Source organism: Salvelinus fontinalis, chromosome 31 (genome assembly GCF_029448725.1).
Source record: "Salvelinus fontinalis isolate EN_2023a chromosome 31, ASM2944872v1, whole genome shotgun sequence".
Classification (NCBI taxonomy): Eukaryota; Metazoa; Chordata; class Actinopteri; order Salmoniformes; family Salmonidae; genus Salvelinus; species Salvelinus fontinalis.
In genome coordinates this window covers 40,147,735-40,269,630 of record NC_074695.1, presented here as the reverse complement: position 1 = coordinate 40,269,630, position 121,896 = coordinate 40,147,735, and the positions used below count along the sequence as shown (strand labels likewise).

Genomic DNA, 121,896 nt, shown 5'->3' with positions numbered 1-121,896 from the left:
TGGCTTTTCTTCAGTAAAACAAACTCAAGGGCTTTGGTGGGTTCTTTAACCTATACATCTCCATGTATTCGCTTCACTAAAAGCGCAACAGCGGGACTGTTGGGCCCATTCGGTTGCAGTGGGTCTGCCTATATTGAAAACGGCTTGCTCTAAATAGCCTACCCTGATCACAATCGTCTAAAACCCAACTCTTAAGTTTATATATAAACGAACATTTAGTACAAAATGTAGGCTAAAATTATGATGACCAAAACGTGAATGCATGGTGTAGGCCTGCTAAGAAAAGGCATAGAGATATAGGCTATTAATGTGACCCACGCAGTCTACAAATAGCGTGTGGGTCAGATTTTGCACACAAGCAACTTGAACCAGGCATAGTCTTTTTGGTCTTCTTTTTCTCTCACATTGCTAGAAGGCGCCCTTTCTTCGGGGCCCATGCCGTGTCAACGTCCCCAGCACGCAGCAGGCCGTCAATACCATCTGAATGAGCGATGGGCGTTTCAGTGATTCTCCTCGCTGCAAGGTGCCATCCTCTCCAACCTTAGTCGACATGAAAAGAGAGCCATTTTATGATACTGATGCTAGACCTCCGACCCACTAAAGCAGCGGAAACGCTGTTTTCCATCCAAAAGAAACCAACTTTTATTTTTGCGGAAAGTTTGGGCCGGCTATGTCGATACATCTTTATGAGTAGCCTGTTATCTTTAGGATATATAGGCCTACCCAAACTGACTAACGGAAAGTGAAATTAAACGACTATTCGTTTAATCGGGTCCTCAATGAATCCCAAACCTCCATAGTGAATGTGGATTCACAAGCGTTTAAGATAACATGGGGCCTATGAGACGAGAAAGCAGATAACGTGCATGTAAATAATTAGTAGCAGAAAATTGCTGTGCTGTTCAACAAGAACCTAATTTGCGCGCTGCTGTTTCGGTAGTTATGCGTAAAACTGGAGAACAATGAGATGAATGGCGCGTCATGGGATGCGCCCTAGGCGGTTGACAACCCCCCAGATTTGTTTCTTCACTGGTTACTTAGGCCAATGTCTTAACATTGCCAATGTAGGAAAGGGACTGATATAGGCTATAGCTTCATTGACAATGTTAATACATAGCAGCTTGAGCTTTATCATGGATGTGGCACTACTGGGAACATGGGGTACCCCTGGGAACCAAATGCCAAGGTTACCCGTCACCCAATGCCAATCGTTTCAGCAACAGGTGACAGCCATGTTTGTATCTTTACCTGCAGTCGAAATAAAGAAGGAGAAAACAACAATAGAATATCAAAGGGATAATAAGATAATAAAATATCTTATTTATTATCTTATTATCTTATTATCTATAAAATAGATAATAAAATAAACGTAATCCCCTGGCCAGTCCCGATGTTGCTTTTTCGAACGAAGAAGCTGGTGAGGTCCGCCACCATTTGAATGCATGTTCTAAACCTGTATCAAGCAGCTGGTGGCCCAGCTCCCTGTGCAACTTCATACACGAATTTATTGATATGCTTTTGGACTTTGGTACAGGATGACACACACCTGTTTAATAATAGCCTAAATTAATACAGAAGATGTGCGACCTATAACTTCCCCCACCAGCCAAGTGGCTAACTTATAGTCGAGCTTACTAACTAGACCTTCTGCAGATTCGAAACAGTTTTCATTACAGATGTAAGATGTTAATGTGAGACAGTTTTGTTTGCTACAGCAGGAAGATAATCCTGCAACAAATGTGGAAAATCAAGTCTGAAATGTCAAAGTGGATATTACTACCTTCAGAAGCATTTTTAAACCTCAATTACACTACAAGTTTAAAATGGCCTGCATTGCAACAACGTTCTCTTGCAACAGGATGATCAAATTAGGATCCTACATCTGTATAAAACACTATTTTAACCATGTCAGTGACAAGAATGAATAAATCACTCCATGTGAGCAACCATGGAGAGGTTAGAAGAATGACTCTTAAGTTCAAAAAGGGGGAGCGGTTAAGGAAAAGCATTTTTACGGGGTAAAAATACATTTTTGGAATTTTGCAAAGCATTTGGATTAACATTTGCATTGGTGTTATCTATTCTAGTCTATTCAGTAGCCCAATGAAGCCAGCTAAGGTCATGGCTGCTTCAGAGACTGAAGCTAAATATTTAGATGATGAGGAATGGCCTATTTGGCTTGCAAGATGAGTTTAGGTGAATTGTTACTATTGCATTTTATTCTGTGTTGTACAAATTGGTTACTGAATTATTTATTACTTTCATAAAGAAATGTGTGTGTGAATTTCCCACCCATTCACTTTCCCAGTCCACTACCAAATATGACAACAAAAGGCTTATTTAGTTATTTCAGTTCTTTGATTTTATTGATAAAATTTTACAAATCTGTACAATAGTAAAAACAGTATTTAGAAAATACAAATCTACACCGTGCAAATACTACACAAAGTATTTATCAGTTCAAATAAATCTCTATTCAACATGCTACCAAGGACGCCAAACATTGTGCATGGTAACTGCATGGCTGTATTGACCATTTGAGAGACACTTGTTTCTGTAGCATGAGCTGAGACTGTTATTTAGTTTAATCTTATTTGTGGATACGATGACTTGACTGGTCCCTGCGGAGAGTTTAGTAGGTTTGGATTCGGACACGCGCACCGTGGCGCTGTAAGGTTTGAGCGCCCTGATGCACCGGACGAGGGGCACAGTGGTCGGTGCCTTGCTCACTTCGTGCCCAACTGTCGAAGGAAGACGTCTTTGCATCGGGCAGGACACAACAGTTTCGGGCAGCACATGTTTTGCTACCGTGTCGCTGTCCGCGGTGCTGGAGTTCTGAGCCTGTCCTCCGGCGCAGTGCAGACTGCTTGAAAGGTGCGTCAGCATGGTCAAACGACTGCTGCTCTCACTCGAGTTGTCTGCCAAGTACTGGTTCACGCCTGCTAGGCAGCTCCTGAAGCCAGCTTGGTATTCAGCATACTCGGAGTTCATGGAAAATCCTGTAGAAAATGAGAGGAACATTTTGAGTAAATATGGCACCATGCGTAAAACCCAGCCTGTCGAGAATTTCACTTGACAGTAGATCGAATAATTGCTGGTAGTAGCTAATAGTGATAGGCCAGCCTATCTAGGCAAGGCCTAGAACGAGATAACAAATAGTTCTGATGGATAACGCACCACTCTGGACCTTCTGAAGATTTCTCAGATGTTTTACAGTTAGCTCCAAGATGTCCGCTTTCTCGAGTTTGCGTTTTCGAATCTGAAAAGGAGCATACATTTAGCCACTAAGCACTAAAGCACGATTGGTTTGTATCAATTGACCTACTAGATTCGAAGTATTACTTACATTGCTGGTGTAATAATTCTCCAGCAGAGATTTTAACTGGTCCAAACATTTATTTATCCGCGCTCGTCTTTTCTTCTCCATCAATGGTTTGGATACCTTACAAAAAAAGAGGAATAAAGCATTAACAAACAATCCATCAATTACTTTAAAATATTCGTTTTTGACATTCATTTGTTTGAAAGCTATTATTACGTGCCAATAAAGCATGCATGTAGGTAACATAGGTTACACACCTTTTTCCCGTTTATGATTTTGGTCTTGATTACACAATCGGATGTCGACACCATTCTGACGGTAGTTTCTGGTTTGCTAACAGATGTTGTTGACCTGCTGCCTGAACTCTTCCTGGCGCACGAGTGAAGGAATTCTGCCTCCCGATCCGATTTATAGCGTCCCCCACTTAACATCTCAATGCAACAATTGCCCTGGGGTCGCGCGCGCCGAGATGAGCGCTGCTTTGACAGCCCCCAACAACCAATCAGCCAAGAGCTCTCAACGAATAATCTATTGAACGCGTATCATCTCCAAAAGCGGCATATCTTGGACCTCTAACAGCGTAAATATCCTCGAATATTGTGGTCTAAAACTTAATATATTATTATAACGTTATGCTATTTATGGAAAGTAACAGTCATTGCGAAAATTACATTGTCTCCAAAAAACAACGAGCATATATTATCTGTAGTCTTTAACTATATCAACACGTTTAAAGAATTAATGAAATAAAGGTATATTATAGCCTTCCATATCTGGAACATAGATTCTTTTTTTTGTTGAATTTTAGAGCAAGTAGGTTTATAGCCCACTCAATGCTGCCTTATTATTTTAGCTATTTTCATAGCCTTCAATTAGTGTGTGGTGAGCTAATGTCAATGTTCTGTCAACTAAATTATAAAAAATGACTACATGTTCATTGAAATTTGATACAATTTCCATAGGCTAAATGTAAACCTATACCGACACGCCTATAGACACACCAGTAGGCTTCAACATTCAACGTGTGAGGTGAGATTTTACAGAAAAGCGTAGAAAATCACCCCATAATGTGTTGATGTTAATTGTGTTTTGCTCGGTTTGGGGACTCGTACCAGGTCTTGCTATTGATTCTTTTATATCGGAGTTTCACGCCAATGAGGTTAAAGGCAGCACCGTGGAAATTCTCTCCATGTCTCCACAACATTTCGATTTTCTGGTGATACAAGAATCTGAGACACCTGTTGCAACACCCTATGGTCACACACTAAATCGTCTGGCGACCATAAAGCATATCTAGGCCTATCTCAACGATATCCACCATAACATTATAAAGAAGTGAATATGTGAATATGTGTTCCCCATGTTTTTGTTTTCTTCAGAAATAATGCATTGCCACTTTTGTCTTCGCAGGCACCGAGGAGAATCGGTGGGCCGCCCCCTGTCTTGAGGCCCTTGCCTCCGGATTCTTCACACAGCGCCCTCAAAAGGCACAACCCTTGGGAAAGTCATGCCAGCTGAACCGCCTGAACTAGCCCACCTGCACTGCTTTGCGCATCACAGACATTGACAATATACGGGGACCTTCTGGAGAATCGGGGACTTTACCTTGAAGTACAGCCAACCCTGAAGAAATATACATTATAGCCACAACATTAGACAATTTCTATCTTCAGCTTTTTTGTTCTTCTAAAAATCTAAAGGTTTTAAATTATTGTGACGTTAAATAAAGTGGCAGCGGAAGTATCGTGCAAGTAGGCCATATATTATGTAGTCTATAATTGTGGTGTAAATGATTGATAACAGCCGAAGTGAAAAATCTAATGTGAAACGGGACCATGCCATTTGTTGGACACGCGACATGCTCAATGGAGATTCTATAGACTACTTTCAAAGTTGCTTAAGTCCTCTCAAGTTTGATTCCAGACACAATGGATGTGTTCAGATGACAATAAGCGCGCGGGAACAAATGGCGGGGAAAGGGAGAGGGTTTCGGCATTAACATCTCAGTGTATTCAGTTCAGGGACAAGGCGCCCCTGAAAAGAAGGCAGTATATATGCCTACTGAGAGGCCATGGATCTTTTCTTCTGTCCGTTTTGTGTCCACAAAAAGTGGGCTGTATCAAAGATTTCTCTCACTTTCAAACACAAAACCACATTGTCCCGTAAGTCTTTGAAAGGGAGTTGTTAAAGAGAGTTGAGAAAGGCAGTGGCTTAAAGATAGGCCTTGCTAGGCCTGTGTCAGGGAATATTTCCTGGACAGTTTTTTCAGGAAAAGTATGTTTTATTAGAACAGTAGCCTAACAAGGCCTATATACTTTCCACGGGTGGTATAATTTTCATAAACTTACTCAAAAAAAGTTTTTAAGTAATCTTAATTGTAGTGTTTAAAATACATGCAATGTAGCCCGCAGTTGGCCTGTATAATAGCCTGTATAATGGATAGGCTACACATGGACAATGCACAAATATTAATGAGCCTCGCAGACTGTTTTGTATGTTTAATTACTCCAATCGGACATGCAATAAGCCGACAATAACGGATGGAAAACAATAACCTATAAGCCTATGTTGTATTAATCATTGAACTCAAATTATTAATCCTCGATATTTACTGTTTTTAATCAAGGTGATTACATATCATGGTCAAAATAAAAATATATAGCCTATATTTATAAAGCTATGCCTATGTCTACAAATTGTACCTTAAAGGCCATATACAGTGCATTCGGAAAGTATTCAGACCCCTTGACTTTTTCCTCATTTTGTTACGTTACAGCCTTATTCCAAAATTGATTAAGTTATTGTTTCCCTCAATCTACACACAATACCCCATAATGACAAAGTGAAAACAGGTTTTTAGAAATTGTAACAAATGTATAAAAAAAATTAAAACAGAAATAGCTTATTTACATAAGTATTGAGACCCTTTGCTATGAGACTCGAAATTGAGCTCAGGTGCATCCTGTTTACATTGATCATCTTTGAGATGTTTCTACAACTTGATTGGAGTCCACCTGTGGTAAATTCAATTGATTGGAGACGATTTGGAAAGGCACACACATGTCTATATAAGGTCCCACAGTTGACAGTACATGTCAGAGCAAAAACCAAGCCATGAGGTCGAATGAATTGTCCGTAGAGCTCCGAGACAGGATTGCGTCGAGGCACAGATCTGGGAAGGATGCCCAAACATTTCTGCAGCATTGAAGGTCCCCAAGAACACAGTGGACTCCATCATTCTCAAATGGAAGAAGTTTGGAATCACCACGACTCTTCCTAGAGCTGGCCACCTGACCAAATTGAACAATAAGGGAGAAGGGTCTTGGTAAGCGAGGTGACCAAGAACCCGATGGTCACTGACAGTGCTCCAGAGTTTCGCTGTGGAGATGGGAGAACCTTCCAGAAGGACAACCATCTCTACAGCAGTCCACTAATCAGGCCTTTATGGTAGAGTTGCCAAACAGAAGCCACTCCTCAGTAAAAGGCTCATGACAGCCCACTTGGAGTTTGCCAAAAGGCACTGAAATGACTCTAAGACCATGGAAAACAAAGATTCCCTGGTCTGATGAACCCAAGATTGAGCTCTTTGGCGTGAATGCCAAGCGTCACATCTGGAGGAAACCTGGCACCATCCCTACGGTGAAGCATGATGGTGGCAGCATCATGTTGTGGGGATGTTTTTCAGTGGAAGGGACTGGGAGACTAGTCAGGATCAAGGGAAAGATGAACACGAGAAAAGTACAGAGAGATCCTGCTCCAGAGCTCTCAGGACCTCAGACTGGGGCAAAGGTTTACCTTTCAACAGGACAACGACCCTAAGCACACAGCCAAGACAATGCAGGAGTGGCTTCTGTACAAGTCTCTGAATGTCCTTGAGTGGCCCAGCCAAAGCCCGGATTTGAACCCGATCGAACATCTTTAGAGATACCTGAAAATAGCTGTGCAGCGATAGATCCTGAGAGGATCTGCAGAGAAGAATGGGAGAAACTCCCCAAATACATTTACATTTACATTTTAGTCATTTAGCAGACGCTCTTATCCAGAGCGACTTACAGTAGAGTGCATACATTTTATTACATTTTACATACTGAGACAAGGATATCCCTACCGGCCAAACCCTCCCTAACCCGGACGACGCTAAGCCAATTGTGCGTCGCCCCACGGACCTCCCGGTTGCGGTCGGCTGCGACAGAGCCTGGGCGCAAACCCAGCCCAGCCTGGACGTGAACCCAGAGACTCTGGTGGCGCAGCTAGCACTGCGATGCAGTGCCCTAGACCACTGCGCCACCCGGGAGGTCAGGTGTGCCAAACTTGTAGCGTCATACTCAAGAAAACTCGAGGCTGTAATCGCTGCCAAAGGTGCTTCAACAAAGTACTGAATAAAGGGTCTGAATACTTACGTAAATGTGGTATTTCAGTTTTTCTATTTTTTATACATTTGCAAAAATGTATAAAAACCTGTTTTTGCTTTGTCATAATAGAGTACTGTGTGTAGATTGATGAGAAGAAAACAACTATTTAATCAATTTCAGAATGAGGCTGTAACGTAACAAAATGTGGAAAAGGTCAAGGGGTCTGAATACTTTCCGAATGTACTGTATGCTGTTCAAATTGCGTAAAATGTACCGAAAAATTGGTGCCGCAATTTCGATGCTATGTTTTCAAGTGATAATGCAACGTTTAATCAGTATGAAATCTGACCGCTCTGCTTTGGTGTATGAAGGCTGGTTCTCCTCCTTTGTTCTGGTCTCTGCATTATGTCGTCGCTTTCACGCTCTGAGTTAACATGCACCGTGTAAAACCTGATTTCAGCATGGCAAGTTGGCAACATGGCAAACTTTGTTCTTTTTTGTTGTTGTTGCAAGCGCACACTGGAATGATTTCACGTTAATTACGCGGTGTGTTATATCAGTTATCACTGGTTATAGGCGAGTTCAGAATATGGAGGGGCTATTCAGAATATTGAATACAACTATTTATCGAATTAATATAATGTTAAACGAATTGAATGAGTTACAATTCACAAAAGTTAGATTTTTTTCCCCTGCATGGGCTTTAAAAATGTCTTTAACTGGGTTATACGTCACTCCCTTTCTTGCAGCTCTCAAAAGAATTGGCACCTCTCCATGATAATAGCTCAACGAGCGACTTGTGTCCAAAATGGGCATGATAATGACGTACCATTAAATAACAAGTTAAGTGTATGTTTATAAAAGGACCTCAGACTTTTTCCCTCCACTTTCACTTTTCTCCCTCGAGTAACTCATTAACCACAACAGTCTATTGTCATGTATGCCTGCCAGGGGGACCTGACAAAGAGTGCTGTAATAATTGGAGTATTCGAGAACTTGTTAACAACAATTAGTGAAGCAATTATACAATTACCTGCAATAAACTGTTTTTCTCCAGAGGAAAACTCGCCCCCATTAGCAAGAGAATGGCTATACATTACACAGCAAAGTTCAGGTAAATCGAATGGAGATTACTTTTGGAAAAGTAGACATGTATAGTGTGAATTGCCACATGCATATTCCAGCATTGTATTAGGCTCAGCCATTGGCTCATATACATGTTGGCTTTTAAAATGCTTCACAATGCATCTAATAACCTACAGTCTTAAAAGAAAAGTTATATATATAACCAATAAGGGTTATATTGCTTGCTTCATATTGGCACCCCTAAAAGTTCAATATAGAACCCTAATGAACCCCCTTTTTAAAAAAAATGAACATATGGGTTCTATTTAGAACAGTTAGGGCTGCCATATATGAAGCAAGCTATATAACCATTTTAGAACCATTTTTTTCTGAGTGTAGCCTACAATAAATTGGCCAAATACAGGCGTAATATTTGGAACTGAAAGTTGCCAAAATGAAGTTGCCAAACATAAAGCTGTTGGGCAAGAAAAAAACGATAGACTTATTTAAAGATGTGAAGGCAATTTCACACATAGAGACTGCAACGGGTCTCTGAGAGCGAAGCAAATCGAGGAACCGCCTCTTAACTATTCAGGGATCAGACGCAAACTGGAGGATGCAAAACCTTTATTATGGGCCTACACTTGGGGAGTTTGAAACGAATTCACTCAGGTGCTGACGCTGGTGCACTGTTTATATCGAATAATCTACATCCTTCGAAATTGCGGAAGGGGGATAAATAAAAGCCACGCGACGGGCCTGTTGGCGAAGCTCTGATCAAACATCAAATATCATGAATTTCTATAGACTGGTCTCCAGGTTATTTAAGGGTCTTTACTTTGGTTAAGGCGCACAATAGGTTGTGTTTGGCTATTTGCACCGGGGTTACCGTCTGAATAGAACAGAGGTCCACATTAACATCGCTTAGGGTTTTCTCAAGGGCCGAAATGAACTAGTGGAAAGTAACTTTATAACTCGCAGAGGATGAACCCTTTGTCAAGCGCTCCACTGAAAGACACAAGCACCTAACAAAAGAGAGACGTCATTGTTAAACACTATGGCTCATGGGTATTGATGCGCCTTGAATTGCTAAACATCTGCCATTTACTTTGCAACCACTTCAACCGATTTGAATACGAATAAAGTGTCTGTGCTTCTTAGTAGTCCGCACTATCTTTGCCCGTGCGTAAAACAACAGAGTTGCCAAGCGTATGAGCGGATTAGAAATCGAAACTTTTGAGCTAGGCCTAAACATATGGCTCCCCGATGGCATCGAAAAAGAACGAACTGCTAAAAAATGTTTTATTGGAAACTGACTGAGAGAAGAAGGATATGATCCACAAGTCAAACAATAGGAATCCTTGATATCAGGCCTGATTGTCAAAACGTTCTTCGTTTCTTATTTATCTGCTCACAAAAAGGGACACCAAACGTTACTTGCGCTATTAGTTAAGCCTGCATGAGACTATTCAATGAATATGAATCCAGTTTCACTCTTTCTTTTTAAACCTGAAATTCTAACTTTCTTTCTGTAAAAAAAATAATTGTGCGTAATTACGCAGTTGGTCCATCAATAGGCCTGCTTAATGACCAAAATAGAGAGATAGAGAGAGCGAGAAAGGATCACTAGCAACCAACTACTGTATGTATGGATATTAGGCCTAGTCAATCTTAAATTCTAAGAATTTTGTAGCCTACTCACTTCGTTAATAATCAAACCAAATTGCGCTTCAATGTATTACCGACGGAGTGGATGATAGAGTTCTCGACTCAATCAAAAAGGCATGGGCTATATTCTGTAGGCTACTGCTATATTCTGTAGGCTACTGCTATATTCTGTAGGCTACTGCTATATTCTGTAGTTACCCATTTGTTTTCTTTTAATGACTAGTCATAGGAGAAACAAGGGGTTGTGGCATACGAGGTGGCATGTAAAAAGCATAAGAAACAGACAACTCTGACAACGCTTTTGCCTACTTGCGCACGACAGTTATTCCAACACAATAGACCAACTGTATAGTTATCATTTCTTACTGAAATCGAGTCCAAATACTGTAAGTCTATATAAGCATTTAAGAAATAGCCCGGGTACACAGCTGGTGGGTGAATCAAAGAAAGACGTTCTTGTGACCCGTTTTCTGCAGCAGGTTTTCCCAGGGTTCGTCCTTTATATGGCAAAAGTGGAAAATCGGAGTGTACAACTGAAAAGCCAGGGGGCGTTCCTCCAATTTTCCTCGCTCCATATTTTGCAGGGCAGAGAAATATGCATTCTCTCCCTCACTATCAGCAAGTAACATGGTTGCTGATGCCGTTAGAAGACAGGCAAATAAACCATTGGATAGGATATACCAGATCTAAAAGCATGACCTTTTTCCATACAATATTTTGTAATATTAGCTAAATGTTTCCAATAGCCATTAGCCAATTAATTGAGATAGTTATATTTTTATTATCATCAACTTTTTCCATAGAGAAAAGTCCTGCTTTTTTAACAAACGTTTATATCCTAAAATGGATATGCTCGCTGTTTGAAATGTCCAAATAATATAACTTAATCGACGTGTGTGGCGTGTATCATGCATCTACCCTAAAATTGGTATGAAATCGTCAATTTGTTGGTGTCAGCGTTCAGCTGGCTAGGCGCGCCATATGCCATGCTTAGTGGCACTATTTACCGATTCGTTCCTAGTTTCACGGTCCATCCTCCTCTTCTTCTTGCCAGAGAATTGAATGACAACAACAAAATAGCAATTTACCCTCTGAAATGGTCCCATACCCCCCAAGGTATGAGTCCTTTCCCTTTCCATCAGGGGAACCCTCTGGATTTCACTTAATGGTTTCAAATTTGACAGTGTGCTCTATCAAAATCCTTGGTCATTATCCTTACTTTTTTTTTTACAGGACAAATTTAAGAGCTAAATATGTGAGAATGTGTGTGTGTGTGTGTGTGTGCAAAAGTTTGTCAAAGGTTACAATTTAGATTAAAATAAAAAATATAGGCTAAAGCTGAATTAGTCTGTGAGACTTTAATTCGGCTGTAGAACACATCCTCTTTCTACGTTTCTGAATATTGCAAGTTCACCTACCCCAATGCCCTCATGAATTAGTTGTAATGAAGGTACAAAACTGTTGTAGCATCCTTGGTAGAATATACACTATATATACCAAAGTATGTGGACGCACCTTCAAATGAGTTGATTCGGGCTATTTCAGCAACACCACATTGCTGACAGGTGTATAAAATCGAGCACATAGTCATGCAATCTCCATAGACAAACATTGGCAGTAGAATGGCCTTACTGAAGAGCTCAGTGACTTTCAACGTGGCACCATCACGGGATGCCACCTTTCCAACATGTCAGTTTGTCAATTCTCTGCCCTGCTAGAGCTGCCCCAGTCAACTGTAAGTGTTATTATTGTGAAGTGGAAACATCTAGGAGCAAAAATGGCTTTGCCGCAAAGTGATAGACCACACAAGCTCATAGAACAGGACCGATGAGTGCTGACGCGCTTAGCACTACTGAGTTCCAAACTGCCTCTGGAAGCAACGTCAGCACAAGAACTGTTAGTTGGGGAGCTTCATGAAATTAGTTTCCATGGCCAAGCAGTCGCACACAAGCTTAAGATCACCATACGCAATGCCTAGTGTCAGCTGGAGTGATTTATAGTTCGCCACACATTCTCTGGAGGGATGAATCACGCTTCACCATCTGGCAGTAGGGCGGACGAATCTGGGTTTGGAGGATGCCAGGAGAACGCTACCTGCTCGAATGCATAGTGCCAACTGTAAAGTTTTGTGGAGGAGGAATAATGGTCTGGGGCTGTTTTTCATGGTTCGGACTGGGCCCCTTAGTTCCAGTGAAGAGAAATCTTAATGCTACAGCATACAATGACATTCCAGACGATTCTGTACTTCCAACTTTGTGGCAACAGTTTGGGGAAGGCCCTTTCCTATTTCAGAATGACAATGCCCACGTGCACAAAGCGAGGTCCACACAAATAGTTTGTTGAGATCAGTGTGGAAGAACTTGACTGGCTTGCACAAAGCCCTGACCTCAACCCCAACAAACACCTTTGGGATGAATTGGAACACCAACTGTTAGCCAGGCCTAATCTCCCAACATCAGTGCCCAACCTCACTAATGCTTGTGGCTGAATATAAGCAAGTCTCCGCAGCACTGTTCCAACATTTAGTGGAAAGCCTTCCCAGAAGAATGGAGGCTTTTATAGCAGCAAAGGGGGGACCAATTCCATATTAATGCCTATGATTTTGGAAGGAGATGTTGGACAAGCAGGTGTCCACATACTTTTGGTAATGTAGTGTAATTGACCAATTTCAAGAATGTGCAAATAAACACAAAATACTGAGTTAAAAAAAAATATATTCAACCGTTATTTTACCAGGTAAGTTGACTGAGAACACATTCTCATTTACAGCAACAACCTGGGGAATAGTTACAGGGGAGAGGAAGTAGCCAATTGTAATTTTAACTTAGTGCGTTAATATAAATGAGTGATCTAAAATAATCATTCTAGAAGTTTAGCCACAAATAATTAGACTTTGTTTTACAAATCTAATGTTCATAAAAAATGTAATAAAACATGATAACGGAAAAGCAACCATCTTTTAGGATAGTTTCATCACCTAAAAAATACAAATTTTACCCATGAAAGGAGCTAGGGTCAGAAGACTGCTGCCAGATGGCTTTGGGAGTGACTGGAGGTAACAGAAGAGCACAGGCCCAGCCATTTTATTTAGTGTCAAGGTCTACTGGCACCACCCTCTGGTAAAATAATGTATAAACTTTACACATCAAAAGTGTGATTGGCAGCTTAAGTGTAATAGGATAAAAAGCACACAAGGAGAATATAAGGAGTACATTTACTTCAAACTTTTGCAGCGTAATGACAATTTGCTTTGATATGCCTAAGACTCATGACATCTGTTCTAAAATTATGCAATATGCGAGCCTACTTAATTCTTATTTTAGATACATATACTTATATCAAAAGGTGTTATAGATATAAATCATACCAGCATAAATACAGTGCTTCAGAAAATATTCATGCCCCTTGACTTATTCCACATTTTGTTTTGTTACAGCCTGAATTTTAAATTGATTAAAATAATTTTTATTTTCACCCATCTACACACAATTCCACATAATGACAAAGTGAAAACATGTTTATAGAAGTTTTTGCTAATGTATTCCAAATTAAATACAAAAATATATAATTTACATAAAGAGATCACAGCTCTGAGTCAATACATGTTAGAATCACCTTTGGTAGCAATTTCAGCTGTGAGCCTTTCTGGGTAAGTCTCTAAGAGTTTTGCACACCTGGATTGTACAATATTTGCACATTATTCTTTTAAAATTCTTCAAGCTCTGTCAAGTTGGTTGTTGATTCTAGCTAGACAGCCCTTTTCAAGACTTGCAATACATTTTCAAGCCTATTTAAGTCGAAACTGTAACTAGGCCATTCAGAAACATTCAACTTCATCTTGGTAAGCAACTCCGGTGTATATTTGGCCTTGTGTTTTAGGTTATTGTCCTGCTGAAAGGAGAATTTGTCTCCCAGTGTCTGTTGGAAAGCAGACTGAACCATGTTTCCCTGTAACAGTCCTGACCTATTTATGTTAGTTTTTATGTGTTTATGGTCAGGGCATGTGTTTTGGGTGGGCAGTCTATGTTATCTGTTTCTATGTTGGTTTCGGTTTGCCTGGTATGGCTCTTGATTAGAGGCAGGTGGTTTGCATTTTCCTCTAATCAAGAGTCATATTTAGGTAGGGCATTATCACTGTGTGTTTGTGGGTGATTGTCTCCTGTGATGTTTTCGTGTTGTTGATGTATTCACTTTTGGAGCTGTTTGGCTGTTCGTATGTTTCGATGTCCGTTCCTGTTCGTGAGTTTACGTTTGTCCATGTAAGTTTATGTTCAGGTTCCGTTTTACGTCGTGTTTGTTATTTTGTAGTTTGAAAGTGTTTTGTTTAGTTTTCGTGTTGCCATCTGCATCGTTGTCAAAAGTAAAATAAAGATGGCATATTTCCCAGACTCCGCATTTTGGTCAGAAGATCCTTCTCTCCTCACCTCTTCCGAGGATGAGGAGAGCGACAGCTATGACAGAATCACCCACCAAAATACAGAGACCAAGCGGTATGGGAAAAATCGACGGAGCAATAAGGACTTTTGGACTTGGGAGGAGATTTTGGACGGTAGAGGACCTTGGGCTCAACCAGGGGAATATCACCGTACAAAGGAGGAATTGGAAGCAGCGAAGGCGGAGCGGCGCTGGTATGAGGAGGCAGCTAGGAGACGTGGATGGAAGCCGGAGAATCAAGCTCGTAACCGGAATTATGAGGGGACTCGTCTTGCACGGAAGCCCGAAAAGCCCGTGAGTAACTCCCAAAAATTTCTTGGGGGGGGGCTAAAGGGTAGTGGGCCAAGGGCAGGTAGGAGACCTGCGCCCACTTCCCAGGCTTACCGTGGAGAGCGGGAGTACGGGCAGGCGCCGTGTTACGCAGTAGAGCGCACGGTGTCTCCTGTACGAGTGCATAGCCCGGTGCGGGTTATTCCACCTCCCCGCACTGGGAGGGCTAGATTGGGTATTGAGCCAGGTGTCATGAGGCCGGCTCAACGCGTCTGGTCTCCAGTGCGTCTCCTCGGGCCGGCATACATGGCACCTGCCTTACGCATGGTTTCCCCGGTTCGCCTACATAGCCCGGTGCGGGTTATTCCACCTCCCTGCACTGGTCGGGCAACCGGGAGCATTCAACCAGGTAAGGTCGGGCAGGCTCAATGCTCAAGAGAGCCAGTACGCCTCCACGGTCCGGTATTTCCGGCACCACCTCCCCGCCCCAGCCTAGTACCTACAGTGTATACACTACGCACTAGGCTACCAGTGCGTATCCTGAGCCCTGTTCCTCCTCCACGCACTCTCCCTGTAGTGCGTGTATCTAGCCCGGTGCCTCCAGTTCCGGCCCCACGCACTAAGCTACCAGTGCGTCTCCAGAGCCCTGTACACACTGTATATTCTCCCCCTACTAATCCTGATGTGCTTGTCCTCAGCCCGGCGTCACCAGTGCCGGTACCACGCATCAGGGATAGAGTAGGCTTTGAGAATACAGTGTGCCCTGTCCCTGCTCCCCGCACTAGTAGGAAGGTGCTTGTCATTAGCACGGTGCCTCCAGTTCCGGCACCACGCACCAGGTCTACAGTGCGCCATATCCGGCCAGAGCCATCCGTCTCCCCAGCGCCATCTGAGCCATCCGTCTCCCCAGCGCCATCTGAGCCATCCGTCTCCCCAGCGCCATCTGAGCCATCCGTCTCCCCAGCGCCATCTGAGCCATCCGTCTCCCCAGCGCCATCTGAGCCATCCGTCTCCCCAGCGCCATCTGAGCCATCTGTCTCCTCAGCGCCATCTGAGCCATCCGTCTCCCCAGCGCCATCTGAGCCATCCGTCTGCCAGGAGCCTGCAAAGCCGCCCGTCTGCCATGAGCCTGCAAAGCCGCCCGTCTGCCATGAGCCTACAGAGCCGTCAGCCAGACAGGAGCCGCTAGAGCCGTCAGCCAGACAGGAGCCGCTAGAGCCGTCAGCCAGACAGGATCCGCCAGAGCCGCCAACCAGACAGGATCTGCCAGAGCCGCCAACCAGACAGGATCTGCCAGAGCCGCCAACCAGACAGGATCTGCCAGAGCCGCCAACCAGACAGGATCTGCCAGAGCCGCCAACCAGACAGGATCTGCCAGAGCCGCCAGCGAGCCATGAGCAGCCAGAGCCGTCAGAGCGCCATGAGCAGCCAGAGCCGTCAAAGAGCCATGAGCAGCCAGAGCCGTCAGTGAGCCATGAGCAGCCAGAGCCGTCAGAGAGCCATGAGCAGCCAGAGCCGTCAGAGCGCCATGAGCGTCGTGAGCCGTCAGCCTGCCATGAGCGTCGAGAGCCGTCAGCCTGCCATGAGCGTCGAGAGCCGTCAGCCTGCCATGAGCGTCGAGAGCCGTCAGCCTGCCATGAGCGTCGAGAGCCGTCAGCCTGCCATGAGCGTCGAGAGCCGTCAGCCTGCCATGAGCGTCGAGAGCCGTCAGCCAGCATGGACCTGCCAGAGCCGTCCAAACAGGACCTGCCAGAGTCCTTCAGCCGGGATCTGCCCCTTGTCCCGGTGCTGCCCCTTGTCCCGGTGCTGCCCCTTGTCCCGGTGCTGCCCCTTGTCCCGGTGCTGCCCCTTGTCCCGGTGCTGCCCCTTGTCCCGGTGCTGCCCCTTGTCCCGGTGCTGCCCCTTGTCCCGGTGCTGCCCCTTATTCCAGTGATGGTCCTTATCCTGGTGCTGCCCCTTGTTCTGGTGCTGCCCCTTGTCCCGGTGCTACCCCTTGTCCCGGTGCTGCCCCTTGTCCTGGTGCTAGCTGTTCATTTAGGGGAAGGTAGTGTTAGGGTGGGCATTAGAAGGGGTAGAAAGAAGAGGGGAGTGACTATGGTGGTACGGGGACAGCGTCCTGAACCGGAACCACCACCGTGGTCAACTGCCCACCCGGACCCCCCCCTGGACTTTGTGCTGGTGCGCCCGGCGTTCGCACCTTGGGGGGGGGGTACTGTAACAGTCCTGACCTATTTATGTTAGTTTTTATGTGTTTATGGTCAGGGCATGTGTTTTGGGTGGGCAGTCTATGTTATCTGTTTCTATGTTGGTTTCGGTTTGCCTGGTATGGCTCTTGATTAGAGGCAGGTGGTTTGCATTTTCCTCTAATCAAGAGTCATATTTAGGTAGGGCATTATCACTGTGTGTTTGTGGGTGATTGTCTCCTGTGATGTTTTCGTGTTGTCGATGTATTCACTTTTGGAGCTGTTTGGCTGTTCGTATGTTTCGATGTCCGTTCCTGTTCGTGAGTTTACGTTTGTCCATGTAAGTTTATGTTCAGGTTCCGTTTTACGTCGTGTTTGTTATTTTGTAGTTTGAAAGTGTTTTGTTTAGTTTTCGTGTTGCCATCTGCATCGTTGTCAAAAGTAAAATAAAGATGGCATATTTCCCAGACTCCGCATTTTGGTCAGAAGATCCTTCTCTCCTCACCTCTTCCGAGGATGAGGAGAGCGACAGCTATGACATTCCCTCTAGGATTTCACCTGTGCTTAGCTTTATTCTGTTTCTTTTCGTACTAAAATAACTCCCGAGTTATTGCCGATGACAACCATACCCATAACATGATGCAGCCACCACCATGCTTGAAAATATGAAGAGTAGTACTCAGTGATGTGTTGGATTTGCTCCAAACATAACACTTTGTATTCAGGTCATAAAGTTAATTTCTTGCCACATTTTTTGCAGTTTTACTTTAGTGCCTTGTTGCAAACAGGATGCATGTTTTGGAATATTTTGTACTGTGTACAGGCTTCTTTCTTTTCACTTTGTCAATTAGGTTAGTATTGTGGAGAAACTACAATGCTGTTGATCCATCCTCAGTTTTCTCCTATCACAGCCATTAAACTCTGTAACTGTTTTAAAGTCACCACCGGATTCACTGTGAAATCCCTGAGCAGTTTCCTTCCTCTCCGGCAACTGAGTTAGGAAGGACGCCTGTATTTTTGTAGTGACTGGATGTATTGATACCACAGGAGGTTCGTGACACCTTAATAGGTGGAATGTTATCAAATACATAAATCACATGGTTTTCATGTGTTTAATGCCATTCCATTTACTCCGTTCCAGCCATTATTATGAGCTGTCCTCCCCTCAGCAGCCTCCATGATTGATATACCATCCAAAGTTTACAGAGATGAAGTAGTCATGCAAAAATCATGTTAAAGTCCATGCAATTTATTACGTGACTTGATTAAACAACCTTTTACTCCTGAACTTATTTAGGCTTGCCATAACAAAGGGCTTGAATACTTATTGATTCAAGACATTTCAGCTTTTCATTTTTTATTATTTAGTAAACATTTTTACAAACATAATTCCAATTTGACATTATGGGGTATTGTGTGTAGGCCAGCGACCCAAAATCTCAATTTAATCCATTATAGATTCAGGCTGTAAGACAACAAAATGTTGAAAAAGTCTAGGGGTAAGATTTATCAATACTAGTAAACAATTCTAGCAAGAAAAGCAATTCCTTGATTCAGTAAAACAGTTGAAATGAACTATTTTCCACTACTTACTACTGATGTTTTGAGTATAACGTTGGATGATCTCTTGGAAATGCTGTTGTGTATTTTTCTGTGGCTGAAAGATAATGATGTAGCACTTAGGGAGGAAGTAGCAGAAGAGGATGCTGTATGAACTGGAAAGCACTGACATTGCATTGAATAACTGTAAATATTTACCATGGTATAATATGCTTGCTGTACAGAAAATGATCCATGTAAGTATAAGGAAAAGCAGGTACAAGGTGATTGCTTTGGACTCGTTGTAGTTTTTGGGCAGGTCTTTCCCCATGTATGAGAAAATAAAGCAAAGACTTGCCAAGACTATAGTCAATAACAAGAACATGATCACTGTTCTTCTCATGGCACACTTTAGTATTATTTGATCTCTGTATGATGTCATGTCATTGATTGGTGTGGGAGGGCTGGCAGTGAACACTGTTGTAAGCAACAACAGCTGAAGAACAAAGACTATGGCTATGAGCCACCACTGTCCATTGTGCTTCACCCACCAGCTGTGAATCTTAGGGAACTTGGTGGCCATTTTGAAAATGCACACTATTTGAAAGGAGCGCACAGCGAAACAGCCTAAACAGACAGTGTAGAACAACAAAAATAGAAAATATCTCAACACACAATTGGTCACTGTTGGTTTCCCAAAGAAAAAGAACACACTGATACTACTTGCACTCAAGCAGCCCAGAAGAAGGAAACACATTGGCCCGCCGGCAGACTTAACAACCGGCTTGTCATAGTTGAGTGCAAAAAGAATGACAATGGCTAGTGTTAGCGCTAACAGTACGCCTGTGGAAAACATGAGTGTGATGGCGACAGGGTCTGTGAAAAGTATATACTCCACTGAACGCTGTGTGCAAAAGGTGCTTCCTGGTTTGGACCACTCTGTCTTCCCACAGTCGATGCAGTTGTATGGGTCGTCTGTTTGGCAAGAAGACGATAGTCAATGATGAGCCAGACATCATGCATGCATTATATCATCTCCAGTGGAAGAGCTCATGAGGACAGAATTAGTAGGTCTATGGTAACATTTGGACCAGGTGTGAAGTGTGTTTTCTAGTAGGAAGTAAAACACCAAAAACAAGCTGAAACAAAAATCTACATAAATAATGTCATATTCCTTTTCTTCTTACTTTAACCCGCATGAGTGTCAATGGACACCATAATCCAATAAGATTTCTCTCTTTATCTCTGGACCTCTTACCTGTGTAGTTAACATAAGTCATACCAGGGCAGACGTTACACTGGAAACAACATTGATGGAGTCCATCTTTCTTCTTTGCAAATCCTTCTGAACATTCAGGGGAACAGCGTGCGACAGGCACCTTGAGAAAGACCAAAGGTTGCGATCAAATGGCGTTTGTCATACATGTAAAATAGAAAAATATGATTCATTAATGATTTATGATTTATTAAAACCAGAAAAATGACTTACTTGGTCAGCATACCAGTGAATTTTAGTGTTGTTGATAGAGAAGGGAACGGCAACTGTTGGATCAGTTTCATAAGAGCCCACTTTCTCGGCCTGGTCACTCTGGTTCCAGAAAACAATAGCATAAGAAGTAGATGTCGGGTCTCCATTGCTGTCAAACTCAATATGCCGGTTCAATATTGTGAAATTTGACCTCTTTAATTCTTGGAGAAGCTGAAATCAGACAAGAATGAGGTGTTGCAAGAACATTTGCGGTGTGTAAACACTATAACAATGTTATAGGGATTATTCACTATTGATTCACACTTTCAAAGGTTCACACCTTTGTGTGGACATTTAAAAGGTAGACTTAGCAATGACAACATCAGACACATTGGGGTACGTTTATGATTACTGACATCAACAAAAACTGCCACAATTGGCTTTTCCAAATGTGGAAATATCGGCATGCCCGAAGTGAGGCCACAAATTAGAGCAAACTAGTAATGGCTGTCCTGGCAGGCTCAAATGTTGTTTCTATTGATGCTGTTGTCTGTAAGCAGGAAGTTTCCCTGCAGTGTATGATGATGTCATATTGCTAAGTCTACCTTTAAAGACACACTCCAGCCTCCCCATCACCTCATTTATCACAAGTGTAGCCTAGATGCATCCTTTCAATTGATGTATTCTTCAATATTGTAACGCCATTTCTCTTCAAACAAAAGTATGTGGACACCCTTTCAAATTAGTGGATTCAGATATTTCAGCCACTCCCCATGTATAAAATCGAGCACACAGCCATGCAATCGCCATAGACAAACATTGGCAGTAGAATGGCCCGTACTGAAGAGCTCAGGGACTTACAACGTGGCACCATCATAAGATGCCTCCTTTCCAACAAGGAGTAAGACTTTCTGCCCTGATAGACCTGCCCCAGTCAACTAAGTGCTATTATTGTAATGCAGAAATGTCTAGTAGCAACAACAGCTCAGCCGCGAAGTGGTAGGCCACACAAGCTCACAGAACGGGACCACCGAGTGTCCTCGGTTGCAACAATTACTACCGAGCTCCAAACTGCCTCTGGAAGTAATGTCAGCATAAGAACTGTCCTTCGGGAGCTTCATGAAATGGGTTTCGACGGACGAGCAGCCACACACAAGCCTAAGATCACCATACGCAATGCCAAGCATTGGCTGGAGTGGTTTAAAGCTCGCCACAACTGGACTCTGAAGCAGTGGAATGTGTTCTCTGGACTAATGAATCACGCTTCAAAATCTTTCACTCGGACGGACAAATCTGGGTTTGGTGGATGCCAGGAGAACGCTACCTGCCCTAATGTATAGTGCCAACTGCAAAGTTTGGTGGAGGAGGAATAATGGTCTGGGTCTGTTTTTCAGGCTAGGCCCCTTAGAACCAGTGAAAGAAAATCTTAACGCTACAGCATACAATGACATTCTAGACGATTCTGTACTTCCAACTTTGTGGCAACAGTTTGGGGAAGGCCCTGTTTCAGCATGATTCCCCTGTGCAAAAAGCGAGGTCCATACAGAAATGGTTTGTAACGAGATTGTGTGGAGGGACTTGACAGGCCTGCACAGAGCCCTGGCCTCATCAAACACTTTTGGGATGAATTGGAGCGCCGACTGCGAGCCAGGCCTAATCACCCAACACCAGTGCCCAACATCACTAATGCCCTTGTGGCTGAATGGAAGGAAGTCCTCGCAGCAATGTTCCAACATCTAGTGGAAAGCCTTCCAGAAGACTGGAGGCTGTTATAGCAGCAAAGAGGGTACCAACTCCATATTAATGCCAATGATTTTGGAATGTTTGACGAGCAGGTGTCCACATACTTTGGCCATGTAGTGTATATGCAACGTTTCAAATGCTTACCATAAATGGATACACAGTTACATTGTCACTGCATCCCTTAATGTCACATAGTAACAAATTATGTAACGCGTGGGCCATAGCATAAATGGCAGAGTAAGTTGCGAAAGAATATGATGGGTTTTCACCAATGATCTCTTCTGGGCTCACATCACTGCAGAGGTCACAAGCTTGATTGCATGTTTGTCTGGATGGTGTTTGTTCACAGGTTGTAGGACTATTATTCCTTTGTGTTTGGGACAAATAGACAAAATCCTTAAACCCAGGTAATGGCATCACTGTCTCTGTTATTCCAATGATGGTGCCAATCGCCTTGATTCCACTCAATCTGGGGAGGTTCTTGTTCAAGGACCAACTGTCGCCTGCAATCCACACCTTGTTGTGTATGTTGTGCTTGATTGCCGATTTAATGAATGCAACAGCGCTGCTCTGCCCGGCAAAAACGATAATGACCTCTATGCTAAGACCCTCTAACTGTTGAAGTATTTCATAGTGATCAGACATTTCATTGAGCTCTTTTGCATAAGCCAAGCAGATCTTAGTGTCTTTCAGCTTGCTTTTAAACAGCTGTAGGCCATTTTGACTGTTCTCATCGCCGCTGCTGACAAATGCAACCCAGTTCCAATTAAAGTGCTGTATAATCAGAATGATCAGATGTATTAAGTCTTTGTTACTAGCTGTGGTTCGCAGGAATGAGGGATATTTCCACTTGTCGCTTAGAACAGAACTGGAGGACCCATAATTTACCTGTGAAGAAAAAGATTTCCATTTTAGACACACATAGACAAGAATAACCCCAATAGGGGGGTGACCTACCCAACCCTCCTCGCAGAGAGCTACTAGGAGTGCAGAATTGTATTCCAGCCATGCTCTAACACGCCTGATTCAGTTAATCAAGCTCCTGATGTTAGAGAAGGGCTGGAATAAATACCTGCACACCCAGTAGCTCTCTGGGTGTACCCCAGCCTTAATACACTTTTTTTTTTTTAAGTGATCAAAATGACCTAAAGTAAGTATGTATTACCATGGGAATTAGATTCATCGCAAACAAGGGAGCAACAGTCATGGACTCCATGCTTCTAAATGGACCGGCCACAGCTATGACTTTGGACAGATACTTGTTGACACACCTCCGAACTTGAATTGATCCATTTCTGGAGATCATATTTAAGATTGACTGAAAGTTGAATTTGTCTGAGCAGTGGTCGAATATCTCATAACCGAGCGATACATTGGGCAGGATGAGGCTGGAGTTATTGATCTCTTGTACAGCGAACCTCATCACCTGAAACATCCGATAACTTGACAAGGTAAACGACTGTCTGTGGAAAGAGGAACAGTGTGTACACACAGCAAATTAGTAGATTTTTCCTGGTGTGACTACTGGCATATGCAATTTGAAATGTTTAATCACTTCACATACTGCGGTTTGTTTCACCTAATTTGTCAACTTACTTTGTTAAAGGGGAAGTTTAGTATTTTACAACTTAAAGGAAAGATTCACCCATTTTGAATGTTATATATTGTTTTGTGCATGTCTGAGTGATGTTCTATCAATTCCCAGGGTTATTTCATGTTTTCATGTGTATCTGAGCTATTGCTTTTCAAGAAGGTATAAATACAGCCGGTATGACGAGTTTTGCATCACAACAGCCATTACAAACTTTAGCTAACTTTATCCAACAGTTAAAAACAGTGGGAGTGATTGGGGCATGAGGCACATAGGGCAAGAATGTAATCAACTCAAGTATTTGGTTTAAGATTACTTTAAAATGTGATTTGGCCCCTCTTTTATCATGTGCCACATGCCCCAATCACTTGATTTATTTTTAGCTGGCAGTAGTTAAAGTTAGCTGAAGTTTGTGATGGCTGTTTAAAGAAAACCATACCATGGATTACAGTTTATCCTGACCAGTAGACTACTTTCAAGGTGTTTAACCATCTAACATGAAGTTGTAAAAAACTCAACATTCCCTTTAAAGTGTCAATCTGCGATTGGTGCATCCATTGTTTAACTTTAAATTAATGATATATACACATTGTTTCTTATATTCTTATAATTGACTTCATGAGCTTAGTTCAACAATCGTATAGTGATGGGCCGTTCACGAACAAACTGATCTTTTTGAATGGCTCTTTTGGATGAACGTCGGGAACTGAATCACATCTGTAAAAGAGCCGTTCACTTAGTTCCCTGAGTTGCATACTACTACTGCTTTCTGAGCTCCAGACAACGATTATCTGTAGATACATTATAAAAACATTCTCTGAAGATTGTAATTCCTCACTGCAGGAACAATAGATAGTGAGGGGAGAGACATTTTTTGGTCCACCACACATTTTTGCCTTGCGTTCATTTTTTCCTCTCTTTTTTGTTGCAGACCACAATAATTTGCTCAGGTAAAAGAACATTTGAACTCATATCACGATCTCACATAATGGCAGGCAAAGAGGGTTTAGGAGTAACTGATTACATGTAATCAATTGCATGTAATCTGATTACAAAAAAACTAACCAAAAAAATATTGTAATCCGATTACGGATACACATTTTAAAGTAACAACTAGGATTACTTCTTGGATTACTTTTCAATTCAGAAAGGATGTTTGTGGGAAAAAATACATGGACACCTTTCTGTTTTCTCAATGACATTCAATTCAGAATTTAAAAAATATGCAAGTTTAACTGTTCCACCTGAGCGAGTCTGACCACAAGTCGGAGACTACTATTATGACACATCAAATGCGTTTGCTGGATCCTTTTTGTCTTCTAATGCCTCAAGGGGAAAGTAATCCAAAAGCAACAAAAAGTTACATTACCGATTACAATTTTGGACAGGTAACTAGTAACAGATTCCATTTAAAGAAAGTAACCTACCCAACCCTGCAGGCAAGTTTGTAGGCTTTATATGAGAGATTAGCAATTTTGACAACGTTTCAGGTACATTTTTAAGAGCTAATGAGCGAAGAGCTGTTTGGGAGTCAAATTAATGTCTCTCTTAGCTGAACGAATGTGCCGGTTTACTGAAAAGACTTGGAATGCCCATCACTACGTCGTACCCCATCAGAACCCAACATAGTTTTTTTTACCCCAATGTTAGTAAACAATGTAATTGTAGAGCAACACTGTTGTCTCAAAAAACATTTGAAACTATCATTTTGATCTCATGGAGGGTCAGTCCCCGCCTCCATAGTATATACTGTACATTTGAAAGTGGTTACATTTCTCCAGCCCCATCCCTCAGCTATTTACCAAAACAGAGGTGGGGTGCCTGCTTTTTTATTGTTTGAACTGCAGATTGCTCCTTTAAGTGAGGTTAAACATTTGGTATAATACATTTACAGTACTATAACATTTCACGTAACTTACATGGAAGTTTTGTGATTGAACTCAGGTGTCTCCAACTCAGTTTCTGGAGAGGTACTGGGTATGCAGGCTTTTATTTCAACCCAACACTAGAACAAGTTGACAAGCAACTTGGTCTTCAGTACGAAAATTGCTTAATTAAATTGGTTGTGTTAATATTGGGCTGGAAGAACAACTGCACGCCCAGTGGCTCTCCAGGACCAGAGCTACGATTTCCCTGATGGTTGAAAGGTATGTTGAATGGTGTGCTACAGCACTCACCGAGAGCAATCCACAATCACCGGTCGGTTGTAAACAACTGAGCTGTTGCGATGATGAATATCGAAAAGGCCTCCCAGTATGTAGTCTCCATATAGTTTAAACTCAGAGGGTGAGCAAGAATATGATTCAGGTAAGGCATGCTGAAAAGAACCCAGCATTACCAGCAAGGCCAGGAGATGTTTCATCGTTGCCTTCACATGTAGTCAGTCTGAGAAGATCAGAGGGGCTGTGTCTACACCAAATGCTCAGGTACTGGTGAAGATGGCTCCCCCACTTTGCATAGGGATGCTTTACATGCAATGATTTTATATGCACCATTACATCAGGCAGGAGTTCCTCACAGTCAGACTGGAAGCAAATGCGCAGCACTGAACAGGAAATCCATGACCCGAAGTGAAATAGAAATATGCATTGAATTGCTGGTACTGGTTTAAAAGGATGAATGGTGTGGTAAAGGAGTTGGCACCAAGAGCATTGATTGATTTCACTGTCCAACTCTACCCAGGTGGGTCAAATGTACCATGACTAGCTCCATCCTTTCTGCAAATGCAACATTTGAGCAATGATTAATGGACTTGTTTTCCAAACACAAGATGTGTCAGTGAATAGATACACAATATACCTCATACAGTAATACACATGTAGCAATGTAATAGTTATTTCTAAAAAGCAGATATGGATGAAAGCTGACAAAATGTCAGCGGTCCCAAAACATGAAGCAGAAACAGCCACCTCACTAGAAGGGACAGTTTCTTTAATAGCATTCGGAGTGAAAAAAATACACTTAAAGTTATTAAAATCAAGTTTTGTTTATAATTGCAGCACAAGAAAAAACAAGAACATGCAATCTCTTTCTTGAGAAAGTGTTTATAAATCTAGAATCCAATTTTACCAGTTTTGTTTTCATTCATTTTTTTTAATGTAATATGATAAATTGAACACTTGGAAATAGTAGCCCATTATGTTCGAAGAAAAAATAACATGTTCAAAATAATCTCTAAACAAATGTTATCTTTGCCATATATATAAATCCGCAAAACAACTCTTGGAAACATGATGTACTTTGACAGGGGGAAAAAAATCTGATCCTTCTTTACAGTGCTGATCAAAGGTTTTCCAAAATGTCTCTCTGGTTACCAAAAATACTACTGCACACTTTTCATAAGATACCCGACCGGCATACTGATAAAAATGCCCAAAAATGTGAGGGGTGGGGGCCAAAAAAAAGGAAAAAAAGTGTTCACAACCCCCTTCATCCATTTGTTACATTAAAAGCTCTCAATCTCAATTTTCTTATGTTTCCTCTGCAAAAGAAGAGAGAGAAAATATTTTGGTTTGGAATGATTAGATTATGACCACATATTTGTCTAAAGTAAAATACAGAATATGAGTTTATCAAGGCTGCTATATTTGCATGGAATGGACCCCAGTTTCTAAACAGTTGGCCTCAGTGTATAAGGTATTTTGGAAGGAAATAATAATTATAACACAGGTATGATACTATAAAGTACATTTTAAAGTAACTGTCCAGAGAAAATCTAACTTTTCTGTTAACTCATACAAAAATAATGTTGACGACTCTTCTATACTCGTACATTTCAAAAACCACACCTCAAACTTGTGTCATACACACCTTTAAAAAAAAAATACTAGCCATTAAAAAAAAAATACTAGCCATTTCCTCATGGTGGATGTTGTCATCCTCCTGAGGATGAGCTGGCCAATCAGCGGTATACTTGAATTCATATTTTTTATGACCGGTATACGCCCACACCATTCTGTTGGGATATGCCCACACCATTCTGTTGGGATATGCCCACACCATTTCAACACAGAAAAGTTGTTGTTTTACATATTTAATAACCATTTTTTGGAAGGAAAACTATTTCACCCCTATTGTAATTAATTATAGGTCATATTTCATAGAAATCTGGAAACACTGGACAGTTACTTTAAGAATTCTAATCTCGAAAAATGAACAATTTAAAATTATATTCACAGGGGAGTGCATCGCACAAATCTGAGGTTTAACTTGATTGGCTCGTCCATAGCTAGATGCCACCTCCATAAAGTAATCTCTATCATTTAGTTTCCAGGAGTGCTGAATGACACAGTATTATATTTATCTTCAACTGTACAAGCAAAGCGTCTTTTGACATGATGGGAAAGCAGATGGACTAATCACAAAAAGGGATTATATGGCTACATAGGGCAAAACAAGAACACATTTGAATAAAATCAGCCACACTTAACTTGAACGAGGCATTCTTAAACCTCACTGTACATAATGTCTTAAAGAAAACATGACATGAAACATTTCATAATCCTCCATGATGGTTTATTCTCTGGAGAGTACACTAACTCGGTCTTGGCCATGCAGTGATTTGCACTCTGAGCTGACTTGTTATCTAGCCAACCTCCTATACATAAATCACTGCTTTTGCCATAAAAGAGATGGTTGGATTATGGTTCTGAATAGTTACAGTATGATTGGTATTGTATGTAGCTAGTGAAGCCTTGTTCAAGTGAAGCATAACCAGTCATTGAAAATTAACAGTGGACAAATTTAGGTTGGTGGGGGGGCGGGGGGGGGGGTGGGTTCAAGCCGGCGCAAAAATACACTTGATCTCAGAGACACATCATTCATCAATTTAAATATTTCATATTTACTTCAATTTCAAAATGTTACATCTTATCGTTATTTCAATCTAAACCTAAAGACTTCCCATAATTACACGTTATAAACGAGTAGGTACCAAGTCTTCAATCAAAAGTAGTTACTTTCCTTGGAGACAGAGCAGTGCACAGCAGTTGAAAAGGGATAGTCGTTAAGAATCCACAACTGAAATTTCTACTGAAATTCATCCAGTGCCGCCCCCTCTAGCAGAGTTTATACTTACCCCATGGGGTTACAAGGCAAAGGGCGACACTGCGTTTCATCCACTGACTTAAGACAATGTTATCCCGTAGCTGCGAGATGGCTCGCCAACTCATATCCCCATAATAACCAAAGGCAGAGTTCTCGTGACTACAGCAATCCTCAGCACTAATAACATCCATCACTGTCACCATTTTGGATCAAAACTCTCATCCCATTTCTCTTTTTCCCCCCAATCCCCTCACAGATAATCATTGACCCCTGTTCCCCACCATATACTCTTTTTACACAACTTTTAATTTTCAAAATGGGGGAGGGGGGGTTATTTTAACTAGCAAAAGGTTTCCCTGTGTCTTCCTTGCCTCTGTAAGTCCTCTTCCCGTGTGTGAAGGGTAGGTATCTGTACTTGACCATATGCTGGAAGTAGGAGAAAAGACGGAGTTAGCCACATTGTAATTCAAAGAAAGTAACAGCACAGTTCACATTTTGCTGCTTTAAAAATGAAAATGTATTACATTTAAAAAAAATCCTACACATGTACACAACCTATACATTCTGAAAGTGAAAGAAAATGTAAGAAAATGTTCCAAATAAATAAATAAATAAAATATATGTCTTGATTGTGTAGGTCTTCACACCCCAGAGTGAAAACTGGTGGAATACATATTTTGCAGCCATTACAGCTGTGAATCATGTTGAATAAGATTTCACCAACTTTGCACAATTCTTAGGGCAACAGACACTGACTGTACAAAACATTAGAAACACTTTCTCTTTCCATGACAGACTGACCAGGTGAAAGCTATGAACTCTTATTGATGTCACTTGTTAAATCCAAATCAGTATAGATGAAGAGAATGAGACAGGTTAAAGAAGGATGTTTCAAGCCTTGATACAAATGAGACATGGATTGTATATGGCGCTGACGGACAGGGCTGCCGTGCTTCTAGCTCTTAGGAAACTGCAGTATTTTTTTTATTTTTTATGTGCTATTTCTTACATTATTAGCCAATGACATGTTTTATGTTAGCTTATTAGCCCCGGCCTGCTAACTGTCTGAATCGCAGTGTCCCCAGCCAGCCCAACCACTCACTGGACCCATATGATTACTTGGCTACGCATGCTTCTCTCTAATATCAATATGCCTCGTCCATTACTGTCCTGGTTAGTGATTACTGTCTTATTTCACTGTAGAGCCTCTAGCCCTGCTCAATATGCCTTAACCAACGATGTTGTTCCACCTCCTACATATGCGATGACATCACCTGGTTTAAACCTCTCTAGAGACTATATCTCTCTCATCATTACTCAATGCCTAGGTTTACCTCCAATGTACTCACATCCTATCATACCTTTGTCTGTACATTATACCTTCAATATATTCTATCGCGCCCAGAAACCTGCTTCTTTTACTTTCTGTTCCGAACGTGCTAGACGGCCAGTTCGTATAGCCTTTAGCCGTACCCTTATCCTACTTCTCCTCTGTTCCTCTGGTGATGTAGAGGTTAATCCAGGTCCTGCAGTGCCTAGCTCCCCACCCACTCCCTAGGTGCTCTCATTTGTTGACTTCTGTAACCGTAAAAGCCTTGGTTTCATGCATGTCAACATTAGAAGCCTACTCCCTAAGTTTGTTTTACTCACTGCTTTAGCACACTCTGCCAACCCGGATGTCTTAGCCGTGTTTGAATCCTGGCTTAGGAAAAACCACCAAAAACCCTGAAATCTCCATCCCTAACTATAACATTTTCCGCCAAGATAGAACTGCCAAAGGGGGCGGTGTTGCAATCTATTGCAGAGATAGCCCGCAGAGTTCAGTCTTACTATCCAGGTTTGTACCCAAACAATTTGAGCTTCTACTTCTAAAAATTCACCTTTCCAGAAACAAGTCTCTCACTGTTGCCGCTTGCTATAGACCACCCTCTGCCCCCAGCTGTGGCCTCGACACCATATGCGAATTGATTGCCCCCCCCATCTATCTTCTGAGCTCGTGCTACTAGGTGACCTAAACTGGGACATGCTTAACACCCCGGCCATCCTACATCTAAGCTTGATGCCCTCAATCTCACACAAATTATCAATGGACCTACCAGGTACAACCCCAAATCCGTAAAACACGGGCACCCTCATAGAGATCATCCTAACTAACTCGCCCTTCAAATACACCTCTGCTGTTTTCAATCAAGATCTCAGCGATCACTGCCTGCATCCGTAATGGGTCTGCGATCAAACGACCACCCCTCATCACTGTCAAACGCTCCCTAAAACACTTCTGCGAGCAGGCCTTTCTAATCGACCTGGCCGGGGTATCCTGGAATAACATTGACCTCATCCCGTCAGTAGAGGATGCCTGGTTATTCTTTGAAGTGCCTTCCTCACCATCTTAAATAAGCATGCCCCATTCAAAACATTTAGAACTAGGAATAGATATAGTCCTTGGTTCACTCCAGACCTGTCTGCCCTTGACCAGAACAAAAACATCCTGTGGCGTTCTGCATTTGCGTCGAATAGCCCCCGTGATATGCAACTTTTCAGGGAAGTTAGGAACAAATATACACAGGCAGTTAGGAAAGCTAAGGCTAGCTTTTTCAAACAGAAACTTGCATCCTGTAGTACAAACCCCAAAAACTTGTGACACTGTAAAGTCCATGGAGAATAAGAGCACCTCCTCCCAGCTGCCCACTGCTCTGAGGCTAGGAAACACTGTTACCACTGATAAATCCACTATAATTGAGAATTTCAATAAGCATTTCTCTATGGCTGGACATGCTTTCCACCTGGCTACCCCTACCCCGGTCAACTGCCCGGCACCCTCCACAGCAACCCGCCCAAGCCCCCACCATTTCTCCTTCACCCAAATCCAGATAGCTGATGTTCTGAAAGATCTGCAAAATCTGGACACCTACAAATCAGCCGGGCTAGACAATCTTGACCCTCTCTTTCTAAAATGATCTGCCGAAATTGTTGCAACCCCTATTACTAGCCTGTTCAACCTCTCTTTCGTATCGTCTGAGATTCCCAAAGATTGGAAAGCTGCCGCGGTCATCCAACTCTTCAAAGGGGGTGACACTCTAGACCCAAACTGCTACAGACCTACAGTGGGGAGAACAAGTATTTGATACACTGCCGATTTTGCAGGTTTTCCTACTTACAAAGCATGTAGAGGTCTGTAATTTTTATCATAGGTACACTTCAACTGTGAGAGACGGAATCTAAAACAAAAACCCAGAAAATCACATTGTATGATTTTTAAGTAATTAATTTGCATTTTATTGCATGACATAAGTATTTGATACATCAGAAAAGCAGAACTTAATACTTCCTGTAGTTCTTGACCAGGTTTGCACACACTGCAGCAGGGATTTTGGCACACCCTTCATACAGACCTTCTCCAGATCCTTCAGGTTTAGGGGCTGTCGCTGGGCAATACGGACTTTCAGCTCCCTCCAAAGATTTTCTATTGGGTTCAGGTCTGGAGACTGGCTAGGCCACTCCAGGACCTTGAGATGCTTCTTACGGAGCCACTCCTTAGTTGCCCTGGCTGTGTGTTTCGGGTCGTTGTCATGCTGGAAGACCCAGCCACGACCCATCTTCAATGCTCTTACTGAGGGAAGGAGGTTGTTGGCCAAGATCTCACGATACATGGCCCCATCCATCTTCCCCTCAATACGGTGCAGTCGTCCTGTCCCCTTTGCAGAAAAGCATCCCCAAAGAATGATGTTTCCACCTCCATGCTTCACGGTTGGGATGGTGTTCTTGGGGTTGTACTCATCCTTCTTCTTCATCCAAACACGGTGAGTGGAGTTTAGACCAAAAAGCTCTATTTTTGTCTCATCAGACCACATGACCTTCTCCCATTCCTCCTCTAGATCATCCAGATGGTCATTGGCAAACTTCAGACGGGCCTGGACATGCGCTGGCTTGAGCAGGGGGACCTTGCGTGCGCTGTAGGATTTTAATCCATGACGGCGTAGTGTGTTACTAATGGTTTTCTTTGAGACTGTGGTCCCAGCTCTCTTCAGGTCATTGACCAGGTCCTGCCGTGGAGTTCTGGGCTGATCCCTCACCTTCCTCATGATCATTGATGCCCCACGAGGTGAGATCTTGCATGGAGCCCCAGACCGAGGGTGATTGACCGTCATCTTGAACTTCTTCCATTTTCCAATAATTGCGCCAACAGTTGTTGCCTTCTCACCAAGCTGCTTGCCTATTGTCCTGTAGCCCATCCCAGCCTTGTGCAGGTCTACAATTTTATCCCTGATGTCCTTACACAGCTCTCTGGTCTTGACCATTGTGGATAGGTTGGAGTCTGTTTGATTGAGTGTGTGGACATACAGGTAACGAGTTCAAACAGGTGCAGTTAATACAGGTAATGAGTGGAGAACAGGAGGGCTTCTTAAAGAAAAACTAACAGGTCTGTGAGAGCTGGAATTCTTACTGGTTGGTAGGTGATCAAATACTTATGTCATGCAATAAAATGCAAATTAATTACTTAAAAATCATACAATGTGATTTTCTGGATTTTTGTTTTAGATTCCGTCTCTCACAGTTGAAGTGTACCTATGATAAAAAATTACAGACCTCTACATGCTTTGTAAGTAGGAAAACCTGCAAAATCGGCAGTGTATCAAATACTTGTTCTCCCCACTGTATATCTATCCTACCCTGTCTTTCTAAGGTCTTTGAAAGCCAAGTTAACAAACAGATTACCGACCACTTCAAATCCCACCGTACCTTCTCCGCTATGCAATCTGGATTCAGAGCTGGTCATGGGTACACCTCAGCCACGCTCAAGGTCCTAAACGATATCATAACCTCCACCGATAAGAGACATTACTGTGCAGCCGTATTCATCAACCAACCACATTCTTATTGGCAGACGACAGCCTTGGTTTCTCAAACGATTGCCAACTACTTCTCTGATCGAGTTCAGTGTGTCAAATCAGAGGGTCTGTTGTCCGGACCTCTGGCAGTCTGTGTGCCACAGGGTTCAATTCTCGGGCCGACTCTCTTCTCTGTATACAGCAATGATGTTGCTCTTGCTGCTGGTGATTCCCTGATCCACCTCTACGCAGACGACACAATTCTGTATACCCTTGGCCCTTCTTTGGACACTGTGTTAACTAACCTCCAGACGAGCTTCAATGCCATACAACTCTCCTTCCGTGGCCTCCAACTGCTCTTAAATACAAGTAAAACTAAATGCATGCTATTCAATCGATCACTGCCCGCACCTGCCTGCCCGTCCAGCATCACTACTCTGGACGGCTCTGACTTAGAATATGTGGACAACTACAAATACCTAGGTGTCTGGTTAGACTGTAAACTCTCCTTCCAGACTCACATTAAGCATCTCCAATCCAAAATTAAATCTAGAATCGGCTTCCTATATCGCAACAAAGCATCCTTCACTCATGCTGCCAAACATACCATCCAACCGATCCTCGACTTCGGCGATGCCATCTATAAAATAGCCTCCAACACTCTACTCAACAAATTGGATGCAGTCTATCACAGTGCCATCCGTTTTGTCACCAAAGCCCCATATACTACCCACCACTGTGACCTGTACGCTCTCGTTGGTTGGCCCTCGCTTCATACTCGTCGCCAAACCCACTGGCTACAGGTTATCTACAAGTCTCTGCTAGGTAAAGCCCCGCCTTATCTCAGCTCACTGGTCACCATAGCAGCAACCGCTCGTAGCACGCGCTCCAGCAGGTATATCTCACTGGTCACCCCCAAAGCCAATTCCTCCTTTGGTCGCCTTTCCTTCCAGTTCTCTGCTGCCAATGACTGGAACGAACTGCAAAAATCACCGAAGCTGGAGACTCATATCTCCCTCACTAGCTTTAAGCACCAGATGTCAGAGCAGCTCACAGATCACTGCACCTGTACATAGCCCATATGTAAACAGCCCATCTATCTACCTCATCCCCATACTGTATTTATTTATCTTGCTCCTTTGCACCCCAGAATCTCTACTTGCATATTCATCTTCTGCACATCTACCATTCCCGTGTTTAATTGCTATATTGTAATTACTTCGCCACCATGGCCTATTTATTGCCTTAACTCCCTTACCTCATTTGCACTCACTGTATATAGACTTTGTTTTCTTTTATCTACTGTATTATTGACTGTATGTTTTGTTTATTCCATGTGTAACTCTGTTGTTGTATGTGTCGAATTGCTATGCTTTATCTTGGCCAGGTCGCAGTTGCAAATGAGAACTTGTTCTCAACTAGCCTACCTGGTTAAATAAAGGTTAAATAAATAAAAATAAATAAATAAAAATGTTATTACATACCGTCAGGAAGAACCTTTGGATATCAGAGTGGCGGTAACTCACCAGCATAACGACCAGGAATATGACTATCCCGAATCGGATCCTTTGTTCATACCCTCCGGGGCAATTCAACTGATTCCAGAGGCTGTTCCAAAACACCGCCGGCGGGAAGGGGGTACTCGGAGTGGACTTTTAGTCCGACTCACGAGGCGCAGACACCACCCACCGCTTTCGAGTAGATTACTCACTAATGTTCAGTCTCTGGATAAAGTTGACGAGCTCAGGGCAAGCATTTCCTTCCAGAGAGACATCAGGGATTGTAACATACTCAGTTTTATGGAAACATGGCTCTCTCGGGATATACTGTCTGAGTCCGTTGAGCCAGTTGGGTTCTCAGTTCATCGCGCAGACAGGAATAAATATCTCTCCGGGAAGAATAAGAGCGAGGGTGTATGTTTCATGATTAACTACTCATGGTGTGAATGTGATAACATACAGGAACACAAGTCCTTTTGTTCACCCGACCTAGAATACCTCACAATTGTAGCTGGGGATTTTAAAGCAAATTTGAGGAAAACATTACTGAAGTTCTATCAGCACATTGACTGTAGTACTCACGCTGATAAAAAAAAAACACTTGGACCATTGGCTACTCCAACTTCTGGGATACCTACAAGGCCCTCCCACGCCCTCCCTTCGGCAAATGTGATCATGACTCCATTTTGCTCCTCCCTTCCGAAAGGCAGAAACTGAAACAGGAAGTACACGTGCTAAAGACTATTCAACACTGGTCTGACCAATCGGAATCCACGTGTCAATTGTTTTCATCACGCAGACTGGGAAATGTTCCAGGTAGCCTCTGAGAACAACAGACGAATACATGGATATGGTGACTGAGTTTATCAGGAAATGTATAGGAGATGTTGTACCCACGGTGACTATTAAAACCTACCCTAACCAGAAACCATGAATAGATGGCAGCATTCACGTAAAACTGAAAGAGGGAAACATCACATTTAACCATGGCAATGTGACTGGGAATATAGCCGAATACCAATAGTGTAGTTATTCCCTCCGTAAGGCAATCAAACAGGCAAAAGGTCAGTATAGAGACAAAGTGGAGTCACAATTCAACGGCTCAGACACGAGACGTATGTGGCAGGGTCTAAAGTCAATCACAGATTACAAAGGGAAAACCAGCCATGTCCCGGACACTGACGTCTTGCACCCGGACAAGCTACACACCTTCTTCGCCTGCTTTGAGGATAACACAGTGCCAACGTGGCCCGCTATCAAGGACTGTTGGCTCTCCTCCTGTGGCTGACGTGAGTAACACATTTAAGCGTGTTAACCCTCGTAAGGCTGCCGGCCCAGACGGCATCCCTAGCCGGGTCCTCAGAGCATGTGCAGACCAGCTGGCTGGAGTGTTCACGGACATATTCAAATCTCTCCCTATCCCAGTCTGTTGTCCCCACAAGCTTCACAATTGTCCAACATTGTTCCTGTACCCAAGAAAGCAAAAGGTAACTGAACTAAATGACTAATCGCCCAGTAGCACTCACTTCTGTCATCGTGAAGTGCTTTGAAACTAGTCAAGGATCATATCACCTCTACCTTACCTGACAGCCTAGACCCACTTCAATTTGCTTACCGCCCCAATAGATCCACAGACGATGCAATTCCCATCACACTGCCCTATCCCATCTGGACAAGAGGAATACCTATGTAAGAATGCGGTTCATTGACTATAGCTGTGCAACTGGGTCCTGGACTCCGTGACGGGCCACCCCCAGGTGGTGAAGGTAGAAAACAACATCTCCACTTCACTGATCCTCAACACTGGGGCCCCACAAGAATGCGTGCTCAGCCCCATCCTGTACTCCCGGTTCACCCATGACAGCGTGACCACGCACGCCTCCAACTCAATCATCAAGTTTGCAGACGACAACAGTAGTAGGCCTGATTACAAACAATAATGAGAGGTAAGGGCCCTGGGAGTGTGGTTTCAGGAAAATAACCTCACCCAACGTCAACAAAACAAAGGAGCTGATCGTGGACGGGACCACAGTGGAGAAGGTGGAAAGCTTCAAGTTCCTCGGCGTACACGTCACTGACAAACTGAAATCATCCACCCACACAGACAGTGTGGCGAAGGCGGCGCAACAGCCCCTCTTCAAACTCAGGAGGCTGAATAAATTTGGCCGGGCACCAAAAACCTAACACAAACTTGTACAGATGCATCCTGTCGGGCTGTATCACCGCCTGGTACGGCAACAGCACCAACCACAACCGCAGGGCTCTCTAGAGGGTGTTGCGGTCTGCCCAATGCATCACCGGGGGCAAGCTACCTGCCCTCCAGGACACCGACAGCACCCGATGTCAAAGGAAGGCCAAAAAGATAATCAAGAACAACCACCACCCGAGCCTATGCCTGTTCCCCCCTCTATCGTCCAGAACGCGAGGTCAATACAGGTGCATCAAAGCTGGGACCGAGAGACTGAAAAACAGCTTCTATCTCAAGGCCATCAAACTGTTAAATAGCCATTGCTAGCACATTAGAAGCTGCTGCAGTATATAGAGAGACTTGAAATCACTGATCACTTTAATGTTGACATATTTTGCATTACTCATCTCATATGTATATACTGTATTCTAACCTATTCTACTGTATCTTAGTCTATGCCACTCTGACATCGCTCATCCAAATATGTATATATTCTGAATTCCATTCCTTTATATTGTGTGTATTGTTCAATATTACTGCACTGTTGGAGCTAGAAACACAAGCATGTTGCTACACCCACATTAACATCTGCTAAACACGTTTATGTGACAAATAAAATGCGATTTGATTTGTGTGCGCCATTCAGAGGGTGATTGGGCAAGACAAAATATTTAAGTGCCTTTGAACGGGGTATGGTAGTAGGTGCCAAGCGCATCGGTTTGAGTGTGTTAAGAAATGCAACGCTGCTGGGTTTTTCACACTTAACCGTTTCCCCATGTGTATCATGAATGGTCTACCACCCAAAGAACATCCAGCCAACTTGAAACAACTGTGGGAAGCATTGGCGTTTACCTGGGCGGGGGGATGCAACAACATTTTAGGAAGATGTTCTTAAATGTTTTGTACAAAGTGTATATAGCCATTGTTTTTGGCAAAATTGCTCAAGCTCAGTAAATTTGGTATTTTCATGTAATGTGGTGGCAGCACCATGCCATGGGTATGTTTGTCAAAAGTTGAAGGAAAACACAAATTGTCACATGCGCCGAATACAACTGGTGTAAACTTTACCGTGAAATACTTGCTCACAAAACCTTCCCAACAACGCAGAGTTTAAAATAAATAAATAAAATAGTAACAAGAGGAATAAAATAAAATTCACAAGAATGGAGGAGTACCAGTACCAGATCAATGTGTAGAGGTATGAGGTATTGGAGGTAGATATGTACATGATGGCAAGGTAAAGTATGTAGTATTTGTGAATGCCTGTGGGTTTTGTGTGGGAGTATCAATGTAGTTTGTGTATGTGAGTGTGTGTGTATATGGTTTGTATATACAGTCTAGTAAATGTGCGTAGGGTCAGTGCAAGATAGAGTCAGTGCAGATAGTTGGGTCTCATTAATTGTCTATTTAGCAGTATTATGGCTGTGGGGGTAGAAGCTGTCTCGGAGCCTGTTCGCCTGAGAGCCCTCTCCAAAGTGTGCACAGTTCCTAAGTAATTTCAATGCAATTTTATGTTTCAAAGAAGAGTCTTCAACTATAAGGTGCTTTTTGAGCTCTCTAAGCTGTGCTGTTGAAGAACTAGAGCAAGCACACTTGTAGATGTTTTGATTGGAACACAACCCTGCATCCCCACTATCACACAATTACTGTTCACGCAATCCAGAAACGGTCCATTATACAGTAAATAGCAATCTAGGTCAGGTGAGCATCATTTGAAAGCTTGTTCTATTGCGAACATGACTAGCTAAGTTACAAAATACGATACTACAGTGTTAGCCGTTCACAATTCAATTCAGAGAAACAGATTGTCATTCTGGTGCGTGTAGAATGGAGTCATGAGTGCATTCAGGTGGGTGTGCCGCGGGAAATTTTCTTCACAATAGACAAACAGGCTCATTCTGTCCAAAACAACCCAGGGTATGACGCCATGTCACCTTGTAACTGTACAGCCAACATAGGGATCATAAACGTTGGCACTGTATAATGACATGAATTTTATGCTATGGAAATATGAAGTGCATATTTGGACTCACGGGTGTTTGGCTTGCTTGTATGACATCAAAGCAGTATTTATTATAATCCTCAACATCTCATCTTTCAAAATACATAGCCCTCTTAATTTACATAATTTCCCTAAAACATTCGCAAAAGTTGCCCTATTAGCGGAAGGGATGGGGGCAACGTCTTGTCGCACGAGGTGCTCAAGTTCAGAACATCTGTCAGTCAAAACCCATACAGAGCTGTGAAGCGGAGACCCTGAGCTCTGACATGTATTTTTCTTCACTTTAAAAAAATGTGGAGTTGGTTGTGTAGATCGGTAGGAAAAAGAAAGAACTTATTCCCTTTTTAGATTGAATTTTAAGGCAGCAAAATGTGATGACTGTGCAAGGGGTGTGTAGACTAACTAGCGACTGTACATCTAGCTATGACGCGTCTGATACGACTATCATGCAGTCAGCAGCAGTGTCACTGGGTTTCCCATACCTTGATCTGCCTCTTCATGGTGATGCAGAAAAGCATGATGAAGTACATTACGAGTATGGGCCAGAACACAGGCACATTGAAGGCTTCGAAGAATGTGCAAATCATGGCAATGACAATGCCTTTCGTTGCCGAATGCCTGCAGACAAAAAAAAGGAACCGACATAAAACATACAATAAGGATGTGTAGTAGTTGAAAAATAATAGTTGTAATTTCACACTCATGGCCATAAACAGTTGTCAAAATAAAAAAACAGGACCCATATTCACAAAGCGTCACAGATGGTCTTGGATCAGGTCCCGTCGATGCATATAGTTATGATCTAAAATGCTAAACTGATCCTAGATCATCTCTCGTAGTCTGAGACTCTTTGTGAATACGAGCCCAGAAGGATACCACAAAGCTAACCACCAGAGGTTTCTGTTTCCGATCATCATAGGTATGGGCAACAACATATCAGTCAGTGACACCAAGTCAAGGGGTCTGAATACATCTTCGGAAAGTATTCAGACCCCTTCACCTTTCCCACATTGTTACGTTACAGCCTTATTCTAAAATGGATTCAATAGTATTCCCCCCCCCCCCTCAACAATCTTCACACAATATCCTATACTGACAAACCAAAAACAGTTTTTCCCCCCCGCTAATTAAAATAAACTGGACTATTACATTTACATAAGTATTCAGACCGTACTCAGTACATTGTTGAAGCCCCTTTGGCAGCGATTACAGCATTGAGTCTTCTTGGGCATGACGCTACAAGCTTGGCACACCTGTATTTGAGCAGTTTCTCCCATTTTTCTATGTAGATCCTCTCAAGCTCTGTCAGATTGGATGGGGAGTGTTGCTGCACAGTTATTATCAGGTCTCTCCAGAGATGTTCGATCGGGTTCAAATCCGGGCTCAAGGACATTCAGAGACTTGTCCCGAAACCACTGCTGCGTTGTCTTGGCTGTGTGCTTAGAGGTCGTTGTCCTGTTGGAAGGTGAACCAACGCCCCAGTCCGAGGTCCTGAGCACTATGAAGCAGGTTTTCATCAAGGATCTCTCTGTTCTTTGCTCCGTTCATCTTTGCCTCGATCGTGACTAGTCTCCCAGTCCCTGCCGCTGAAAAACATCCCCACAGCATGATGCTGCCACCACCGTGCTTCACTGTAGGGATGGTGCCAGGTTTCCTCCAGACGTGACGCTTGGCATTCAGGCCAAATAGTTCAATCTTGGTTTCATCAGACCAGAGAATCTTGTTTCTCATGGTTTGAGAGTCTTAAGGTTCCTTTTGGCAAACTCCAAGTGGGCTTTCATGTGCCTTTTACTGAGGAGTGACTTCCGTCTGGCCACTCTACCATAAAGGCCTGATTGCTGGAGTGCTGCAGAAATGATTGTCTCTGCAGCACTCCAACAAGAACCATTTCTGCAGCACTCCAACAATCAGGCCTTTATGGTAGAGCGGCCAGACGGAAGGCACGACAGCCCGCTTGGAGTTTCTCCCATCTCCACAGAGGAACTCTAGAGCTCTGTCAGTGACCATCGGGTTCTTGGTCACCTCCCTGATCAAGGCCCTTCTCCCCAACTGCTCAGTTTGGCCGGGCGACCAGGTCTAGGCCACCCGGCCTAGATCTGATCTTCATCCAAGTCACAACAGACAAACACAGTCTGCTTAAACAATTATACATTTTCATGTCTTTATTGAACACACCATTTAGATATTCCCAGTGCAGGGTGAAAAAAGTATGTGAACCCTTGGATTTAATAACTGGTTGACCCTCCTTTGGCAGCAATAACCTCAACCAAAAGTTTTCTGTAGTTGCGGATCAGACCTGCACAATGGTCAGGAGAAATTTTTGACTATTCCTCTTTACAAAACTGTTTTAGTTCAGGAAGATTCTTGGGATGTCTGATGTGAACTGCTCTCTTGAGGTCATGCCACAGCATCTCAATCGGGTTGAGGTCAGGACTCTGACAGGGTTACTCCAGAAAGCGTATTTTCTTCTGTTGAAGCAATTTTGTTGTTGATTTACTTCTGTGTTTTGGGTCGTTGTCCTGTTGCACCACCCAACTTCTGTTGAGCTTCAATTGGCGGACAGATAGCCTTACATTATCGAGCAAAATGTACATCAGCAGGACAGCCACTACTAGAGAGATTAGCAACAGTGCTTAACTTTCTTCATTTATAGACAATTTGTCTTACCGTGGATTGATCAACATCAAGGCTTTTAGAGATAATTTTGTAACCCTTTCCAGTTTTATGCAAGTCAAAAATTAGAGCTCTTTTATGAGATCTCTTTTGTTCGAGGCATGGTTCACATCAGGCAATGCTTCTTGTGAATAGCAAACTCAAATTTCGTTTTTTTATAGGGCAGGACAGCTCTAACCAACATCTCCAATCTTGTCTCATTGATTGGACTTCAGGTTAGCAGACCCCAATTAGCTTTTGGGGTTCACATACTTTTCCCAACCTACACTGTCAATGTTTAAATAATGTATTCAATATAGACAAGAAAAATACAACAATGTGTGTGTTATTAGTTTAACTTCTTTGGGATAGGGGATGGTATTTTGACGTCCGGATGAAAAGCGTGCCCAAAGTAATTTGCCTGCTACTCGGGCCCAGAAGCTAGGATATGCATATAATTGGTAGATTTGGATAGGAAACACTCTAAAGTTTCTAAAACTGTTAAAATAATGTCTGTGAGTATAACAAAACTGAAATGGCAGGTGAAACCCCGAGGACAACCCCCCCCCCCAAATAATCCTTTCACTGATTTCAATGGCTGGCACTTATATAATAGGGTGAAATCATGCCTGATTGCAGTTCCTAGGGTTTCCACTAGATGTCAACAGTCTTTAGAAGGAGTTTCAGGCAGTTTTTTTTCTCTGGTATTTTTCTCTGGTAAAGACAATAACAATTCTCTGTCTCAAATTGTATTGTTTATTTGCGTATTAGGGTAACTAAGGTTTGATTATAAACATTGATTGACTTGTTTGGATAAGTTTATTGGTAAAGTTTGGGATTCATTTTGAAGGAGGGAAACCGAGTGGATTATTGACTGAAGCGCGCCAGCTAAACTGAGTTTTTATGGATATAAAGGACATTGTCGAACAAAAGGACCATTTGTAATGTAACTGAGATCTTTGAGTGCCAAAAGAAGATCTTCAAAGGTAAGGCATTTTTTATATCGCTATTTCTGACTTTCGTGTCACAACTCCCTGGTTGAAAATGATTTGTTTTGCATTTGTGTGCTGGGCGCTGTCCTCAGATAATCGCATGGTTTGCTTTCGCCGTAAAGCCTTTTTGAAATCTGACACCTTAGCTGGATTAACAACAAGTTAAGCTTTATTTTGATGTATTGCACTTGTGAATTCACGAAAGTTTAATATTTATAGTAATTAAATTTGAATTTGGCGCTCTGCAATTTCACTGGAAATTGTCAAAATGGGACGGTAGCGTCCCACTAATCCGCAGGAAGTTAAGCACACTGTGTGTCTATTGTTGTGACTTAGATGATCAGATCAAATTTTATGACCAATTTATGCAGAAATCCAGGTAATTCCAAAGTGTTCACATACTTTTTCTTGCCACGGTATGTCAATAAGGTGTTTAAATTTTAATACATTTGAAAAAATGTCTAGAAACCTGTTTTTGCTTTGTCATAATGGGGTGTGTAGATTGCTGATTTTTATTTATTTTATCTGCAGAGATGGAGCACCTTATGTACTCGCATTGGTTATAACTGGTTATTACTAGGTATGAGCGTATACAAAATCCGAATTACAGTTGATTTAGTTGCAGTCAAAACACCTTTTATAAAAGTCTGTCAGTGGTATGAATACTTGGTAGAACTGTAATACAGAAACCAGCTATTCTCTTAATGTACAAGAGATATACAAGAGATGAAGATGTACATCTTCAAATAATATTATTGCAGGAATCTCCTTGCGAATGATTTTGCCGAAGATTGTATCTCCGCCGGGCTGGGCAACCTGAGCTTTTGCTATCTCATCCGCCATGGCGCTAGACTTTGGTCTTTGTGGTACGCAAAGACCATTTTAGAATGAGGCTGTAACGTAACAAAAAGGGGTCTGAATACTTTGAAGGCACTGTATGCTATATCCACATATAGCCTTGATAGTAAGGAGAGTATGTAAAACAAAGCTTTCCAGTAACAGTCCATAGAGCCATCCTAGTGCAGCATCCATCCTTCAGGAAGTATACTTTCACAAGCCAAGAACCTCTTTACATTGTCGGGTGAGCGAGCTACTCTGCAAGGGCAGTGTGCAGGAGCTTATTTTCGGTGAACCAGGCTATAGTTGGACATAGGACACAACACACATACATGGTCGGACAGTATTGTACATGTCACAGTGAATGTGTGTTCTCACTTTCCATTTTATTGTAATGTATTATAGTGCATTGATTTTGTGCATTATGATGTGTTGCTGACCCCACAAAATGAACTTCCATGCAAATGGTCAAAAAAACAAAAACATATCATAACCATTGGTGAATGATTGATGAAAGAATATTCAAACAGGAGACTGTGGTAGGATATCAGGACAAGGGAGCACAAATGATGCATGCACAAGCCTGTGGCTCAACCCAGTTCAGTGAAAGGCCAGGCTGGGTAGATGACGGTGATTGGGGGCTCTCACCAGAATTTGAATTCGGGCAACCTCCTGATGAACGGGCGGAACTCCTCGTTCTGCTTGGTGGGGAGCGCCGGGCCCTCATCTACAGGTGAGTGGAGGAGGAGCAAGGTTACAAGGATCATTGGTCACGTTCCGAGCCAATCAAATGGACTCAACAAGAACAGTGACTACAGATTTAGAAAACTGATCCCAACGGCATCCCAATAAGAATACTGGAGTAAACACCTTGCATTCTGTTTACAATACCAAAATGTCACTAAAAGGCGTTAAAATAGTATTTACATAGCAACCAAAGACCTTTCAAAGAGAACCCTTTCTTTGTTACTCTCACCACATTGGAAGCAAAAGAGCTCTCCAATAACTTGTTTCTCTAGTGTACAATGTGTTTCTAAAAACTGGTATGAGATGATTGCCTGCCCCCCCCCCCCCAGTAAAGAAATTCGCACCTTGCAGCAGCAATGTGATTAATTAACACACATCAAATAGACCCCACTTAACCAGTGCATCCCCCATTTTAAATTAGTAGACGTGACAAAGGGTTAAATGCAGAAGGCACATTTAAGTTGAATGCATTCTGTTGTACAACTGACTAGATATCCCCCTTTCACTTTCCCAAGGGCAAGGTAAACCAACCAATCTTTATCCACAATACTACTTGTAAGTACACTGAACTGTACTAAACATGCATCTCTTTCTGAATTTTGGGATCTAATTTTGTAGTTTGCTGTTTTCTTAAATGATGGGTAATTTGGTAATTATGTTTTATATAGTCTTTGTCTAGTCATAATAAGGATTAATTATCCAGACTGCAAATAAAAATGTAATTGCATTGAACTAAACCGTATAGTATTGAGTCGTCCCAAACTATAAGGTATTATTTTTGAATTGTATATGCCAGTGTATTAAGACGCGTTATCGAGTTGGCTTGAAAGCCAAAGATGCACCCCTAGTCAAAGCTTCTTTTTTTTTTTTTTTTTTTACTTACTCTCTAGCCGCACCATGGAGTCTGAGCAACAAGATATTTTTGATTGTGTCTTAGTGAAGAGTGAGCACTAGAAAACACTCCTAAACATTGTTTTATGGAGGAAAAGTAAACATCTTGAACATGACCGCAACCAAAGGAATGTGGCGTGGTTCAGTGAACTCTAACTTGCCTTCGTCAAGCATTGATGGATCCACTTTTGGTGATAGAAAAGCGATGAACAGGTTAAGATGGTAGATTCCCAGAGCATATGTTACAATATACCAACCCTGGAGGGAGCAGAGAAAACCTCATATTAGTGTTGATTTGAATGTCATGCATTCCCACCTGCAAACTGTGAATGAAATAAGCGTAAAAATGTATATTCCGTAATTCAATTTGTAAATGCATCACTGACTGAGGTGAAAATATCTGGAGCAATACTAGTCTAGAAGAAAACATTACACCTTCACACAGATGCCCCCCGAAAATGACTTAACGGTTAGACTTGGCAATATAACGTTATCATAGGCAAACAGATTTCAAATCTGACAAGCCACTTATAGGCTCTTCCAAACGTGCTCTCTCGCCTGAGGCATGCCCGCATCTTGGCAGATTTGACTTTGACTGTTTATGCCTGTAAGGAGAAAGTTGTCCCACTGTGTATAATGAAGTGTCACATTGCCGAGGCCACCTTTAAGGACGTTAGGTGCGTATTCAGTAGGGTATAATGTTGTGGAACGTTCCGATAGAAATATATTGTGCAGAACAGACGTGCCTTTTTGACATGTGGAGGAAGAAATTATGTCAGCTCTGCTCATGGCATTTCTATGTGGAGTGTTCGGTATGTTGCACTCTCCTGAATGCGGCTCAGGATAAGCCCTGAGTGTGGTGTGTGGCTCTACCTGTAATATGTACACTCTGATCATGTAGATGGCCGTTAGAGAAAGAGTGACTCCCCATCGCCCTATGGAGAACGGCGTTGACTTGTCTAGCCATGACTGATAGATCTGGAAAAGACACCAACCAGAGACACAGTGCACAACCATTACCAGGAGAACAACTATAACCATTAGATAAAGCACTGTTTCAACATCGTCTTAACTGAAGTGGAAATTCCAGTCTTTCTATGTGGCACCACCGTGACAGTGGGTCCAATGTCTATCTTCATCAAAACAGTGGTGCAGAGTTCTATTTGGTTTAGCCTATTTCGCTTTCCTCTTGACGAGAACAACTAAAGGCACCGGCAGCAGTACCTGTCCAACCCGCGTGAAGAAGCTGCCGATTGTGGATGGTTTCCCATGGATCGATTCACCAACACTGTCCCCTTCTGACATTATGTCTGTGGAAGGAGAGAAAATGGTTGTTAACAGTTATTCCTTGAACAGACTTTTTACTCGCATATGCACCTAAATATTTTGCTGTGCGACCTAGATTTTTTATTTATTTAGGAGCACCAGTGCCCCAATTTTTCTCGCCCAGATAATAATTGTTGCAATGATTACTTCATTGTACCGCAGCCCAAGTGCCATGGAGAATACACAAGAGCAGATATGGCGCAATCATGGTGGCGTTACTACAAAAAAAAGGCTTTTTAATGAAAAATATTTGAAGTGTGCTCTTCAATTTACACGTACTCCTTGTAAAAAAAAAATAAGTCAGCGTTGAGCCCTGCTAACTCAGACTTTGTGTTTGAAAGATCTTGCCTGGCGGTGCTTGGTAAAGCTAGTTTAGCTGTTCCATTTGCTGCAAGTAAATAATGTGTGGGAAGATGAGACTGGGGATATTATGCCTATAACTCAAAGAAATGTGTCAAATAGTAATGAACACCAATATCATCCTTACATGTAGGCTTCAGCAGTTGTTTAATATATAGCTAGCTAGTTAATTTATTCAGTTGCAGTCCTCTTCTACATTACCGGTAATAACATGGCAACAATACACAGAGCGACAACAAAGCTTCATCAACCTAACATCCACATTAGCCCAACCAGCCACCAGATTGCATTTTTATTCCTTTTACGTCGTTTGTCATCTGCGTCCGACTTTAATGTGTTTAATGTGCCCCAGTGACTGTCTTGTACATAAAAAATGTCCTTCATTCAGGCAGCAAAGGCATCGGTTTCCTCCTTAAAAGGAACGTTTCGGACATTTTTGGCCTAAAAATCATTGTCCAGATCACTTTACAAACATGCAGGAATGTGAAAACTACTTCCAAATGCGTTCTGGAGATCAAAAGCTAGGTATCGTTAGTTACCGGATTTTATCCTTACTGATGCATTTGGGGGTAATCGTGTTTTTTCAAAACTACAACTAAGTTTAGGGAGTGAGGTTGATTTCCTGATCTCTGCTTGTTCCACTCCCGCATGCTGGGAATGGGAAAACGTGGGCGTTCCTAGTTTAACAGCCTTGAGACTGTACTCCCGAAAATAAACTGGAGAAAAAAGCCTGAACCAGCGGGGCCAAGAGGACAGAGCGAGTGTTTTGCGCCCGCTATTGTTTTTACATCTGCATCATTTCATAACATTAGTGCTGTTGTGTGCATTGCGGTTGTGTAGCATTAGTTCGGCTATCGTTACTAGATCGAGTTCTGCCTGGTTTGATTATACATTCAGAGCTAGCACATTGACATAGCCTCGTTTCTAAAGTACAACCATTGCAACACTGACTTGTATTGTTTTATATTTGGCTGCTGAATGTGCTCCCACCATAATATCTATAACAGCTATATGAATGAGTCTCCTGTAGCGTGCTATGGTAATCTCCCGACATCTTGTTTATATTGTCATCGTCATGGTAGACTAAGCAATAAGGCATGGGGGGGGGGGGTATATAGCCAATAAACCACGGCTAAGGACTGTTCTTAGGCACGACGCATCACTGAGTTTATAATTAAGCAACAACGCACGAGGGGGTGTGGTATATGGCCAATATCCCACAGCTAAAGGCTGTTCTTATGCACGACGCAACGCACCTGGATACACCCCTATTGGCCATATATCACAAACCCCCGAGGTGCCTTATTTATATTATAAACTGGTTACCAACGTAATTGGAGCAGTAAAAATAAATGTTTTGTCATACCCATGGTATACGGTCTGATACCACGGCTGTCAGCCAATCAGCATTCAGGGCTCGAACCACCCAGTTTATAATTAACGTTAGATCACTTTACCATCGTATTGGCTACATTTACCAGTGCTGTTTACAAATGTTAGAGTACAGACTACCCTAACAACAAATCAGATTATTCCTTTTTTTCTTTCAGAAAATATCACATGCCTACCGGGTTTTTTTCGTCCTGGAATGGGTACAACGGAAAAACAACAGACTGGTTTTGCCTGCCTGTGTGGTTGGGAGGATTCGTGATCTCCTGATGGGAAGTAAAGAGGCTTCGTTGAGGTTGATGATGTACAGGAGGAATTGTAATAGCGTGCAATAAAATCTGGAAACGGCGTGAATTCTTTGTCTTTATTTGATTGGTTGTAACACTATCAGATCAGTACACCTTGAGTAAAACGAGTAGCCTCAATAAGGAATCACTTAGCTACGCATTTGCTTTAGTTGTACTATAAACCCCCTTTGTTTTGTGTATACACTATTGATTTACCAGAAGTTGGTGGAGATATCAGTATCAGGGTTGGGCAATGTTTTGTCTGGCCTCATATACATTAAGCATTTCTGTCATATAATGCTTTGCTCAACTGTAAGGTTTGTTCAAATTTCTCATGAGATTTTTCCCATCTTGCTATTGTTTGTTCTTGCTCTCTTAAGATTACCTTAGGCCTACCATATTTGTAGGTTATTCAAAAACAACGTAAAACTTTAAGATAGCCTAGAACTCCATTAAATACATTCATTGTTTGATCATGAAATAGCACGGTGGGAGAAAGCATCCACTATTGGAGAAAGATTTATTTTTTATATAATTAAATTGACTGGACATTTAGCGCTGCTTTGGTGAAACTTAGCCATGTCTACATTGTGCTCTTGCATTCTGTAAATATAACATATTAATTGAAATGGGCTATAGCAAATCCGAATATAGGCAATTTACTCAGAAGGACACCCATGCGCTGTCCTGCTGTGCACTGCCCGACTCCGCTCTTCTCTTTACTGCGTAAGGCCAGTCACGTTGAAATAGGTTAGGTATCGTCTGTCACATCACGATGTCGTCACTAGACGATGACTGTCAATCATCCTTGATAGATGATACTATTGTAATATCGCCCAACCCTAAATCAGGATTGCTCATAATATAGATGTTCAATAATACAGCTCATATTCACACAGCGGATATGCCTAGTACAGCCATTAAAGCTGGTTTGGATTGATTTGTTTATAGAGAATAATATCCACATTTAATTTACAATAACATGGGCAATGATGTTTTACTTTGAGAACCTTGTCTTGTGCTTCTTAATGACATCCTGTTTTGCTGGCTTCGTTGATTGGGCAATATTCTTTGGAAGGGCAGGCTGGAAGGGCAGGGGTGTTGTATGCTTGTGTTGAATTTAGAGTTGGACAAAATACGTTGTCCTGATAAATCGCCACCCATCAACTTGCCTAACCCTCTTGTTGTCCTCTGGTGTGAAATGCTTGCTACATACACAGACCTTCTGGTATTTGTCCTGCGGTGGTTTTACATCGCATTGTCGTAGAATTATTCTAATCAAAAGGAGAGACTTTTAGATTTCTTCAAAACAATCAAACTTTATTATTTCATTACTGCAGTAATGGAGCTTGTCAACGACCCACACGTAGGTGATTCGTTGAGAGCCCAACCAGCAGGACTAAGCCACAGCATTTTATAGCAAAGTCCATCCTCCTGGATATTCATGACAAATCACAGATGAGAGAATTTATACAAAAGGTACATTTTGCGCTCATGCAAAAGAATTCAAGATTTACATGGCACCAAATATCTGTCTTTAGTTTAATTTACTGCTTGCTTATACAGAAATACTAATGCAGCAGACATTAGGTCCTTTCCTTAAATAAACTGGAGATTGGGTATCCCTGGCACCGACAGACAGGCACACAGACACTATCCATGAAATGGAATGTTGTCTTATCACCAAGCCATCGTAAATCTACTGTCAATGTTAAATCTTAGAGGCTTCTCTCTCTCTCCACACAGACACATGGGAGTTCTAAGAACTCTATTCTGTTGCCTCTAAGACAAACAGACAGTGTGAGCACTAATATAAGCTTACATTCTAATATAAAAGTAATGTGATTAACATAATGTAGTAATACTACGATAGTATTTCGAGTTTTGAATAGGTGCCAACTAGAGGTCGACCGATTAATCGGAATGGCAGATTAATTAGGGCCGATTTAAAGTCTTCATAACAATCTGAAATCGGTATTTTTGGACACCGATTTCTTAGCAATTTTTTTTTACTACACCTTTATTTAATCTTTATTTAAAGCAGAATGACAGATTTTCACCGTGTCAGCTCGGGGGATTCAATCTTGCAACCTTTCAGTTACTAGTCCAACCACCTGCTTCTCACATTGCACTCCACGAGGAGACTGCCTGTTACGCGAATGCAGTAAGCCAAGGTAAGGTGCTAGCTAGCATTAAACTTATCTTATAAAAAACAATCAATCAATCAATCATAATCACTAGTTAACTACACATGGTTGATGATATTACTAGTTTATCTAGCGTGTCCTGCGTTGCATATAATCGATGCGGTGCGTATCGTTGCTCCAACGTGTACCTAACCATGAACATCAATGCCTTTCTTAAAATCAATACACAGAAGTATATATTTTTAAACCTGCATATTTTGCTAAAAGAAATCCAGGTTAGCAGGCAATATTAACCAGGTGAAATTGTGTCACTTCTCTTGCGTTCATTGCACGCAGAGTCAGTGTATATGCAGTTTGGGCCGCCTAATTTGGCAGAATTTTACGTAATTATGACATAACATTGAAGGTTGTGAAATGTAACAGGAATATTTAGACTAATTGATGCCACCCCTTAGATAAAATACGGAACGGTTCCGTATTTCACTGAAAGAATAAACGTCTTGTTTTCGAGATGATAGTTTCCGGATTCAACCATATTAATGACCTAAGGCTCGTATTTCTGTGTGTTATTATGTTATAACTAAGTCTATGATTTGATAGAGCAGTCTGACTAAGCGGTGGTAAGCAGCAGCAGGCTCGTAAGCATTCATTCAAACAGCACATTCATGCGTTTTGCCAGCAGCACTTCGTTGCGCGTCAAGCATTGTGCTGTTTATGACTTCAAGCCTATCAACTCCCAAGACTAGGCTCGTGTAACCGACATGAAATGGCTAGCTAGTTAGCGGGGTGCGCGCTAATAGCGTTTCAAACGTCACTCGCTCTGAGACTTGCAGTGGTTGTTCCCGCTGCTTCGAGGGTGGCTGTTGTCGTTGTGTTCCTGGTTCGAGTCCAAGGAGGAGCGAGGAGAGGGACGGAAGCTATACTGTTACACTGGCAATACTAAAGTGCCTATAAGAACATCCAATAGTCAAATGTATATGAAATACAAATCGTATAGAGAGAAATATTCCTATAATAACTACAACCTAAAACTTCTTACCTGGGAATATTGAAGACTCATGTTAAAAGGAACCACCAGCCTTCATATGTTCTCATGTTCTGAGCAAGGAACTTAAACGTTAGCTTTCTTACATGGCACATATTGCACTTTTACTTTATTCTAACACTTTGTTTTTGCATTATTTAAACCAAATTGATCATCCATTCCGATTAATCGGTCGACCTCTACTGACAAGTATTTCACATAACCACGCCAATCTAGCGAAGACGCGCCTCCCTGTAGCTTGGCTCGGAGGCGCACAGCATCATGGAAGCTGTAGTAAACTGATTCTAACAAATTACATCCTGGTTCAATAAAAGGCTATTTTGCTCTTATTCCCCCGGAAAATTTGGATAACTAGAGCCACTGACAACTTGCTGTGGAGTTGTTAAAACAAACTGGAACATTCCTTTAACTTGATTTAATGGCCCGCCAGCAGAGATTTTGTAACTAAGAGAAGATGGTTTCCAATTGGAGCAAATTAAGCAATCAGTGGGCAGAAGAAGCGAGGAGGTGGGCAGAGTCAAGCACGAGCTAGCAAGATCCTATTGGCGCATTCTAGCATATTTTTGCACATTTACTTTAGGGAACGCCTACTGTGCAATACCTCAATTCACCCTTGCACTCCTCTGGCAAAGGGTAAAGTGTACAAAACTTTGTCCACTCTGTTCGTAACAGATTCTAGTTTTGTAACAGAAAACGTCAGCCAAAATGAATCTCGCTTCATCTTCTCAGACTGCCAGCCACTGTGCTTCCTCTCATCACCATATTTGGTAGTGGGTGGAAATGCCAACCGGATGCTTCAGATTTATACATCCAATGTTCTTCACATTGTTCTGTGCCGCCAACCTAAAAATAAAACGAGGAAAATATGTGTACCGTCACAGAGTTTCTCAACCCAGAGGCCCAACATCGCGAGACTTCCAGCAATGCTTGCTAAACAGACGAGGCGGGGATTTGAGAAGTCAATGAGACAAGTGAAAAATCCTTCCTTAGTTAATTTTATCCAAATCTAAAACGCACAACTAGATTTTAGCCAATGTCTTAAGTAGTTGACCATGTTATTACCAACAAGTTCTCACAGTCTCACTGCAGAATTAGACGTTCATGAACGTTCTCCAAAAGTCAAACTTTGAAGTTGCTCCAAAATGTAAGTGTTTGTTGTTCCTGCTGCTCTGTATCGCTTAATTTCTTCAAACGTCAAATTTTAAGTTAAAGTTTAGGCACTACTTCTGAATGGTTATGGGGTAATGTTTGGGATATGGTTAAAAGATTACATTTAAGCACACATTCCAAATGGTTACAGTAAGGGTTAAGGTTTGGGATAGGGTTCACCCCCCCCAAAAAAACAGGGTCCATGACTGGCTTCGAACACACAACCTTATGATCCAGAGTGCAATGAAAAACCAGTGTCCATGACTCCAACTCATGAAGGTGACAAACTGACATGTTTTTATTTTCCTCAAAATGTGTGGTGATCGTGGATTTCTATTTCTAGAAGCAGTTTATGCCCATCTAGGGCAAGTGAACTGAGCAGTCGCACAAGTTGAACCTGCTCTGAGGTTTCCACATTGGGAAGGTGATAAAAAAAATGTATGGCAGTAGTTACAGATCTGTCACTCATTGAAAGCAAGTCTAAGAAGCCATAGATCTGTCTTACGTACACTATTTTTATGCTTCCCGTTCTTAAGTTTAGTTGTGTCTTTTACACTAGCTTCAAACAGCTGTAAATACAATATTTTTGGTTATGGAAAATATATTTCACAGCGGTTTAGATGGTACAATGATTCTCTACACTATACATGCTTGTTGTCACAAACTGAAATTAGGCGAACTATTAGAACTTTAGTAACCAGGAAATGGCGGAGCGATTTCTGCATTGTGAAGCTTTAACGTCAATCCCTGCCACTCTAGCATGGTGGTGGAAAATGGTGTTTTATTAAAACGGTACACATATGTCCCTGTTTTTTTTTTTTTACCGAGTTGAGGAGGAAACTGATGCCTTTGCAGCCTGAATTAAGGATGTTTATGTACGAGCCGGTCACTGGGCGACAGACACATTGTATAACCAGCTGGACGCAGATGACAAACGTAATAATAGTGTCCGCGGTCGGTTGGGCTACATCAACATACTGTAGGCTAATTCAGTGTTTCCCAACCCTGGTCCTCGAGTACCTAACATAAAATGTTTATTTTAACCCTGGAGACCTGATTCAACTAGTCATCAAGCCCTCAATGAGTTGAATGTTAGGTTTTTGTCAAGGGCTACAACAAAATTGTGTTCTGTTTGGGGTAATCGGGGACCAGGGTTGGGAAAAACTGGGCTAATTGACCTAGCTAGCTACCACTATTCCAACACTTCCCACCCAAAATCGATAGAAAAGTTTCATTTTCCAGTTCATGTCAAATGGCATTTGTTGTTGATTGGCTATCAAACGGCTATCCAATTATTGTGAGACTAAGTTAACGTTGGCTGATATGACCATATACTTGATAAATAGCTGACAGAGACGGTCTCTTCCATTATGGATAACGTTAGCTATTATTTGTTCTCCAACGCTGAATCGTGTAATGGTAGGCTAGCTAATAGCAAGCGGGCTAGCTAATAGCAAGCGAGCTAGCCAATGCAGTAGATAGCCAGCCATCTAGCTAACCCATTTATAGTGTGGGATTGGAAAGCTAGCTACAGTAACGTTATATGTTTAGCATTGAAGTGTGATTATTCATAACGCAATTTTGAATACCTAGCTAAAATATCAGGTCATTGTTGTGGTTAGTTACTATTAGCTATTATTTTCGTATTCAATGTTATGTTTCTGTTTTTCAAGCTGGGTGAGTGTTGCTAGCAAATTAGCTAGCTTTACAAAAAAAATATCTAGCGAATTAGTGATGTCCTTCCCTAAACAACCCATTTCTGGTTTGTGTAGTTTTCAAGCAACCATCTTTCATTAGTATTGTGTGGTAAAACACTTATGGTTTCACTCTACTTCCCATAAGGTGCAGCGGAAATCAAACAGTTACTCGTTAACCCCTGCTACCAGAAAGATGGAAAGTGTAGTCCTTCGTGTCAATCTTGTCGTTTTGAAGGCTACAAATCAGTTGGAAGTTGAACTACAACCACCAGCTGTAACTTCGTGAATTTGACAACTCACTTCCGGTTAGAAACCGAGCTCTTTCTCGCTAGCTAGCATAGGCATATAGCCTCTCGTTACCATATTTAGAGATTCATTAAATTGAAATATTATTTCGGTATTGGTCCCCTAGATTCCACTTAAACTCGAGAACATATGTTCACATTCCTACTGATAGACAAAATACTGCAAGACAGGTTTTTCTTACCTGATTCTGCCGCTGTGTCACTACCTAACTACCTCTCGTGCTGGGCCGGCTAATGACGTATGAACACGTCAGTACTTCCGCGAGGACTCGCTCGAAAGTACGACAGGCAAGATTAGAAGAGTTTCGAAAACGCTGGGCCAATGTGATAGATTCCATAGAAATAGAATTTTTTATTTTTTTTATTTAACCTTTATTTAACCAGGTAGGCAAATTGAGAACACGTTCTCATTTACAATTGCGACCTGGCCAAGATAAAGCAAAGCAGTTCGACACATACAACAACACATAGTTACACATGGAGTAAAAACAAACATATAGTCAATAATACAGTGAAAAAGATAAAAAAAAATAAGTCTATATACAATGTGAGCAAGTGAGGTGAGATAAGGGAGGTGAAGGCAAACAGATATATGTATAAATAAATAAAAATATAAAAAGGCCATGGAGGCGAAGTGAGTACAACACAGCAAGTAAAATAAAAACTAAAAAAAACACTGGAATGGTTGGTTTGCATTGGAAGAAAGTGCAAAGTAGAGACAGAAATAATGGGGTGCAAAGGAGCAAAATAAATTAATAAATAAATACAGTAGGTAAAGAGGTAGTTGTTTGGGCTAAATTGTAGATGGGTTATGTACAGGTGCAGTAATCTATGAGCTGCTCTGACAGCTGGTGCTTAAAGCTAGTGAGGGAGATAGGTGTTTCCAGTTTCAGAGATTTTTGTAGTTCGTTCCAGTCATTGGCAGCAGAGAACTGGAAGGAGAGGCGTCCAAAGGAAGAATTGGTTTTGGGGGTGACTAGAGAGATATACCTGCTGGAGCGCGTGCTACGGGTAGGTGCTGCTATGGTGACCAGCGAGCTGAGATAAGGGGGGACTTTACCTAGCAGGGTCTTGTAGATGACCTGGAACCAATGGGTTTGGCGACGAGTATGAAGCGAGGGCCAGCCAACGAGAGTGTACAGGTCGCAGTGGTGGGTAGTATATGGGGCTTTGGTGACAAAACGGATGGCACTGTGATAGACTGCATCCAATTTATTGAGTAGGGTTTTGGAGGCTATTTTGTAAATGACATCAACGAAGTCGAGGATTGGTAGGATGGTCAGTTTTACAAGGGTATGTTTGGCAGCATGAGTAAAGGATGCTTTGTTGCGGAATAGGAAGCCAATTCTAGATTTGACTTTGGATTGGAGATGTTTGATGTGGGTCTGGAAGGAGAGTTTACAGTCTAACCAGACACCTAGGTATTTGTAGTTGTCCACATATTCTAAGTCAGAGCCGTCCAAAGTAGTGATGTTGGACAGGCGGGCCGGAGCAGGCAGCGATCGGTTGAAGAGCATGCATTTGGTTTTACTTGTATTTAAGAGCAGTTGGAGGCCACGGAAGGAGAGTTGTATGGCATTGAAGCTCGCCTGGAGGGTTGTTAACACAGTGTCAAAAGAAGGGCCAGAAGTATACAGAATAGTGTCGTCTGCGTAGAGGTGGATCAGAGAATCACCAGCAGCAAGAGCGACATCATTGATGTAAACAGAGAAGAGAGTCGGTCCAAGAATTGAACCCTGTGGCACCCCCATAGAGACTGCCAGAGGCCCGGACAACAGACCCTCCGATTTGACACACTGAACTCTATCAGAGAAGTAGTTGGTGAACCAGGCGAGGCAATCATTAGAGAAACCAAGGCTGTCGAGTCTGCCAATGAGGATGTGGTGATTGACAGAGTCAAAAGCCTTGGCCAGGTCAATGAATACGGCTGCACAGTATTGTTTCCTATCGATGGCGGTTACGATATCGTTTATGACCTTGAGCGTGGCTGAGGTGCACCCATGACCAGCTCTGAAACCAGATTGCATAGCGGAGAAGGTGTGGTGTGATTCGAAATGGTCGGTAATCTGTTTGTTGACTTGGCTTTCGAAGACCTTAGAAAGGCAGGGTAGGATAGATATAGGTCTGTAGCAGTTAGGGTCAAGGGTGTCCCCCCCTTTGAAGAGGGGGATAACCGCAGCTGCTTTCCAATCTTTGGGTATCTCAGACGACACGAAAGAGAGGTTGAAGAGGCTAGTAATAGGGGTGGCAACAATTTCAGCAGATAGTTTTAGAAAGAAAGGGTCCAGATTATCTAGCCCGGCTGATTTGTAAGGGTCCAGATTTTGCAGCTCATTAAGAACATCAGCTGACTGTATTTGGGAGAAAGAGAAATGGGGAAGGCTTGGGCGAGTAGCAGAGGGGAGGGCAGTGCTGTTGTCCCGGGTAGGGGTAGCCAGGTGGAAAGCATGGCCAGCCGTAGAAAAATGCTTATTGAAATTCTCAATTATAGTGGATTTGTCGGTGGTGACAGTGTTTCCTATCTTCAGGGCGGTTGGAAGCTGGGAGGAGGTGTTCTTATTCTCCATGGACTTTACGGTGTCCCAGAACTTTTTTGAATTTGTGTTGCAGGAAGCAAATTTCTGCTTGAAAAAGCTAGCCTTGGCTGTTCTAACTGCCTGTGTATATTGGTTTCTGGCTTCCCTGAAAAGTTGCATATCACGGGGGCTGTTCGATGCTAATGCAGAACGCCATAGGATGTTTTTCTGTTGGTTAAGGGCAGTCAGGTCAGGAGAGAACCAAGGGCTATGTCTGTTCCTGGTTCTAAATTTCTTGAATGGGGCATGCTTATTCAAGATGGTGAGGAAGGCATTTTTAAAAAATGACTGACGGGATGAGATCAATATCCTTCCAGGATACCCCGGCCAGGTCAATTAGGAAGGCCTGCTCGCTGAAGTGTTTCAGGGAGCGTTTGACAGTGATGAGTGGAGGTCGTTTGACCGCTGACCCATTACGGATGCAGGCAATGAGGCAGTGATCGCTGAGATCTTGGTTAAAAACAGCAGAGGTGTATTTGGAGGGCAAGTTTGTTAGGATGATATCTATGAGGGTACCCGTGTTTACGGAATTGGGGTGGTACCTGGTAGGTTCATTAATAATTTGTGTGAGATTGAGGGCATCAAGCTTAGATTGTAGGGTGGCTGGGGTGTTGAGCATGTTCAAATTTAGGTCGCCTAGCAGCACGAGCTCTGAAGATAGATGGGGGGCAATCAGTTCACATATAGTGTCCAGAGCACAGCTGGGGGCAGAGGGTGGTCTATAGCAGGCGGCAACGGTGAGAGACTTGTTTTTAGAGAGGTGGATTTTTAAAAGTAGAAGTTCAAATTGTTTGGGAACAGACCTGGATAGTATAACAGAATCTATGGATTAATGGATTATATTTCTATGGTAGTTACACTGGGGTTTTAGGGGCAGTTCATTGAAAAGACAATGGCAAAATATTAACTACAATTATATATGACACAATAATAATTTCACTTTTTTTCCAGTCACACCTTTACTTTCAACTCACGTGCTGTTTTATGTCTGTAGCCTAAAATAATGCTCCAAATTAAATAGCCTACTTATTAAGACTCTCTAGAAATAAGTGCCTTCAGAAAGTATTCACACCCCTTGACTTTTTCCACATTTTGTTGGGTTACATCTTGAATTTAAAATTGATTAATTCGAGATATTGTGTCACCTGCTTACACACATACCCCATAATGTCAAAGTGGAATTATGATTTTTTAAATGTTTAAACATTAATAAAACATTTAAAACTGAAATGTATTGAGTCAAACCTTTTTTTACGGCAAGCCTAAATAAATTCAGGAGAAAAACTTTACTTAACAAGACTGGACTCTCTATGTGTGCAATAATAGTGTTTAACATGATTTTTGAATGACAACCTCATCTATGTACTCCACACATACAATTATATGTAAGATCCTTCAGTCGAGCAGTGAATTTCAAAAACAGATTCAACCACAAAGACCAGGGAAAGTTTTCCAATTCCTCGTAAAGAAGGGCACCTATTGGTAGATGTGTAAATAAAAACAGACATTGAGTATCCCTTTGAGCATGGTGAAGTTATTAATTACACTTTGGATGGTGTATCAATACACCCAGTCACTACAAAGATACAGGCGTCTTTCCTAACTCAGTTGCCGGAGAGGAAAGAAACCACTCAGAGATTTCACTGTGAGGCCAACGGTGACTTTAAAACAGTTACAGCGTTTAATGACTGTGATAGGAGAAAACAGCATTGTAGTTATTCCACAATACTAACCTAATTGACAGAGGGAAATTAAGGAAGCCTGTACAGAATAAAAATATTCCAAAACATGCATCCTGTTTCAAATCAAATTAAATGAAATTGTATTAGTCACCGAATACAGCAGGTATTAATACCTTACAGTGAAATGCTTACTTATAAAACCCTAACCAAAAATGTAGTTACAAAAATAAATAAGAGTAAGAATAAGAAATCAAAGTAACAAGTAATTAAAGAGCAGCAGTAAAATAACAATAGCGCGACTATACACAGGGGGGTACCGGTACAGAGTCAATGTGCGGGGGCACCGGTTAGTTGAGGTAACTTTCTCATGGCTTCTGGAGGGAAATGCTGTAGGAATGCTCAACGAACTGGTGTCGTCATTCAGCCGACAGAAACTTTCAACCGGTTTTCCCCATTAAGTAGCGAGTCGGAGTGTGAGGCCGAGTCTTCTCTTGTCTCTACTCCTCCCGTTACGGGGTCAGAGACGCCGAAGGCTCCAACCATTAGCTCTGACAAATTGAAAACCCTAGTCATTGGCGACTCCATTACCCGCAGTATTAGACTTAAAACGAATCACCCAGCGATCATACACTGTTTACCAGGGGGCAGGGCTACCGACGTTAAGGCTAATCTGAAGATGGTGCTGGCTAAAGCTAAAACTGGCGAGTGTAGAGAGTATAGAGATATTGTTATCCACGTCGGCACCAACGATGTTAGGATGAAACAGTCAGAGGTCACCAAGCGCAACATAGCTTCAGCGTGTAAATCAGCTAGAAAGATGTGTCGGCATCGCGTAATTGTCTCTGGCCCCCTCCCAGTTAGGGGGAGTGATGAGCTCTACAGCAGAGTCTCACAACTCAATCGCTGGTTGAAAACTGTTTTCTGCCCCTCCCAAAAAATAGAATTTGTGGATAATTGGCCCTCTTTCTGGGACTCACCCACAAACAGGACCAAGCCTGACCTGCTGAGGAGTGACTGACTCCATCCTGGAGGGGTGCTCTCATCTTATCTACCAACATAGACAGGGCTCTAACTCCTCCAGCTCCACAACGAAATAGGGTGCAGGCCATGCAGCAGGCTGTTAGCCAACCTTTCAGCTTAGTGGAGTCTGCCACTAGCACAGTCAGCGTAGTCAGCTCAGCTATCCCCATTGAGACTATGTCTGTGCCTCGACCTAGGTTGGGCAAAACTAAACATGGCGGTGTTCGCCTTAGCAATCTCACTAGGATAAAGACCTCCTCCATTCCTGCCATTATTGAAAGAGATCGTGATACCTCACATCTCAAAATAGGGCTACTTAATGTTAGATCCCTCACTTCAAAGGCAGTTATAGTCAATGAACTAATCACTGATCATAATCTTGATGTGATTGGCCTGACTGAAACATGGCTTAAGCCTGATGAATTTACTGTGTTAAATGAGGCCTCACCTCCTGGTTACACTAGTGACCATATCCCCCATGCATCCCGCAAAGGCGGAGGTGTTGCTAACATTTACGATAGCAAATTTCAATTTACAAAAAAAAAAATAATGACGTTTTCGTCTTTTGAGCTTCTAGTCATGAAATTTATAGCTACTGTTTACAGGCCTCCTGGGCCATATACAGCGTTCCTCACTGAGTTCCCTGAATTCCTACCTTGTAGTCATAGCAGATAATATTCTAATTTTTGGTGATTTTAATATTCATATGGAAAAGTCCACAGACCCACTCCAAAAGGCTTTTGGAGCCATCATCGACTCAGTGGGTTTTGTCCAACATGTCTCTGGACCTACTCACTGCCACAGTCATACTCTGGACCTAGTTTTGTCCCATGGAATAAATGTTGTAGATCTTTTCCTGATAATCCTGGACTATTGGACCACCATTTTATTACGTTTGCAATCGCAACAAATAATCTGTTCAGACCCCAACCAAGGAGCATCAAAAGTCGTGCTATAAACTCTCAGACAACACAAAGATTCCTTGATGCCCTTCCAGACTCCTTCTGCCTACCCTAGGACGTCAGAGGACAAAAATCAGTTAACCACCTAACCAGGGGCGAAAATCTGAGATCAACCTTGGAGGGGACAATTACATTAAATTTTCTCAAGAGCAATTCCTGAGGGGGACACCAAAAGTAGTGCTGTAACACATAGCATACGTTGTTAAATGTATATTGAGGAACCATAATTCCTACAACTGGATAATTGATAGGTACAGTAGTTAACTGAAGGGTTTTCCCAACTTGTTCAAATGTTTAAATCATTATAATTCTACTACTAATAATAGTTATAGCAGTGCTCCTTACCAGTCCAGTATATATGCAGGTATTCGTACTTACAACCAGCAATATCAAGAAAGGTCAGTAGGTGACAATGGTACTGTACACTGTATGGGTGTAGTTTTCATAAATACAATGAACATGGTGTGATCACATCTAAAATAATCTCCATTGAGAACCATCACAAAGTTGGTCTCCGTATTGAATTGACCTTTTAATTTGACTTTTTCTGATACATTTATATAGTCATTAAATATGTCCACCTGGCCTGAGTCTACAATATCTTTGCAAGAACAAAAAGCTTAAAATAAGTACAGTTCTAAAAGCAAAATAACTACTTCAATGAAAAACCCAAATAAATCAACCAAAATATCCTTCAGTCAGTGTCTCAACTCTTCAAACAGCAGCTATGGACAAGTATGTCGCACAAAGTATGCAATTTTAAATAAAATAACATGAAATAAATCATTTGTAAGTGTACTAAAAACTACTAAACAAAAGAACAACTATCAATTACACCATGGGTTCTCAAACAGGGGTCCATGGACTAATTGCAAGGGGTCCGTGAAAGAAAAAAGTGTAATGAATGTAGTCAGTACCACAAGGTTTCCAGTAAGTTTACATATAATATAGAGGGGGTGGAGGTCCCTGAGGACCGCTCAAAACCTTGCCTGCCTTGCCTCAAAATATGCAGGGGTTCCAGTACCCCAAAAAGGTTGAGAACCACTGCTATACACACTACTGAACAAAAGAACCGAGCATATGTTTGCGGGTTTCCTCAACAACACATCAGTTGGCACTTTCGCAATGCCCTCGCATGTTGTCTCCGACACCCTGTATAGCCCAATAAACTCCTTGTGAGGGACAAGGTCATGGTCAACATAACGCAGACAGACATTCTCCTGTTCAGCACCAGAGACATCTTGAGTACCATCAACAATTAATGAAAATTGTACAATCGGAAGAGACCTAATCTCAGCTGCAATGCCTCGAATGACTATTGGCCATGATGTTCAGAATTTCATTCTGTGCTTTGGGGCCTGTGTACATTGTGGTACGCTCTGTTAACCACTTCAGTAAAATGGGATCATCCTCTTCTGCCCTAAGTTTCAAAATCTGGTATAAATTCCCACTGTCATCCGTGTGGCCTCTAAAGGCTTGTCCCTGTCTTACTACATGCCGCACCGAACTAACAATTTTCATCAAGCAATGCCTTGCGTCATCCTGCTGTTTACCCCATGCGCTGGACATAACTGGACACTGATTGGATTTAGCTGGTGTGCTGTTACAATTACAAAGTGGCGGTGGGTTTGGCAATTTTGATGTGCTGTGAATTTTTCAATGCCTTTTCTCCAGTTCCTAAATCCTGCACTAATGAAGGCAGCATCAGCTCTTTGGCCAAAAGATGGCTGGCTTGAAAACCCTTGGCTACAGTGAAAACACAACACTCCTTTTATTGATGGATTATAATGTAGCCAGGGGAAATCGTGAAACCATCTCTCTTGAAACGTCAACACTCTGTTGGCAAGAGTTTGCGGTTCTATAAATTGTGGGTGTGGCTGATATAGTTTTGTGCCATCACTGTGGTAACTGGACAATGCTGTGCCACTGTCCCCTATACTGGTGCTGCTGGCAACAAGGGTGACACTTGGTCCTGCCGTGGCTGTGACACTGTCCTCTGAAGTCTCTCTCCCTGGCTCTTTCCCTTTCACCACCCTAACTGACTCAGTCTGTCTCCTAGAAAATAAATAAGGTGTTTGCCGTACTCCTAACTACCGGTACCCAAAACTACACAATTAATCACAACAGCAATACCATTGCCGTAAACAAATCTTAGTTTAGTCACCAGTTTAAGTTGAGAGTGGGGGTATCCATGGCATTTTCTAATTATGTCCCTATTTTACAAGTCAAAAAAATTGAGAACCTTTCATAATGTTGCCAAACAAAGACTCAACAAACTTACCTGAGACTCCCTGTCTGCCAATCTGTCCCTGCCCATCTGTCCCCAGCTCTGCTGTCTGTGTGCCATCTGTTGCCTGTTCTGCCTAATGACATCATTGTGAAACATTTCCATTAGCATTTCACTTCTTTCTTATGAACATTTTATCAACTAGTCTTTGAGATATTAGGATACTAGAGTTCTTACTATGCGTTTTGGTGTACTGACAAATACTCTGATGTCCGTCTTCTTACTTTTTTCTGCCATATTTCTACCTGGCTGGCTGGCTGGCCTAGCTGCACACACACACATTTACACAACACATGCTGCAACCTTTTGTAATTTAAATAGTTTATTTCATATTGGCTGGCTTCCAACAATAGCTGAATTTGTAAAGCTAGCGAGCACCAATTCCGTTTCTGTGTGTTTGCTATAATCTTTGCTACCTGGTTAAATAAAGGTGAAATAAAATAAAATAAAAAAAGTTCACTAGCGACAATTTATCTTTTGCAACGAGACCATTATATATATTTAAGACAATGGTAGAAGAGAGTGTAGTTCTGTTCTGTTCAGTTTGGACTTCAGTTTATTGCTAACCTTATCACAGGGACGTCGAAGCACTACAGCTGCATGCTGATCTTGGAATAAACTGACGATAGCAAAGATTCCATCTTTGACGACGCCACATAAATGGAATAGGTACTAGCTAGCTTGATAGTTAATGTTTGCTTTAGTTTGCGTGCTAGCTCTGCAAATTCAACTAGTGTGTGAACCCTACCAACATAAAAATAAATAAATAACATTGCTATGGATTGACTGAATTAACCTCACGTCAGTTATGTACATGTCCCTTTCGGACAGTAGATACGAACCCTTTATTACCTTGCCAGCTAAAGAACTGGCAGTGGATCAAACCATTGTGAGGTAAAGGGCGGGGGGGGTCGCAATCTTTTGAAATTTAAATGCGCTATTAAGTGTCTATAATCAGCACAAGTGCTTTCATTGCGTATTATTAATATTATTGAAATTACATAGTTATGTTTACAGTGATATATTGGGGGGGACAAATCATATTTTTCCCAAGATGGGGGGGTCGTGTCCCCCCCGTCCCCCCTGGGATTTCCGCCTATGCACCTAACTGAGGAACTCAATTTAACCTTGCGCAATACCCTAGATGCAGTTGCACCCCTAAAAACTAAAAACATTTGTCATAAGAAACTAGAGATGCTTGTTCTAGGTCCCAAGAAACAAAGAGATCTTCTGTTAAATCTGACAATTAATCTTGATGGTTGTAAAGTCGTCTCAAATAAAACTGTGAAGGACCTCGGCGTTACTCTGGACCCTGATCTCTCTTTTGACGAACATATCAAGACTGTTTCAAGGACAGCTTTTTTCCATCTACGTAACATTGCAAAAATCAGAAATTTTCTGTCCAAAAGTGATGCAGAAAAATTAATCCATGCTTTTGTTACTTCTAGGTTAGACTACTGCAATGCTCTACTTTCCGGCTACCCGGATAAAGCACTAAATAAACTTCAGTTAGTGCTAAATACGGCTGCTAGAATCCTGACTAGAACCAAGAAATTTGATCATATTACTCCAGTGCTAGCTTCCCTACTCTGGCTTCCTGTTAAGGCAAGGGCTGATTTCAAGGTTTTACTGTTAACCTATAAAGCGTTACATGGGCTTGCTCCTACCTATCTTTCCGAGTTGGTCCTGCCGTACATACCTACACGTACACTACGGTCACAAGACACAGGCTTCCTAATTGTCCCTAGAATTTCTAAGCAAACAGCTGGAGGTAGGGCTTTCTCCTACAGATCTCCATTTTTATGGAATGGTCTGCCTACCCATGTGAGAGACGCAAACTCGGTCTCAACCTTTAAGTCTTTACTGAAGACGTATCTCTTCAGTAGGTCATATGATTGAGTGTAGTCTGGCCCAGGAGTGTGAAGGTGAACGGAAAGGCTCTGGAGCAATGAACCGCCCTTGCTACCTCTGCCTTGCCGGTTCCCCTCTCGCCACTAACCCTATTACAGGGGTTGAGTCACTGGCTTACTGGTGCTCTTTCATGCTGTCCCTAGGAGGGGTGCGTCACTTGAGTGGGTTGAGTTACTGACGTGATCTTCCTGTCTGGGTTGGCGCCCCCCCTTGGTTTGTGCTGTGGTGGAGATCTTTGTGGGCTATACTCGGCCTTGTCTCAGGATTGTAAGTTGGTGGTTGAAGATATCCCTCTAGTGGTGCGGGGGCTGTGCTTTGGCAAAGTGGGTGGGTTATATCCTTCCTGTTTGGCCCTGTCCGGGGGTATCATCGGATGGGGCCACAGTGTCTCCTGACCCCTCCTGTCTCAGCCTCCAGTATTTATGCTGCAGTAGTTTATGTGTCGGGGGCTAGGGTCAGTTGGTTATATCTGGAGTACTTCTCCTGTCTTATCCGGTGTCCTGTGTGAATTTAAGTATGCACTCTCTAATTCTCTCCTTCTCTCTTTCTTTCTTTCTCTCGGAGGACCTGAGCCCTAGGACCATGCGTCAGGAATACCGGGCATGTTGACTCCTTGCTGTCCCCAGTCCACCTGGCCTTGCTGCTGTTCCAGTTTCAACTGTTCTGCCTGCGGCTATGGAACCCTGACCTGTCCACCGGACGTGCTACCTGTCCCAGACCTGCTGTTTTCAACTCTCTAGAGACCGCAGGAGCGGTAGAGATACTCTTGATGATCGGCTATGAAAAGCCAACTGACATTTACTCCTGATTATTATTTGACCATGCTGGTCATTTATGAACATTTTAACATCTTGGCCATGTTCTGTTATAATTTCCACCCGGCACAGCCAGAAGAGGGCTGGCCACCCCTCATAGCCTGTTTCCTCTCTAGGTTTCTTCCTAGGTTTTGGCCTTTCTAGGGAGTTTTTCCTAGCCACCGTGCTTCTACACCTGCATTGCTTGCTGTTTGGGGTTTTAGGCTAGGTTTCTGTACAGCACTTCGGGATATTAGCTGATGTACGAAGGGCTATATAAAATAAACTTGATTTGATTTGATATGTACATGTAGGTGGTGTTATTAAAGTGACTATGCATGGATGATAACAACAGAGAGTAGCAGTGGTGTTGAAGGGGGGGGGGGCAGTGCAAACAGTCTGGGTAGCCATTTGATTAGATGTTCAGGAGTCTTATGGCTTGGAGGTAGAAGCTGTTTAGAAGCCTCTTGGACCTAGACTTGGCGCTTCGGTACTGCTTGCCGTGCGGTAGCAGAGAGAACGGTCTATGACTAGGGTGGCTGGAGACTTTTAGAACCTTCCTCTGCCTGGTGTAGAGGTCCTGGATGGCAGGAAGCTTGGCTCCAGTCATGTAGAAAGCCATACGCACTAAACTCTGTAGTGCCCTGCGGTTGTAACGGTCCTGACCTGTTTTCTGTTGTTTTTGTATGTGTTTATGGTCAGGGCGTGTGTTTTGGGTGGGCAGTCTATGTTTTCTGTTTCTATGTTGGTTTTGGGTTGCCTGGTATGGCTCTTAATTAGAGGCAGGTGGTTTGCGTTTTCCTCTAATTAAGAGTCATATTTAGGTAGGGTGTTCTCACTGTTTGTTTGTGGGTGATTGTCTCCTGTGTCGTCGAATGTATGTACCATACGGGACTGTTTGGCTGTTCGTTTATTTTGATGTAGTCTGTTTCCTGTCCGTAAGTTTTACGTTTAGTTATGTAAGTTTATGTTCAGGTTTCGTCTACGTCGTTTTCTTGTTTTGTATTTTTGAAAGTGTTTTGTTTTTCGTGTTGCCGTCGTTTCAATAAAGAGATGGCTTATTTCCCGAATGCTGCGTATTGGTCCACTGATCCTTCTCTCCTCTCCTCGTCCGAGGATGAGGAGAACGACAGCCCTTACAGAATCACCCACCAAACTAGGACCAAGCGGCAAGGGAGTGCTCAACAGAGCAACAAGGACTCCTGGACTTGGGAGGAGATCCTGGACGGTAGAGGACCTTGGGCTCAGCCAGGGGAATATCGCCGTCCCAAGGAGGAGTTGGAAGCAGCGAAGGCTGAGAGGCGCTGGTATGAGGAGGCAGCGCGGCGACGCGGTTGGGAGCCCGTGAGTCAGACCCAAAAATTTCTTGGGGGGGGGCACACGAGGAGTGTGGCAAAGCCGGGTAGGATACCCGAGCCAACTCCCCGTGCTTACCGTGGAGGTAGAAGGCGTCGTACTGGTAAGACACCGTGTTATGCGGTAAAGCGCACGGTGTCCCCAGTATGCGTGCTTAGCCCAGTGCGGGCTATTCCACCTTGCCGCACTGGGAGGGCTAAGTTGGGCATCGAGCTGGATGTCATGAAGCCGGCCCAACGCATCTGGCCACCAGTGCGTCTCTTCGGGCCGGCATACATGGCACCAGCCTTACGAATGGTGTCCCCGGTTTGCCAGTATAGCCCAGTACGGGCTATTCCACCTCGCCGCACTGGCAGGGCTACGGGCACCATTCAACCTGGTAAGGTTGGGCAGGCTCGGTGCTCAAGAGCACGTGTCCTCCTTCACGGTCCGGTATACCCGGTGCCACCTCCATGTACCAGTCCTCCGGTGGCAGCCCCCCGTACCAGGCTGTCTCTCCGGGTTCTCTCTCCAGCTGTTTCCTCCTCTCCAGCGCAGCCAGTGCCTATACCACGCACCAGGCTGTCTCTCCTTCTCCTCCCTACAGAGCCGTCCTGCCATGACCAGCCAGAGCCGTCCTGCCATGACCAGCCAGAGCCGTCCTGCCATGACCAGCCAGAGTCGTCCTGCCATGACCAGCCAGAGCCGTCCTGCCATGACCAGCCAGAGCCGTCCTGCCATGACCAGCCAGAGCCGTCCTGCCATGACCTGCCAGAGCCGTCCTGCTATGACCTGCCAGAGCCGTCCTGCTATGACCTGCCAGAGCCGTCCTGCTATGACCTGCCAGAGCCGTCCAGCCAGGACCTGCCAGAGCCGTCCAGCCAGGACCTGCCAGAGCCGTCCAGCCAGGGCCTGCCAGAGCCGTCCAGCCAGGGCCTGCCAGAGCCGTCCAGCCAGGGCCTGCCAGAGCCGTCCAGCCAGGGCCTGCCAGAGCCGTCCAGCCAGGGCCTGCCAGAGCCGTCCAGCCAGGGCCTGCCAGAGCCGTCCAGCCAGGGCCTGCCAGAGCCGTCCAGCCAGGACCTGCCAGAGTCCCTCAGCCAGGACCTGCCAGAGTCCCTCAGCCAGGACCTGCCAGAGTCCCTCAGCCAGGACCTGCCAGAGTCCCTCAGCCAGGACCTGCCAGAGTCCCTCAGCCAGGACCTGCCAGAGTCCCTCAGCCAGGACCTGCCAGAGTCCCTCAGCCAGGACCTGCCAGAGTCCCTCAGCCAGGATCTGCCAGAGTATCTCAGCCGGGACCTGCCCCTTGTCCCGGTGCTGCCCCTTGTCCCGGTGCTGCCCCTTATCCCGGTGCTGCCCCTTGTCCCGGTGCTGCCCCTTGTCCCGGTGCTGCCCCTTGTCCCGGTGCTGCCCCTTGTCCCGGTGCTGCCCCTTGTCCCGGTGCTGCCCCTTGTCCCGGTGCTGCCCCTTGTCCCGGTGCTGCCCCTTGTCCCGGTGCTGCCCCTTGTCCCGGTGCTGCCCCTTGTCCCGGTGCTGCTCCTTGTCCCGGTGCTGCCCCTTGTCCCGGTGCTGCCCCTTCTCCCGGTGCTGGCCGTTCATTTAGGGGATGTTAGTTTTAGGGTGGTCATTGGGAGGGGAAGACAGAAGCAGGGAGTGACAATGGTGGTGTGGGGACAGCGTCCAGAGCCTGAGCCACCACCGTGGTCAACTGCCCACCCAGACCCTCCCCTGGACTTTGTGCTGGTGCGCCCGGCGTTCGCACCTTGAGGGGGGGGGTTCTGTAACGGTCCTGACCTGTTTTCTGTTGTTTTTGTATGTGTTTATGGTCAGGGCGTGTGTTTTGGGTGGGCCGTCTATGTTTTCTGTTTCTATGTTGGTTTTGGGTTGCCTGGTATGGCTCTTAATTAGAGGCAGGTGGTTTGCGTTTTCCTCTAATTAAGAGTCATATTTAGGTAGGGTGTTCTCACTGTTTGTTTGTGGGTGATTGTCTCCTGTGTCGTCGAATGTATGTACCATACGAGACTGTTTGGCTGTTCGTTTATTTTGATGTAGTCTGTTTCCTGTCCGTAAGTTTTACGTTTAGTTATGTAAGTTTATGTTCAGGTTTCGTCTACGTCGTTTTCTTGTTTTGTATTTTTGAAAGTGTTTTGTTTTTCGTGTTGCCGTCGTTTCAATAAAGAGATGGCTTATTTCCCGAATGCTGCGTATTGGTCCACTGATCCTTCTCTCCTCTCCTCGTCCGAGGATGAGGAGAACGACAGCCCTTACAGCGGTATGGAAACTGGAAACTGGAAACTGGAACAGTTTCCATACCAGGCAGTGATGCAACCAGTCAGGATGCTCTCGATGGTGCAGCTGTAGAACCTTTTGAGGATCTAAGGACCCATGTCAAATTTTTTCAGTCTCCAGAGGGGGAATAGGTTTTGCCATGTCCCAATGTAGGCTACTCGTTGAAGGACCGATATTAGCATTTTTTGTGAATCATGTTCAAATAAGCTTTAAGGAGAGGTGTGAACTCCAGTCACATGACATGGACTCGAGTCAGACTCGAGTCACAAATATGATGACTTTGACTTTAACACCAATGACTCACGTGACTTAACTTGGGCCTTTTGACTCAAACTGACTTGATACCCCCCCAAGCCCAAATATAAAAAATGATGCTATTAAAAAAAGTGTTAATTTAATTTAACGGATTACAGTTTGAATCGGACAGCAGCCAAACAAATTGTGCCAGCTGAGAAAAAGTTGCGCGTGGCAGAGGAACGTCGGCGAGTGAATTCAGATGGAGCCCTTGGAAAGATGATACCCCAAATTATTATTTTCGGATATAAAGACTACGCTGTATCAACAAAAAACGGATTGCAACTTGCAAAACATGCGGGAAGAAAATGACAGACAGAGGTGCAACAACTTCCAACTTTGTTCGACATTTGAAGCTGCACAAAGAACGGTAAGTCGTGGCTAATATAGCCAGCGTTAAATCAATGAGCCTCAACACAGTCAGTCAGTGCGGGAACGTGATCATTGCACCCAAGATTGAGCTACAACTGGCTAGGCAGTTGGTAGCCTAAATCCTGCCTGATGTTACTGCTGTTCCTAAAGCCATTGACGTATGTTAGCCTACTGTAACCACACAGACTGTGTGTGTGTGTGTGTGTGTGTGTGTGTGTGTGTGTGTGTGTATTAAGGTTGGGCGATTGTGTACAAGCCTTCATCGCCCGATTGCGATCCTCGATAGTCGATCGCTATTGGGGGGGGGGTCTTTCTTATGGCTACCCATGTATTTCCATAAACATATCAAGTTTATTTGGAAAGTAATAAACATATTTTTAAAAGCATTCATGATTTGTGTAAATGTAATACACTAACTATTACTCTTGTTAAAAATATGAAATGGTATTAAATTTGGTGAAGAGCACATTATGACTTTAGAAGAGCACATGTAGGACTCAAAACTCAAAGTTTAGGACTTGAGACTTGACTTGATACTTGCCGGTTTGACTTGAGACTTGACTCAGACTTGCTTGTCTTGAGTTGGGACTTGACTTTGGACTTGAGTGCTAAGACTTGACACTTACTTGTGACTTGTAAAACAATGACTTGGTCCCACCTCTGGCTATAAGTGACTTTGTGGCGTTTCACAATCAATTTTAGATACTTTCGGATGATGCGCGAAAAATGCTAATATCGGTCCCATGAGTTGAATGAGATTTGTACCAGAAATGCTAAAACGTTAGCATGTGGAAACAGTGCCAGGGAAACTAAACCAAAGCATGGATTGTTGTCATACCTTATCCATAGACTGCTTACAAGGTTAGGAAACCAATGTGTAATTTTGTAATTTTGTAAACTATCCCTTTAAGCATTTTTGGGGAAGGATTCCTAATGTTATTCTCCCATCGTCATGTGTGAATTTAGGTAAATTTAACATGAACATGTGTGTGTACACATTTGACCTGACCCTGAGTGAAAAATCTATTATTTACACCGCTACTGCCACATAGTGGCCATTTCAGGACGCCATAATATCCACATAATATCACTGGTCATCTTCACTGTACCCATCAGAAGGCAACTCACTGGGCACAGACACCAGTTCAATTTATAGTTTTGATTTACATTTGGTTGAGTTGTCAACTAACATGAATTCAACGTGAAATCAACAAAAAATGTCACCATGTCATTGGATTTAGGTTAAAAGTTTGGTTAAAAAATACTAAATGCCCTTAGGTTGATTACTTTTTGCACATCCAATCAGTTTTCCATGTTGATTCAACGTCATCACATCGATTGTTTTGGGTTGAAATGATGTGGAATCAATTTTGATTGAACCAGTGTTGCGCACTGGTACTTGACTCTGGTGTCTAGGCTACCCTTGTGGTGACTCTCAGTAGATGGTCAATGTACACACGGTATACTTCAACATGACAGTACTGGTTCTTTTGATAAACACACTAGACTACTATATAAACAACAAAGAGATATGATATGTCAGCAGTGCTTAACTTTGGCATGAGCTCACCGGAACTGAGTACCGGCACCTCAAATGTTCTACTGCTTGAGTTTCTGTACCTTATAAAATATTAGCTCAAAGTTAGCAGCTAAATATAAAAACAGTATCGGCACTCAAAGGAGTATCGGCACCTATTTCAGTCTAGCAATGTATGTCGCACATATGACATACAGTGCCTTCAGAAAGTATTCACACCCCTTGACTTTCTCCACATTTTGTTGTGTTACAAAGCGGGATAAAAATAGATTTTTTTGTCAATGATCTACACAAAATACCCTGTAATGTCAAAGTGGAATAAAAATAATAAAAGTACTGAAAAATAAAACACTAATATATCTTGATTACGTACGTATTTAACCCCCCGAGTCAATACATGTTAGAATCACTGTTGGCAGCGATTACAGCTGTGAGTCTTTCTGGGTAAATTGCAAGATATTTTTACACCTGGATTGTGCAACATTTGTGCAACATTCGTCTTGGTAAGCAACTCTAGTGTATATTTGGCCTTGTGTTTTAGGTTATTGTCTTGCTAAAAGGTCAATTTGGCTCACATTGTCTGTTGGAAAGCAGACTGAACCAGGTTTCCCTCTAGGATTTTGCAGGTGCTTAGCTCTATTCCGTTTCTTTTTATTCTTAAAAACTCCCTAGTCCTTGCTGATGACAACCATACCCATAACATGATGCAGCCACCACCATGCTTGAAAATATAAAGAGTGGTACTCAGTGATTTGTTGTGTTGGATTTGCTCCAAACACAAACACTTTGTATTCAGGACATGAAGTTAATTTCTTTGCCACATTTTTTGCAGTTTTACTGTAGTGCCTTGTTGCAAACAGGATGCATGTTTTGGGATGTTTTGTATTGTGTACAGGCTTCTTTCTTTTCACTTTGTCAATTAGGTTAGTATTGTGGAGAAACTACAATGTTGTTGATCCATCCTCCAATCACAGCCATTCAACTCTGTAACTGTTATAAAGTCACCATTGGCCTCATGGTGAAATCCCTTCCTCTCCGGGCAACTGAGTTATGGAGGATGCTAGTTAGGAAGGACGTCTGTATCTTTTTAGTGAGTAGGTGTATTGATACGCGATCCAAAGTGTAATTAATAACTTCACCATGCACAAAGGGATATTCAATGTCTGCTTTTTTTACCCATCTATCAATAGGTGCCCTTCTTTGCGAGGCATTGGAAAACCTCCCTGGTCTTTGTGGTTGAATCTGTGTTTGAAATTCACCGCTCGACTGAGGGACCTTACAGGTAATTGTATGTGTGGGATACAGAGATGAGGTAGTCATTCAAAAATCAGGTTAAACACTATTATTGCACACAGAGTGAGTCCATGCAACTTATTATGTGTCTTGTTAAGCACATTTTTACTCCTGAACTTATTTATAACAAAGGATTGAATACTTATTGACTCAAGACATTTCAGATTTTCATTTTATTCATTTGTAAAAAAAAATCTAAAAACATAATTCCACTTTGAACTTGTGGGGTATTGTGTCTAGATCAGTGACACAACATTTCAATTTAATCCATTTTAAATTCAGGCTGTAACACAACAAAATGTGGAAAAAGACAAGGGGTGTGACTACATTCCGAAGGCACTGTATATCCAATGATCTTTAGAATTGAGAATCAAACAACATGTAGATAGACCTTATTAGGCAAACCCATGTTTTTCTACATTTAGGAAAGAAAGTTGCTCCACACCTATACGTTTCTGTAAAGCACACTTTTTAATATTCATGATTTACAAGAAAAAACACTGTACACGTACAACCTCAAATAAGAAATGGAAATCGATATAAACAGCGACATTGGTACATTGTTACGCATTGTTGTAAAAAAAAGAAACACTTGAGACAGTACCTCTCCAGAAATATCAAAACAAAGTGACAATCTACCATTTACAAGTTATGACGTTGGCCTAATACTGATTATAAGCACACTGAACATGAAATGATTTCTATCCTCTATTCTTTTCAAAGCAGTAAAGTGCTTTATTCTGCTTAACTGTTGGGTGTCAATGGAAGGTATGCATCACTTCCTATGGACTCAAAGACTGTTTTGCACAGAGTATTGGAAATGGCATTATTCACAAACCCTTTTTTTTATAATAGCAAAATGATCACTGACTTTTGCCCATGTACTCTGCACTTGATAGGAGTGGCTGCGGTCAAATTGTGTCAAAATGAGACACCACACAACATTTTGAAACTGGAGTCATTCTCCTTTTTGTGCCACCCTGTTTTACGCTAACCCATCAAGTACAGGTGCATCATGGTTAAGTATGGTATCAACGTGACCTACTAAACATGTCTGTTAGAATCAACATCGAAGCAAGTGCCATGCAGTGGAGAATTCAAGAACACATACAGTAGTGGCATGGCTTAGTATGTGAAAACTGTCTAGATCAAATGTTGTGATTATGTATCTTCAAGGGACATATATACAATACAAATAACTTGCTTTGCAGTTTGAAATACAATTCCACATAAGATATTGTTGTAAAAGAAATATAGTGAAACACATCAACTGAATTAATTGTTAATGTGGTGGTGTATAGCAGGGTTGGAATCATGGCCTAATTTCAGGAATCCATATAAATGAATAGATTTTATAGCACATTGGGAGTGTGTTACTACTAATAAAGAATTCTATAAAATCAACCCATTTCATGTTAATACACATTTTGTAAAGTGATTAAAGCCACAGTCTGGGATTTGGGAAGCTGATTGTCAGTTATCTGATTGTCCTTATACTCTCACAGCCTTGATTGTTCTCAAATTAATTCAATCATTCTGACTTAAAGGCCTACTTTATGAACTAGGCAAAAAAGGGAGTCCTCTGTGATTGTCTGCCAGTAGCATTGCCCACTAGATACAGTACCTGAGCGTGACTTCTCTACAAATGCATGGCTCTATCTAATACTGATGTTTAGCTTTCCCTTTGTTTCAGGCAACAGATACATCACTTGAATCTATTTCGCCTGGCCAATTGACTGTACAGGGTGGCTTCGTCAATCCATACATTCGTATCAACAATCAGGGTAGTTATCCAACGTGACACAGGAGAAAATCATTCAAATACATCGGCTACTATAGACACAAGACTCAGGGGGTACAAGTACTCCACCGAACTAAACAAAGTGTTTGGGGTTGAAATGTAAGACAACAGTGTGCTTCTGTTCTGGAACTATGATGCTTTAGCACAGGAGTGATCGAGAATTAACACAATACGAAGATCATGACCACGCTGATACACTCTTGTATGTACTTGGATTTAAATTGAAACTCTATACATCTGTCTGTTTGAACAGTTATACCGTAAGGAATCTAAATACACATATTAACCTTTTTCATTTGACCACAAATCTAATACATTTTACAGAACAGTATGTACATATTTACACCAAAAGAACATTTCTTGATCTAATTGAGTACAGGTATGTGATGGCTTGTTCAATGGAATCTAGCCATACGATGACATCATGTGAGCATTTCGGTTTCAGGCTCAAATGTACTGACTTAATTATGACGAAGTCAACTGACTTAGTAAGCTGTACTGACTTAGCTGTACTGACTTACAAAAAAACAATAGAGAAATTGTGCTACATACTGGTTTTCCTAAGCCAACCAATCTGTAAAGCAATATAAAAAACAAACGACACTAAACCAGGCCCCTGATGGACATCAGAACAGAAGAGTCATCTCACTCTCTCCCTCTCCTCCTCTTCCTCGCTCCCTCTCTATCCCTCTCTCTCTGTGAATATAAAGAGTCCCGCTCTCTCCATCTCGCTCTCCCCCTCCCTCTGTATCGCTCTCTCTCTCTCCCTGTTTCTCTCAGTGGACGTCACTTTCCATGAACTCCTCCTTGATGGAGTTCTTGTTGCTGCGTGACACTTTGCAGTCGGGCATGTCAAAGCCAAAGTCGGCCCACTCATCTGCGGCGGCAGCAACTGCCTGCGGCCCACCTCCTGGGCGGTTGGATGGGATGGTAATGGTGTGGCGCACACGGAAGTGTACGGCCTCCATGACACGCTGGCGCTGCAGCTCGCCACCAGGGACGATGGCCATGGCGGCGGCTGCCATGTTGCTGCTGGAGCGGAGGAGCTGCTGGCCATAGTGGTCTTGATGGTGGGAGGAAGGAGGAGGTCCCACCCCGCCTCCCTGCTTCATGTCCTGCAGGCCCCGCCAGATGGCCAGGCGGAACTGCTCTGGGATCTTTAGAGCACTCAGGTCCTAGAGAGACAGAGAGAGAGAGAGAGACAGAGAGAGGGAAACAGAGAGAGAGCGAAGGAGACAGAAAGGAAGGAGAAGAGAGAGAGAGAGAGAGGAGGAGAGTGAATGGAAGAAAAAGAAAGAGAGAGTGAGAGGAAGAGAGAGAGAGACTTTAATAGACCTCAGGCCACACTGATCCAACCAAACCTGACCCCTCCCTCTATGAGTAAATTGCAGAGAGAGTGAATGGGTATTTTACCTCCATGGACAGAGTCTGGAGTTGGTAGAGACTCTGCAGGCCCTGCAACGTGAAGTAGTCGATGCAGTTCTGGCAGCCCAGACTGGTTAGAAAGCTGTGTGGAGAGAGGAGCAGTGCCACTTAGATTTAAGACCAGAGTTAGTGTCCACTCCACCGCAGCCAAATTTCAAGTAGGGAGACAATGCCTACTTCTGTCTACTTCATGTGATTAAAATCCACTACCAGAGTTAACTGTAATTTTATGAAATAGTTAAAAAGGCCAGCAATTTGCTTGTCTGCTTGTCTATACAGATGTAGGATCTTAATTTGATCACCCTGTTGCAGGAGAACTTTCCTGCAATGCAGGACATTTTTAACTTGTAGTGTATTTGAGGTTTAAAAAGGCTTCTGAAGTTGGTAATTTCCATTTAGAAAGTTCAGACTTGATTTTCCCATACGAAAAATATATAAACCCCTACCTACAGAAATGTCCATTAATTATAATCCACATAATAATTAACATTTCTGGTTGCAGAAGGATTATTTTCCTGCTGTAGCAAAACTGGCTCAAATTAAGATCCTACATCTGTACCTATCGTAAAACTAAAATGATGGTTTCATGTCCAATAAGGAACAAAGAATATTACGATCAATTACAAATGGAACAATTTCTCAATGACTATGGTTATTAATTTCCCTCAAATCAAATTCATGCAGTTGTATTAAAGATTCATAAAAGCCAATTTGGTTGAATTAAAACCTTTATTATAAATACATGGATATAAAATTCTCGTCTACAAACACTTTAAACAAAACAAAATGTACAAAACAGTATACGGTAATAACCATGTTCATTCTAATGCTGATTTTTGTCTGGGTACAAACAGTGCAAAATGAAAGCCCTAACATTATGATAAAAACAACGTTTTAGATTGAATGCATTACTACGCACTAACAGATTAGGAAAATATGTTTCTAATGTTCCAATACCGATTTCCCTTGTATTGTGCATTTGATTAAACGGAATTAATGAAAATAAGATGCTAAGATGGACAAGTTGTTCATTTAGATTTGAAAAACATAATATTGGAATTCTCTGATAGGTAAACATACTGTATTACTAATACAACTCCCCAAACCTTAGGAAAGTGAATCAGCAACCTATTCTTCCAAATCCGACCAGCAGAGCATTCACTTAACATTGCAACAAAACCCCAGAAACGTCTTACTATCAGACCAAAGTAATGGAACACCGATTCATTAAAGCTTGGTGGAATTTTTCCCAGTTTCTTTTAATTTAGCTACAGTCTTATACAGTTCAATGTAAATGGCCGAAGTAGGTACACAAAATGGCTGTGTTCTCTGTGAGAGAAACAATATGACCCAAATTATTCTAAGCTGCTCTGGGACATATTGTAGGCAGAGAAACCAAGGAAGATGAGAGGAACTACCCTCCATGTTGGCAAACATGTCATGACAGCACCATTCCCAGTTCAATCCTTACCAGAATATAAGGACCTTTTGGTGCCAAGATGGCGACTGCAGAGATCTCAAACTGAAAAGGCCCTATGATCTATTTATCATAGATGGCTCTGACTGTTGGCTTGTGTCAGTGGGAGAGGAAGACAGAGTGTCATTGGAGGGGGAGGTACCTGACTAGGCTGGGGTCAGGGTTATACGGAGGGGGAGGGGTGCAGTGCGACGTGGACAACATGGACTGGCCGCCCCCGTGTCCCCCGTTCATGTCACTGTTGGTCTGCATGTGGTGACTGTTGAGCATGTTGGGACCTGTGGGAGAGGGGACAGGAACAAATCAATAGGCGCAATCAATAGGACAATGCTCTCAGAATGATGTCATTCAGAGGTTTTTCAGAGGTTTGCCATAGTAGCTTCTAATGACTAGCCTCGTTCCACCATCCTGATCTCGCAAGATAACATGCTGAAAGGAAATAAGAGAGCGCAGCAGTCAGGATGCTGGATCAGGTTATCTAATGACACCCATTAGCTGTGATAACACACACCCGACACACACATTCCCCCAATTCCCCTGACAAACACTCACCCACGTGCCCCATGCTGGGCAGGGAGTTTTGCTGAGACTGGTGGCTCCCATGGCCCCCGTGCAGCTTGTTCATGTTGGACAGGGGAGATCCATAAGAGGACGGGGATGCAACGTGGCTCCTGGGAGATGGAGGGGAGGAGAGGGAGATGACGGAAGTGTGTAAGAGTGTAATATTTGTATGTGTGTAAGACAGCACAGGTGTATGTATGGATGGAATGAGTGTATTTGGGTTTAAGTGTGTGTGCGCACCTGTGTCTGTGTGCTTGAGTGAGTGAGTGAGTGAGTGAGTGAATAAGTGAGAGAGAGAGAATGTGTGTGTGTGTGTGTGTGTGTGTGTGTGTGTGTGTGTGTGTGTGTGTGTGTGTGTGTGTGTGTGTGTGTGTGTGTGTGTGTGTGTGTGAATGCGCATGCGTGTATGTGCATGTGCATGTATGCGTATTGAGCTGGTGTGTGGCTGACTTACTGTCTCTGAAGCAGCTGTTGCTGTTGTTGTCTGTAGGAGTCCACCAGCTGCTGTGGTACGAACTCCACCAGCTCTAGACTGTCCTTGATCTTCATCAGCAGGTCAAAGTTCTCTCTGCCGCGCACCTGCACACACATATATAATATATATACAGTAGTTATATGATAGAGTATATATAATAGTTATATCATACTACCAGTCAAAAGTTTTAGAACACTTACTCATTCAAGGGTTTTTCTTTATTTTGACTATTTTCTACATGATTGAATAATAGTGGACATCAAAACTATGAAATAACATATATAGAATCATGTAGTAACCAAAAAAAGTTAAACAAATCAACATATTTTATATTTGAGATTCTTCAAATAGCCACCCTTTGCCTTGATGCCAGCTTTGCATACTCTTGGCATTCTCTCAACCAGCTTCATGAGGTAGTCACCTGGAGTACATTTCAATTAACAAGTGTGCCTTCTTAAAAGTTAATTTGTGGAATTTCTTTCCTTCTTAATGTGTTTGAGCCAATCAGTTGTGCTGTGACATGGTAGGTTGGGGAGGGGGTATACAGAAGATAGCCCTATTTGGTAAAATACCAAGTCCATATTATGGCAAGAACAGCTCAAATAAGCAAAGATAAACGACAGTCCATCATTACTTTCAGACATGAAGGTCAGTCAATACGGAACATTTCAAGAACTTTGAAAGTTTCTTCAAGTGCAGTCGCAAAAACTATCAAGCGCTATGATGAAACTGGCTGTCATGAGGACCGCCACAGGAAAGTAAGACCCAGAGTTACCTCTGGATAAGTTCATTAGAGTTAACTGCACCTCGGATTGCAGCCCAAATAAATTATTCACAGAGTTCAAGTAACAGACACATCTCAACATCAACTGTTCAGAGGAGACTACGTGAACCAGGACTTAATGGTCGAATTGCTGCAAAGAAACTACAACTAAAGGTCACCAATAAGAAGAAGAGAATTGCTTGGGCCAAGAAACATGAGCAATGGACATTAGACCGGTAGAAATCTGTCCTTTGGTCTGATTAGTCCAAATTTGAGATTTTTGGTTCCAACCGCCGTGTCTTTGTGAGACGCTGAGTAGGTGAACGGATGATCTACACATGTGTGATTCCCAACGTGAAGCATGGAGGAGGAGTTGTGATGTTATGGGGGTGCGTTGCTGGTGGTTGTCTGTGACTTATTTAGAACTCAAGGCACACTTATCTAGCATGGCTACCACAGCATTCTGCAGCGATATGCCATCCCATCTGGTTTGCGCTTAGTGGGACAATCATTAGTTTTTCAACAGGACAATGACCCAACACTCCTCCGGACTGTGTAAGGGCTATTTGACCAAGAAGGAGAGTGATGGAGTGCTGCATCAGATGACCTGGCCTCCACAATCACCCGACCTCAACCCAATTGAGATGGTTTGGGATTAGTTGAACCACAGAGTGAAGGAAAAGCAGCCAACAAGTGCTCAGCATATGTGGGAACTCCTTCAAGACTGTTGGAAAAACATTTCTCATGAAGCTGGTTGAGAGAATGCCAAGAGTGTGCAAAGCTGTCATCAAGGCAAAGGGTGGCGACTTTGAAGAATCTAAAATCAAAATATATTTTGATTTGTTTAACACTTTTAGTTACTACATGATTCCATATGTGTTATTTGACAGTTTTGATGTCTTCACTATTATTGTACGATGTAGAAAATAGTAAAAAAAAATAATAAAAAATGTTTGAATTACATATACAGTATATATATCGAGGGGGTGTGGTAGATGGTCAATATACCACGCTAAGGTCTGTTCTAAAGCACAACGCAACGTGGAGTGCCTGGATACATCACTTAGCCGTGGTATATTGGCCACATACCACAAACCCCTGAGGTGCCTTATTGCTATTATAAACTGGTTATCAACGTAATTAGAGCAGTATACGGTCTGATATACCACGGCTGTCAGCCAATCAGCAGTCAGGGCTCGAACCACCCAGTTTATAAATATATATATAGTAATTATATATCTTACAGGCATATAGTAAATCTCCTCTTCACCATGCCGCCGTCTCTTCATGCCTGGACTAGGAATGTTTGGAGGGGTCTGTTTGAAAGCTAAAGGAGTTCAAAACAATGATTTAATATCATGAAAATTAGCAATAGGATTTTTACAAAGACATTCCTAATATCAACTATTGCATCATTTTTATTGCACTGGTGTATATGTTTGCATTGTGATCTGTGTCACTGTATGTATGTGTGGGCCCTGGTCAAAAGTGCTGCACTATATAGGGAATAATGTGCCATTTCAGACACACCCCAAGCAAAATGACCAAATATTTTGTAATGGTGTAGAGAGAGAGAGAGAGAGAGAGAAGGGCGACTCACTGCGCTTGTTGGCGTTGTTGTCGTTCTTGGACATGTTGTCGCTCATGGACTGTTGCTCCCTGAAGTGGTCTTCGTCTGCCTTGCGATCTCGCCCCGGACAGGCGCATATCCGCCCTTCAAACGACCTTCGTCCCAGCACCTGACCACTAATTGCAACAAAGAAAGGCATAATATATCATACGTTCATTTATAAGGCGTTGAAAGGCCTCATATGCTTACAACAGGTAATAAATAATATATTATAATTGTATGCCCTTATTAATGTGCTATCAAAATATTGTGTTACACTTTTCATATGCCATAAAAATAAAGAGTCACACACTCTATATATAAACTCACAGTAATTTATTTGGTATTTGGCACGTTTCGGCGTCACTGTGCCATCTTCAGGGTGACCCAATAAATTACTGGGAATTTATATATAGCGTGTGCGACTCTCTTTATTTTTATAGCTTATAGTTTATTCGCCGTTAGTCAGCACCTCTACATAAAATAATTTTCTCTGGGTGTGCGACCAGCTCATGTTTTTTATTACACTTTTTACATGAGCCATGTGTTTAGTAATGCACTTGAAATACATGATTGATTTTTATGGATTTATATAGGCTCATAAGGAGCCATTGGCTATTATGAATGCTTACAGCATATTTATTGTGAGACAGGTGTGCAAAAAGGCAGTTCAAATCAGCTGTGAGCTGTTATGACACACACATGCACGCAGGCATGAGCGCACGCACACACACACACACACACACACAATGTCATGGACTTACTCGCGTGTCTCTAGGGTGATGATGATGAGGATGGGTCTCCTGTTCATCCCTCCCACACAGCTGCTGTTGCACATGAAGTTGTAGAGGATGGTGGTAAACTCTGTCCCCACCTATCAGAGAGAGAGAGCGAGACCTTTACTGGCCAGTCAATCGTTAGCCAGCTGGCCAATCACCAGGCAGAGTGATAGCCAAGGCACCACATCATACCCCCCCATGATGACACACTGAAGATTCCCATTTAAATAAAGCAAAGTTAATAGACTGAAAGACACAACCTTTATCAGGCCACGGCTTCGCTTGTGTGAAACCAGCCCTAACGCATCAGACTGAATGTTAACGGACAAAATATAAACTGTATATTTTATTACCTCTAGATGGCAGTGTTGCCATATAATGTTACTTAGCAAAAGTCAGGCATGGGACCTATTTTGAAAATATCAATCAAAATCATGGGCAACTAAAAGATAAAGTTGTAAATAGATATACTACGTCTAAATAACTAATTAGTACGAAGACTGTGTTGTTTTCTAGGTGATTTTAAATGTTCTGTTGCTGGGGTAGGCAAACCTGGCCCTGGAGTGTTATACAGACACATTATGTTTTTAATGGAACATTTGTGTTTTAAGACCTGGCAGACCAGGTGTGATGAATTTAACCAATCACTGTTGGTGAGATGATTGGTAGAACCGGTTGTGTTGCCTGGTTGTGACAAAATTCAGTAGTGGCTCCGGCACTCCAGAGTCCAGCACCAGGGTTGCCTACACATATTCTACCGTATTGTGTGAGTGTGGGCGTTCCTAGCTGAGGGGAGCCACTCACCTGTGGGTTCTCGTAGGGCAACATGACACTCTGCCTGCCTGTGACGGGGTCGTCCACATACTGGGACAGGTTGTTTCCCTCCACCCTGATCAGGTGGCTGGCTGGGGCCGCTTGGCCTGGGGGATGAGGGGGGGGGGAGGGGTACAGGTCAATTAATCAATCAATCAACTAATCAATCTCTCCATCCATTTAAACTTTCTTACATTTTTATTCTAAACCAAAACTACACTGAAGCAGTCTCTTTGGACCAGAGGTCCTATTGAAATGCCATTTCAGTAGAATTGTTGAATATTTCTGTCATATAGCAGACACTCTTATGAGAGCGGAATACCATAAGTGCATTTAAGGTAGTCCAACAACCACATCATACAAGCACTGTTGTGAGTCAAATCTGTTGTGGGATACGGGTCCATGACACGAACTGATATGCCTATCAAGGTGGCGTGGTTGCTTACTGTCATTGAAGTCCCGTCCCAGCTCGTGGTTGGGGCAGCGTTTGACTACCTCGGTGACATGCTCCGCTTTCTTGTAGACAGGCATGGCACGGATGACACTGGCGTGGGGCGGGGCCGAGGACAGCTTGATCTGGATTGGACAGGTCTTGGCGATCTGACAGTAGAGCTTCTTCAGCAGCGGGGAGTACTGAGGAGGGGCAAAACATAAGGGAGATGTTATTTTTGACTAGTCACCGTTGTGGTGTCATTTGTTTTGTTACTTATCAAAAATCTCATCCACTTTGTTTGTTAATAATTTTTGGGAACACTTTACTAAAATCCTTCAGGTGTAATGCTTTAAAAAAAAGTTATTTATGAGCAGGTATGGGCCTGTCTTAGCATGTTTCAGCATGATGATGCACAGCCCCATGTTGCAAGGATCTGTACACAATTCCTGGAAGCGGGAAATGTCCCAGTTCTTCCATGTCCTGCATACTAACAAGACATATCACCAGTTGAGCATGTTTGGGGTGCTCTGGATTGACGTGTACGACAGCGTTTTCCAGTTCCCGCCAATACCCGCAACTTCACACAGCGATCGAAGAGGAGACAACATTCCACAGGCCACAATCGACAGCCTGATCAACTATATGCGAAGGAGATAGATATGTCACGCGGCATGAGGAAAATGGTGGTCACACCAGATACTGACTGGTTTTCTGATCCACGCCCCTACCTCGGAATTACCAGTCATGTGAAATCCAGAGATTAGGGCCTAATGACTTTATTTCAGTTGACTAATTTCCTTATATGTGTCACATCTGCTCCTGCCACGCCCTCTAGTGCTCATCCGGTGCCTCCTTGACCTGCCGCCACTCCCCCAGTGCTCTCTCCCTCTCCCTCTCTCTCTGTGTGTGATTGTGTGGGCGGAGACAGTTGTGCTGGAGTCAGAGCAGATCATCAACAGCTGCAACCTGTTCCATAATCAAGACATCTAGAAATCCTCAGTGACAACAACTCAGTACAATCGTTGAAATGGTTGCATTTCTATTCTTGTTGAGTGTATTTATTGGTGATAAGATGTGATGTCTTAAAAAAATGTACTTTCTCAAACCAAAGTGCTGAGTGATGGTATTACTAGGGTATGAGATGGAAGGTTATGAACACGGTTATCATGTCAGATTAGTAGGACTAGAACAAATTGAGTGATTTGAAACATGAGGCAAAATACATTAGGGCTTTTTGAAGGCTGTAAAATTGGCTCCATCATGTCATAAATAAAAGGACTATTCTGTTGCTGGAAGGAACATGATTACTATCTACCAGGCTGGACTTGCAGGTGTTGTAGCAAAGTGAGTAATAACTCCTGGAGGGAAGCATGTCAGTTCAAAAAGCCAAGTGTGTGTGTGTGTGTGTGTGTGTGTGTGTGTGTGTGTGTGTGTGTGTGTGTGTGTGTGTGTGTGTGTGTGTGTGTGTGTGTGTGTGTGTGTGTGTGTGTGTGTGTGTGTGAAAAGTAAAATGGAAGAGTTAGTATGAGTTCAGTAGGGCCTGCAAACATAATACAATCAAATAATAACTGTAGCCCTATTCAAACTCCAAATGGATATTCAATATCACAAGCTTGCTCAATTGAAGCAAGTCTGGTGAGGAAAGTACCAACTACATTGGAGATACTCAGCTAAGATGCTATCATAGACAGGCAGTGATGTATACTGCGAGTCCTGCATTCAGCAGGACTTGAAACAGTTCTTCAGTACAAATGTTTGGATATCTAACTGAAGTACATAAGTGCAAGTGAAAAGAGCCCTTTGTACTCTTTGACAGGCACATCTGCCATTACCGATGCTGGCAGTCATCCTACTAAAAAGGAGGTTCAAATACATCCAAACTTATGGCAAGGGGGGGCGGTTCTTAGCGGACAAGCTTCAACATGCCCCAACACTATCAAGAAAACCCCAAAATCCACCTGAGGATATCAAACCTTCCAGGAAAGACCATTTTGTGGATTTGCTACAATGAATCTAAATGCAGATGTAACATTTTGCCCAAAAGCCCCGGTATAGAAATAAACATGTACTGTTTTCAATGCAGAGATACATACGCTTTAGTCATTGATGCTACAATAGCATTAACATGCTGTTCATACTCCAGTCAGTGGAATTAATCACTGATCATTTCGTTCTATTCTTAGGCCATGGTGAAAATGATGGAAAAGTCCACTATTTTCAATCATTTTAATTATACACCATCATCATAAACTGTGGGGGAAATACATCATCTTTGTAGAGTATCATCTTTTGTTCTGTGGGTTCCTGCTGTTCAATGTCAAAAATTTCCCATGGCGAATCCAACAGACAGCTTTGGGGGGTGGGGCGGAGAAGGACAAATCTCTGAATTCCATATTGAGATACCGTTACTAAGCCTCCTGCAACCCTGCACCACTCACCCCACCTCACTCCAATCCCTTCTCCCCGCCCGCCCCCAGCCATAGCATAGACTTGAGATGTATGCGTAAAGCGGAAGCAAAATATTTGCTCACAAAATCACCTATTCCCATCCTTAGCCTGCAAGTTCAGACAGATCAGCCATACTTTGAATAAATCATTTGAAGCTGTAAAACCACAATGACGTTTTCACAGATTCAGGGATTTTTGTTCAATATTTGTGCACAAAATCACCTATTCCCATCCTTAGCCTGCAAGTTCAGACAGATCAGCATAGTTTGAATAAATCATTTGAAGCTGTAAAACCACGATGACGTTTTCACAGATTCAGGGATTTTTTTCAGTGATTGAGCTGAGTAGCATTAACAGATCCCTCGGATGCAGTTGAAAGGTCCCTGTTCTCTGAACCCGCAAAACGACCCTTGCTAACCAGCATTCCCAAATCAGATATTGATGATTAGTGACACTTAACAAGGGTTGAATCTTAACCTGAGATAAGTGTACTGCACTTCAAATGTTACCACAAATTTCCGGTTGATGTGCATGGTACATGCAAATATTCCATGCATGGATGTCTCAAGTTTCGGTTCGACCCACACAAATCGATACGTTCTACTCTAGCTAATGCTTGTGGCCCATGCAGGAATCAAACCCACAACCCTGTTGTTGCCACCAGCACCAAGGTTTATCTACAATACTGAGTCATGGGAACAACACCGGAACAAAATGAAGCCCATATGAATCAATAAGCATCATATGAGTTACATGTGCTGGGCAGATGGTGATCATTTTGATAGGTTCAGTCACAACTGAGAGCATGGCAGAGCAATAAATCACTCTCTCTGTCTCTGTATGCAGCTGAGAGAGAGACGTCTGGACTTGTCCACTGACACATCTCCCTTCACTTATTCTACTTATTCTTCATTGTTTTATTGAAAGGTACGGAACTCCCATATCACATCTCCTGGAAAGCGCGTTCCACAGACAAGAAAAGCCGAGTCACGAGCAAGCCCAATGCTCGGATGGATGGGGAGATGGATGAATGGATGGATGGATCGGTGAATGGATCAGTGGATGGAGGAATGAGTTAAGAAAGGTGTTGAGTGAGAGAGGAAGATGAAAAGTGCAAGAGAGGATAGAATGAGAAAAGTAGAGAAGAGAAAGCGGGGCTAAAATTGGTCTAGGAGATGGACAAGTGTAGTGGAGGAGGAAGAAGAAGAGGTTGAGAGGGATTAAGAGGGAGAGGAGGATGTGCATGCTAGGAGATGGATGAGTGTAGAGGAAGAGGAAGAAGAAGACAGACAGAACTCTATATAGTCAGCCAGTCCAGTGGACCATATGTGCAGGTCCAGACAAGCTTGTGGAGAACGAGTGATAATTGCCATACTGTCATCCCTGTGGACATGCTCTGGCTTGCCTATCGCAAAGTCAGTTAACTGTCCAAATATGTTAACACACTGCAGTCCTCCTCGACTATATCCCACATCCCATTAATCATAGATGAGCATCAACAACACTTTCCCGAATCCCTCTCTACGCACATGGCAAAGACAGAAATTAGTCTCTTGGATAAGAAATGGAAATTCTATAGCGTTCTATGTGAATTCCCCCAAGGTGATTTGATGAGCTTTAATTGCTGTTTGGGAGCATTTGGGAGATGTAGAAGTATATAATCATCTTTTGTTTCACCAAAATCCACCCCCCAAAAAATCATATCAGAAGTCACTGACCATCAAATCAAATCAAGCTTTATTTATTTAGCACATTTAAGAAATGGAATGCGACTCAATGTGCTTTACAGGAAAAAAACAATGAAAAAACAATGAAAATAAAAGCTGAAATATTTACTACACAATAAACATAACATCAAAAACGAAATAATGACACAAACTGAACAACTAAAAAGCACCCCAAGGAAAAGCAAAGTTAAAGGTGTGTTTTAAGATCTCTTTTAAATATGCCCACAGTTTCGGCCCCCCTTAGGTTCTCTGGCATGCTATTCCAGAGGCTGGGGGCATAATAACTAAAGGCTGCGTCTCCATGCCTCTTGGTCCTAGGCTTTGGGATAGTTAAAAGGCCAGTGCCAGAGGACCTGAGGGACCTACTGGGTACATAACTTAAACTTAAATAACATAACTTAAAGCATGTCTGATATGTATTGGGGTGAACAATCATGGATTGATATAAAAACCTATATTTAATAACCAAATTAATTCTTTAACTCACACGCATAGAGCTTAAAACTGGTGTAATGTGTGCTCTCCGTCTGGTCTTGGTCAGTACCCGTGCTGCAGCATTCTGTATGTGTTGCAGTTAACCAATAGCTTTTTTGGGTAGACCAGACAGGAGAGCATTAAAGCAGTCAAGCCTGCTTGTAATAAAAGCATGGATGAGTCTCTCTGTATCAGCCTGAGATAGAGACGGACACACCTTGGCAATGTTCCTCAGGTGGTAAAAAGCTATTTTGGTCACATTCCTAATGTGTGATTTTAAATTTTGTTCAGAATATAAAATAACACCTAGGTTTTGCCCGTGAATTAAAATGTGCGGCTAAGGCTTCCCGGGTGGGGCAGTGGTCTAGGGCACTGCATCGCAGTGCTAGCTGCGCCACCAGAGTCTCTGGGTTCGCGCCCAGGCTCTGTTGCAGCCGGCCGCAACCGGGAGGTCCGTGGGGCCACGCACAATTGGCATAGCGTCGTCCGGGTTAGGGAGGGTTTGACCGGTAGGGATATCCTTGTCTCATCCCGCTCCAGCGACTCCTGTGGTGGGCCGGGCGCAGTGCGCGCTAACCGAGGGGGGCGGGTGCACGGTGTTTCCTCCGACACATTGGTGCGGCTGGCTTCCGGGTTGGAGGCGCGCTGTGTTAAGAAGCAGTGCGGCTTGGTTGGGTTGTGCTTCGGAGGACGCATGGCTTTCGACCTTCGTCTCTCCCGAGCCCGTACGGGAGTTGTAGCGATGAGACAAGATAGTAATTACGAGCGATTGGATACCACGAAAATTGGGGAGAAAAGGGGGTAAAAAAAATATATAATTATAAAAAAATGTGCGGCTAGATACTCTCTCTGTGCTTAGGCTCCAACAATTAGCTGGAGGAAGTTGTGAGTCTTCCAAGTATTTAAATCACTAATACAGTCTAATAATTTATCTGTGGAGCTAAACTCCTCTGGTGACCCAGAAAAGGAAAGTTGTGTATCGTCTGCGTAGCAGTGAAAATCAATGCTGTGCTTTCTGATAACGCTGACAGGGGGTAACATATACAAACTGAACAGTACCAGACTCAAAATCGAACCTTGTGGAAGACCACATGTGATATGTATTTTCTCTGAGTTATGTTCACCATGACGTACTGGAGCTGGTCTCTTTTGAAGTGATTGGTGCTTTGGGAATAATGAGCTACTGTTGCACTTGTAAATATCTCCAAATGTGGATCAAATTAATTGAGAATATTGTTAACTAAGAATAACTGCAGGCCTACCTATACAAGCACAAAACAATCTAAATGCATATCTGCAGTCTAAAAAGAAGCGTTGTTTATGATGTTCCTACTAGTTATCAATATTACTGGAAGTGTATTGATGTTGCTCGTGGCTCCACAGCTCCGGGTAAAAGTTGCCTTTAGGCACAATCTGTTCAGGATTTCACAAATTGATGTTAGATGGTTCCTCACCCTGAAAGTAGGTCATGTGCCAGGAGAAACTGTAATCGATGGTTTGGTTTTCACAGCCACAAACCTCAGCTAACTTTAGCCACCTGTAGCTAAAAATGAATGGAAATGAACGGGAAATGTGTGCATGTTGTTGTTGTTTATCTTTATGGCCAAATCACCTTTAATTAAGTAACTAAATATGGAGTTGATTTTGTTGAGTTGACCAGGAAATGTTGACAATTGCACATTTACTTTCATTGATTGTTAGCTAGTTGTGGCTAAAGTTAGCTGGGAAAGGTGTGTAAGAGTAATGACTTGTCAGCAGATAGCCTAGCATCTCCACTACAAGATTTAATCCATGCTTGAAATCTATATGATAAACTCTGTACACTTGATATAAACAAACAAAAATATATAAACATCTAGTGCTGGTCCCATGTTTCATGAGCTGAATTTAAAAATCCCACTCATTTTCCCTACGCACAAAAAGCTTATTTCACTAAAATGTTGTGCACGAATTTCTTTACATCCCTGTTAGTGAGCATTCTCCTTTGACAATATAATCCACCAGACACGTGTGGCATATCAAGAAGCTGATTAAACAGCACGATCATTACACAGGTGCACCTTGTGCTGGGGACAATAAAAAGCCACTTTAAAATGTGCAGTTTTGTCACACAACACAATGCCACAGATGTCGGAAGTTTTGAGGGAGTGTGCAATTGACATGCTGACTGCAGGAATGTCAACCAGAGCTGTTGCCAGAGAATGTAATGTTCCTTTCTCTACCATAAACTGCCTCCAATGATGGCTGACTTCCTTATACGAACTGTAACTCAAAATTGTTGCATGTTGCGTTTATATTTTTGTCCAGTATAATATTGTATCGCATCGTACCATATCTTATCATGTATTAATGTAAATAGTTTGTTGAGTTTGATATAATGCACAAAAAGTGACAACACCTTTACCTATTGATGTGCTTCATGTACATATTACTATTTTGATTGATACATATCAAAACAGGAGCTACCTGCTCCAAAGCCTGATGCAGAGTGTCTATGGAAATCTGTGTGAGTAAAGACTGCGAGGATGTAACACTAAGAAAGGTGGCTAATTGATTCCAATTCTGTGTGTGTGTGTGTTTACGTGTGTGAATGTGTGTTCGAATATCCTCATTATCAAGTGTGTGTGCGTGTTACCAAGCTGTGGCAACACAAGCATGCAGACAGGCAGTGGTATGGATGGGGTAGACTTAGAGAAAGGATGTGCGGTCGGTGTCTGACTCTATGGGCATGTTCGGGCCTGCGTCCTGACTGTGAGAGGCTAATAGCTGGGAAGAGCAGCTCCTGACACGCTGGGATACAGAGCATGCTCCGGCCTGTCCCTTCCTCATCCCAATCCACACCCAGCCGAGTGGCGGAGCGTTGTCGGAGCTTTGTCGAAGCATCGGGAGCGCCGATGGGTCGTTATTGGAAAAGGGCTGAGGTGTTAGATCTCATTTTCATCCCATCATGACACTTCTTGCTCTGAGAGCTCCAGGAATGTTTGAAGTTTTGGAGGCAAAGGGCTCATTTGAAGGATGGATGGTGCATGCTTGGGAGCAATTATCCCTAATACAGAATAATGTGTTGTTTACCAGACAGACACCCAAGACACCCATAACAGCAGCTATGAGATCACTTGTAAATAGAGTGGCTTAAAGTAATCTTGGGTAGATTCGTTCAGTGTGAATAATCATGATGGGGGTTTTCATGAAACACAAGGTATTCTTTGTGTTGTGTTGTGCCATGCCTTCTTCTGTTCTATTCTATTCTATTCCACCTACAGTAACCAGAGCAGGTGTCAACTCCTTCAAATTGCCAATACTGCAGTCTAAAACGGATGACTGCTGTCAGTCAAGTAGTTAGTGTATTCAATTCAATGTTCATTCCCAAGGACAGATTGTTGCTGGGCTGTAAATGGCAACAACATGGTAACCATAGCCTACAATACATAGACAGTACAGACTCTCCACACAGACACAACAGCACTCCAAATCCTCACCAGTCCAGATAAAATAGAACATTTTAAAGTTAAAAAGTGTCATTGAAAAGGTCCTATTGGCAAGGGCAACTCATTGGAGTGGCAATGTCACCTTTAATACATTTAACACATAACGAGCTGCTTGCAAACACAAACCGAGTCTGTCTGAACAGCAGCCATAGTATTTAAGGAGTTAATCTCTCCAAAGCCCAGTGCCTCCTACAGTAGCTGAGAGATAGTCGTAACGGCCAAAACTAGGAGGTGAAGTCAATATGCCCCTATGCCATTCCCCATAGCTTGGGGCCCCACAAGCCTGCAACCACCCAGCCTCTTCTCCCACCTTAACCCTTTCAAGTCCACCACACAGTGTCTCAGCTCCCCACAGACACTGATCCCCAAGCCGATTCATGTTCAAGCACGGGCCCGACGCGGGATTAAAGGTGTTACACACTCTCCTGCCATTTTGGGAATCCCCCTGCATTAGAAGCAACTCTTTCATTCCTATCGGCTTGACGGTAAGCTATTTTCTTTTCAGAAACTCACGTTTGCTTAACAACACACTAACATGTTACTAGTAGCCCAAAAAAGCATTTGCGATGCAAATGGTCCACGAATGGACTTGACAAACATTGTTATGTCCTGTCTTGGGGGTTTCTTTGATTTGTTGTCCTACTCGAGTACAAATGCTCCTTTTGTTAGTGCTTTGGGTAGGAGTTGCCTGTGGGCACAGATCTAGGATCAGTTTACTGTCTCCCAAATCCAAATCATAACCATTAGACTAGAGAAAATGCTAAACTGACCTTGGTGCTTAGTTCAGAGATATAATCCTGAATCCATACATATCTCATTTACATATGTATACACATCTCTGAGTCAATACTTTGTAGAAGCACCTTTGGCAGCGATGACAGCTGTGAGTCTTTCTGGGTCTCTAAGAGCTTTCCACACCTGGATTGTGCAACATTTGCCCATTACTCTTTTCAAAATTCTTCAAGCTCTGTCAAAATGGTTGTTGATCATTGCTAGACAACCATTTTCAGGTCTTGCCATAGATTTTCAGGTAGATTTATGTCGAAACTGTAACTCGGCCACTCAAGAACATTCATTGTCTTCTTGGTAAGCAACTCCAGTGTAGATTTGGACATGAGTTTTAGGTTATTGTCCTGCTGAAAGGTGAATTCATCTCCCAGTGTCTGGTGGAAAGCTCCATTCTGTTTATTTTTTATCCTGAAATATTACGCAGTCTTTAACGATTACAAGAATACCAATAACATGATGTTGCCACCGCTATACTTGAAAATATGGAGAGTGGTACTCAGTGATGTGTTGTATTGGATTTGCCCCAAATCATCTTTTGCAATATTACTTTAGTGCCTTGTTGCTAACAGGATGCATGTTTTGTAATATTTTTATTCCGTACAGGCTTTCTTCTTTTCAGTCTGTCATGTAGGTTAGTATTGTGGAGTAACTACAATGTTGTTGATCCATCCTCAGTTTTTTCCTATCACCTGTTAATGTTTTAAAGTCACCATTGGCCTCATGGTGAAATCCCTGAGTGGTTTCCTTCCTCTCCAGCAACTGAGTTAGGAAGGATCCATGTGTCTTTGTCGTGACTGGGTGTATTGATACACCATTCAAAGTGTAATTAATAACTTCACCATGCTCAAAGGGATATTCAATGTCTGCTTTTTTACCCATCTACCAATAGTTTCCCTTCTTTGCGAGGCATTGGAAAGCCTTCCTGTTCTTTGTGGTTGAATCTGTGTTTAAATGTGCTGCTCGACTGAGGGACCTTACAGATAATTGTATGTGTGGGGTACAGAGATGAGGTAGTCATTCAAAAATAATGTTAAACACTATTATTGCAGACAGTCGAGACAACTTATTATGTGATTTGTTAAGCACATTTTTACTCCTGAACGTATTGAGGCTTGCCATAACAAAGGAGTTGAATAGTTATTGACTCAAGACATTTCAGCTTTTCACTTTTTATTAATTTAGAAGATTTTAGAAAAATATTATTATACTTTAACATTATGTGGTATGAGTGTAAGCCAGTGACAAAAAAATCTAACATTTTTATTAATTTAAAATTCAGGATGTAACACATAAAAATGTGGAAAAGGTCAAGGGGTGTGACTACTTTTTGAAGGCACTGTATATTTATATGAATCCAAACATCTATTCTTCATTTGTCTGTCTAGAACACATTTAGGGAACAACACTTTTATTGTAACATTCATATTTCAGTTGGATACCATTCATATTCTAATTCCATATTTTATAATAGGGGACCAATTTAGAACAATCATCCCAGACTTTTACAAATCCACTTTTTCTGCGAGGTCATCTTCTTTCCCCTAAGCATTTGCTATACAAAATGATTAATTAATGTAATAACAGGGTATACTCTCCCTGTGCTACCTTAAAAGCCCACTCTGTGATATTTACGGTCATTTTTTTGTATGTATATCAAAGGGACAATCTGTGATTTGTACATCAATTTTTGTACTTTTAAATAATGAAATATATACCCATTGATTCTTGAAGAATATAACTTACCAATGCGTCATGAATTTACTTCAACTGTTATACCCCATCAGAACCCAAAATATAAGCTTGTTTTAATCCATTGTTTGTAGACAATATAATTGTGAACAAACACTGTATAGCCTCAAAACATGGTTAAAACTATTATTTTGATATCACGGATGGTCAGTCCTTGCATCCATAGATCTGTCTATGAATTTGAGAATGGTTACACAGCAGTCCTTCAGCTGTACCAAAACAGTGGTGGGTAAACTCTTTGTTATTGTTTGAACTGCAGATTGTCCCTTTAGTTATATAAACACATTGATTCTTGAAGAATATGAATTTGAGAGTAGTTGGTTTACATTTCTCAAGCACCATCGCTCAGCTTAATAGCAAATCAAGTGGAGGGGCAACCATTTTGTTATTTTTCAAATAAAGGAGTGGGCCTGTAAGGAGTGTATTACTCAGTGTGTATCACCCTGTGTGTGCGCTGCTCAGTCAAGTCGTTTTCTGTCTCTACTTGAATATCGCCCGACCTCAGTCCTCAGGTAGAAGTGTTTCGGATTTGTAACAACATAGTTCATCCGTTCTCATTCAACATAAGGTGATGGATTCCAACTATCAATCATACAAACTACAGAATATAAGAAACCAAACACTAACACCAATTATGCAATTACTGTAGGCTCCTCTCGTAAAATCTTTCAAAGGAAGGGCCCATAGATTATCCTGATGTAAAAAACGTTGGGCCCTATAAATTGTCTAGTTACAACAACGGGGCTGGTGTTTTCCGAGTGTATCCTCAGTCGACATGAGACAGGTAAGGGGAAAAGCTTGTGTCAAAGAACAGTTGACAGACACATTGGAGAGGAAGCCTATGTGTGGGGACAGAGTGGAGCCCCGGAGCGACGCGGGTGACAGCCAAGAGAAGGGCTGAAGAAAGACGTAACACTGTGGTGGGTCACAAAGCAGCGCCTCAGTGGCCGGGGGATCCTTTTACAGATCCTTACCACCACCAAGCCCTGAATAAAGTCCCCCACGCTTGAGTACGCTTGACAGACACAGCCAAAAAGCCCCCTCAGGCAAGGAAACACAGGTTCACGTTTCAAACAGAGGTCAACTCTGTAACAATCCGGGGCGACACCTTTCGGGTGGCAACTCTTTTTCAGCTCAGACAAATCACATCGCAGCAGCTCCCGTTTCAAGTGTCTTTAGATACATTCCAGGACTGTCGATTTAGTTTGGTCTGTTTGGGGTGGGGGTATGTCAAATACATAAATGTCATTAGATTTCTTCAGGTGAAACAAATCTGAATATTGATATATGTTCCCAGGTTTCCCAGGTTTTCCCTTAGTATTAATGGAGAAAGTGACTTTCTTTAACGGGAATCCTATCTTGCAAAAGATAGCACAAAAGAGGTAAACAAAACAAAGCAGGATTGACTTTTAAACTTAAGAGATGAACTAACATTCTTAATCAGTTACTACAGTATATTGAAAATCATTCAACATGTACAACCATTCATTGTTGTTCAGCGTTCAGAGCTGTATTTGTCAGGTGCTACAAAATAATTGTCCCCCCTACAAAAATCTCTTCCCCTCTGCACGCCCACTTTGTTTGACACATGTGTTGCATGCACCTAAATGGCAGCATTTTGGATTGAGTCGTTGTACTGAACCTTTTAGTCATGCTTGTGGTATGGTATCAATAACAGATCAGTTCTGGGAGGAAGAAAGTAACAACAGAACTAACTCTCAATCACTTGAAAAACAGATCACTGTCTTATACAGATACCAGAATAGTTTGGCCAGTGTCTACTCTTTGAACCCATGAAGAGTCAAACACACAGATTCCTGCAAATCAGTCTTCTGTCACAGGAGTGGTTGCAGCCATAGACTTGAATACATCCTCGGTTGCAGCCAACAACCCATCTCATCAAGAGAACTTCTCTGATCTAACGCAGCAATGTCAGTCCGTTCTCAGGGAAAGTAGCAACTTAGCCAGCACCATTAGTTTGTGACTTTTACATTACTTTTTAGTCAAGGGAAGACAGAGACACTGAAACAGACAATAAAATGAAAAACTAGAGAGAGCAGAATAAAGAGAGAGAGAGAGAGAGAGAGAGAGAGACAGAGACAATCAGACAGAGACAAAACAACCCCTCGCTGTCCCGTTAGCTTGTAACGTTTGCATGCGCATGTATGTCTGCGTGTGTACGTCTACATGATCTAAAACTCACCGTCCAGGTGGCGGACTTGGCAGTACTGGACTGCTGGAAGGTGACCTCGAAGCAGTGGGGTCCAGGGTAGTCGGTGTTGGACGGGATAGCTGGCGCCGGCGACAGGCCGTCAAATGTGCTGTTGGGCTGCGAGTAGGGTGACGGTGTCGGCACTGCAGACGTGTTCTCCCCCGAGCTGTAGGGGCTGGTGGACGCCGCTCGCTGGCTCCCCAGGTTCGCCTCCATGCTGCTGCTCAACAGGTTGTACTGGGACTGCACAGAGGGAAGGAGGGAGGGAGGGAAAGAAGGAGGGAGGGAGGAGGAAATTGTTAAGGAAAAGGTAAGGCCCAACCTGGAGAGACATACAGGGATTTTTGGGCTCATCAGGGGGTTCAGGTTACAACACTCGAAGGAAGGGGTTTTGGAGGGGTAGGGAGGGGTAGGAATTGTTGAGGTGTGTGTAAAACAAGGAAAAAGGCTATTTTAGGCTTAGGGGTTAGGTTCAGGGTTAGGGTTAGAATTAGGGTTTGGTTTAGAAGTTAGGGTTATGGTTTAGGTTAGGTTAAGGTTAGAGAAAATAGGATTTAGAATTTGAATTTTTTGTTTGGTCCCCACAAGGATAGTAAAACAAAAATGTGTGTGTGTGTGTAGACCCCCACCCTGTATCCCCCCCAGGGGGGCTAGGTGAGGTTGTAAAACATCAATGTAATCTGTGATCTGCCTAATTGCCTGCCAGTGCCATCTCCATGGGGGAAATGTGTAACTCTGTGGTGAGTGGTGAGAAACTTCAGATCACTAGCCAAACTACCTGCACATGGAGGGAAAAGCTCGAAGAAAACAATCTTCTAATACTCAATTTACAGACAACCTCAAAATCATCAATAATCTGGCCATAATAAAGTCTATACAAAGTCGCCAACTCGTGCAGTAACTACTGTACTTGATTGAAGATTAGCACACAACTGATAATTATCAGTCATCAATATAAGCAATATCATTTTGCAATGGAGTGTGGAATACTATGGAGTAATACATTCAAAAAAATAAATAAAATGTCTTTCCCCACCTGATTTCCCTTCACAACCTCTGGACAATCAAAACACTACTACTGCAATGAACTGGGCAAAACAGAGGTATAGAAGACAAGGTTGAACACACATAGACATAAAATGAAACACCAAGAGTTACCTTCTTTTTCACGTAGTACATCCTTCCAACCGGTTGTATTCACTTTCACAACACAAACTCCTCAGTCAGAAGTTTCAGAGCAAAATAAAGCAAGAAGAAAGAGGAAGCATAGCCTGTAGTGTCGGTAGAGGGGTGTGCATCGATGGACACAACTCTCTCCCAAACACAGCAGCACCCCTTCTCAAAGACCCTCAAAGAGCCTTTAATGGCAAAGGTTAGAGAAAAAAAACCACTGACAGAGAGAACGACAGGGGATGAACTGAGAGAGAGAGAGAAAGAAAGAGGGAGAGAGACCCAAAAAATTGCAGCGGTGTTCTAATTGCAGCATGCCTGGACTCAGACGACAACATCAGCGCAAGTATGCACACGCTGGAGAATGCATAGTGAAGACCCGCACAGCTAGGATAAACATTGTCTGACATTTGTCCCAGAGAGAAAGAGAGACAGAGGGGAATGAGGAAAACACTAAAAAGTATAGGAGTCGGGCTCAAAGGTCACAGGAGGGGAGATAGTGGTGCGCCCATATAAGGACAGTACATGGGATTGTCTTTGGGGCAGGCGGCCCATGTCATATCAATACTGAGGTGAATTCACACATTTTGACTGGGGTTTGTTGTTGTCAAGCAGTGGGTTGTGGTTCCCTAAGTGTTTAAAACAATGATGACTCATCGAAAGTAATTTTGATTCCCCCCGTACAGGAAAAACCTATTTCTAGCCAGAACCTAGGCGTTCACCACTGGATCATGACCCATGCACCATTTGAGGAACTTACACCAGACACTACACTCTCAGAAAAAAGGGTTCCAATAGGGTTCTTCGGCTGTCTCCATAGGAGAACCCTTTTTGGTTTCAGGTAGAACCCTTTTGGGTTCCGTCTGTGGAAAGGGTTCTACATGGAACCCAAAGGGATGAACTAACATTCTTAATCAGGAACCAACATTTTTTATTTCCCTTTGGGGACAGCCGAAGAACCCTTTTAGGTTATAGAGAGTCCTTTTTTTCCTAAGTGTGTACCTGACATGCAACTATAAAGACCCATTCCTGATTAAACCAGGCTTGGGCTGGATGTATAGTTCAAGACTTGCTCTGAACATTGGTAAAAGCCAGTGGTTTCCTATAACAGCGTGTATGAATGAATGCCTATAAATGCATTCATAATTTGTAGTACACTAAGACGATTCATAGAAAGTGTTCTTAATATTTGTTTTACTGTTAATAGTATGCAACATGTATCTATTTGAGAGACCTTGGTTCGTAAAGGGAGTTTCCACTATAGTGAGACAAGTCCAGCTGTTGTTGTCATCTCTAGAAAACATTTTAGACAAGTTCATCTGAGGAACATACTGTAGTCACAGAGTTAACCACACACACACACACACACACACACACACACACACACACACACACACACACACACACACACAGGTGTGCTATGTCATAATGTCTCAGCTTGATCTATAACAAGTTGAAACAGAGAAAAAGCCACCACTGCCTGTGTGTGTGTGTGTGTGTGTGTGTGTGTGTGTGTGTGTGTGTGTGTGTGTGTGTGTGTGTGTGTGTGTGTGTGTGTGTGTGTGTGTGTGTGTGTTAGAATAGTGCACTCCCGGTGACCTACTGTTTGCGTCCTGAACTAATCACAGCATCTAAAAACGTTCCATCTATCTTCTTATCAATTCACTGCGTTGAAGTAACACACTGGGTACACACAACATTGTTTCCAAGTTATTTCAATTAATGGAATAGACATTGAATTTACATATGTGGCCCGGTGGGAAGACAATAAAAATACAATAAATATCCCTACCAATCAGGATGCAATGAAAAATGAATTTCATGGCATCATGCGTTTTGTTGCATGTCTGGACTAAGCAGAATATTTGGGAGGAGTAGATTAGCGCCTGGTAACTGCTACATCACCAATTTGGTCTAAACTCTGATCATGAAGTCATGAATGTCTGCCCCCTATTGGGAGGAAATGGGAAGTGGCAGTAAAGAGGATAAGGTTATGATTTGGGGAAGGTAAGCTGATCCAGGATCTGCACCTGTGGGCAATTTAACCCCAGCGCCAGTAAAGAGTGTTTGTTATACTGGGGTAGGTAGAAGTTTCCCCTAACCGCTGGTTCAGGAGCAGCGTTTTTCTTTTACCATCCTAATGATTATGTTTATGATTTCTTACTAATTAATTAATTAATCTCTGCTCGTGATTTTTTTTTGCAAAATTCAACTTCTTACATCCGATGTGAGATTTGTTTGTTGTTGTTGTGAATTTAACTAGGCAAGTCAGTTAAAAATAAATTCTTATTAACCCGGATGACGCTGGGACAATTGTGCGCTGCCCTATGGGATGCCCAATCATGGCCAGATGTGATGCAGCCTGGATTCAAACCAGGTACTGTAGTGACACCTCTTGCACTGAGATGTAGTGTCTTAGACCACTGTGCCACTCGGGACTCATGGAATTCACACAACAAATAATTTTGTGCATTGAAATATTTACCTTCAAAACTGTTATTGTGAAGGTAAATGTGACAACCAGTCCCATGATATCAGAACTGGAATGGTGACTATAATTCTTTATAGCAAACTCTATATCCCCCATCTACCCAATAAAGCCAACGGAGCGTACCAACGTCAATACAGTTGAGACACATACCAACAATATGGATGGACTCCAGTCAGTAAGTAAGCATTTCACGGTAAGGTCTACACCTGTTGTATTCAGCGCATGTGACAAATAAAATTGGATTGGATTTGAAGTATAGTTAAATCCATGAGATATATTGTCTTTTGTAATATTACAGTGAAACGACACAGATGTCAGTTATTCTGTGATAAATCTTAAATAGTATTTACACAAAAAGCAAAAGAACAGGAGGCATCCGACCTATCATTGACCCCCTTACATCTTTATCCGCCTACCCTACTTGAATAACCAGTCTACACAAATTATGGTTCTGAGTAACACAGTACTATTGAACAATACTGTGACTGATTCCCAAATAGAACTAATGACACAAACCAACCAAAAATAAGTTATCCTCGCAAAAATGACACATCAAAATGACACATCCAAATGACATCCACACAGGTGTGTAGACTAAAACAGATGTATACAGCATAATAGCAGAAATAAAAGTCACAGACACCTTACCGTGGTGTAGTGCTGCCCGGGGTCACTAACGTACAACATTTTAGATGTCCTGTAGAGAGCGTAGGGCGGTTGTAAGGAGGATGGCGCTCCCCTGACCGGATGGTCATAGATAGAACTGGGAGAAGGGGAGCGGTCAGGTACGGTAAGGTCAGGTGTGATCAGGTGCGGTCACTGCTATGAACCACACTAGTCATCTTTCAGATCCACAGGGCAGGGCAGGTGAACCGCTCACTAGAACCCGGGTTGGGTCGTGATGGAGGAACGACGTATGAAGGTTAATTCGCTTCTTTTGACCTGCCTCTGCTGCTGGTCTTGTCTCGGCCCTCTCAACTAGTCCTGCATCTAACAACAAATGTAGGACCTCCCATTTTTTTCTCTCATGACTATTCATTAACTAGCAAGGCAAGTCCAGGCTTGCCCAGTGACATATTGGATCAGTCCAATATTGTACATCAGAAGGCTTGTTTGTAATTGAATGACTTGTCCTCTTCTCATAGATTTTGGTCGTGTGAGCATTGTTTGATGGTTTTCAGGTAAAACAACACACTCTCTAGTCCATTAGTGCCTTCCTCATAAAGCACTGACAAGGTATCTGTTTGCCAAACGCATTGAAAATAATTGAAGTCGTCTGTTTACAATAGAGAGCTGTGTCTAAACATTTTGGAAATAATGTTATGGCAGTTTCTAGACTGTTGCAGCTGTTTTAGACACACACACACACTACAGATGGCAGAGCAGAAGTTTGTGTGTGTGTGTGTGTGGGGCTTGGCTTGCTGCTCTCTAATTAAGGTGATAACCTCCCCCCTAATCCCAGACCACTCACCACAGAGTAGTGAGGGAGGAAAAGGGCTCCGGAGGAGAGGGAAATGAGGAGGGAATCTCTACTTCAATGGAGGGAAAACCACCCCCCACCAACACAGGAACAACCCTGACCTGATACCGGCTAGTCGGTTATTGTCCACGCATGTCACACCGCCACAAAGTCAACATGAAAAGAAAATCATTAATCCATTCTAAAATACTAGTCCAGTACGTACACTGAGTGGACATGCTGACATGTGTTTTTATTTTTATTTAACTAGGCAAGTCAGTTAAGAAAAATATCTTATTTTCAATGACGGCCTTGGAACGGTGGGTTAACTGCCTTGTTCAGGGGCAGAACAGATTTTTACCTTGTCAGCTCGAGGATTCAATCTTGCAACCTTCCGGTTACTAGTCCAACGCTCTAGCCACTAGGCTACCTGCCACCCCAGGTAGCTTAGTGTAAGTGTACATGACATAGACTAACCAGGTGAATCCAGGTGAAAGCTATGTTCGCTTATTGATGTCACTTGTTAAATCCAATCAGTGTAGATGAAGGGAGGAGACAGGTTTAAAGAAGGATTTTTAAGCCTTGAGACGATGGAGACATTGATTGAGTATGTGTGCCATTCAGAGGGTTAATGGGCAAGACAAAAGATTGAAGTGCCTTTGAAAGAGGTATGGTAGTAGGTGCCAAGCGCACTGTTTGTGTCAAAAACTGCAGCGTTGCTGGGTTTTTCACGCTCAACAGTTTCCTGTGTGTATCAAGGACGGTCCACCACCCAATGGACATCCAGCCAGCTTGACACAACTGTGTGAAGTGTTAAAGTCAACATGGGCCAACATCCCTGTGGAACGCTTTCGACACCTTGTGGAGTCCATGCCCCGATGAATTGAGGCTGTTCTGAGGGAAAAAGGGGGTGCAACTCAATATTAAGAAGGTGTTCCTAATGTTTTGTACACAGTGTATGGTGGTCATTTCACTGGTCTGTATTTTAACGCATTTCTTCTTGTGGTGATTCTTGTGAGGATCAAATCTTATCATAACTCAAACTTCCTCAAATCTCCATAGCATTATTTTACGCACATTTTTGAAAGTTAGGACTCAGCCCTTACAGTGTGCTGTTCATTGAATTAAATTGTGAATTAAATTGCAGTTGAACTAGACTTTCTCTTCCTACCATGACGTTGTCGTTCATGTCCCTCATGTGGTAGATGTCCATGCAGACCTCTGTAGCGTTACTGGGGGTGCTGGTGGAGGGAGCCGCCCTCTCCCCAGAGTGACCCTCGTGGGGGAGCTCAAAGTAGGTGGTGTCCGGTTCTCTGGGGGGGGTCAACAGAGACACAGTCTGATCAAACACTTCTCACTCAGATCCAAAAACCAGGATCCATCATCACTCACATATGAACAAACTCACCAAAATCAAAGAAAGAGAATGGCCCCAATTTAATCTCTTGTGGGCAGAGTATGCGTGTTAACCAAAAGAATCTGTCAAGGCTGTAATCGAATGGCTGAGATAACTAGCAGCAGTAGTTCCTGTGTTTGTGTTTTCGTCATTGATTATTTGGACGAATCAGGATTGGGCGAAGGCGGTGCTTACATTTTTAAACTGGGAGTGGTGATTTCAAGCCTGTGTGCGCAGTAGTTAATTAGCGGAAGGGGGGGGGGCTTTGTCTGAAAGTTTATTTTTGCGACTTCTTCTCTGGCACAACCGAACTCTCAATTGTTAACACATTTGGACCCAGAAGCAGAGCAGGCAGAAAACTTATGGCGACACAGCATTAGCCTCCGGTACTGTTCAATCTGGTGTGACACCGCCAAGCAGCAGCACCGACCGCCTGCATTTTTTCAGGTTCCAGTTCAGCAATTACCTGCTCTGTCGCAGTCTACCATTGAAAACCATTGAATACTACATGCAGCAAAGCTGTGCTATTTGTATTTGAGCAATATGATTGGCCATTCATTCAAGCACTACTACGCTCCCGCGAATCACAACATTTCGAGCATTCGAGCAGTACAGAAGTTGATAGATACCTTCACACAGCACACGCAAGCTGTCCTGAGCAAAAATAAGCGTCCATCAATCTACTCACTGAGCTTGTTTATTATGTGAAAGTGATTTACAAAAGCAAACCCTCAAAAGTGAACACACTAGCAATATGCTGGCTACTGTTGATAGTCTGCTAAAAGAAAACTACAAAAATACCCTTTAGCATGTGTCTTGGCTAGCCTACCGTAGCTAGGTCCTATCTTAGAAGGGCAGCGTCTTATTTTGCGATGTTAAAAAAAAAAAACTAAAATGAATGCAATTACTACAATGCAATTGTAAAGAATAGAGTAATGACTTACATTGTTAAATTATTTTAACCTCTAAATGTCTAAGCCATTGTTATTTTTTTACTAAGCTAACAAATGGACTTGTTTTAAGATGGTCATACGATGGATAATTTACCTATTTGATATTGAATTTTAGGACCCCTTTAGTTATCAAAAAAATGTAACAAATGATTTAATAAAGTATTGAATTTGGTCTTTACTGCTATGGCCCATAGAAACGCATTGAATATAGCATTCATAAATGGCAAAGAAAAGGAAAAAAATAAATCATAAGGAATAAGGTTTAGAAGTGTCTGTCCTACTGTATATCTAGGAGATATAGGAAAGCTCAGGATATGTTTTTTACATATATTTAACACTTTATTTTTTGGGGCACAAAACTACATCCATACTTCCAATCATTTGTATGGGTTACCTTCAGACAAGTCCCGTGAGCAAAACAGAACACCATCGTGTTCGTGAGAGTCTCCCGTTTCCACAGAGGGGTCATATTAGTTTGTAGCCCAAACGGTTCAGATGCTACAGACAGAAGTTGCCACATCAGCGTTATCGACTTCAGACAAGTCCTTTGGGGCTTAAGAGGGACGTAGAGCAAAACGGAAAACACCATCTTGTTCGTGAAAGTCTCGTCTTTCCATAGAGCGGTCATTATTAGTTTGTAGGCCAAACATTTCCGACACCACAGATGTTTTTGTGAGAAACATAGGCGGATGCGGTGGATTGAGACACAGCCCATGCAAAAAAACATATCTCTAGCTTAAATTGATGGATTCTGATGGGGATTTTTTTATTATGTTCCTTAGATTGTCTTAGTAGACTCAATAGACTCTTAAGGATTTACAGCTTTTTATTACATATCATAATAACCAAATATAGTCTATTAATAAATATGCAAAAAATGTGTAAGCGAACAATACAATTTGATTTGATTTAATTTGATTTGAATAGCTGCATATAGAGAGAAAGCATGCCAACCTACAGTATAGGCCCTGCATGACCCCAATGCATTTAACAACTACTCCGTGTCCGGGACAGTTAAACTTCTGTTCTGTCATGGACTATGAATTGGACCCAGAGTTTTAAATGACCAGGTCATGAGACCAGGAAAAACTCCAGGCCCCCGAAAAGACACATGTACAAATTTTGCCACACCACTTTTGAAGCTGTGGTGCCACCTCTGCCCAGAAGTAAATAAGAAAGCTGAACAAATTTGACGAGAGTTTACTTCTGGGTAACAGCGATTGCCCCAATTCAATGAATTGCTAATAAGGAAAAAATAGGGCACATTCTGAATGTTTATGACCATCTCTTTTGGCACACATTAGCTGTGGAATAAAATAGCCAACTCAAACACTTATTTCACAACTCAAATACATTTTTATTAAACGAGCCGAAACACTGCACCAAAAAGTTTTTAAAAATCTAGTCAGAATAGATAATGCAATGACATAAAATTACATTTAAAATGTAATAAGTATCAAGAGAGAAAAGGGAAATTGTCTGGTCCGTTCATGGCTCTACGGTGTGTGTGTGTGTGTGTGTGTGTGTGTGTGTGTGTGTGTGTGTGTGTGTGTGTGTGTGTACACTTACAGGGTGTTCCACAGGTGCTCGAAGGTGCTCCCCTCGTCAGCAGCAGTGGGCTGGGACATTTTGGCAGGAGGGTAATCCACCGAAGGGCAGATCACTCTGTAGGGGTCAAAGGTCAACTAGAGTTACCGCTGGAGTATCAGGGATATACATAGGCATGAACTGTCTCTGACACAAAACCTAGGTCATATTTAGACTAAAGTAAAGGGTCTATAAGTAGTTGACAGACTGTCATTTTTTATATATTCAGATATTAACAGTGAAGTGTAGGCTAGGTAAAAAAAAAGGTTGGGAACCACTGGGCGAGCTAAACCATTCCTGTTCACATATGTGAACATACAGATAACTCACACAAAACCAGCACAACTGACTAACCAGGTGGCTATAGGCACTATATGTTTGCCTTTTTTCATATTAAACAAACATTACAACTACATCCTTGAAAGGAGAAGGGAGCAGCACAAAGGGAAAAACAGATGTGTTACCAGGGGAAGTGATTCACTCAGGGTAATTTTATCGATGGCCGATAGAGAGTGTAATCACCGAATGGCCTGAGTGTGTTGATGATGTGCTGGGAGTGTGAGTGTGACACACACACAAGTGCACACACACACACACAGACACACACCCCTGTCTCTTGGTGCTGCTGTTTCCAGGTGTGATCACACCGGGTATGGGCCCAGTAGACTGGCACAGGGGTGTCGGGGGCTCGACATGCCTGGGCCTGCCCGCTCCTCATCGTCTCATCCCAAGAGAGGACCGTGTGCCACGTGGCATCGCACGCAACTTCCTCCTTCCCCTTCCCACTCTAAAGGATGAGGGCCCCACCCCTCTCCCCCCCATAGGAGGAACTACCAATCAAGTTTAAATATTGAGCTCTGTGGGCTTCTGAGCTGCAATAATGAATCTGTATAGGCCTAAGTAGTGGATATCGATTCATGTATGACTGAAACACGGAGGACTTGCAAAATATGACAGATGGCTTGGATCAGAATCTTTATTTATGTTTGCTCTGCTGCTAACTGCACTTTGATATAAACAGACCATATTGACACTGACCTCTGATACACTACATAACCAAAGGTATGTGGACACCTGCTCTTCGAACATCTCATTCCATAATCATGGGCATCAATATAGAGTTGGTCCCCCCTTTGCTGCTATAACAGCCTTCAGTCTTCTAGGAAGGCATTCCACTAGATGTTGGAACATTGCTGCGGGGACTTGCTTTCATTTAGCCACAATTGCATTAGTGAGGTTGGGCACTGATGTTGGGCGATTAGGCCTGGCTCGCAGTCAGCGTTTCAATTCATCCCAAAGGTTTTCAATGGGGTAGAGGTCAGGGCTCTGTGCAAGCCAGTCAAGTTCTTCCACACTGATCTTGACAAACCACAAAAAGCACATGGACTTCGCTTCGTGTCATGCTGAAAAAGGAAAGGGCCTTCCTCAAACTGTTGCCACAAAGTTGGACGCACAGAATCGTCTATAATGTAATTGTATGCTGTAGCGTTAAGATTTCCCTTCACTGGAACTATGGGGCCTAGGCCAAAATATGAGAAAAGCCCCAGACCATTATTCATCTTCCGCCAAACTTTACAGTTGGCACTATGCATTTGGGCAGGTAGCGTTCTCCATGCATCTGCCAAACGCAAATTAGTCTGAACGCGTTTCCCCTGCTCCAGAGTCCAATGGCTGTGAGCTTGACACCGCTCCAGCCGACGCCTGGCATTGACCATGGTGATCTTAGGCTTGTGTGCGGCTGCTCGGCCAAGGAAACCCATTTCATGAAGCTCCCGACGAAACAGTTATTGTGCTGACGTTGCTTCCAGAGGCAGTTTGGAACTAGGTAGCTGAATGTTGCAATCGAGGACAGATGATTTTTACGTGCTATGCGCTCCAGCGATCCCATTCTGTGAGCTTGTGTGACCTACCACTTCGCGGTTGAGCCGTTGTTGCTCCTATACGTTTCCAATTCACAATAACAGCACTTACAGTTGACCGGGGTAGCTCTAGCAAGGCAGACATTTGACAAACTGACTTGTTAGAAAGGTGGCATCCTATGACGGTGCCACGTTGAATGTCACTGAGCTCTTCAGTTAGGCCATTCGACTGCCAATATTTGTCTATGGAGATTGCATGGCTGTGTGCTTGATTTTATACACCTATTAGCAACTCGTGTGGCTGAAATAGCCGAATCCACTAATTTGAAGCGGTGTCCACATACTTTTTGTATATATAGTGTAGGTGTTTCATAGATCAAGTAATCAAAGCCTATACAATGCAATGGACAACAAAACACACCAAAAGTGACCTTTGCTGTTTAAGCAGATGGGTATGCTAATGATAAAATAATCCAGACAAAGCCATGATTTAGTAAACAACAACAATAACAACACTTAAAATAAACACTGAACAAATCATCATATTGACAAAAGGATTATGTCATAAAAGCATGGTGTAAAAGCTACATCATGTCCAGTTATATCCTGTTACATAATTCTGTACATTCATGTGCAGGCTTCATCACCTGTCCTTGTAGGAGAATTTTTTTTTTGTTTCCAGGTAGAACCCTTTTTGTTTTCATGTATAATCCTTTCACCCAACGAAGAACCCTCGAAGAACCAGTTGGTGAAGCTCCTATGGGACAGCCAGAGAACCACTTTATGAACCCATGTTTCTAAGAGTCTATTACAAATGAGAGGCTACAATAGGCCATTATATATTATTAAATTGAGAATATATTTTTCCAAAACTGGAATATAACTGGAATATAATTTCCATTCCTCAAAACAGCCTCCTCACAATTATTGAAACACACAGCACGAGAAAATTGTACAATCATTTCCTAATTGATGCGAAAGTGTTGTTAATATTACCGCAAAATTCTCCTAAAACAGGATTTCTGAGTTTTCGATAGTCTCCAACACAACTCATTCTTGAACACGTAGTCCCTTCCATTCGACCGCCATAAAGCTTACTATATTTACTAATGCTCACAACGAGGCGTCATATCTCCTTAGCAACATTGTAAGAGCTAGAAAAAAAACTGTGGCAAAGGTTTGTGGGTTTAGGGGTTGAGCTGTGCGCACAAATGTGGAAAAGTTTAACCCCTGTTAGAATCAAGTTTATTGATGCGCGTCGATAATAATGCATGTGCAAAGCAATTAGGCTAATATAGCAATTAATAACCATGCGAAAAAAGCACGTTTGGGCATGCAAAAAAATGGGAATTTGTGCATAATAGGCTTGCCGTGATGACACAGACACTAAAAGGTGAAAATGATCTGCTGTAATGTCAACAGTCTTGTGTAATCACTGAACAAACAAACAAACACGCACACACACACGCACGCACGCACGCCCGAGCGCGCTGACAGACAAACAGACAGACGCACGCGCGCGCGCAGGTAGGCTATGGACAGATGAATTTCCATGTTGAAGCTGGGAACTTATTTTGAAGCAGCTGCTTGTTGGTTAAATTAGGTTCCCGCTATTCCCGTGGTAGCTGCCGCCTTGAGAACTGTGCAGAACTGCACTTGGGGTAATTGAGGAATGGCAGGGGATTTAGCATGAAGAAATAGATTTCCATCAGGACATGGTGGAGGCAACACACGTTTCACTTACACAGAAAGGTCCATGCAGCTATACCAATTTTGGAATAGAATTGAAATGCGATGAAAGCATATGTGATCATAATTAAAATGTTTTTATTTTTTATGAATAGGTTATTATTTCAAAGATATTAAAGATGAGTGGATAAGGGATCTTTAGTAAGAGGCAGTGTAGGGCCTTCGCTTTTATGTGATATTAAAATGGCATATCATATTAAATAAAAACTGTTCCATATCCCAATAAATATCCTGAATGCATTGCAATAAGGGCAACAAGCAACTAAATAAAATAGGCCTATCGAATTGCACATTGATGCGTGGGATATGCTGATTTAAATTCACCTGTTCCACGCCCAAGTTGGAAACACCATGCAGCACCCATGACAACGACTAGATAGATACACAATACAAGCCATTCCTCCTGGGTAAATCGCCCTCTAGCGAACTAGGCTAATACCAGTGTTGTGGGAGAAAACTCGAAATGCCATTTGTCTAACCCTTATTTACACAAATACAAATTAGGTTGACTAACGAGCTTTTTAAATCTGTGAAATGTAACTGAATCTACGATGATAGTGTATTTCAATTTAACGGGAGTAGATTTAAACATGCTGGCAGAAAACAAAATGATACGTTTTCATTATTATTGTTATAATTTATTTTTATTATTCGTCACTTATTATTACTAGTCTATTATTATTGTTATAATAAAATACCATAATAATGATAATATATTTTCATAACTTATTTTTCCAGGTTTCGTTATCAATAAACCCTCTCAATTAAAAAAAAAGCTTATAAAAATTGAGTCTTTATTTTCTTATCAGACGTATCAACATCTAGCTATTGTGTAGCCTACTCTGAACACTGTATAATATTTTGAATGCATTATTGATTTTTTTTATTGACAAGGAGGGTTCACAGAAAAACGATAGGTTATGTTCAAGTTTTGTTTCTGCAAGTTTGTATTATTGGTGTTTATACAACTCCACTTGACTTGTAAGTCAGTTTACCCTTATATATCACAATAATTGGCAGGAGTTTCCGTTTCTGTTCAATATAATATTTTGGAGACGCCAATTTCCCAAATCTTCTTCTGAATACTTGGTTTACAGACCTATAATTATGTAGTAACGCTCAAAGTATTATTTTGATATAGAGAAATAATTGTACGCTGTAGGCTAATGCCCTTTGTTTAAGCCTTGCTATGTGACTGCGTCCCATAACATAATTAGGCCTATGTGAAAACTGCAAAGACAAGAACACTTACCAAACAAAATGAGCTCGGTCCAGTTTGACTACGTCCAAAAATAATGTGGTAGTGATAAACAGCTTATTATCCTTTTTACAACATGTCTCATATCTGTAACATTCGTCAAAAAATCAAGCCATCGATTAAAAAGCACACATTATCGAGTATTTTTTTTCTCCTTCCAGAAATGGCTGACCACTCACGACGAAGAAAATCATTAGACGGTAAAGCGAGGAAACTTTAAGTGTCATGAGCTTCCTCCGCGAGATTGTGTTATTGAGATTTAGAGTTGGGTGGGATTCGGGTGACAGGAGGAGGTGTTAGCCGCGGTTTGGGCGCACACGAGCGGGAAACATTTTCCTAACTCACTAGGGGGCACATGGAGGCAAATGCTTGATAAACCATTGGGAAAAGAGTTCTAACAATACATCTTTGAAACGAAAATACGTTGTCTTATACTTGTGCATAGCCTGTCTGAAGGCTGCATAGTTTTAAACTTCTGCAACGCAATTATTCTATGGGGCACTATTAGTACTACACTTTTTTTGTATTTATTTTTTATTTAACCAGGCAAGTCAGTTAATAACAAATTCTTATTTACAATGACGGCCTCCCCAGGTCAAACCCGGAGGACCCGGACTTCCAATCACGGCCGGATGTGATGCAGCCTGTACCTGGTTCGAACCAATTATCTCTCAATTGTTGTGCACAAATTTGTTTACATCCCTGTTAGTTAACATTTCTCCTTTGCCAAGATAATCCATCCACCTGACAGGTGTGGCATATCTAGAAGCTTATTAAATAGCGTGACCATTACCATTCGAACCAGGTACTGATTCGAACCAGGTACTGCAGTCACCACTGCGCCACTCGGGAGCCCAAATACCCTCGAAAGGATTCGGCATAACGGAGATCACTGTCACATTCCAATTTGTTATATATATACCGGCCGGTGCACTGCAGCTCAGGTTAATAGAACTCCCTCATTGTTATAATGTGAAATATGGTTTCCTGGAGACGCCAATTCCCCAAATCTTCTTCTGAGTATTTGCTTTACAGACCTATAACCATGTTTCACATTATAACAATGAGGGAGTTCTATTAACCTGAGCTGCAGTGCACCGGGCTATGGCCCATGACGTGAACAGGCAAAACGGCTTTATTTGTGACCTATGTACAAATTAGAATTGTGCAATAGCAGAGCATAAGACAGTTGCCACATCAATGTTACACTGAATTAATTAGTTCAGTTATAGTTATTACATGTTATATTCCAATGTTATTTAATGATATTGGTTATATTCCAATATTATATTCCAATTAATATTTTTGGGGTATAAATTAAAAACAACTATTGAAAAACTTTTGCTCCTGAATGATAACTGGCACCTCCAGGGGCAAGTTACCCCGGTAAATGCGGCCCGAGTTCTTAATTAGGAAATGCTAGTTGGATGACTGTTCAAATTGATTTTTCCCAGTCTGAGCTAGTTTTTTTTCCTGAGTTCCCAGTTGTCTTGAATGCACTGAAGTCTGAAATTTCCGAGTTCTCAGTTGTTTTGAACGCGGCAACTAGTTCCAAAGCGAATGCACTCACTTTTCACCATATAAAACTCCTCACATCGGGATAACCCGGGACAGATAATCGAATCCCTTCTAGGTAACCTCTGCTGAACTACATTTCCCAGCATAATGAAAAACTGTCTTCGTGCTGATTGGATTGCGCTCTTGCTATCAAGTGCGTTTGATTTTGCATGCTCACCACGTCTGGTGACAGAGTAGTTTGCTCTTTGACCAGACTCTTGTGCAACCTCTGCTCAACCGGTACCAGAGGTGAGGTAAATCAATCGCACTGAAGCAAGTATCAGACAGTTATTGTTGTCATGCACTTGTTTGATAGCATGTGAACGAGGAAAGTTTTCAACAAACCCTGGATACCGGTGAGTCGCTCAGCCTTGGACGATAAACTTCACGCTAAACATAAAACATACAGTTATATGTGTGGAATGAATTAGTGAACTACGGTATCTAGCTAGCTAGGCTAGCTAACGTAAGCTTGACGATACCAGTACTGTTAACTTGAGCCAGTTTGCTTAGAATGCAAAAAACACGCTAGCTGACGTTCGTCATTGATTCACATTTACTGGTTGGTTTACGCGACTGGTATGAATAACAAATGATACATTGTCGATAGCTAGCCATTTCAACTGGCATCAAACAGGTGTAGCTACTTTGCTAATTTAGCTAGCTAATCTTTTAAACCTACTCGCCTGCCATATAGAGCCATAACTCTCTTTTGTGCTACCAATGCAATGTGCATGTTAAAAGTCGAGTTACCAACTTGTTTGTTCACGCACTACTACTAGTTAGATGCATAGGTTTCTTTATTTTTAGGATACGTTAGCTACAGTAGTACTGTACAGTTAGCCTTAACTTCCAAAGAAGGCATCTGGTGTTTTGGCTTGAAATACATTCATGGTCTCAGTCGCCACCTTGTGGTTATTATTGACCAAAATACTCAAGACTAGGCGAACAACGCGAGCAGCTAGCTTTTTTGGGTTGTATATTGTTGACTAATCACATGTTCATGCCCCCTTTCTACAGTGACCAGTCATTTTGTTAAATTCAGAGATGAACTTCTCTGAGGTCTTCAAACAGTCTAACCAACTGTGCAGAGTTTCACCAGATGGAAAATATTTGGTAAGCAATAATTTGTTTCAATATACACTTAGTAATCAAATCAAAGTTTATTTGTCACTTGTGCCAAATACAACAGGTGTAGGTAGACCTTACAGTGAAATGCTTACTTACAGGCTCTAACCAATAGTGCAAAAAAGGTATTAGGTGAACAATAGGTAAGTAAAGAAATAAAACAACAGTAACAAGACAGGCTATATACAGTAGCGAGGCTACATACAGACACCGGTTAGTCAGGCTGATTGAGGTAGTATGTACATGTATATATGGTTAACGTGACTATGCATATGTGATGAACAGAGAGTAGCAGTAGCGTAAAAGAGGGGTTGGTAGATAGCCCGGTTAGCCAATGTGCGGGAGCATTGGTTGGTCGGCCCAATTGAGGTAGTATGTACATGAATGTATAGTTAGTGACTATGCATATATGATAAACAATGTAGATAATGTAATGATTAAGATTGTACACAAAATTCAACCGAAAACGGATACATACTGTATACAGGTTGGGGCAAGAAGGTGCCACACTGGACGTGTGTGTGTGGTTGCCAGCTCACTTCCTGCTGCCAATAATGATTTATTAATTGAATGCTACTGGGTTCCAATTAAATTAGTTCCTTTTGCATCCCTTTAATATTTTATGTAGAAATTGTGTACCGATATAGAATTTAAAAGCTTATAAAAGTTATATTAAATGAAGTTCCCTTTAATGTAGACCACATGGACAATTCAATAAATCTGATTTATGGTATGAATAAAGAATTGCTAAAGTGACAGAATTCTACAAAAAGCACTGACGAATGCCGTGAGGCCGATACGTAAGCTTATAGAATATCGGTGATACAATCAAGAGCAGTGTGCGGTTTCCCTTTTCCTCGTTCAATTGTTGCCATGCACCTGCAAAATGGATTGCTCAGATGTGCAAGTGCCTTTTGAATTGAATATACTTAATCCCAGAATGTCTCCCCAGTTTTCACCATCATTGTAAATCCATAGTTTTTTATTTTATTTCACCTTTATTTAACCAGGTAGGCAAGCTGAGAACAAGTTCTCATTTATAATTGGGACCTGGCCAAGATAAAGCAAAGCAGTTCGACACATATAAACAACAGTTACACATGGAGTAAAACAAACATACAGTCAATAATACAGTAGAAAAATAAGTCTATATACAATGTGAGCAAATGAGGTGAGATAAGGGAGGTAAAGGCAAAAAAAGGCCATGGTGGCGAAGTAAATACAATATAGCAAGTAAAACACTGGAATTGTAGATTTGCAGTGGAAGAATGTGCAAAATAGAAATAATGGGGGGCAAAGGAGCTAAATAAATATAGTAGGGGAAGAGATATTTTAGCGCGAACAACTACATGGGCTATGTACAGGTGCATTAATCTGTGAGCTGCTCTGACAGCTGGTGCTTAAAGCTAGTGAGGGAGATAAGTGTTTCCAGTTTCAGAGATTTTTGTAGTTCGTTCCAGTCATTGGCAGCAGAGAACTGGAAGGAAAGGCGACCAAAGGAGGAATTGGTTTTGGGGGTGACCAGAGCGATATACCTGCTGGAGCGTGTGCTACAGGTGGGTGCTGCTATGGTGACCAGCGAGCTGAGATAAGGGGGGACTTTACCTAGCAGGGTCTTGTAGATGACCTGGAGCCAGTGGGTTTGGCGACGAGTATGAAGCGAGGGCCAGCCAACGAGAGCGTACAGGTCGCAGTGGTGGGTAGTGTCTATGGGGCTTTGGTGACAAAACGGGTGGCACTGTGATAGACTGCATTCAATTTATTGAGTAGGGTATTGGAGGCTATTTTGTAAATGACATCGCTGAAGTCGAGGATCGGTAGGATGGTCAGTTTTATGAGGGTATGTTTGGCAGCATGAGTGAAGGATGCTTTGTTGCGAAATAGGAAGCCAATTCTAGATTTAACTTTGGATTGGAGATGTTTGATGTGAGTCTGGAAGGAGAGTTTACAGTCTAACCAGACACCTAGGTATTTGTAGTTGTCCACATATTCTAAGTCAGAACGGTCCAGAGTAGTGATGCTGGACGGGCGGGCAGGTGCAGGCAGCGATCGGTTGAATAGCATGCATTTAGTTTTACTTGTATTTAAGAGCAGTTGGAGGCCACGGAAGGAGAGTTGTATGGCATTGACGCCCGTCTGGAGGGTTGTTAACAGTGTCCAAAGAAGGGAAGTTATTTTATTTTGTTGCTTTGAGTCATTTCTGAATTATAATATGTATTTAATGTGATTAGTGAGTCATCTAATCACATAATGTATGTTCCTCATTTTTAGGCCAACCCTGTTATGCGAAATGAACTTTAATTTTAATATGGTGAAAATATTCCTTTTTAAGTAATTTTTTCGAACAGCTAATTGTCAGATATCTGGTTCTGATCTTTTTGGCCATTTTCTGGTGTGCTGTGAAACTCTTACCTATAGATGGGCTCTAAATGTTTTAACAATTTCATTTTTCAAATTGTTTGCATTCAATTGTCCCTCCCTGTCGCACACTATAAGCTTCCAATTCCCCAAATCCAAGGGGATCTATGGCTGATTTAAGATGAAATCGTCAACCCTGTTACTTGATATGGCATTTACCATAGTCCTTTTTTGTTTAACCTCTAGAGATGGGAAAACATTTTTTTTAATTATTATGGAGTGACTTGCTGTTGCTAAATATATACAGAGATTTCTGGCAATGCAGGATCCACTAGCCTACCTCCTTTCAGCTGCTGCTCATTGCTCAGTCACTCCGTGACTCTGTTGCCGCTTGTACACAAAACAGTTTGATCAAACGTAGTTAATTGTAATAGTAAGCTGTAGCAAACATAAGCATGACATAGAGGTCTAGCAATTGAATGTTATTTTATCAGGAGTTAAATGCAGTTATTTAGGCAAGCTATATGTAGCTTACACAGCATATCAGACAAGCAAGACACTCATTCAATAGTGATTTGATGTCATTTTTTCATCATTGGAAACATTATCTGAACCGGAGGCAGACTGGCTATATGGCAGCATAATTGTAAAGATTACATCACGCACAACAATTGTTTTGTCCTCATGCAATGTGTAGACTGTCTTGCTTGTGCTACAGCAATATCTGTTTCAACAGACAGAAGGTTGTAGCTGGCCCTCCATATAGGCATTTTTTTTGGATCGATAGTTCAAATCACAGCAGTTCAGGAATGAGGCAGAGACATGGGCTACATCATCATTTCGATCAAATTGGTTGAGAGTTCAGAAGAGGGTGAGTAAAGAAAGAAATGTGAATGTGTATACATAGCTAGGTTTCCATCCAATTGTCTCCAGATTTCATGCAAATATTCTAAAATGCGCGTAAAGAAAATATGTGCATTTTCCCACGAGTGGCGTTTCCACCAAAGGGACTAGTTGTGGATAAAAATCAGTGTCAGTGTGAATCAGTAGTGGACACAATGTACTTTTTCGCGTACGTTTTCATGTACCGAATAAAAATCTAAAGTTCAGTGCGTTATCGCGTTTTCAACTCCACTGATAGTTTTGTCACTAACTGTTGCGTTAAATAGCGAATGTGCTTACTCAGGTCTTGGCCACTGCTCTTTCTCGTATAATACATTTTTACAGACACATAGATCCCAACATGTCGAACGAACAAATTTTCTGTCTGCGTTTATACAATTGTAACGAAACTTCCTGTTTCGATCACAGCTTTTTTTGTTATAGCATATGACTTTACTTGCATAAAAACTGTGGATGGAAACATGGTTAATGACCCATGTGATTCGGATCCTTAGATTTGAGAGAAGTTTCCAGAGTGACGGAGGCGGGGCAGGGGCCTCTGCCTTTTTGTTAATTTGAACAAGTGCTCTTTATGCATCATGTTTGCAATAAGACACTAAAGTAAAACTGCAAAGAAATTAATGTTTTGTCCTGACATCACTGAGTACCACTCTTCATGTTTCAAGCATAGTGGTGGTTGCATCATGTTATGGGTATGGTTGTCATCGGCAAGGACTAGGGAGTTATTTAGGATAAAAATAAACTTAATAGAGCTAAGCACAGGCAAAATCCTAGAGGAAAACCTGGGTCATTCTGCTTTCCAACAGATACTGGGAAACAAATTCACCTTTCAGCAGGACAATAACCTAAAACACAAGGCCAAATATACACTGAAGTTGCTTTCCAAGATGACATTGAATGTTCCTGATTGGCCTAGTTACAGTTTTGACTTAAATCGTCTTTTGAAAATGGGTGTCTAGCAATGATCAACGATGAACTTGACAGAGCTTGAAGATTAAAAAAAAAAAAAAAGAATAATGGCCAAATATTGTACAATCCAGGTATGCATAGCTCTTAGACTTACCCAAACACACTTGCAGCTGTAATCGCTGCCGAAGGTGATTGTAACATTTATTGACTAAGGGTTGAATACTTATTTAATCAATATATTAGCATTTGAATTAATAAAAAAATGTAGAATTTGTCCCCAACTTTGACATTACAGAGTATTGTTTGTGAATCGTTGACAAAAGACAATTCGATTTTAATCCCACTTTGTAACATAACAAAATGTGTAAAAAAATCAAGGGGTGTGAATACCTTCTGAAGCACTGTAGCAACATGCCTATAAAGTACCTTCTGAAAGTATTCAGACCCCTTGACTTTTTCCACATTATGATACAACCTTAATCTAAAATGGATTAAATTGTTTCCCCCCTCATCAATCTACACACAATAACCCATAATAACAAAGCAAAAACAGGTTTAGGCATTTTTGCAAATGTATTAAATAAAAACGGAAATATCACATTTACATACAGTACCAGTGTGGACACCTACTCATTCAAGTGTTTTTATTTTGACTATTTTCCACATTGTACAATAATAGAGAAGACATCAAAACTATGAAATAACACATGGAATAATGTAGTAACCAAAAAAGTATCCACCCTTTGCCTTGATGACTGCTTTGCACACTCTTGGCATTCTCTCAACCAGCTTCACCTGGAATGCTTTTCCAACAGTCTTGAAGGAGTTCCCACATATGCTGACCACTTTTTGGCTGCTTTTCCTTCACTCTGCGGTCCAACTCATCCCAAACCATCTCAATTGGGTGGAGGTGATTGGAGGCCAGGTCATCAAATATACATTACACAGCCTGGAGGTGTGTTGGGTCATTATCCTGGTGAAAAATAAATGATATTCCCACTAAGCGCAAACCAGATGGGAAGGCGTATTGCTGCAGAATGCTGTGGTAGCCATGCTGGTTAAGTGTGCCTTGAATTTTAAATAAATCCTACAGTGTCACCAGCAAAGCACCCACACGCCATTACACCTCCTCCATGCTTCATGGTGGGAACCACACATGCGGAGATCATTAGTTCACCTACTCTGCGTCTCAAAGTCACGGCGGTTGGAACCAATCTCAAATTTGGACTCATCAGACCAAAGGACAGATTTCCACCGGTCTAATGTCCATTGCTCGTATTTCCTGGCCCAAGCAAGTCTCTTCTTATTGGTGTCCTTTTAGTAGTGGTTTCTTTGCAGCAATTTGACCATGGCCTTATTCATGCAGTCTCCTCTGAACAGTTGATGTGTCTGTGAAGCATTTATTTGGGCTGCAATTTCTGAGGCTGGTAACGCTAATTAACTTATCCTCTGCGGCAGAGGTAACTCTGGGTCTTACTTTCCTGTGGCGGTCCTCATGAGAGCCAGTTTCATCATAGCGCTTGATGGTTTTTGCGACTGCACTCGAAGAAACTTTCAAATTTCTTGCAATTTTCCGGATTGACTGACCTTCATGTCTTAAAGTAAGGATGGACTCATTTCTCTTTGCTTTTTGAGCTGCTCTTTCTATAATATGGACTTGGTCGTTTACCAAATAGGGCTATCTTCTGTATACCACCCATACCTTGTCACAACACAACTGATTGGCCCAAACGTATTATGAAGGAAGGAAATTCCACACATTTACTTTTAACAAGGCACACCTGTAAATTGAAATGCATTCCGGGTGACTATCTCATGAAGCTGGTTGAGAGAATGCCAAGAGTGGGCAAAGCTGTCAGGTAAAGGGTGGCTACTTTTGAAGAATCTCAAATATAAAATATATTTTGATTTGTTTAACCCTTTTTTGGTTACCCCTTATGTGTTATTTCATAGTTTCCATGTCTTCACTATTATTCTACAATGTAGAAAATGGTAAAAATAAAGAATAACCCTTGGACACACGCACCCATTCAAACTTTTGACTGGTACTGTAAGTATTCAGACCCTTTACTCAGTACTTTGTTAAGGCGATTACAGCCTTGAATCTTCTTGGTATGACGCTACAAGCTTGGCACACCTGTATTTGGGGAGTTTCTTCCATTCTCTGCAGATCCTCTCAAGCTCTGTCAGGTTGGATACGGAGTGTCCCTGCACATCTATTTTTAGGTTTCTCCAGAGATGTTCAAGTCCGAACTCTGGCTGGGCCACTCAAGGACATTCAGAGACTTGTCCCGAAGTCACTCCTGCATTGTCTTGGCTGTGTGCTTAGGGTTGTTGTCCTGTTGGAAGGTGAACCTTCGCCACCAGTCTGAGGTCCTAACCTGCTCCAGAGCGCCTTTCATAAAGCAGCTCTCTGTACTTTGCTCCGTTCCTCTTTCCCTTGATCCTGACTAGTCTCCCAGTCCCTGCCACTGAAAAACATCCCCACAGCATGATCCTGCCACCAGCATGCTTCAATGTAGGGATGGTGCCGGGTTTCCTGCAGACGTGATGCTTGGCATTCAGGCCAAATAGTTCAATCTTGGTTTCGTCAGACCAGAGAACCTTGTTTCTCATGGTCTGAGCGTCCTTTAGGTGCCTGTTGGCAAGCTCCAAGTGGATTGTCGTGCCTTTTAGTGAGGAGTGGCTTCTGTCTGGCCACTCTACCATAAAGGCCTGATTGGTGGAGTGCTGCAGAGATGGTTGTCCTTCTGGAACGCTTTCCCATCTCCACAGAGGAGCTCTAGGGTGACCATCGGGTTCTTTGTCACCTCCCTGACCAAGGCCCTTCTCCCTGGCTTGCTCAGTTTGGCCGGGCCGCCAGCTCGAGGAAGAGTCTTGGTAGTTCCAAACTGCTTCCATTTAAGAATGTGTTCTTGGGGACTTTCAATGCTTTCATACATTTTTTGGACTTTCATACATTTTTTGGTAACCTTCCCCAGATCTGTGCCTCAACACAGTTCTGTCTCAACTTGTAGAAACATCTCAAGGATGATCAATGGAAACAGGATGCACCTGAGCTCAATTTTGAGCAAAGGGTCTAAATACTTATGTAAATACGGTATTCTGTTTTATCTAATACATTTAAAAAAATGTTTAAACCTGTTTTGGCTTTGTCATTATGGGGTATTATGTGTAGGAAGGGGTCTGAATACTTTTCGAATGCACCCCCCCCCCCCCAAAAAAAAGCACCATTCTGCACTAACACATTTTTATTCAGACATTTGCAACAACACAAATAAATAATCATAACATTTAAAACTATAAAAATATGTATGAAAATAAGACTCGTAAATATCAAAAAGTAACAAAGACAAATGGAAACAAATTTGTGTTGATTTGGTACTCGAGCATCAATACATTAACCATCCCCCAACACTGTCAACCAAGAGTCAAGACTAAACCAATTCACCTTGGTGGTGTGCAGACTGGTTTTATGTTTTTCTTAATGATTTTGCACAGACCAGAAAAAAATGCAACAATATGTCTAACTATATATTCACAGTATTATGAATGAATTGTGGTTTATTTGGTAGCATTTAAATCCGCCACTGCATGACAGGTACCCTAGTCATATGAATGTTTTAGATAGAAATATGATGCATACCTTATGCACTTTTAAACATCGACAACAGGCATGGCAGATGGACGTTCATGGTCTTACAACCTAGGAGTTATCAAGTCCAATAAGTACACAGATGTGCCGGAACACAACCTTTTTCTGCCTGACTGTCTCACTGCCTGTCTCTCTCCATCTGCTTCCCCCCCAGGCCACGTGTGTACAGTACAGGCTGGTGGTGCGAGACGTGAACACCCTACAGATCTTGCACCTTTACACTTGCCTGGACCAGATAGTCCACATGGAGTGGTCCTCTGACTCGCTCTTCATCCTCTGTGCCATGTACAAGAGGGGACTAGTGCAGGTATGTGCTCCTCTATTAGGCTTGTGCATATTGTTTTTTTTTATCTCATTTGTCCAATGAGTTGGTTTATTTTTTTTATTTAAAAAAATTGGTGCTGAATTAGCTTGTTCACAGCCTGTTGATGGATGCCTAAATATACAGAATGTGGGAAATTAAACTGGGAACAAAGTGTACAAATATAAATCAACAACTTGCACAGAAAGTGGAATTTAAGTAGATAATTACTGACCATTTTGAAATGAAAGGGAAATTACCCCTCGTTTGACACAGTGTTAAGATCAAATGCACTGTGCAAAAAGAACAGCTTACTTTTGCAGAGGTAACCATCTCCAGTCTTTCATTTCGTCTCTGGATCAGATTTGGTGTGGTCAAAGGTTTGAGTACAGGTTGAGCTCAGGGAAAGGCAGTTGTCCTTCTCTCACAATCTCTCCTCCTCAGGTGTGGTCTCTAGAGCAGCCCGACTGGTACTGTAAGATTGACGAGGGCTCGATAGGACTAGTCTCCTCGCGCTGGAGCCCAGACGGACGTCACATTCTCAACACCACAGAGTTCCATGTAAGTGTGAAGTCACTAGGAGTGTGTTTATGTGTTTCTGTCTGGTGTCGACTGTTGCTGCCCATAATGAAGGAGGAGACCTGAAAATAGCCAGCAGACACCAGACCCTGCCCCACCTGACAAATGTATGCCCGATTTCAGTTACTCCAGCTAGTGTTTTGTCATATCCTCGACACACAAATTAAGTTCCTTCCGAGTCCTATTCCG

At 42.3% G+C, this 121,896-nt stretch overlaps 5 protein-coding genes across 8 annotated transcripts in view; 1 reads left to right on the top strand and 4 right to left on the bottom strand.

Moving 5' to 3' along the window:
- Nucleotides 1–2,416: 2,416 nt before the first annotated feature.
- Nucleotides 2,417–3,956, bottom strand: her3 (hairy-related 3). The gene is made up of 4 exons (XM_055891046.1): nt 3,580–3,956; nt 3,347–3,442; nt 3,178–3,259; nt 2,417–2,999 (listed from the first exon to the last, which is right to left on the bottom strand). Exons 1-4 carry the CDS (start codon nt 3,751–3,753, stop codon nt 2,485–2,487), a joined length of 867 nt encoding a protein of 288 aa, XP_055747021.1. The 5' UTR covers nt 3,754–3,956; the 3' UTR covers nt 2,417–2,484.
- A 13,884-nt stretch (nt 3,957–17,840) lies between these two features.
- LOC129830236 (taste receptor type 1 member 1) lies at nt 17,841–26,509 on the bottom strand. Its single transcript, XM_055892642.1, has 6 exons — nt 25,813–26,509; nt 23,210–23,507; nt 22,189–22,932; nt 20,323–20,532; nt 20,092–20,212; nt 17,841–19,808 (listed from the first exon to the last, which is right to left on the bottom strand). The coding sequence occupies exons 1-6, from the start codon at nt 25,995–25,997 to the stop codon at nt 18,880–18,882; spliced, it is 2,487 nt and encodes an 828-aa protein (XP_055748617.1). The 5' UTR covers nt 25,998–26,509; the 3' UTR covers nt 17,841–18,879.
- Nucleotides 26,510–26,602: 93 nt separating this feature from the next.
- Nucleotides 26,603–55,301, bottom strand: rer1 (retention in endoplasmic reticulum sorting receptor 1). Of its 2 annotated transcripts, XM_055892640.1 has the most exons (8): nt 55,206–55,301; nt 46,543–46,628; nt 46,192–46,296; nt 45,480–45,576; nt 44,329–44,407; nt 39,682–39,817; nt 29,053–29,107; nt 26,603–27,116 (listed from the first exon to the last, which is right to left on the bottom strand). In XM_055892640.1, the coding sequence occupies exons 2-8, from the start codon at nt 46,621–46,623 to the stop codon at nt 27,106–27,108; spliced, it is 564 nt and encodes a 187-aa protein (XP_055748615.1). In that variant the 5' UTR covers nt 46,624–46,628; nt 55,206–55,301; the 3' UTR covers nt 26,603–27,105. The 2 variants fall into 2 exon arrangements, with proteins under 2 accessions (XP_055748615.1, XP_055748614.1); XM_055892639.1 differs by lacking the exon at nt 26,603–27,116 and having other exon boundaries at nt 28,459–29,107.
- Nucleotides 55,302–73,586: 18,285 nt separating this feature from the next.
- tp73 (tumor protein p73) lies at nt 73,587–110,544 on the bottom strand. 2 transcript variants are annotated; one of them, XM_055892637.1, is made up of 14 exons: nt 110,312–110,544; nt 105,434–105,529; nt 102,687–102,828; nt 96,387–96,638; nt 83,522–83,708; nt 83,067–83,182; nt 82,248–82,357; nt 81,475–81,620; nt 81,119–81,201; nt 79,091–79,215; nt 78,628–78,746; nt 78,218–78,353; nt 76,587–76,680; nt 73,587–76,348 (listed from the first exon to the last, which is right to left on the bottom strand). In XM_055892637.1, exons 2-14 carry the CDS (start codon nt 105,490–105,492, stop codon nt 75,950–75,952), a joined length of 1,968 nt encoding a protein of 655 aa, XP_055748612.1. In that variant the 5' UTR covers nt 105,493–105,529; nt 110,312–110,544; the 3' UTR covers nt 73,587–75,949. The 2 variants fall into 2 exon arrangements, with proteins under 2 accessions (XP_055748612.1, XP_055748613.1); XM_055892638.1 differs by lacking the exons at nt 102,687–102,828; nt 105,434–105,529; nt 110,312–110,544 and adding an exon at nt 97,554–97,985.
- A 1,511-nt stretch (nt 110,545–112,055) lies between these two features.
- Nucleotides 112,056–121,896, top strand: part of wrap73 (WD repeat containing, antisense to TP73) — a 26,808-nt gene continuing 16,967 nt past the window's right edge. Inside the window, exons 1-4 of one of the 2 annotated variants that reach the window (XR_008755500.1) lie at nt 112,056–112,230; nt 112,895–112,990; nt 120,982–121,134; nt 121,573–121,689. Coding sequence is in view for 1 of the 2 variants with exons in the window: in XM_055892635.1 (XP_055748610.1) it covers nt 112,922–112,990; nt 120,982–121,134; nt 121,573–121,689 (339 nt within the window). In the remaining variant the exon portion in view is untranslated. The remainder of the gene's footprint in view (nt 112,231–112,894; nt 112,991–120,981; nt 121,135–121,572; nt 121,690–121,896) is intronic. The other variant, XM_055892635.1, reaches the window with a different exon arrangement.

What these genes read in the sequence shown, in the direction of transcription:
- LOC129830236 (XM_055892642.1), bottom strand. Translation starts at nt 25,997, where the DNA reads ATGAAACATCTCCTGGCCTTGCTGGTAATGCTGGGTTCTTTTCAGCAT. An exon ending in GTGATTGTGGATTGCTCTCG is followed by an intron (nt 23,508 to 25,812) that starts GTGAGTGCTGTA and finishes CTCTTTCCACAG; the next exon opens with ACAGTCGTTTACCTTGTCAA. An exon ending in CGATGAATCTAATTCCCATG is followed by an intron (nt 22,933 to 23,209) that starts GTAATACATACT and finishes TTTTCTTCACAG; the next exon opens with GTAAATTATGGGTCCTCCAG.
- her3 (XM_055891046.1), bottom strand. Translation starts at nt 3,753, where the DNA reads ATGTTAAGTGGGGGACGCTATAAATCGGATCGGGAGGCAGAATTCCTT. An exon ending in AAATCATAAACGGGAAAAAG is followed by an intron (nt 3,443 to 3,579) that starts GTGTGTAACCTA and finishes TTTTTTTGTAAG; the next exon opens with GTATCCAAACCATTGATGGA. An exon ending in TCTTCAGAAGGTCCAGAGTG is followed by an intron (nt 3,000 to 3,177) that starts GTGCGTTATCCA and finishes CATTTTCTACAG; the next exon opens with GATTTTCCATGAACTCCGAG.
- rer1 (XM_055892639.1), bottom strand. Translation starts at nt 46,623, where the DNA reads ATGTCAGAAGGGGACAGTGTTGGTGAATCGATCCATGGGAAACCATCC. An exon ending in TCTTCACGCGGGTTGGACAG is followed by an intron (nt 46,297 to 46,542) that starts GTACTGCTGCCG and finishes TGTCTTTTCCAG; the next exon opens with ATCTATCAGTCATGGCTAGA. An exon ending in TTGCCCGAATTCAAATTCTG is followed by an intron (nt 39,818 to 44,328) that starts GTGAGAGCCCCC and finishes TTTTGTCTGCAG; the next exon opens with GCATTCGGCAACGAAAGGCA.
- tp73 (XM_055892637.1), bottom strand. Translation starts at nt 105,492, where the DNA reads ATGTCCCAGCCCACTGCTGCTGACGAGGGGAGCACCTTCGAGCACCTG. An exon ending in TGCCCTACGAGAACCCACAG is followed by an intron (nt 82,358 to 83,066) that starts GTGAGTGGCTCC and finishes TCTCTCTGATAG; the next exon opens with GTGGGGACAGAGTTTACCAC. An exon ending in CAACAGCTGCTTCAGAGACA is followed by an intron (nt 78,747 to 79,090) that starts GTAAGTCAGCCA and finishes TCCATCTCCCAG; the next exon opens with GAGCCACGTTGCATCCCCGT.